We start from the raw sequence: 144,179 nt of genomic DNA, 5'->3' as shown, positions 1-144,179 counted from the left end.
TGAAAGTTGCTGAGGAAGATCGTAATTGTTCTCATTCCCCGTCCAAAAAAAGATAATTATATGACATGATAGAGATGTTAACTAATCTTATTGTGGTAATTATTTCGCAATAGACCCATGTATCAAATCATCATGTTGTACACCTTAGACTTATACAATGTTACATGTCAATTATATCTCATTAAAACAGGATGGGGAAGCAAAGAAGCAGTAAAGGCTTTCTGAAGGACAGGAATTACTTTTAATATGACCCAGCAGAAGTTAATCACTGAAATCGTTAAAGAGTAACACTGCCAGAGACTTATATAAACATCTAGAGAAGCATAAATGAAAGAGAAATTCTCCAAATTCTTGATTTCCAATCCCAAACTCTAGTTCATTCTTGAATCCCAGCTTTCGATTTTTGCACAATACAAGATACTATGTATCCTTTTAATAGATTCTCCTTTTTGCTTAAGCTATTTCCAATGGTTTCTTATTTCTTACAAACTGTATTGTTTTGCATACTTTTTTCTCCTGAGAGCTGTGATTTTTGCCTATCTATATTATAATCATCTTCTTGACCTGCTACTATCTCAAGTATGTACAAGAAAACTCTGAGACATTTCCATCATCCCAGTCATGAATTGGTCACATACTCAAACCTAGTATTGAAAAGGTTCCTTTAAATATGAAATAACAACAATAATAAGTAACAGAACAGTTATCACGACAATGTTAATGTCAACTTTTAAACTTTACTTTCAAGTAAATCTTATCTCAGCTACAGTTTGAATTAGAAAGGCTTACTCTTCAGAAAACTATAACAAACTTAAATCTTTCAATTCCCAGTCCAACAACTGTTAATTATCAGTGTGATGGTCAAACAGCAAGCTGACTTAAAGTATTATTTTCTTCTACAATATTATATACATAGTAGGGTTAGCTATGTTGGGAGCACTGTGACTATACATTTCCAAAATAATTCAACTCAACAAAAAATACTTGGACACTTATTATGTGCCTAGTCATGTACTAGATTTGGAATAGTAACAAAATTTCAAAGATAGATACTTGCCTTTGAAGAACTTAGGTAACATTTAGTAAAATACAGAAAAACATAAATATACACATTAGCTAATTCATTATTCCTTACTTAAAGGCAAATGAGCTTTGAAATGGTATATTAATTTCTCCCACTTCGTTCTCAGTTGGTGGCACTAAGGTCCTCTATATAGCTGTCGATCCATAACATTTTATAAGACTATATTGAAATAATCCATGTGAAACTTTTCCTCACAAACTATAAACTCTTCTATACCAATATATCTTCATCTTGCTTACATCATGAGAATGCAGTAGACCCTGAATAATGCTCACTGAAGTAGAGTAAAATTGATGCTGCTTATACTAACCTGACTTACAAAAACAGGACTTTAAGAAGAGTGGTAAACAGTTGACATGTTTCTCTATTGCCCCTGCATGCTTTGAATACCCTTCCTATGTCTGAGGAATTTCCCACCATTTAAGTCCTGCCTTGTCAAGGCAGAAAATCTGCCACATGGCTTGGGGCATTGTTCCTGGACATTTAGCCTTGGATCTGGTTCTTCAGATCTCCCGAGGTCCTGTGAGCTCCCATTATCCTATCAAACACCTTTTAAATTTAATTCATTCAGACCCCCTTTCAGTTGCTTGCAGGTAAGAACATTAACTGATGTGATTTGTTTAAGCAAAAGAAGGCAATTCTAAGTGTCACTGATAGACTAAAAATTGATACTTTTCTGCATATGTGGGAAACAGGGGCAATCCTACTTATTAGAAGGATAACACTGAGAAGAAACTCACTTCACAGGGAATGGACCAGGATAAGTTAGAACCAGCACTCAAAGCTCCACTCTTTGAAATTCTGTGAGTCCTGAAAAGATCAGACAAGTCAATGTGAAGAAATCAGCCTTCAATCATTCCAGGCTCATGCAAGGAAAAACTTTACAGCTTATTTTTCTTATTTCAACCACTATTCCCAAAATGTGCTTATACACAGGAACTCAATAGCAAAATTATGCAAGGACAGAAACAATAACATTTCTGAGGATCTATGAAGCCAAACATATCCTATGTGTGCTGGGTTTTTATTTAAATAATGTGGTGCACATTTTGTTTTCTCAGCTGCAGTCTATTGTAATGGAGTAATTTGACTTTGTTTATAAGTGATTCTAAAGACCACTGGAGTGAATCCACTAGCCCTTGCCAATGATGAGGGACAATAATCTTCTGACCAGTGGTTTCTCAACTCTAGTTGCACAGTGGTATATGCTGGGAGAGATTTGAAACACTGAAGCCTAGGTCTCAGTACCAAAGATTCCAACTTCATTGTTCAGGGCTGTGACCTGCATATCAGGATTTTTCTATTTTCCCAGGTGTTTGTAATGTGAGTCAATGTTCAGAACCACAGTTCTAGACCCTGGGTACTCCACAGACCGACAGCTTGTGAGCCTATTTTTAATTTGCTGCTTACAGTGAAATGTGAGAAGAGAGAGACAAATTGATAGAACAGTTAAACTGAAAGGAACCAGGAACTGATGATTTGGGGAAGTCTCAGCCTGTCCTGATGATGAAAGCTACTAAAATAAAGACCTTGTTTCTGAAAGTGTAGCACAGAGAAAAAGCTAAGTGTATGGCTGAGTATGTGGCCTTTGCTCAAATCTTGGAAAGATCAAAAGGTCAAGAACTTAAGTGACATTACTACATACATCTTCTCAATCAAATCAGAGAGTTTCTAGGAAGCTTAGAGGGTGCTATGTCCCTTAGCCATTCCAAAAGAAGCTAAACACAGAGAAGGAATTACCTCAAAATAATTTGTGGCCTTGAGATCTGTCTAATGGGATGAATTACTATACCACAGGAGACCCACAAGATTCTTGAGAAATACTGCCAGTATAGACTGAAAGAGATTACAAAATGAAAGAAGATTGTTTGACCCCTGAAATTCTACTGGCAAAAAGTGGGTCAAGAGCCCAGAGAATGGAACTGAGAGCTCAGAGAAAGAGCTGAAAGCCACAGAGAATTATTCCCACATTTTGAAACCTAAAGGAGTCTGCCTAAATGAATTTCAAAACTTCTTTGAACCAGTGACTCTCTTTTGTTTTCTTTTTCTCTCCATTTCTCCCCATAATGTTTGTAACTCTTACCTTCTTGATACCTCACCATTTTATTTAGATTAAACTTTTATTTAATATTGCAGATCCATAGATGATAAGAATTATTCCTAGGAGCCACATCTGTACTGATTTAGATGCTTTAAATGATATGACTTTGAATTTTAAGATGATGTAGTACTGGAATAAGACTTATGAGGAGCTTAAATTCAATTAATGTATTCTACAGATGGAACAGTTATAAATTTTCATGGGGCCAGAGGGTGAACCAGGAGATACAACTATATGGTCTTCCAGAATATGTGAGTAATGTGAATAATGACATCTCATTGCCATGATTACACAATTCTGTACAGTACAGTTGACCTTAAGATAGCAGATCACACAAGCCTGAATGTAATCTAATCTAATCACAAAAGAAAAGAACTTTTCTACCCAGTGGCAGAAGGGCAAGAAGATTCTACATGTCACTGTTGACTTTAAAGATGAAATATACATGAGCCAAGAAATGCAGATAATCTCTAGAAGCTGAGAACTACCTCTAGCCAGTAGCCAGCAAGATAACAGGGACCTCAGTCCTACAACCAGAAGGAGCAGAACGTCATCACATTCTGTTAAAGATTGATCCTGGGAGCAGACCACCTCCCCTTCAGAGGCACCAGATGAAAGCCTCAGCTAGTTGCCCCTTTAACTTCAGTCTTGTGAGAGCAGAGTACCCAGCTGAGCTCACATTTTTGCCTTCAATAACTATAAAACAATAAGTGTTTTAAAGCACTGAATTTGTGGTAAATTGCTACACAGCAATTGAAAATGAGTATGCCGGAAAAACAAAAACTTTGCAAAGACTTTGTCCTCTTTTAAAGTACCATCAGAAAATAAATAAAATCTTAAAAAAAAAAAAAGAAAAAGTACCATCAGAAATCATCTTGCTATAGGAATGCTACTATTTTAATGAAGTAACAGATGTATTTTCAGTGATTACAGAAATAATTTGTATTGGAATTAGAAATAATTTGTATGTGGATTTAGAAATGAAGTAAGAAATGAATCTTAATGATTTCCTTTTCACACTGAAACTTTGAAAATATAAAAACACAAGTTGAGAAGGAATGAACAGGGTTAATGAAGAAGAGATTTTGATTCTTAAAACTTTCTTAATTTAACAAATGTTTTTTGAGTACCTACCATGTACCGAACTCTTCATGAGTCTTAGCAATGTAAAATAGACCAGGCATAATTGCTATCCTCAAGAAGTGCTTGAACAATAACCCTAATAATAATGACCAGCACTTAATACAGTTTAGGTGCCAGGTATACTTAAGATTTTATCTGCATTCTCCTGTCAACAAATAAGTAAGTCCATGATAATGGCCATGTTAGAATAATATACTAGGCAATACTTATGATACAAAGGAAATTAATAAGCTCATGAAGGAGACTGAGAAAGTTTAGAGAGTTAAAGACTAAGGACTCACAAGGCAAATAAGGCAAAGATGAGCATTCAAAGCAGAGAAAATAGTGTATATAAAGTCTTGAGGGATTGAAACAGGTATATTTGGTAAAGTTATAGGTACACTAGTTCAACATGAGAAAAGAAGGCAACATTGGAAAGACAGGCAGAAGTCAGTCAATGGAAGAACCTGTATGTTTAGCTAAGGAATATATATATATAGCACAATATATATATATAGCATAAAAATATTGTCACTTTGGTTGTAAGAATAGACTCTTTTCTCTTTGCCACCTACTCCCTCATTTTTATATTCAAGGAGGCTGACCTCGAAGAAAATGCATACAAAAAAATGGTTTTTTTTTAACCCTACTGAAAAAGTACTCTGTGAATTTCACCTGGTCTTGCCCACTTATTTTAACCACTGTTAATAGGGAAAACCAAAGATGTTACACTATCTGCCTAAGTCCTATGGCTAGAAAGATGCTTATTAAGAGTCTGTGCTCAACTATTCTAACTCACACTCCAGGAATCTTTCCACTATGCCTTAAGTTATTTTTATAATTTTTACTTAACAATGTTTGAAAATTGAAGAAGTTTTTGTCTTTCAAAGATCTGGAATGTTATTTAAAAAATAGGTAAATCATGAGAGATTCTGGACTCCAGGAAACAAACTAAGGGTTATAGAGGAGAAGGAGGTTGGGAAAAGGGGTAACCAGGTGATGGGTATTGAGAAGGGCATGTGTCGTGATGAGCACTGGGTGTTGTACACAAATAAGAATCGTTGAACACTAAATCAAAAACTAATGATGTACTATATGTTGGCCAACTGAACATAATTTTAAAAAGTAAATCTTTTGAGGCAAATGCTCAGAATGAGTCATACAGTTTTGTAAATCTAATATGATACATATAACTAAAGTAATTGGTTCTCAATTTTTTACTCAAAAGATGGAAGAAATAAAACAGATGAGAAAGAAGAGCATGAAAAATACTAATCTCGGTCTTTGAAATGCAAACCTTTTGGCTGGCAGTAACCCAGCCATACCAGAGGCCTCTACACAACCACAGTACCTTAGAGACCTGGGCTGTGAAAAGATAACTGACATTAATCTTCCTCACAAAATCTTAGAAAATTTTATTCTCTTCATAATAAGAACATCATGCTCAGGAACACCATGGAAGGAGTTTGGACTCCTCTTAAGCCTGACATAGCAAAAAAAAAACTGGCATCCAGATGTTCATAGATGAATGACCACAATTATAATTGCTTCTGTAACTCTTTTTTATCCACGCACACACACACCCATTTCCCCTCATTATATTAATTCACATTCCATAGTTATAACCTATATTCTTTGACAAATGGGTCTTCTAGTGCTTCCATTTTGGTTTTTCTATCTTTTTTTAAAAATGTATCATTTCCTACAATAAATCAGACATAGTCTTAAACTAATTCCAGATTCTCTAGTACCCTCCCCAATTATAATGTCAATTTTAGAAGATAATAATCCAATACCCAGTATCCTCACATAAAAATTTTCAAGGGCGTGGCTTTTATATTTAAAAGAAAAGTATGTGTTTTTTTAAAGATCTTATGTATTTATTTGACAGAGAGAGAGACTGCAAGAGAGGGAACATAGCAGGGGGAGTGGGAAAGGGAGAAGCAGGTCTCCTGCCCAGCAGGGAGTCTGATGCGGGGCTCAATCCCAGGATCCTGGGATCATGACTTGAGCCAAAGGCTAATGTTTAACAACTGAGCCACCCAGGCTAAGGTGTGCATTTTTTCACTTTCCTGTATCCATCACAATAGTTATAACCAGACGGAAGACAGAGAAGACCAACAAGTTATCTTCATAAAAGAAGTTTTTCTCACCCTAAAAGCTATCTTTGAAGTGAAGAAAGAGATTAATTATTTAAATAAGACTTTTTAAGACTAGGGAAGTTTACTTTTTTATTCAGGTAGTTCTTGAAGTTTACTTCTTTATTCAGGTAAGTCTAGAAAAGAGAAAGAGAGTGAATAAAATAACTCCAACTTCAAAATTGTGAACAAAATGCTTTTTAAAATTTAAATAGATGTAGCTATCAAAGAAGTTGAAAATATCCATTGTAGGCAATTATATTAGTGTTGAAGATATTTGCAGCCTCTCTTTATGATACCCTATCCCTAAAAGAGATTTGTATATTCCCAGTCTGTATGGCCATTAGACTTCTCGTGGTCAAAGAAATGGAAGCAGGAGAGATGTGTCCCCTCCTCCAGGAAGAAACTTTAGGAGCCATGACACTGTTCACTATGAACTCTTCCCTTCAGCCACATAAATGGTTGTGTTACAGAGGCAGAGGTGAGGTGAACAGAGCCATGACTGACCCATAAGGGAAAAGAAGTACGGAAATACGAGCCACACATAAACCTTTCTGTGAAAGCCATTCAAGTGTTAAGGTCATTTATTATTACAGTTTAACCCGGACTATCTGAAAATAAGAGTGAATTTCCTGTTTGCCTAATGCAAAGATATCTCTAAATAATCAACATCAGAAGTATGTTCCCTGGGATAAAGCTAAGGATGCCCACTATACAATATAATATTGTACCAGAGGTCCTAGCTAGCTCTGTAAGACAAGAGCAAAAAGATGAGAGAGAGAGGGAGGGAGAGAGAAATACAGACAGAAAGATATGAAATAAAATAAAACTGCCATTTTCCCATTGGCTGTTATAACTTACAGCCAAATAACAAGTAATCAGAGGATTCAGCAAAGTTGCTAGATGAATGGCTAATGTAACAACCAATGCAGAAGATTAATTGCAGGGGCGCCTGGGTGGCTCAGTGGGTTAAAACCTCTGCCTTCGGCTCAGGTCATGATCCCTGGGTCCTGGGATCGAGCCTGGTGTCAGGCTCTCTGCTCAGCAGCGAGCCTGCTTCCTTCTCTCCCTCTGCCTGCCTCTCTGCCTACTTGTGATCTCTATCTGTCAAATAAATAAATAAAAACTAAAAAAAAAAAAAAAGAAAAAGAAGAAAACTAATTGAATTCCTACCTGAAAATTAATTGCATATACTAAAAACAGCCAAAAAGTGAAATTTTTTTAAGTTTCCATTTATAACAGCAATAAGGTACAAGAGTTAAATCTAACAAAGATGTCACAAAGAAATGATAAAATATTATTGGAAAACATTGAAGAAGATCTAAGTAAATGAAAATCTGCACCCCAAATTAATCTATTATGTCATTCAGTTATATTCAAACTGCTGGAACATAGCTTCATTGAAGTTAAGAAAACTTGTTATCAAAGGTATAAGAGTGAGAAAAGACCCAAGAAAACTAAATATAATATTGGAGAAATATAGTAAGAGTCAAGATAAATAAATACAATACTGAAGGAAAAATAATAAGGTATGGAGAATCACCCTACTGATATCTTGGCTAACTATCAAGTAAAAGCAATGGAGACGGTGTGGTATTGGCAGAGGAATTTAAGAAAAACAAGTCAGAAAGACATCCCAGAAATAAGAGTCATGCATATATGTGGAATGGACATGATGAAAATAAGATTATTGTGTATAAGAAAATATATTTGCGTGTTCACGATTAGAAGAATAAACTGCTGGGGAAAAACTGATAAATTGACTATATTAAAGTTTTAAACTGATGTGCAGCAAAAGACGCTATGAAAGAAAGAAAGTAAGAGGGAGGGAGAGAAGAAGAGAAGAAGGAAGCCGTGGAAAGGATATTTGCACTGCAAATCAGCAGCAGAATATTAGCAGCCAAAGTACGTAATCGTGTATAATCAATAAAAAAGTACAACCCAGTAAAAATGAGCAAAGAATTTTTGAAAAGTAAATTTCTAGAAAAGAAGAACAGAATGGCCAATAAACTTACGAAATTATGATAAAGTCTTAGTAATCAGAATTAAATAAGATAAAATTTCATACCCCACAACTGGCAAAAGTTTAAAAATCTGACAATGTGAAGTAATGGGAGATCTCAGGTATGGCTCAGAGGTAAAATGCTACAATCACTCAGGAGAACAATTCGATCTCACCTAGTGAGGTGAAGATGTGCATTCCCTGTGACCCAGCAATTCCACTCCTAAGTATGTACCTCAGAAAAACTTTTCCACAGACAACGGTGAGACAGGCAAAAGAGGGGTCACTGTACTATTGTTAAAGTTGATGAATCTCTCATCTGTAACATGGGGATAAAATTTAATACTTACCTCATGGGGTGCTTGTAAGAAATAAATGAGTTAAGACTTGTAAATTCTTAGACCAGTACCTGCAATAGTCAAGCACTTAGTAAGTGGTATCTGTTGTTAATAAATCCATTTCTAGGGCTCCCCTTACAGTATTTTAATTCTCAGCACCTACTAAACCATGCTCAAAACTTGAGATATTTTCCTTTGCAAGCTTTCTTCTCTCACAAATGCTGACCTCATTTAATGGGTTGTTCCCTGGGTCCCCAGACAAGTTGGCTTGCCATTTAATAAGTCTGCAGCCAGGCCTGCTGTGATCTGGGTGGGAATTGCTCATCCTCTCAGGTCATGTTTATGCTAAACCTCTTCTCCAGAGGTGAGCTGGGCAACCATCCCGTCTTCCATTTTCTCTGGTGAGGTCTGCCAAAGTTCTTAAAACTACTTTGATCTTTCAGATCAACGAATGATAAACTATCCCAATGGACATTCAATTTTACCACTTAACAGGACTGTTAATTGTAAGGTTCCACTCTACGTAAATGTAAAAGGAAAAAAGTGAGGGAAGGAAGGAAGGGAGGGAATAGAGAGGAAAGGCAGGAGGGAAGGGAAGTTGAAAGAGATTCCAAATATTTTTCAAAGAAGGAAAAGCTGCATATAATTAACAACATTGAGAAATGCTTTTGTCAGCCATATTCAACATTTCAACCTGACTAAATGTTGCATTCCATCCTTACCTACAGCACTTTAACAATCTTTTCCCTCTTTGAGCAATTACTCCCACTCCATCAGAATCATGCCTTTTTAAACTCTTAATCCTATAAACAAATCAATATTAAAGATTAATGGGTACTAACATGAAATGTGTCATTCTTCCCAAAGAGCATATTCACATCTTTTTTTTTTATACTTTTTTTTTTAATATTTTATTTATTTATTTGACAGAGAGAGATCACAAGCAGGCAGAGAGGCAGGCAGAGAGAGAGGAGGAAGCAGGCTCCCTGCTAAACAGAGAGCCCGATGCGGGCCTCGATCCCAGGACCCTGAGATCATGACCTGAGCCAAAGGCAGAGGCTTTAACCCACTGAGCCACCCAGGCGCCCGCATATTCACATTTCTAAATGGGCTCCTAAATGCATACAATCAATTCACCAGAATTCTCTAAATGTCAATTCCTTCAGTGTTACAAGTTTTAGTCATGATGGCCATTGAGTATGGAGAAATGACTCAATCATAAGTAAGATTCGTTTGGCAAGTACCCTCTATCCCACCCCCAACCCATTCCAAGTTATAATCACCAGGGAGAAGGCATTAGCTTAATTTGAGCATAAACGACATAATTCTTCTTACTGACCAATTTATTTATTTTAAAATATTTACAAAGCATTATAGTGTTTCGCACAAGTATTAACCCGCTTAGTTACAAACCATTACTTGACTTTTTTTTTTTTACCCTTTATTTAACTATACCTTTTTTCAATTCTCACAGCTAAGACCTATTCTTGTCCCTTAGTCTTTCCCCTTTCCTCAAAACCGATGAAAATAAAGGTGTGCATTCAGAGTCCATGTCTTGTGGGGGAAGAAGGTGGCAAGAGGTAGGTAGGCTAATAGTAAATTGGGAAGCAATCTGAGATTCAGGAGGTTATGACACAGCTGTCCAAAATGAACTAAACTTCCCAATACAAAGATGCTTTCTCTGGAGTTCATTTGCTAAAGCACTGAAGGATTATATATCTCCCTTCTCTTGGGAGAAGCTGCTTGCTGAAAGAATCTGTGTGCATATTTCGTGATGGGTTTATACACGGAGGGGGGCAATCATATACCAGTTCTGTGATCTCGAGTGATATATATCACAGGATGGCCATGAATGAGGAACACTAAAAATCAACGCTTATTTAAATTGTCAAAAGGATGAAAACCACATAGAGAATAAATAAAATGCTATTTATTCAGACTTGATCTCATTTTAAAAAAAAGAAAAGTCAGCTACTGTCAGTTTAGTTTTGGTAGACTGAAAGGGCTTTGAAAGGAGAGTGGATTTTGGAGAGTGAAAGGAGAAAAAGCTTAAAGTCTTTGATTAGTCATTGTTCTTTTATACGAGAATCTTTCTACTACAGTGTGATTTGGGGAGTGGAATGGGAAGATTTTCTGATTGGCTTTTGGCAGCCTTAGATTGGTATGCTATCCACTGATACACAAAACTTTCCAGGCTGGTTAGGGTCAAAATGAGTTTTCTTGTTTCAGCAAAAAATCATCTGGTCCTCCACTTTAGAGTTCAAGTTTTAAACAAGTTATTCATAAATGTAAGCTATTTTTCCAGTAAATTCACTTGTAATGATTTTTCATTTACCTTTATTGTCTCATACACCCCAATTACATAAGCTTCTACAAATCAGTGGTTCTTTCCATTGTTCAGAAACCCCTCATTCAGCACTTAATAGAAAATTTGTGCATAAAATATCATTAAAAATAAATGCACGATAAAACAGGTCAATAAAATAACTTGATTTAATTATATTATGAATTAATAAGACAACCAAAATGTTATGAAAAGCAGATATAGGTTTTTTTTATTCAGTCCAAATGCATGACATTTGAAAAATAATAGTAATCCCAGAATCTGAATTTCTAATCTGATGAACTCTATTCTTTACCAAGTCCTGAATTTTTTGTTTTTTGCTCTTGGAAACAAAGTTCCCTAAAAGGTTGCTTTGTTTTGTTTTTCCTTTTTTATTTATCAACAAAGGACAAGTAAACAGCTTCTTTTTCTCTTGGTGAAATGGTGTATTAGTAATATTTTAAATTAGTGTTTCTTCCAACATGCCAGGAACACCAGTAATCCTCCCTGCTAGGTATTATGAAGACTGTTGCAATTCCCCTTTCAAATACTCTAATCACTTCATTCTGCATTTGGGTCTTTATGCTCTTCAGCTGTGTCTCTTCCCAGGCCCACTTTAAGTCTTTTAAATTTATAGTTGTAAATGCTGACTCATTCCTGCCTTTCATCATAAGTCAACTCCTCCTAGACTCCTCAATTATCCACAGAATCTTAGTTTCAACATTTCCCAACTGGATTGCATAAAAGTAGTTAAGTTGATCCAGATTTGCTTGTTAATACTAACAAAGACATTCACTTAGTGAGTTTGCACCCCAGATGAGACACTTTGCTAAGGTCTTTCCAGACACCTTTCCATCCAATCTTCCCAGTAATTCTATAAAGGAGAAATTACCAAGGAAACTAAGACTTGGTGCTTTCAGGAACTAAGAGCTTTCATTTATCACACAGATAGCAACTGAGGAACCAGTATGTAGGCAATTTGACCCCAAAGTCTGTGTCCTGCCTTAAACATTCATCAAGTGATGCCTGAAAACTGTCTGCACCATAATTACCTGGAATGCATAATAAAAATATAGGCTCTGGGCCCAGCCTAGCCCTTCTGAATTAGTATCAAGAAAAAAACTAGAAATATACATTTTTAACAAGGCCCCACATGAGTCTTACGCACACCAAAGTTTGAGAATCACTGAACTGCAAAGCTTACATCTTATGTATCTCTTGTCTCCCTCACCAAGCACAGTATTTACCTAATAGATGATACGTGCTTGACGAACTAAAAGCAGCTAAGCCTACCATAATGAAATGGTATTGATATAGCCTTTGGCTCTTCAGGAAAAGGTTCTATAAAAACACTAGGTGAGATTAGTATTTTCACATCAAAATCGAGTACTCCCAACATTGGCATTAGCGAGAGCCACTCTCATTTAGTGTGCACCATAGTGAGGCCTCATACCATACCATGGGTTCTGTTATGGGGAAAGTTGGTGGAACAATGATAGATTATCTCAAGATCATCCATGATTTAAAATCACGTAAGCCTCAAATTTTAAAAATTCTCTTGCTCGAGTTATCTTGTTCTAGTTAATAATAATGGTTGCTTCCTATGGAAGTCCTGACCACCCCTTCTGTAGCCCAATAATGTGATTGTTGAGCAGGTTTACAATGAATCATTCTCTCAAGCAACCATCTGCTAGTGACATAATTAGTTCTGTGCATAAATAAAACCATAGCTGGTCAGCGAGAGCCTTTGACTTAGTGTAGTGGTAAAAGTGGCGGCTATAAAAGGTAAAATGTAAACATACCTCTTATTGTGGGAAGGAGGACGTGAGAGTGTTGACTGTGGTAAGAGGAGTCCATGCCACTGATTCTCTTTAACCTTCAGCTTTTTGGGAAACAGTACTAAGTCAACTGTTAAGATAATGAAAAAATCTTTTCCAGGTAATTAAGAATGCCAAAAAAAAAATTAAATGAACTCTCAAAATTCCAACTCTGTTTATTCACTCAGTGTCCTGCCGGCTAGGTTTTGTAAGGGATGGAAAATTGGGAGATGTACATATAGATAGAGGTAGAGATATAGATACACACACACACACACACACACACTTCTCCACTGACCCTCTTTAGGATAGATAGGAAATGATAAAGAGAGCTACAGAAACCTTTGTGTTCAGGATAGTGACCTCTGAGTAAAAAGCAGCCTGGGTAGAAAGACATGTACAGTACATGTACAAAGACATGTATCAGTGACAACATGGGTTCCCTTAGCCCTTCCTCTGGAGAAATCACAGTCTTCGTCCTCAAATTAAGGCTCCTCCATTAGGCAGCCAAAAATAATCAGTATTACACCCTCCAAAGGAGTATTTGCCTTTAGATGTTTTTCTGTGCCAATTAAGCTTCCAATTCTGCTTGCTTGCACATGCAGGGATATGACCTTAAACCCTTTTTCTCCTTACTTCCTTTTCACAAGCATAATGTGTGACAGTGCCCCATGATGATCATTTACTTCTCATTCCAAACTATTATCCAAAATGCAATTCTTTCTGGAACTGATGCTATCGGACTTTTCATCACACATCTAACTGAGTATAATAATCATATAACTTAGTAAACTGCTCTTGGGTAGTTCATGCTGAATTAAGGGTTTAGAGCACCCCAGCTCACCTGAAGCCCTCTTAATAAATGAAGACAATTATATATTTTTTTTTCACAACAGTTTCATACTCACAGAACTCTCTTAAGATTTCTGTGGATGTTTCCTTATTGTCCCTTTCCTTCCAAACTGAGTCATAGGCCAGATGTGGTTCTGAGTTCTTTTCCCCCATTACTTCCTCACAGAGGGCTCAGAGGCCGCAGGTAATTCTTGCCTACTCCTCAGGCCTGTCCATGATTTCCTCTTCTCCTGCTATAATCACTCACAGCTGCCTTGTAGATTCCTTTCCTTGGTTAACAGCCAAGAGTCCTCTAGCTCCTAAGGTGTAATCAGAGTATTATTAGTCTATTGTTCTTGGATGAAACACAATGAAAGTACATCCATGTACTGAGAAAGAAGCAGTGAAGAAGTGTCTTGGGACCAAACATTCCCAAAAATTGAGGGCAGACCACTGGGCAAAGTTTCCTAAAATCCAAGATTTCAGGGCAAGTCCCATCAGATACATGCAACATGGTAGATATATAACAAAACACATAATTAACAAGTATACTAAGAATAGAGAGATCAAAGGAGTAGAAAAATGTATCTCAGATACAAAAGAAGAGACACCATAAATCATAAATAAGGAGATAAGGCTGAGAAACTTGAGTTTTGGAAAATATACAATTTGGATATTCAGTAAATATAAATTATACATGGATTAGAGTTACATTTAGTCAAATATACATACATAATCTGAAAGAGAATTTTCTAAAATAAAAGCAATAAAAGTAGTAAAAAGAAAAGTCTAAAAATTTTGAATAACCCAAAAGATGGAAAAACTAAACAAAATCTGAACAAAATGTTTACAATACTTTGCAAATACAACAAAGGGCTCATACTTATAAATAATAACTCTAAAACTTGATAAGTGAACAAAGATAATGGGTGGACAATGTATAAATCTGCAAATGGATAATAAATGTTTGAAAAAAGTGTTCAATTGTATTAATAAAGAAAAATGCAAAGTAAGTAAAAATGGGATGCTACTTCAATCCACCAAATAAGAAAAAAGATTATTTTTAATACTTATAAGGGCTTAATATATGAGCATTCTCACTGCTGGCAAGACAACTGAGAGAACCTATATGAAGATAACATGGCAATGTATTTACACGTCTAATAATTTATCATAAAAAAGTAAATAAAATATAAGACCAATATTTATGTACAACAATGTTCAATACAGTTTATGTATAATAAAAATTTAAGACACATAAAGTCTGATATTTGAAAATAATTAAATTATGATGCATCTATAAATGAAATATTATATAACTAATAAAATTATGCCCAAAAGACTTAAGTGCTTATGTTTTAATGAACATGAAGGGGAAAAAAAATCACAAAATTCCTTGTAAAAAAAATTCTTAACTCTAATTTTAAAAAACTATTTGAACATATTTAAAGGTTAGAAAGAAGTAAGCCAAAATGTTAACCAGCCACTCCAAGGTAGTGGAATTATGTGTAATTTATTTTTCTATTCTTTTTCCTGATTAGTACTTTCCACATTTTTCTTTAAAAAAAAAATAAAGCATAAAAAGAAAAAAAAACAGAATAGCTACACAATAAGGAAAGGAAAGTTTGCTATGATTTTTTTCAGAAGATCAAGAATAATATAACAGAGAAAGTAAGGTACAAATATTAGAATAGTTTGGTTCTAGAAATCCACTTTAATAGTGATTTGTATAAAATATTCCAAACCTACATACTTTTATATACAAAATGTAAAGATACACATCAAAAACCCTAGAGTTATTGACTATATGGGAATGGAAAAGATAGTAGAGATAAAAAGGAATAAATACAAAAATAAACTGTTCTCATAAAAGCATAAAACTGTTTCCTTCAATCATTAGCAAATATGTCCCAGTCTTGATTAAGGCAAACTAAATTGTAATTTTAAGATTCTCTGTATGTTTAGGTTTCATTGTTTATTTTTGAAAGGTAAATATCTACTTTTCCGAGTTAAGTTTATAAACATTACATAATGAAACAACAGACAATGCCATACTCCATCTACAGCATGAAAGTTTCCAGACTAGTTTTCTGCCACAAAATGTCCTTCTCCCCTTATCCTTATTGTTAATTATAGACCAGGGTGGATCTACTTATGAAATTCAGGATGATGGGGTGCCTGGGTGGTCAGTCATTAAGCATCTGCCTTTGGCCCAGGTCATGATCCCAGGGTCCTGGGATGGAGGGGCTCCCTGCTCAGGGGAAAGCCTGCTTCTCCCTCTCCCATTCCCTCTGCTTGTGTTCCCGCTCTCACCATTTCTCTCTCTCTGTCAAATAAATAAAATCTTTAAAAAAAAGAAAAGAAAAGAAAAAAGAAACTCAGGATGATGGAAAGGCACCTCAAAAAAAATGATTTAAAATACTATTATTAAAAAAATAAAATAAAATACTATTATTATATTTATGTATATTTATAAGAGAATTTTAAAGTTCTATCAACTCTAAATGTGCATCTAATTGCCATTCCAGTTAAACCTGAGGGAGCAAGTAAAAATGGGATGTATATACCCAAAGGATATGATAGTAACTTCAGAATATTACAGGTTAATTTGGTGTTTATAGAAAGAGTAGAAACAAAAATGAAGAAAAGTAAGCATCATTTCATTTTAAGAGAAGCAGTTGTTTTTATTCCTTTCTTCTTAGGTATAAGTACTTCACAAATGGCCTCTATTCACAGAAGAATTAATAACGTCCATCTTGCAAGTCAGAAAGTTTTTTTCAAACAGTTTTGTTTGGCAATCAAATTTACTGTTACTCATTTGATGACAGGATAAATACATGATTACTAAAACATCCTTAAAATAGTTTAAAATTCATCAGACCTAAAAATATTATATGTGCCCAGAATTTATAATTCACTATCTTTATTAATAATGCTTTTCACTCCCTAAGCCGTCAAAACTCACTAACAAAGATTTTCATGAGAAAACAGTCTCATAAAAACTATGCTATAAAGAAGTACTAAGAGATGTTGGACATTCTGAATGTCATTCAGCCCACTGCCTGATTCTCATTCATTCCACACTTCATTTGGACTCTGGATCTTCGTGCTAAACTTGATAGTCTTTCCAAGAACATGTTTGACTATGTAAACTAAGAGTCTAAATCAGTGAATACTGAGTTACAGAGTTTGGTAGGAATTTGTGTTATATACAAATTAGAAGAGTAGCTAATCATGTCTGACATTAGAACAACAGAAAACAAAAGTTTAAAAATAAATCAACCAACTATGTAGAAAGAGAATACCACTTCATGGTAAGCATTAAATTTATCCAGAATAACTGATGTCAGGTAATAAGTAAAGAATGTTGAATTTTTCCCCCCCAGGATACTGTGGTCTGGTTAACTTGCTGTCCTTATGCAAGATACTAGCTTAGAGATTGTCTTAGATTCTGGTTTTTTGGTACCACATGATACTTTATTCTTATTTCCTCCATGAAAAAGACATATTCTTGAAATTTACATATATGTCCTTTTTTCCTCTGTACATTTAGCTTCAGCAAATCCCCTCTAAAAGTAATTCCCTTCTAAGTGTAAATCAGGAACTTAGAAAATATAATTTTTTAATCCTTTAGCTGCTCCTTGTCTATAGGATAAAATCCAAATTGTTTTTTCCACCATCTAAGATCCTACACTCCACTTTCTTCTACTTCCTTACATATCTTTCCACTCATGTAAAAAGCTTCATTCATTAAACTGTCCATTCTGCTTAAGAGATTGTAGCAGCGGTCCCAAGTGTCAGCTGATGGAATGAATGGCAGGAATAAAACAGAACAGACACTTGAAGGTTACTTTCGAGGTAGGAAACACTGAAATTTCTTTCTTGAGAAGTCCTAAGTTATAGAGACAAAGAATATGAAGGAAGAGGGGAAAGAAAACTGAAAAATGATAATACTATCTTGTACTAACTAGTATTTGAGTGCTTCAGTTTTATATATATTGCAATCTCCTTAAAGTGAGAACATTTTTTATAGCTTTTCTTTATATGCTCACTTTTTTCATAGTGATAGCCACCCTGAAGGCATTCAATAAGTACTTGCTGAATGAATAAACAACATCATTTGTCCTGATTGCTATTTTATTACTATCTCCTTGTTTAAAAAATTATCTGTGAATGTTCATGTTTATAATAAAATACCTCTGAAAACTTGAATGGAAAAAAATTGAGAAGTCTGACATTACCAAGTGATAGAGAGGAGAAGGGTCAACTATAACAGATAAAATATGAAGAGAGGGTAAACTGTAACAATCACCTGGGGAAACAGTTCGGCATTACCTTGTAAAGCAGAATGTGTGCATACCCCATACCCTAGAATTTCCAATCTTAGAGAAATTCTTATGTATATACTAGAAAAATTCTTGTACATGTACTCCAAAGGGTTAGCAACGTTTGTAATAACAAAATAGCAATGTAGTACCAAGGTTTGTAACAATAAAATAGAATCAGAAAAAAACAAATGGTCATCTAAAAGAAAAGAGATAGTGATATGTTCACACCTGAAATAATAAAACAGTACAGATAAGCAAACTATGACTTGCAACAACATAGGTGCCTCTTACACATATAATTAAGTGAACAAAGCAAGCATCAGAAGACTACATACAGGGGTGCCTGGGTGGCTCAGTGGGTTAAGGCCTCTGCCTTCGGCTCAGGTCATGATCCCAGAGTCCTGAAATCGAGTCCTGCATCGGGCTCTCTGCTCAGCAGGGAGGCTGCTTCCTCCTCTCTCTCTCTCTGCCTGCCTCTCTGACTACTTGTGATCTCTGTCAAATAAATAAACAAAATCTTAAAAAAAAAAAAAGGCTATATACAGTATGACACAAATTTTGTAGCCCAAAACAAGCAAAAATAATACTGTATTGTTTAGGCATACATAATAATTTTTTTTTAATTTAAGGCAAGAGAACGATATATTATGTGTTGACTCTCAGGAGAGAGGGATAGTGGGGGAACCAAGTGGACAGGAGCAACTGGGCAAGCGCCCAGTTTAAATGTAAAACATGGGTAACATTTTTTAATTCAATGACAGATTCCTTGGTGTGCGTTCTATCATTACACCTTAGAACTTATATACATATGTTTACATATATTCTTTTTTTTAATTTTTTTTAATTTTTTTATTTTCAGCATAACAGTATCATTATTTTTTCACCACACCCAGTGCTCCATGCAATCCGTGCCCTCTATAATACCCACCACATGGTACCCCGACCTCCCACCCCACCCCCACCACTTCAAACCCCTCAGATTGTTTTTCAGAGTCCATAGTTTCTCATGATTCACCTCCCCTTCCAATTTACCCCAACTCCCTTCTCCTCTCTAACTCCCCATGTCCTCCATGCTTTTTGTTATGCTCCACAAATAAGTGAAACCATATGATAATTGACTCTCTCTGCTTGACTTATTTCACTCAGCATAATCTCTTTCTTGTAACATAGGAGGTGACAATTTTTTATCTGAAAATAAAGGGAAAATGTTCAAAAAATGACAACCTGGAAAAAAAACTTTGTTTTTTGAAAAAAAAAATGGATATAGCTATACGTGAACATAACATGTAAGTCCTACCATAGAGAAAGGGCAACGGAAGAACTAATAGCAACAGATGACAGTGGGAGAGTCAGAATTACAATGAATTTACTGGATTCATTACTTGTTTTTACTTCATTAACTTTTTTGCCCCATCAAAGTATTCTGAACAATAATCTTAGTTTGTCCAACATATGGGAAGAATTAGACAGAAAATCTTTTATTTCACATTGTCATGCCCAGAACAATCTCTTTGTTTAACCAGAACACTGGCTTTGTCCTCAAATTTACCAGGGACAAGTAGGAGGAGAGAAGTTATGACAAACATAAATTCAAGTGTTTTTGTTTAGTTTTTCTATGCATTTTTGTAGCAATTTTTTCACCGAGAATTCTTTCAGAACTTTGTTACCTGATTGTGGTACAAAACCTTTACTCTTTGACTTAATATGAAAGTGATTAGAGATGCAATGTACCTAGAAAAACTGGACCTCGTTATTTCTCATCTCCTTTCAAGAGATTTTTGTTGCTATTGCTCCACTCCTTGAGGGTCTCAGCACGACCAGACCCTCACGATGTCATTATGGTAGACATACTTGCCAGTTTCTCTGAATCCACATGTCTCCTTCAGGAAATCATTCTGCTGCAGAGGTAATGTTTTCATCACCAAGTCACATCAAAAGTAAAGCATGTCCTTGAATAACAACAGAACACGGCTAACAACAGGGACTCTTATATGAATGAATTTAAAATATTTACGTTTTTATGGCCAGGGTAAGTTTTGGGTCATCATGTTTTAGGGGATATGTCTTAAATGTCTCTTATTCCTCAAAGTAAGAGATACCAGTGAATGAAATATGAGTGAATATGAGTAAGAATTATGACTGAACAACATGTTTTCCAATCATACAAATCTATTGATTACTAACAATTAAAAGAAACCCAGAGAGGTTCTGCTTCATTAGCATCTCTAAGTTTTTCATTTATTCACTGTAGGAGAAAAATTAATAAGAGGACAGCATAGAAATTTAGCAGCTAGGAGTTAACTAGAAATTCCTGGACCTCTTAAATGACTTGAAGAGTCCTGTTCCTTCCAATTCTTTATACCCTGGCCCCCTTATCTTCTTTTACTTTGGCTCATTCAAATTTACAGAAGCAAACTGAAGAGACAGTAACTCCTTAAAAGCTAATAAATGCCACATCAATAAATATTTCCTGAATAGAACAGTAGATTAAAAACAAAAATCTGCAGCCCATGCCCTAAAGAGCTTGAGAATCAGAATCTTTTAAAGGAATCCTTCCATGCTGTGAAGACTTCTTTATCCAGTCTACCTGACTTATGGTCATTTAGCCTCCAGTGATAGAAAATGCCTCACTGTCAAAGGAGGCCCATTCCATCAGCTGACCGCCTAGCTGGTTAGAAAAGTCTTATAGTAAAAGACAATTTACAGCTTTGTAGCTTGCCTACATTCACTCTTTTCCAGCCTATTATAATAATAAGCCTGTCCTCATGTCTCATAAGGATTTTAAAGTAATGCCTATTTGAAATCTTCCCTTTTTCTTCTTCGTTCCACTATAATGTTCCCCAAAGGACATGGTTTTCGTTTTTTCTTCAGGTTTCCTATTTTTCTCCTGCGTAGTATTTTGTCATTCGGAAGCAAATGTTATATTTTAGGAATGAATCACCTTATACTATAGACTCTATAGCCTTCTATTACTCAACCAAACATGATGATAGTTTTTCTATAATCCAATAGTTACACATTCAGCAAACATTTACCAAGTACCTACTAAGTGCTTGGTTTGGGCTAGGCCTTGGGGATTCAAAAATCAAGCAACTCCTGCCCTCATTTGGCTGCATTAAACTATTCGCTCATGGGAAGCATACCATCAGTTAAAATCCCAGCTCTTCTGCATTTGTGTCTCTGCAAGCAGATCACTACCTCTGTCTACTGATGCATAGAGATCAGACCTTTAACACTGACGTTCAGTGACTTCAATCACAGCATTTCCTTTAGGAATGATAGTTTTAATTCTGGTTATCAAAACTGTATACTCTATTTGTTATCCCTTTAAAGCAATGAATAGGGGAGCAAAAAACTTAACCCTCTCATCTTCTCAGGTGGCTTTTATAAAAATGAGTAACACAGTGAAGGACAGATACCTATAGTGAGCCTTCTACCTCTCTGCTCTCTGTAAATCATCATGCAGCACACCTTAGATGCAATATTTTTAGCCAGATAAGAGCTTATCACTTTTTTTTAATTTATTTATGAGAGAGAAAGCACAGGAGGAGGAGTAGGAGGAGAGGGACAAGAAGACTCTGCACTGAGCACAGAGCCCAAATCAGGGCTTTGAAGATGGAGGATGCAGGGCTTAGTCACATGACCTTGAGATCATGACCTGAGCTGAAACCAAGAGTCAGATGCTTAACTGACTGAGCCACGCAGGTACTTGGAATTTGTCACTTCTACCATTCATCTTACATTGATCAATTGATTCACAAATGAAAATTAAGATATGTTGTGCACATATTCTCCTGGTTTGCCATATTAGCCACTCGGCTACAAAAGGACATAAAATTTTTTATGCCATGTTCTCAGGGAACTCATTTTGAAGCTTTGTGATGTAACAGTTCTCCAAAGTACTCACAATTTTTTTTACCACTCCCATTCGACACTTTTGTTAGGGACTGAGATTATCGTTTGAGGTCTCTTCTTCTCAATACCCTTCTTTTCATCTTCTGAAAATTAAACAATCTACATTTTCTGTTACTTTTCATCCCCCACCCTTCTCCCTCCAAAATTCTGATTCTTCTGGAAGCAGGAGGTCAATAATGGACTTAGAGTGATAGCAGCAATGACTGAGAGGAGGGTCCTCAGGCTCCCAAACAGCAATGACTTTGAAACCCCTTTCAGTTCCCTTGCAAATTCTTCAAGTGAAAACTTAGCTCTAGTCTAATAACTAAAGCAGATACAGCTGCTGCTCTAGTTGAAGGAAGGAAACAGAGCCCCTCTCCTAGAACCTTGCTTCTCCCACATGAACATGCGTGTGAATCTCACAGGAGGATCTTGGTAAACTGCAAGTGCAGGATCAACAGGTCTGTGGTAGGGCCCACAAGTCTGGTCTCTACCACGCTTTTTGGTATTATTGCCCCCGGGAGCAGCCTTCATGTAGCAGGACCGTGGGCCATCTTCACTGTATTTCTAGGGTTCCCCCCAAAGAATTACACTTATGTGGCTCTAGCATTTCGACCTGTTTGCTCATAATTACATATCATCATCTCACACTATGGTACGTACAATTATGTATGCCTCCTCCCCGAAGATGTCTGTGTCCTATCTCGGGAGCTTGAGAAATATTACATTATATGGCAAAGGGGAATTAAGTTTGCGGATGGAGTAAGTTTGTTCATCAGCTGACCTTAAAATAGGGAGATTGTCCAGGTGGATCTAACGTAATCACAAGATTTCTTTTTTTTTTTTTTTAACTTTTTTTTTTTCCAATTTATTTATTTTCAGAAAAACAGTATTCATTATTTTTTCACCACACCCAGTGCTCCATGCAAGCTGTGCCCTCTATAATACCCACCACCTGGTACCCCAACCTCCCACCCCCCCGCCACTTCAAACCCCTCAGATTGTTTTTCAGAGTCCATAGTCTCTCATGGTTCATCTCCCCTTCCAATTTACCCAAAAGCACATACCCTCCCCAATGTCCATAACCCTACCCCCCTTCTCCCAACCCCCCTCCCCCCAGCAACCCACAGAATCACAAGATTTCTTAAAAATAGAAACGTAACTCAGAGTCAAAGATGTGACTCTTGCTGAGTCACTTATTATGGAGATACTGTCTTGCTGGCTTTGAAGACAGAGGATGGAGCCTGGATCTAAGGAATGTGAACAGTCTCTAGAAACAAAAAAAAGGCAAGGAAACAGATTTTGCCCTTGAGCCTCCAGAAAGTAACATAGCCCAGATAACAACTTGATTTTAGCCCCATGACTTGTGCCAGACTTCTACCCCATAGACCTGCAAGATAATAATTTGTGTCGTTTTAAGCCCCCAAATTTGTGGTAATTTGTTACAACAGCAATAGAAAATGAATATGCCCTTCTCACCATGGTTTTTTACCAGTTAACTGAAGAGCCGACTCTAATGGCCTATGTAATGACTTTCTCTTAAAAAAAAAAGGATAATATTTGAGTGAATTTCTCCCTGAGTTGCTACTTCATTTTCACACTATGAGTTGTATAACTGCTCCAGTGGGTCTCTTTATGTAGAAGTCCATGATTTCTGCATATGACAATAGAGTATACATTACTAACTCTGCATCTGGATGTAAAAAGAAAACAAATTGTTAAAAAAAATATGTAACTAAATAAATAAAAAGAAAGCAATATTTTGCTGGGTTTATAACAAGATTTACTACTCAAACTAATTGCCTAGGGTCTGACTTTGAAGGTTATGCTCTGTTTTTCAGTGTTCAAAAAATGTGTCACCATTACCGCTTTAGAAAAAAAATAACTGAAAACCCATAAAATGATTTTCATTGCTACTTTTCTTCCTCATGGTATTTAAAGAGAGCCTTACCACAGTTACCACCAAATGAGTTTAAATGTCAGCATAGTAACTTTTCCATAATTCTAAATTAGTTAGAATTTTGGTTGAAACAAACCAGTACATGTACTAAAATTGAAAGCATCAGGAGTCAGGCCTCTTACACTAACAATCTTTAATTTCCCAGAAATTTTTGGGCAAAGGAGGGGGGAAATGTCAATAAAATTAAAGCATTCTAGGACTGCATGTCTCTAAACAATTGAAGCTGCACCATGAAACAGCTTAACAAAGGAAATTACCTAAAAATAGATGCACGCCATTTGCATGGCAAAATCTCCCCATAGCAAGTAATGAAACTGTCACAGAATGTAAATGAAACATCACAAAACCTATGGATAAGCTTTGTCTACTCAGATATAGTGGCTTCTGCTTCACACATCATCCAATGACCTAAATGCAAGAAATGGTCACATCCAAGTGCCAGCAGGGCTAGTGCTCAAGGTAAAATGTGTGACAGCAAAGTTTATCACACTGTCTGTTCCCATCTCCCACTAGGAGGGGAGATCAGAGAAAAGGACAAAGGGAGGTCAGGGTAAGAGAGGCATCAAAGGAGGCCTTAAAGGGAAAAAAAAAAAATCAGGGAAGGGCTCCAGCATAAGAACAACGTAGAATAAATAGAGGGGCATGGGACACTCTTCAATCAGGGTTTATAATTTCAAACAAAAACTCACCATGATTCTAGAAAAAAGACAATTTGTTGAAAAATGGAAAGGTTACTCACACTTCTGTCGATTAAAAAACAGGTACAAATGAGGGCAAGGAACCATGGTCAAGACATTCGCAAAACCAACCCAGAGAAATCACCGTTGCTTCCTAAAACTTACGGCTGAATACCATGGGCTCCTCTGCCACTGCTTCTCACACTGGATATTAAAAGCCTTTGTTGGCCCTAAAAATTTGGTATTATTGCCACTACTGCTGCCCCCATCCATCACCAAAATGGATTTTCTCCAGCGACTGCTCTTTTGAATCAGTAACTTCTGGAGAACCTGGGTGGCTCAGTAGGTTAAACGTCTGCCTTTGGCTCAGGTCATGATCTCAGAGTCCTAGAATTAAGCCCTACTCAGGCTCCCTGCTTAGCGGGGAATCTGCTTCTCCCACTCCCTCAGCCCCTTCACCTGCTTGTGTTCTCCCTTTCTCTCTCTCTCTCTCTCTCAAATAAATAAATAAATAAATCTTTTTAAAAAAATAACTTCTTATTCAAAGCTGGAGGAGGACACACTTGTCTGCTTGGTCAAATGTAGGTTATGTGCTAGGATCCTAGATGAAAGAAAGCCTGGGAAGAGCAAACATCAAATATTCTCAGCCTCTACCTTATGTAAGATGGGCTCTGCTTTTCTCCAAGACTAATTATAGGGAAATTCCAAAAATATAAGAAGGAACATCTTTCCAGATGTTGGTCAGTCCTCCAGTCCCTCAAAAAAATGAGGCAGAGATCCATTACAGGAAACCCAAACTGAATGAGAAAGAGTGGAATTCATTTAGTGTTGATATCATTCAAATAAGCCTGAAACATTTTAGAAGAGCAGAAGACAGAAAACCTCTTTCTACTTTCCCACTACATCTGAGTCACTACCTGCCGTTCAAGAATATCAGTTGAGGGGCGCCTGGGTGGATCACTTGGTTAAGTGTCTGACTTCGACTCAGGTCATGATTTCAGGGCCCTAGGGTGGAGCCCTACACTTTGGGGTCCCCTCAGCAGGGCGTCTACTTGTCCCTCTCCCTCTACCCTCCCCCCAGCTGGTACATGCCACGCTCTCTCTCAAATAAATAAATTTTTTAAATCTTTAAAAAATCAGCTGATTCTGGGGTGCCTGGGTGGCTCAGTGGGTTAAAGCCTCTGCCTTTGGCTCAGGTCATGATCCCAGGGTCCTGGATCGAGCCCCGCCATTGGGCTCTCTGCTCAGCAGGGATCCTGCTTCCTCCTCTCTCTCTGCCTGCCTCTCTGCCTACTTGTGATCTCTCTCTCTGTTAAATAAATAAATAAAATCTTTTTTAAAAAATCAGTTGATTCTTTGGGAAATTATAGTAATGAGTCAACCCCAAGGATGAGTCTGCATAAAATATTAAACAAACAGAATACCAGATATGGACTTATTGAAGATTAAGTCCAAGCTTAATTTTTTTTCAGGCAAAATATAAAATCAAATTTCTAGCTTTCTGGTAAGAAATAATAAAAATAGACTATTGATAAATCATACACTATCTTAAGCATTCAATCTTGCTGCATTAGCCTCTCTGTTTAATAAAAATATGCAGGGACGCCTGGGTGGCGCAGTTGGTTGGACGACTGCCTTCAGCTCAGGGCGTGATCCTGGAGTCGCGGGATCGAGTCCCACATCAGGCTCCCAGCTCCATGGGGAGTCTGCTTCGCTCTCTGACCTTCTCCTCGCTCGTGCTCTGTCTCACTGTCTCTCTCTCTCAAATAAATAAAATAAAATCTTTAAAAAAAATAAAATAAAATAATAATAATAAAAATATGCAAAAATAACCTAAGCAGAATTGAATTCTTACTCTGTGCCAAACATGATGCTAATTTTTTACAAAATTATTCTATTCTATCTTTATATACAATCTTATGAAAAGAGATCCTGTGACCATTCCATTTTAGAGATAAATTAACAAACCTGCTGCAGTGAGAGACTTGCCAAGGGTCACACAAAAAGAGCAAAATGAAGGTTCTACTCCACTTACATCTTCAAGTTCCAACCCTAACTCCAAAGCCTGACTCTGGCTAAAAAGTCCTGTAAAGGAAGCTCAGCAAAGTTGACCTTTCTCATTTTTGTTTTATTCGTCAGTCTCTCTTCAGTGTTAAAATGAACTTATGAAAACTTCAGCAACAAAGTCTGAAATTGCAGTTGAAAGTACTTATGCAAGTGGGGGCCACTCTATCAGTGTAAGGCCCTGGGAAAAATATTTTTGCAGAGTCATTACCGATATAATATGTTTGATCTTAAAATACATTACAAAATTTATGGTCCTTATGAAGATTAGTAACTTATTGATAATGATTTAGAATAACAGGTAGAAAAGATGTACTTAATTATTTATTGTCTAATCAGTTCTTGTGAAGATTCTTCATAATGTCCAGATGCCATCTCTTCCTGTTCAGGTCTAGGAACTTTCTCTTTCTGTTCTTCACTGTCAGATATCTTTCACTGTGAGACTATGTTATCATCACAATGCCATAGTTCTTTGGAGCCCTTGTGAACTGAAACAACTCATATCTTTTCTCGCCAAGGTTCTCTAATGCTGTTTGCATCGTTACTTATGATGCTTCTACATACTGGCTTCCAGTGATTAACCCAACTGTTGCTAATCTTCTCAAACTATAAGTGCACAACACAAGTACAGTCTTACCTGGAGTATGTGGAAAATGTAAACAACATTTAATGTAGAACCACAAAACTGACTATGATGCAACAATGTTGACCATACTCCTACCTTCTGTGCACTACCCTATCAAGGAGGCATAGGATCCATAGGCAAAGTGAGAATGGTCCCTCTTATTCAAGAAATGTGCATCCCTTAATTTGCATGGCTCCTTGAGAACAGCCTGACACATGACAAGGAAACTGGAAAGGAGTTAAGATGGGCACTCTGGGTACAAGCAGTAGGAATGGGGAAGTGCCAGAGGAAAGGATGCATACAATCCCACTCTACACAAGCTTTGGGCTGCACTATGTGCAAACATGTTTGGTTTTGTAAACGTTTCGCTTTTTTTGCCTCTTTATTTCATTATCTCTTATCTTCACTTTCATCAGTTCTCTTGATTCCCACTTTAAATATCCTGCTCCTCCTGTTCCATTATATATAAAATTGAGGAATTGGTTAATATATTGCAATGGTTCCCATTTTGATGAATCCCTATATGATGCTGCCTCAAGAGCAAATTATTAAACAAACACATGGACCAAATACAAAAAAATCAAGACACACAATCTACTAAATATTTGTTTTTTGCTGAACAAATATATATGTTAGCGGACATCTGTTTGAATCTATTCTCCCTGGATATAAATCCATAGTTTTGATCTTGTATTTTTGTGCTGGCATTAACTGTGATCCAAACACTCTTTGACAAAGCACCCTGTGTACAAGGATCACTGGAAAAAATAACATTTGCTGGAGACAAGTTAGATCAAATCATGGGGGGATAAATAAAAAGTATACTTAGTATAAAATTAGCAAAAAAGTATAAAATTAGTAATGTTGAAAGGTTTTTGTGTTTCTGAGCATATTATATCTATGGTAAAAATAAGAGTGTTTAGAATACAGAATTTTGCTATTTTGTTATTTTTTGTTGCCTTTTTTCTTACAGAACAATACAGTTAATGTTTTATCAGAGGTTTATCATTGTCTTTTTCAGTATGTGATTTTATTTTTTTCTTAAACAGAATTCTAACTAGCCAAGTGTCATTTCTAATCCAATAATGAAAATAATAAGAAAAATATATAACAAAATTCTCTTAACAAAATTTTATATAGCAAAGGTTTCTATTACATTAAAAGAAGGGTGGGCAAGTGGCTATGTCTAACTCATACTGTGAGATACCTTCTCTGGTTAAATAAATGCTTAGTTTCGACAACATCTACAGAAAATTGAAACATAGGAAGAAAGAATCAGACGTACTCCCCGCAGAAATTCCTTTAATTTTTGATACAAGCCAAACTCTTCATCCTTGAGAAATAGTTTGTATAGAGAAGGTGTCCTAAATTCTTCCAACAGTGCACTGCTCAGCTGCTCCAAGTAATACATTTTGTCCTTGTACGTGAGAAAGTGTTTAGTAAAACCAGATGGCCAACTGTTTTCCTGTCCTGAAGCACTTAAAACTGGCAAGAAGATATTTGAGGTCAAAAACCTTACAGATCCTAATGACATGAACAGACACTTGAAAACTCTGGTTCTTCTATAATTAGATTATTTCGATTATTCTCCTCCACCCAATTCTTATTAAGTCACAGTTTGTTATCTGAAAAATATTATTCTAATACACACTGAGCTCAAATCTCCTTCATCCCCACCTTTGTGAAAGTCTGTACAAACTACACTGTCATTTAATGCATTAAGAAACCAATAGGAAAATAAATTAGATTTCAAACCAGCACTTACTCTACCCATCTTTATTACTGGATATCCTGAGTGTCGCCCTTCAATATTCAACTCAGAGAGATCCACGCATGCACCAGGACATAGCCACATGATAAAATCTAGGTGCAAAGACAAGTGCACCTTGTAGGCCAGCGGTTCTTAAAGGAATCTCCCAGGGATCGCGTTAATATGAAGTTTCTGACTCAGCAGGTCTAGAGTCGGGCCTATGGATCTACATTCCTAATAAGCTTCCAGCTGATACCAGTGCTCCTGGACTGTGGACCATTTTGAACACCAAATTTCCAAGGCTAGACAATTTCAGAATTCTCCTGCTGCCATGCCTCCCAACTTCTCCCATGATGTTCCCAACCTCTCTCTCTTTTCCATGACCCACCTTTCACGACACCCCACTCCAACCCCTTCTGTTAGCTCTGGTGCATGCATGAAGTTTGTAGTTTTGTCTGCCTCTCTACCATCCACCTTTCTTATCTCACAAGAAGATTCTTTCTTCAGTCTCTGGCCTCTAGAATCCCTTCCTTCATTTTGACATCATCTCCAGAGCTCCCTGGAGGTAACCAGTGTTTAGACAATAACAGTGGGAAAAAGGGGTAAAAGAAAACCCTAAAGTACAAAAAGGAAGTATAAGATAGGAAAAGTACCTTTGGGCAATCTGAAATCCATTTGAAAGATATCAGATAATTAAACCTAAAAATCTTTTCAGTGCAAGCCTGCGTGTATGGACCAAGTGATCAACCAGTACTTACGAGTTCAGAGAGAAGAGTAGTTCATCACAATAACTAAAGTAGGGGAGCTTCGTGGGAAACTGGAGAGATAAACTCTACTTTCAAAGTTGTGTAGGGATTAAATGGGTGAAGTGGTGTAGGGATGACATTTCAGGAAGAGAGTAACACAAGCAAAAGTGCAAGGGTAGAAAAGTTTAAGCAAAGAGTGTGACAGGATCAGTGAATTCACCCACCAGAAAGACATAAAGAGTTAATATGAAGTTCCTGAATGCCAAGTTAGAAAAGATTTATTTCTTTTCATAGGTGGTGGAAGACACTGAGCTTATAGAAGGAGCAACATGACTAGAATGATCTTACTTCCCACTTTTCCTGGGACACTCCCAGTTTACACCACTGCCCAAGCTTAATTATCTTTACTGATACCACTCCCTTTAACTTTCCAAAATGCTCCAGTTTGAACAATGTATTATGTGGTCTTCCTAGACCATATATATATATATATATATGTTTTTTTTTTCACATATATTCTAACCACATAATGGAGTTAGTATTTTACTCTAATACTCAAATAGATTAGAACAGAGGTATGTAGCCTATAGCCCCAAGATGTCTAGTTCATGAATGGTGGAATGTACAGGATGTTTGAAGAACATATTTGCTTGATGTGATTATGCTGATTATTACATGTGGATCAAATTCTTACTGTAGTTATATAGTATATATCTTAGATTTATAAAATACAGATAAATTAACTAAGTACCAGGCCCACTTACAAATGCAGTTTATTTTATAATTAGAACTTTTCAAAACATTAAAACTCAGAATGAGAAAATAAAGAGATGTATGGAAGTTATAAGTAATTAGACTATAGTGAGAATAAGTTAAGAAGGCAGTGGCAGGGACACCTGAGTGACTCAGTCAGATTAATTGTCTGAGGTTAAGTGTCTGACTTCGGCTCAGATCTTAATCTCAGGATCCTAGGATCAAGCCTCAGTCTCCCTGCTCAATGCAAGGTGGGAGGCCGGGGGCGGGGGGTAGTCTGCTTTTCCCTCTGCCCCTCCCCCCACTTGTCTCCTTGACTCTCTCTTACTCTCTCTCTCTCTCATATATAAATAAATAAATAAGTTTAAAAAAAAAAAAGAAGGTAATGGCAGCTTGGGGGGCATGGGTAGGTTGCGGATCAGGATGGCAACAGGGGTGGGAAAAAAGTTAAATGTTTTATATATATATATATATATATATATATATATGACCTATTATATCTTGCATAACTATAGATGCTGAGAAAAGAAAACTCAGTGAGAATGAATCCTTCCATTCTTGTGGAGATGTCAAATTTCTAGTTTATATTCCTTGCAATGAGCAATGTGGAGGCTCAAAACATTTACATCATTCAAAAAACAGTACTTTTTAAAAATTAACTGATCACCACAGGAAAAGTCACACTATGTGACCTTAGATACCAAATCATGCCTAAATTCAATGACATATAAGAGAGTGTTTTTTATTAAAAATCATACATGAAAAAGAAAACTGATTTGATCTACATACATAAGGATTATTCTTTTTCTTTACCTAGATTCAGTTCACATCAGCAATATATTCCTAGTGTACTTTACCTTTCTTCAGTTCCTAAACCAGACATAATTGGACTTGAATACTGCCTGAACAGGGAATATAAAAGGTATTGGGAGGCAAAGTGTGGCCTCAACCATTGAAGTTTTCTTGTAGCTACTGCCTTGAACCTATCCTTCTATTCACTTGCCCTACAATTAATTGTTCTTGTGAGTCCCATAGGTTCAGACTTCTCAGACTTTGAAACCTCTGGCTTACCTTATCCTTGGTCCTATGTTCCCTCCTGAGTCCCATCAGGGTATCTGATTTCCACATGCAGGTACATCTTGACTCTTGCTTTCCATCCTCGTTTCTAGCAGCATTTCAAACTAAATCTTTTGTAGCCAGGGATGTTTCTGGGCTTATTTCCACTAGGTAATTTGATGATACTTGTATCAAACCCAGATCATAATGTTAAAGAGTGCGGGGGGCGGGGGGAATCTTGCAGAACACACAGTAATTTTACAGATAAGGAAACTGAACTCAGAGAGGTTAAGTATGCAGAATCATATAGAATATTGATGGCAGATTTAAGACAAGAAGCCAAATGTCACATCTTGTAGCTCAAGGTTTCATTTATCACAAGTTTCTTTATTCCTTAGCTGTGGTCCCCGTGCTGAGATCAAATTTAACAATAGTTGTAGCCTGATCTTTAGCATACATATGTATCATCCTATCATCCATGCCTTCTTCTTATCCTCTTACTGAGCTTCATTTACAAGATACAGATAATTCATTTTCACCTGAAAAACGGAGATACTCCTAGGGTGAAATATAATAGCTACTGAAACAATTCACTAAAAAAAAAAAAAAAAAATTAAATTCAAACAACAGAGAAACAACATATCACCAGTTTGAAGGATATAAGAAATCTAAATTGTGCTAAGTAACTATAAAATTGAAAAAAATAGATATAGCTCAAAAACATTGTCACCTTAGTAATGTTCTTGGGGAAATCCTACTATCAAGGAGAAGTTTCCTGCTGTTCTTATAAGAAGTTGGAACTTTAAGATTTCCCAGGAGCACAAAACTAATTAGATTGTAAAGCACTGATTTATTACTACTTCAAAAGAAAAATTCTATATTTTAAGTCACCAACATTGATGCTCTAACAAGCTGAAAACTCATTTTGTGTACAAATTTCAATTCCTTTTAAAGATAAATTAAACAGACAGCACAAATACAATATCCCAACTCTGATAGTTGTTACAAAAAAAAAAAAAAGATAAAAATCACCGTGGAATTCCCAAGTCTCAAATGCACATCTTGTTCCAGCAATAACCCACATGAATTTTGTCCTTTCCCACTAAAAACCAAAACACTAATTTAAGCACTTCAAAGCTAGCATGGTTTTTATGCAAAGAACTTATTGGATGCTTGACATGGAAATAAATCAAAAGATGGTGAAAAAAATGTTTTGTAGGAGAGAATGAGGATTCAGAATCCAGGTCAATGTATTCTTGTCCTCTCCCTTTGCTATTTTCTATAGTAATCCCAAAGAAGACTAGACATAAATAATGAGACAAGAAGAATAAAAAAATTAAATATCTAACCTCTCAAGCCCTCAACAGAAATATATCAAAAAAGATAAAGCTTGCTTGGTTTCTCAGTTACACTGAGTAGGTACTCTTTTTGTTTAAAATCCTTTTGTGTACGCATCTTTAAATAAAATAAATAGAGATAAAAATAACAAGGTTTTTAATAAAATTAACAAAATGAAGAGTTGTTCACTTTGTTTTGAGGAAAAGAGATACAGACCTCTGAGCTAATGAAAGTAAGATTCTTCACATTTACAACCAACACTAGAAATTACTATGTCTCTGTTAGATGTTTTCACCATCAGTAAATTAGAGAAGCATAGAAGATTTTATTTCTTACAATTGTAATCTCACAAACATTCATGGTAATAGCAAAAAGCCCAGGTATAGGTCAATCGCCCTTGCTATACTTCTGAAAATCTCAGGAGGCAAAGTAACCCAATTTATTGAATAACTACTATGTTCCCATTTTGTTGCTGAGGGCATTAAATACAATATTTACAGCATTCTTAAGAAGTATGTATTATTGACTTTCTATTAGTAAAAGACTATCATGGCTCAGACAGTGGGCAAATGGGAAATAAGAATTCAAACCCAAATTTTTCTTACTCCAAAACCCACTCTCTCCCCATAGCACTTATGTTATTAGTGCTACTGCTAATAACTCACATGATCAACCAAATACGTGAATTCTCCAGTGATGTACTGCATTTACTAAAAAGATTTTATAAGCTCATTTAATTGCACTTACTGATAGCTAGAGAGAAAATACTTCCATAATTATTTTAACAGGCTATCTTGTGAAAACATTTATTAAATACACTGATGTACATACAACAAACAAACTTTTCTAAGTAATGTAGAAAACTCCCCAAACTATTCAGTGCTTCACTGAATATGTATTTACTTACTCTCTTATTTTCTACATTTCCCTACTACAAGCAATAGTTCAGTGATAAGATGATTTCACAGATGAAATTCCAAAGAACTATCACAAGAATCAACTTCAAGTTGATTCCCATTAATAAATGTATTTACACCAATCTTCAATTTTTGATGAGTATATAAGGAACAGCTGTTCCAGAGACCTGAATAAAGCCTGTGGCCAAGGAACAGTATGTGTTTCTATGTAACATTAACTAGCACATAGAGAGAAGTAATATTGACCTTATTGAAATCAATTTGTCATCAAGTGAACTATCTAGCTTGAATAATCTTTGTGGTCCCTCTGAAAACCCAGAAGTTATCTATATGTATTAGGTCCAAATATAGTCATATATTTGGTCACTAAAAACCAGTCACGCATGACAATTTTAGAAAAAGTCTTTGAACATACTTTCAATTGAAAATTACTTCTGGTGGTACCTGGGTGGCTCAGCGGGTTAAAGCCTCTGCCTTCGGCTCAGGTCATGAACCCAGGGTTCTGGGATCAAGCCCCACATACGGCTCTCTGCTCAGCAGGGAGGCTGCTTCCCTTCCTCTCTCTCTGCCTCCTTCTCTGCCTACTTGTGAGCTCTGTCAAATAAATAAATAAAATCTTTTATTAAAAAATAAATAAATAAATGAAATTACTTCTGATTATCATAAGAGAATACAAATGTTGGTTGCTCCTTTATCATACAGGGACAGCGATAATCCACATAACATTCAATAATCAGAAGCCTCTTAAAGGGAAATGTCTACTCCTTTAAGACTCTGAACTTTGCTTTACTTTAGAAAAGCGTGTTTGGCACTGGATTAATCTCCCTCAAAGCCACATTACTGCTGAGTGAAATAACAAAACTAGATTATTTAAGCATGGCAGCCTGCTAGGCAGCACATTTCTGAGTGGTTATCATAGATCATACCTCAGGTAGCTGTTGTAAGGCTCCGAAAGCAAAATGATTCACAAGAACTGCATAAATCAACAGAAATTATTTTGTTTGGCATTAATACTGCTATTATGAAGTGAAATTAATATAGATGGATAAAGAAAAATCTGCAACATGCTAACCTCTTCCTGTGCCTTCTCCTCAAGTTCACAACACCCTTTGGTTTGAACGTACCACGGGATAGAAACCACATGTAACATTCTCTGGCTTAAAACAAATTTTAACAGCTTGTACCTGGTTTCTGGCTACTCTACCAAGTACATTACATACAGACACCAGAAACATTGTCAAAGTCACCTAGGTGACAAATGAGGCAAAAAAACCATGGGTGCAGTGAGGTAAAGAGAGGGAAATGTGTTTTTCATACACTCAGTAAAACAATGTCATCCTCAAAGAACTTCTAGAAAAGCTAATCAATTTTCAACAAGTGATTTTAGTCTCCTGCTTGGGAAGTTCAAGAAAGCAACTAATGAGGGTCAACTGGGTGGTTCAAATGGTTAAGCATCTTCAGCTCAGGTCATGATCTCCAGGTCCTAGGGTTGGGCTCCCTGCTCAGTGGGGAATCTGCTTCTCCCTCTCTCTCTGTCCCTCCCCTCCACTGTGTCCTCTCTCTCTATCAAATGAATAATGAGTAAATAAAATCTTAAAAAAAATAAAATAAGCAACTAATGATCAACAAACAACTGTATGTGTGTATGTTAACAAGGAACTTCAGACTGCTGGCCACTCTACCCGGAATTCAGCAAATTTAAAAAAAAAATGCAAAAGCTTAGTTACAGAATATAATGATAATAATAATAGGTAACATTTCTTGACTATATGTTATGCACCAGGAACTTAACATTCATTACTTCATTAAGTAACAACACCCTGATTTTAGGAAAGTTCCATTTTAGAAATGATGAAACTGGAGTTCAGAGTTCAATAATATCTTCATTCACTTGAATATTATCTCAATCAGGGCAGACCATATAATTCACTAATGTACCCTCAGCTCCAAAACAGTGCGAAGCACTCAGTAGGTGTTCAATAAATAATGAAGGGAAGTCGAAACAATTCCAAAGTTGAAGGCACTTCTCCCAATGCCATGGTACTCCTCCAGAGATATAGGAAGACAAGAAAGAAGGAAAGAGATAGAGGAAAAAAAGGAAATAAGAAAGAGAAAAGAAAAAGAGTATTATTAGTGGGAAGAAGAATCTTTTATATTTTCACTGGTTTAAAACCAATGGACAATTATTTTTATATATGTCTGGCTAATGAACAACTTTATGCTTATAAATTGAAAAAGTTAGATGAAATGGAGAAATTCCTTAGAAACTACCAAATCTCACTTGAAAAGAAACTGATAATCTGAACAAAGAAATAAAAATTAACTTTTCCCCAAAGAAAACTGTTTTCCACTGTCACAATCTTTCTCCCCTTGTATATAGTCAATAACCCATGCTTATCAATTTTTCTTTAAAATTTCAATCCCTGTCTTCTACCACCACCTAGCCAAAGCCTTTTTCAACTTTTGCCTGAATTAGTATAATAGCTTCTAAGTTGTTACTCTGCTTTAATTCTTTCCTGGTAAAAATCTCTATATTTCTTAAAGCACTGCCTTTATTTACCTACTTAAAACAACTTTAGGATTCCCCTTTGTTTACAGAAACAGTCTCAACTCTTTTGGGAGTCAGTTTCCCACAGGCCTATCACATTTTGTTCATTGTGTGAAACAAAGCACTGACTGCCCTTTGTTTAAGATTGTTATTTTCGAGAATGTTTATAAGGAAGATAGATACAATATCTCTCTCTCTGGAGCAAAAAAGAGTCATGCTACTTTCCAGTCTAGAATATTCTGGTCCCCTAAACTCAGGGATCCTCTCTTGTAATGAAACCTACTGTGTGTAACAGATGTCTTTTTTATCACTCTATGGGAATTAGGACTCAAGGAACTAGAAAAAAAAAAAAATCTGATATTCTGGCTTCTGATTTTCTACCAGTCATAAACTGTCCTTCATCTCTGACAAAAGACTCTCGTGTTTTATACCAGCATCCTTGAAACTAACTTTTTAGCTATCAGAGTAAAATTTCAAGCCCTTCACAGTTCTTGAGAATTAGAATTTTAAAACACTCATGTCCAGTCTCCCTTATATCAATTAATTCAGAATCCCTGACAGTGAGCCCTGAACATTGTTTGTTGTTGTTGTGTTGTTTAGTTTTGTTTTGTTTAGTTTTACTGGCTGCTTGGAGTTTATTTTCCACTCCATACAAAACATGCAGTTACAGGGTGATAGGAAGCTTTGTGTGTGGCTTGGATAGCAAAACCTGGACTTCTCTCAAGTTCCGGTTTGGTGTTTTGCTGTTTCCATATGAAAGAGCCCAACTGTTTCTGCTTGCCACAGCCTGCCAGGTCTATGGGGAGGGCAGGGGGTGGAGGGGAGGAGCTCAGGCAAGCCTAGCACCTCCTGAAGCCAGGTAGTGTGGCCACTTGGGATTAGGGCCTGGTGTTGGCTTTGCCAGGCAGGGCACAAGGCTGCTTCCTCATGGTTTCCAGAGCCAACTCACAGGTGACTGACAGTGCCACTGGCGGCCTGGGAAGATTCCAAGCATTCTGGGGACTCCAACACTATAGCCACAAACAGGAGAGTGGACTTCCCCCAAAAAGAAGTTTGCCCCCCAGTGACCCCAGTCAGCCTTGTGGAGACGGGGTGGTGAGGGATGGCTTCCCCAGGGTACTCCGCACTTCCACAGCAGCTGTCAAAGGAAGTGGAACCCAGGCGGTGCTAGTAACAGTCCTGTGGGAGGAGGGAAGAATGAGTGAACCCCTCAGGGGATGGCTGCCGCATTGTCACTTGTGGACGGGTGGAAACCTCGCTGGCAAACCCCTGCAGGCCTCGGACTGTGATCACAGGTGGCGGGGATAGGGACTCTAGGCCACTGAGCCCACTGGCAGAGGAGACCGCCGAAAGCCCACAGGGTCTGAATATTGGATTTTTTAAAGTTCCCCAGGTAATTCTAATCTACAGTCACATGAATCTATAGAATAGGATTGATATTCAAGGCACTCTAAAATCTGACTCAAATTTGCCTCTTCAAACTCACTTTTCTGGTGGAAAATTGGACACAAGTAAAAGAAGAGACTATCTAAACTAGAGGAAGAGAGACATCTTGACCAGCGAGCATCGAAATACAGAAAATAAGGATAGACAAATGTAATGGAGAAAACAAGATTCTGAAGGCCACAGTAGAAATAGAAATAGGAAAAAAAAAAAAAAATGCACTGAGTATCCAGGATTGTTTGCTGTTAAAGAATGCATTAGGAAAAAATTAAAAAGGAGAAGTAGAGACCGAGATCTAATGGCTACTAGGGCCCAACAACATCTGAGAGAGGAAGACAGAGGTAAAATCTCAAAAAAAAAAAAAAAAAAGAAATTATCCCCCGAGGGGGACCAGGATCCTGGAAACTATCAACAGGTGGCTTCTCAAGCTGCAAATATAGAGTCCATTGTCAAAGTTGTTGGGAAACAACCCCTCGGGCTTAGGAAAGCCAAGACTAAGTTGTTAAAATAAAAATCTGCATAGATTTGAGGGGAGAAAGTCAGGATAAATGCATAAAAATACATTAAGAAATATTAAGTGAGTTTCAGGGTGACAGTGTTCCCTGAAAGTACACGCCTGAAATGGGGGTGAAATTAGGACTCTAAGGGATAGCAAACCAAAGATGGGGCACAGCACAGTGGAGCCAGACAGGACAAAAGCAGATGGAGTCTGAGTTACATGTTGGCCAGATGGGAGAACATCTCCCAGGTGGGATTATCCAACTCAAAATGTATAAAATGAACAAGATACATTTGACAGGCAGAGGTTTTGATAGTCCCAGAATCCCATTATCCCCCTATCAGCATCGACACATAATCTGGAGGAACAGGGTAGTATTACAAAGAATAAGTTAAAGGGGGAAAAAGCATTTAGAGCAAGCAAAAGTTGCTAAGAGAAGGAAATGAAACAATTTAGAAGCTGATTAAAAATTCAGTTGAGCTTCCCTGAAGATTTAACAGAAGCGTAGAGAAAAGTGAAACTAGAGACAAATATCCTACAGCTACAGAAGATGATGTGGGAGAAAATCATTTTACTTAAGACCTGGAACATTGAAAAACCAAGAACAATGCCTTAACCAGCAGACCCCTAAGGACACAATTTTCAGAATTACCAAAAGAAACTTCAGTTCAGAAATCTATCAGAGCAACCCTCAGGTTAGCGCGTAGGAATAACTTCCTACAGCAACTCCTGGTATTAGGAACTTCGTAGGAAAAGGAAAGAACAGGTACAGGGCTAAAAAGGCCTGTCACAGGATACTGGATGACTATGTCTCTAGACAGCGTCCACACTCATTAAGCTCTGGACTGTCTGAAGCACAAGATTCAAATAGAAAAATTGAATTGGAAATTGAAAGGTATAAATAAGCAAAAGGAAAAGAAAAACATCTCAGAAGAGACCCATGGACCAAAGTTGCCACCACCATAATTTCTAAGCTTAGAGGAAATAAATACAGAGTACATGGATAGCTTCCCTTCCCCAATTCTGTTCATGGGATAGTGCCAAAATTAACTCTGGCTAGAAGAAATATCAGCTTTCAAGTTCCCTGATCGTAGATCTGAAAGAACTATACTCATGGATGGGAATCACAGCAAGTCTGAACTGAGAAAAATACCTCCACCGAACTTCTTTCTCTAAATACTACTGGGACTTTAGCAACACTTAATACGGGGTCCTCAGAACACACTTTCATTGGGATTTCTGCTCTTTGAGATTAGACTTGGCCTGTTTTCTAAATTAGGTGGATGTTCAGATCATCTTTTGTTCTATTAAATCCTTGGACACTTTTTTAAAAAGCAATGGTATGAAAGAGGTAAGTAATACAACTGAAGGAACTAACTGCATTTTAGTGAAAAACTGACCACACAAGCTAAAAGAACCTGACTCTCCCCAGGCACCAGACAGAGAGAATTTAAAATTTGGGAAGACTTAAAGTCCTTTGATTTTAATTAAATTTTAGCAATATAATTTGAGACTTCAAGTCTTTGGAATTTCCCTGAAATATTATAATTAGAAGACATTTATACTCAAGTTTGGGACATCTTTGTGCCGATGGCAGTTTATTACCAAAGTGTCTTATGTTTGTACTCAGTCTTACTGCAAACCTGACTAGGGATTTTGAACATTATGGTGAGCCTTCGTTACAAAATACTACTTTAATTAGTGAACTGGTCCAATTTATTTCAGAGCCTTCTAGGTGCTACATCTACACTGATAACTAGAAGAGGCACAGCAATTGGTAGGGAGTGGCCTCATGAAAAGGGAAGCCGTCTCAAAAGTTTCTCTGGTCTCCTAGAAAGGAGAGCCACACTCCTGACTAACCACAGAAGGCTTAATAGTTAAACCCAAGGGTTAAAAGCAAAAAAAAAAAAAACAATAACTCCATGGAATTCGGCAAATGGAGGTAACAAAAAACTCCATGTATTCTTTGATGAATTTGGAAAAAGGAACCAGAAAAGCAGAGCTGAACTTAAGCAGAACTGAGATCCTTCCCACCCCTCCTCCTTTATGGGAACAATTTGCCTGCACAAAGTACACATTATCCTCTATCCTTAACACAACTGAAATGTTACAACTCTGCCCCAGGGGAGGACGCCTGCCAGAATCCAGACAGGCCTGTGAGTGGGAAAAGTCTATTTATGGGATTCACTATAGATGGAGTTCAGTATCTTTGCCACATACCCCAGTGTCCTAACAATTCTTGCCATAGTAAAATGAGCATTTAGATCCTCCTCAGCTAGATTTCTTTGTCTATCTCAACGGAATTAGAATACAAAGGAAAGAAGCAGATTGATGTTATGTACTGCTATTCTCCAAACCCTTATCTGGCTCTCAAAGCCCAACCAACACCCTATTGCCTCACACCAGACAGCTCTGTTACCCTCCTAACCCTAGTAGATATTTGAGTGTGACCCCTGGAACAGCATTATCACAGCTGGAGTAAAGAAAATTTTACTGAATAAGCATAGATGGAATTGGATGATAGATTGGTACCAGGTTAGTAAAAGGAAGAAAATTTCACAGATGACACCAAAAATTTTATCTTGGGGAGTAGGGGAAGAATCTGAACAATCTTGGCATTGCTGTTAAAAAAAAAAAAAAAAGAGAGAGAGAGAGAGAGAGAGAGAAAGAGAGAAAGCAGAGCTTAGCCTGATGTCACTACTCTTTCAGCTTTATAAGCACTTACTACATACTATGTGCCAGGAAGTATGTTCTTAGTTAATAGTACACAAATGAAAGGGCATGGAAGAAGAAGTTTTCTGCCAATCACCTTACTGTCTCCTGCCTGGCAGCACAACCAGTAACATCAGTGGGACACAGAGTACAACAGAAGGTAAGTTTCTGGCGTGAACATTTTACTTTAATCCATCAAAGAACATGAAAGGAAGATCCAAATGCATGTCCACAACAATACAGTAGAATCCTTTTCTTCTCAATTCCCCTGCTCCCACCAGATTTCCAGAAACTCTCAGTCCCCAAACACCTGGTTTCTGAACCCAAGATTTTTTTTACAGCCTCTTCTCACTCTTGGTTCTTCTCTTTCCATTTTCCTTTGCACCTGATGTTCCCAAACCTTCGCCACAGACTGACTTCCTGAGAGACATCGGCTGGAATGTCCATGACTTTTCTCCCCATGGATCAGCCCACTGACTTTTTCTTTTCCATATCCGCACCTACTGCCCTCACTTGACATTACGAAAATGTAATATCCTTTCTGGAAATCTCTGAATTCCTTTGAAAGGTGGTAAGGCAAGGAAGCTAAGTGAGCACAACCAAAATTTTCTTCAGGGGAAATTAGAGGGGGTAGGGCTAAGAACATTTATATAATCTTGTGCAATCATAATTATAATAATAAGCATACTAATTAAAATATTGAGTGTTTACTACATGCAAGGGCTGAGGCAGAGCACTCTTTTAACGCTTTTTTTTTTTTAATTTCTTTTCAGCATAACAGAATTCATTGTTTTTGCACTACACCCAGTGCTCCATGCAATACGTGCTCTCCTTAATACCCACCACCTGGCTCCCCCAACCTCCCACCCCCCGCCCCTTCAAAACCCTCAGATTGTTTTTCAGAGTAAATAGTCTCTCATGGTTCACCTCCCCTTCCAATTTCCCTCAACTACCTTCTCCTCTCCATCTCCCTATGTCCTCCATGTTATTTGTTATGCTCCACAAATAAGTGAAACCATATGATAATTGACTCTTTCTGCTTGACTTATTTCACTCAGCATAATCTCTTCCAGTCCCGTCCATGTTGCTACAAAAGTTGGGTATTCATCCTTTCTGATGGAGGCATAATGCTCCATAGTGTATATGGACCACATCTTCCTTATCCATTCGTCCGTTGAAGGGCATCTTGGTTCTTTCCACAGTTTGGCGACCGTGGCCATTGCTGCTATAAACATTGGGGTACAGATGGCCCTTCTCGTCACTACATCTGTATCTTTGGGGTAAAGAGCCAGGAGTGCAATTGCAGGGTCATAGGAAAGCTCTATTTTTAATTTCTTAAGGAATCTCCACACTGTTCTCCAAAGCAGCTGCACCAACTTGCATTCCCACCAACAGTGTTAAGAGCGTTCCCCTTTCTCCACATTTTCTCCAACACACGTTGTTTCCTGTCTTGCTAATTTTGGCCATTCTAACTGGTGTAAGGTGGTATCTCAATGTAGTTTTAATTTGAATATCCCTGATCACTAGTGATGATGAACATTTTTTCATGTGTCTGATAGCCATTTGTATGTCTTCATTGGAGAAGTGTCTGTTCATATCTTCTGCCCATATTTTAATATGATGATCTGTTTTGTGTGTGTTGAGTTTGAGAAGTTCTTTATAGATCCTGGATATCAACCTTTTGTCTGTACTGTCATTTGCAAATATCTTCTCCCATTCCGTAGGTTACCTCTTTGTTTTGTTGACTGTTTCCTTTGCTGTGCAGAAGCTTTTGATCTTAGTGAAGTCCCAAAAGTTCATTTTTGCTTTTTTTTTCCTTTGCCTTTGGAGACATATCTTAAAAAAAGTTACTGTGGCTGATATCGAAGAGGTTAGAGGCAGAGCACTCTTACACAGACTATTTCACTTGATGCATCAATTCTTCAAGATAATTACTATCACTACTATTATAGTTGACCTTTGAACAATACAGCAGTTAAGGGCTGCCACCACATGCAGACAAAAATCCATGCATAACTTTTGACTCCCTAAGTATTTGCTAATAGGCTCCTGTTGATGAGAAGCCTTACTGATATCATAAAGCATCGATTAACACGTTTTATATGTTATATGTATTATATACTGTTCTTCTTAAATTAAGCTAGAGAAAAGAAAATGTTCCTAAGAAAATCGTAAAGAAAATTCATTTACAGTATCATAAAAAATCCACATATAGGCAGCGCAGACTGTGGGCCCAGAGATCTCTTGCTTTAACAGTGTTTGGATGAACCAACCCGAGGCCACCCCTTCCGGCAGCCTTGGACCACCCTCCAACCTCTTTTCCAGTGGCAGTCTTCAGAGCCATAGTCGCAGCATCCCCTGCCTCCAGGACCAGCCAACACTGGTGTTTTGTTTTCTTTGCTTTGTTTTGTTTTTGTGCACTTAGCTCCTCACTGCCATTGATCATGAGCCCCAGATTCACGGGAATTATTCCAGTGACAACACGCATCTGCGGGGCTCTTACATCTGCCTCTCTCTGGGCCTGTTTGGTGACGAAGTGGCTCTGGAGGTCTCAGGCCATGTTCTCTGGCATCGACTGAGGAGAAGTGGGAGGCCTCCTAGCTCTCCAAAAGCAAAACCAGCTCGGAAATCGCGCCCTCTTCCCTGGCCTGTGCACACCGCCTGAAGACAAGGACAGGGGTCCCTGGGTGGCGCCTGGGTGGCGCAGTGGGTTAGGCCTCTGCCTTTGGCTTGGTCATGATCCCGGGATCCTGGGATCGAGCCCCGCCTTGGGCTCTCTGCTCATCAGGGAGCCTGCTTCCCTTCCTCTCTCTCTGCCTGCCCCTCTGCCTACTTGTGATCTCTCTCTGCCAAATAAATAAATAAAAATCTTTATTTAAAAAAAAAAAAAAAAACCAGGACAACCCGCGGTAGTCACGGTCCTGGATGAGAACCTGCCCAGGCGCAGGGGATCTGCAGGCCCTGGGTTCTGCCCAGGCAGCCAGACCCCGCCTCTGGCTCCCTGTCTTGCCGCTTCTGGGAGGAAAGGCGAAAAGCGTCAGGAAGGAGGCGAGGCGGCCACCCCGCTCTCCTCTGCAGGCTGGCCTGGGCCAGTCTCTGGAAAGGCTCAAGGTCAAGCAGGAATTAGGAGCCCCCAGAGCCCAGCGGCCCTTGAGGGGTGCCTCTGGCGTTCCCCTGGTGTAAGGGCTTCTGCCTGAGCCTCTCCCTTCCACCCCTGGGCAGATTTTTAATGACCCTGGAGCCCTCTTTCGGGCCCTGGGCCAAGTGGAAATAAAGCTTTTCACAGCAAAATGACAACAACAACAAAACGTTTTTTAAAAAACACGGGTAAGTGGACCTGTGCAGTTCAAACCCCTGTTGTTCAAGGGTCAACTGTGTTTCTGTTTTAGAGTGAAGACAACTAAAGCTTAGGAGTTAAACACTGCCTGAGATCACAAAACTCAAAAGATGTGAAGTCAGAACTGAAACCTAGGCCTGCCTGACTTGGAAACTCTTAACTTTCTCATATCTTTTTTAATCCATGACAACCATATCTTACCCTTTTCTTCCCATCACCCTCTCCAAAATTGCAATTATTTTAGATATAATACAAAATACCAGTAACTTAAAGTCCTTATAGCATCACCGTATGTAAAAGCATGTCTGTGGTCCCGCTGCATTGTCATCACTACAAGTAATATTTGGTTTTTTTCACTTACAATGTCTAAAATGAAATACCTCCACCCAGTCCTTAGCATCCAAATTTTCTTTATTCTATAAAGTATATCATTTTACACACACTCACTGTTATGTACTGCTCTTCTCCAAACCCTCCAACATCCATCTGGAGTTCACTCTCTTGCAAAATCTGTGCCGTGAGTATCTCCTGTTGATTCTCCTTGCAAATGTACCTGTGGTCAATCTTCCAGGACTACGCTCATGCCCAGCACAGACCCTCATCATTTAGACTCTGAAGTACACAGTAATACCTTAAGTGAATTACCACTTCTAGTTTCCCAATTTTGACACACTACATCCTGACTTTTCACAGACTCTTTAGTGATTCATCAGTCTTTAGATTAAATTCCACATTCTTTTGCCTACGTCTCTAATCCCCAAGGACTCAGCTCCAAATAGTTTGCTCATTGTTTCCTGAATATATGTTCACATTTCTTTTTTCTAAGTGAAGTACAAGCAACTAATAGTATATTTAAAATGGGTTTATCTTTATTCACAATTAAAGGTATGTTAATTTAAACAGTGAAATACAATGTTTAATCCAGCAGGTAAGCAAAGACAAAATTTTAAAAAGTGTTAATAAACACCTTTGGGAAAATAGGCACCCTAATTCCTTAACAACAAAAAGTACTTCAGTGATTGGAGGGCTATTTCTATCAAAAAAATGTAAAAGGCAGGGTACCTGGGTAGGACAGTTGGCTGAATAACTCACTCCTGATTTCGGCTCAGCTCATGATCTCTGGGTCGTGAAATTGATCCCACTGAGCCCCGGGTCAGGGTCCACACTCAGCACAGAGTCTGCTTAAGACTTTTTTCCTCAAATTGGATAGTATTGTTTCTTTTTTTATAATATTTTATAATTATAATTATGAACACTGGATTGCTACATGTAATAAATGACTTAACTGAAAAAAAATATGTCTGTGCTGAAATTTTTTTAAAAAGTCTCTTTTCCCCCCTCTGTGCCTCCTGCCCCTAAAATAAATAAATAAAGCTTTAAGAAAAATGAAAAAGACTTCCCTTGTAACTCTAAGAACTTGTGCTACAGATACTTTAACACCAGAAAGCAAATATATATATATAGATATGCATGCACAAATTTATTTATTAAACATTGTTGTGCTATTAAAAATAATACCTAGGAAACAACCCAAATGTCAAATAGGAAATAAGTAACCAACTAAACAAATTATGATGCATCTATACAATGACATACTGTGCTTTTGTAAATACATGTATTGTATACATACATGTGTGTAAATATATGTAATTGATCTCTATGTATTAACATAGATGCTTCTGATACAACGCTAAGCACAAAAATCAATTGTTGCACTAATTTCAATGAATCTCTAGGGAATTATGAGGAGTTTTAAAAAGACAATCTTAAAAGGTTACATCTATTTAATTCCATTTATATAACATTATGAAATCACAAAGGTATATGGAGTTGAGCAAATTAGTGATTGCCAGGAGTTAGGGATTAGGGTTGTGGCTGTAAAGAGGATAGCACAGGGGAGACTTGCAGTAATGGAACAGTTCTAATCTATTGTGGTAGGAACTACACACGGTCAAATTGCATGAAGTACGCACACATACTCACATGCACAAGTGCATATGCTACTGTTAAAATCAGAATTAGTTCTATGGATTGTACCATTGTCAGTTTCCTGATTGATACTGTACTATGGATGTTAACTTAGGAGAAGGGTGGGTGAAGCAGGCAGGGAACATCCCTGAACATAATACCTTTATCACTTCCCATGAATATATAATTATTTCAAAACAAAAAGATTTTTTAAAACAGAGGTATCCTCCCTGCATTCACTGAAAAAGGAGTATTGAATATAAAGATTATGCAACTCTTAGTAGAATAGAAGGCTGAGTGATGGTAGTAGTTTAAGAAGGGTATAGATGTTGTATAAAGAGGATTAGAATTGTTATAACGTGCTGATGTCATCCTATAGTCTTATTTTTTTCCTTACTTCGGAGATGGGTTATTGCAGATAAAATTAAGGATCTCAAGAGATCCTCCTGGATTGTCCAGGTGGGCTCTAAATCCAGTTATCCTTATAGGAAACAGAAGCACAGAAGACATAGGGGGACGAGGAGAAGGACACAGGAAAACACAGCCAGAGATTGGCGTGAAGCAGCACCAAGGAACTCCAGGAGACACCAGAATCTGGAAGAGGCAAGGAAGGGTTCTCTCAGAGAGCCCCTTGCTCACTTACTAAATCTTTCAGTAAACTGCAGAAAATAAAAAAGGGCAATTTGTAGAATGGACATGTGGTTATATCTTAATGGTGTAAAATATATAAATACTTATGGATTAAAATATCCATATGTCCACCCCTAACTGTTAATAATATTGCCTCTAGAGAATGTGTGAGAGCTGGAGAAAGAGGGGGAATTCTGTTTTTTACACTATACATTTTTTAATTTTTAACTTTCTTTTATATTGGTATGCATTTCTTTTTATAATTTAAAATTGATTCAGAAGATAATGAAGAGGAAGTAACAGAAGGGGGAAAGAAAGGGAAATTAATTTCTTCCCCTGAGTCTTTGTTCATCCCATTTTTCAAGGCCCGTGTTAAAACCTTTCTTCTTACATGAGGTCTCAACAGAACTCTGAACTCTAGAGGTATTTTACATATTGTCTACCCTACATATTTGGGATTTAGAAAAGTGTTTCTTGAAATAATAGATCCTGAAATCACAGTGTTCTCAAGAAATGTTTATCATTCTATTAAGAACATCTTATATTTGCTAAAAATGCACTGCATTATCTACCATGACGAAGAGAAGAAAAAAGATAATATTTTGAGAAACATGGACTTGAATTAAACACCATAGTCTTAAACTTCTGATTTGATTAGTGATTCAGAAGAAAAAAATACAACCTTAAATAATTACTCAGTTTTAATAAAGGAAGACTTCAGGGTTTTTTTAACATGTATATTTATTTTTAAAAGGCAATCTAAGTTTTAAAGACCATTAAAACTCATATGAATGTCTAATACCAACTGTCCCAGTCCAGTGTTCCTCAATCCATTGCTGTTAACCATTTCCCACAAAAAGCCTGCCCTGCCCTCTTGTGGTGAAGTCTGTCCTATGCAACAAGCATAGGGGAAAGCTAATCCAAAATGTATATGCCGCTGCAATCAGACCTCCTATTCCTTTCATCGATGTTACGGAAGAAACGGTAATTGTTTAATGTATATGAAGGCATGGCAGCAATACCTCCAAGGTTACATCTATTTAATTCCATTTATATAACATTATGAAATCACAAAGGTATATAGAGTTGAGCAAATTAGTGATTGCCAGGAGTTAGGGATTAGGGTTGTGGCTGTAAAGAGGATAGATAGCACAGGGGAGCCTTGCAGTAATGGAACAGTTCTAATCTTATTGTGGTAGGAACTACACATGGTCAAATTGCATGAAGTACGCACACATACTCACATGCACAAGTGCATATGCAACTGTTAAAATCGGAATTAGTTCTATGGATTGTACCATTGTCAGTTTCCTGATTGATACTGTACTATGGATGTTAATTTAGGAGAAGGGTGGGTGAAGCAGGCAGGGAACATCCCTGAACATAATACTGTGACAGTTATTGTGTAAATACTGATCTCTGAATACTTGGGATCTTAAATACTTGGATGTAGACCTTTGTTTCTTTCTGCATTGCTAGTTGTATAGTTGATGATGGTTTTGATAGTTGGATATTTATCCTTCACTCGAAATAACTGAAAGAAAATAGATACGATATGTCAAAGTTTTCATAATTAAGAACTAAAAAATAATTTTATTCCAATACTAAGAAAAAAATCACACCTGAGTTTATTATACTTCAAACAATATTATATACATACCAATATCTCAAAAATATGAAACAATATCATCTCAATTATTAGATTATAATGCACAGATAAAAGAGATTTGGTTTTATTCCAATGCAGAATTAAATATAGAAAGGCTTTATGTATTGTCTACTGATTTTTTCAACATAACTGTGCCTTGTACACCACCTAGAGGAAATTTGTAAAATTTATCCTGAACCACTTGTACTGATTGAACAGTCTCACCATGAATTATAAAATGGAAACTATTTTCACCTGCCTGACATGATTTTCAGTAGTCAATGATTTTCAATGATGAAGTCAGATGTCAGTTGGAATCTAATATGGATATTTATAGTTGAAATTACTTAAAATTTTTTTCATGAATGTAATATAAACTCCAATTTCTCTTAGTAAATTAGCCTAAAGATAGATCTTCTTTAACATTAAACCAACTCTATTTTTTTAAGTTAAATGTAACACTGCGTGACCAACAGATAGTTTAAACAAGTAAAAACCTCTCTCATTAGTTCTCCATAAAAAAGCAAAATCTGTATTACTAACAGGAAAACTGAAAGGTAGGTTAGGAAAACTTTCAAACCTAAATTTTTTATTACCAAAAGAGAAGGGAAAAGAACTGAACTTCATTACCAAAAATGTTTGGCAAATATCTTTCTGGGTCTCATAGCATCATTGTGGTTAAGTGAGCTAAATTAATAGTTACCCTACCTCCTCTGAGTAAATATTTTTAATATGTAACTCTGTCTTTATAGAAGACAATTCCACTTATTTTCTAATAATAATTATTACTATGACTTACAAACACATCCTTTTAAATAGGAAGAAGCTTCTTACTCTTACTATCCTATATTGAAAGCAGTTAATCAGAACTAAAATTCTGTGCCTTCATTTCTTCTCACATTACAATCTTTCTTCCCAATTAGTCTCATTCTATAATAAAGTCTTAGATAAATGCCACCAACTCCAAGTTAATACCTGTAATAAAGCTCTCATATCAATATATTCAAAAGCCAACTCAGGGAAGGACGCTTGGGTGGCTCAGTTGGTTAAGTGTCTGCGTTCAGCCCAGGTCATAATCCAGGCTTCCTGGTATTGAGTCCCACATCAGGCTCTTTGCACAGCAGTGAGCCTGCTTCTCCCTCTGCCTATCACTTCCCCTGCTTGTGTTCTCTCTCTCTCTCCGACAAATAAATAAATAAAATCTTTTAATTTTTTTTTTTTTTAAGCCAATTCAGAATCTCTACTTGCACCTCTCAGGGGCATTTCAACTCAGCATTGTTCAGAACCATCATTAATCTTTGCCCCCAAACTTGCTTCTTCTGCAGTTCTCCTTGGTTTGGGCTCTGGCGCCATGAAACTTGGAAGTTATCCTTGAAAACAGCCTCTCTCTCTCATTGCAAATCTAATCCATTGTCCAGATCACTGATTTAGCTTCTAAAGGACTCTTAAGTCTGTTTACTCCTGTCCACCTCCACTCCTGAAGTTCTACTTCAAACAGTTAACACTTCTGGTTCGGACAATTATCATAGCTTCCAAACTTTTCTCCCTTCATGACTACACTCCCTTCCTCACATCTCCCTATACTCAGTTCAACACCCAACAGCCAGACTGTTGTTTTTGTTTTGTTTTCACATTGTTCCCACCCCCTTCAGTGGCTTCCCAGTGCTCCTAGGGATGGAGGTTTCAGCTCTGAAGCTACCTAAGAAGGCCCCGTTTCCCCAGCCTCATCTGGCCAGTACCGGCTTACCCCTCTAGTGTCACCCAACTCTTCCCTTGGTCTTCCATGCTGTAACCACCCCAATTCTCTCAGTTCTTCTAGGCACCATTCTCTTGGAACTTTGTAAGTACAGATGCTTTTTGCCAAGAACATTCTTCCTCCCACTCTGTTGTAATCTTCCTCATTCTCAGTTATCCCTGGTTTCTCAATTCAAACTCACTTTCTCAAGGAAACTGCCTCCTGAAATTAGGCCAGATGCCCTCTCTTACCTGCCCCCTTTGGTATCCCCATGAGCATAGAAACACTCTGTGGTCTTGCTTTTCATTCTATTTTCAGTACATGACATAGAATTAATAAGTGCTTAATAAATATTTATTGGATGAGCAAATGAAGTCATGAATGTCAATGGACCTTTCTATCATTACAAGAAAAAAAAAATCAGATGAAAGACAATGCAACTGTTTATCTCCTCTCTTTCTCAAGACTCAGTGGAAATAATAGTAGAGGTATACAAAAGTGGTATAAACAACTATGAAAAAGAAAATGAAAGCAGGACAACCTGCAAATGATTTCAACAAATTTGGGGAAGGCTGAAAGGAGATAATGAACCAATGACTGATAAAGTAAAGGAAATTGCTATAAGGTATATACACAGAAAGGGCTACATAGGAAGTTAATCTTCCCAGTGGAATCCAGAGGACTGAGAACATTGAAGTGCCACCTACAGTGGAGAGCAGAAGTGAGGCACAGGCTAAAAATGTCGAGATTCATTGAAAGAGTTCAGACAAAACGTGTTTTCTCCATCCACACCCACCTCTGTCACAGAATATCTTTCTCAAAAGGTCTGTCACCTAGCATTTTCCCTCATCATGGAAAGAAAGGAAAAGAGAAAGAAATAATGGGGGGTGGTGGATGGAAGAAGGGAGGAAGGGAGGGGTAAAAGCAGTCATTATCTTCTCTATAATAATTGAAAACACTGCTTGGAAGAAGTAGGGCAGCTTGTGTGGGAGTTGGAACTCTGACATTTAAGAGTCCCAATGATAATGTTCAGTTTCCCACCCACACACCTTAAAACAAAGCTTGCCAGCACATTCACTGCCTTGGGCAGTCACTCACTCAGCTTTTCTGTTACCTCTGAAAAATAAATGGACAGGCAAGGACCATCAAAAATCTGAGGGGGAAGAAACCTACAATATGAATGAGAAAGATCAAAATAAACAAAAATGACCCCAGGAAAAACATAGGTAACTCATCAATAGAGGGATCTTTAAAAAAATACTTCTTATTATATCTTCAGAGATATTCAAGAGAGATATTCAAGAAGACACCATATAATAAAAGGGGTCACCTGGGTGGCTCAGTGGGTTGAGCGTCCCAGATCCTGATTTTGGCACAGGGTCATGACCTCAGGGTCGTAGGATGGAACCCTGCATCATCTAACTCCTCACTCAGCAGGGAGTCTGCTTGAGCTTCTTTCCCTCTGCCGCTTGGTTCCCTCTGAACCAACCCCCCCACCCGCTCTCTCCTAAAATAAATAAATAAATTTTTAAAAACAAACCAACATTATAAAAAAAAATTTTTTTTTAAATGAATGCTGTGAAGTGTGTAAACCTGGTGATTCACAGACCTGTACTCCTGGGGCTAATAATATATAATATGTTTATAAAAAAATTTTTTTTAATTTAAAAAAAAGATTTAGATGTGGATCATGATGCGGTTCAGTTGTCAACCTGTAAAGGATTGGTAGTTTTAGCACATTTTCCTCTTTCGAGAATATTGCACATTTTCCCTGGTCACAAGGGTAGAATTTAAACTGGGCTGGACCTGTTATATGAAATCTGCCTTAGATATAAATTTGTGTCAGGAATTTAGGAAATCCAGGTCAAATAGAGATTTCCCAAATTTTCTAATAGACTTAGCAAAAAATAGTTTTTCTTACCTCATCTATAAAATATGAAAAGTAATACACCTCTTCATAACATTCTTTTGAATAGGAATGGATGTTAAACAACTAAAAAATGTCTTGGCATAAAGTAAATTTTCAGTAAATATAGCTGAATTCCAGCTATTATTACTGTTACTATTATTGGTATCACTTTTATCCAGGATTGCAAAATGGTAGGTTATGCATATGTAGCTTCAGAGACCATCTTGCTCATCACATAAGGAATGTCTGAACAAAAACATAAAGCCAAAGAAAATAAGTTCTTATGGATGAAGAAAGAGATAGTGGCCAAAGCTTACTGACTGAGTCCATAGATCCAACCATGCCTGAATGCCAGGATATTCTACTGGAATTGTGAAATAAATGAGCCAATAAATTTCCTTAAAAAAAAAAAAAACCACACACACACAAAAAAAAACAAGAACAAGAGCAAGAAGAACAAGAACAGGATGGCATTAAAAATTAAAAACCAGAAATCAAATGTGTTAAATTAAAATGTTTCAAATTAAAATACGAAAGTTAAAAATTTTATAGAATAACAGAATAAGATAAAAAGTAGAAAGTATCAGAGAAAATGAGACGTAGATGATTACTCTAAGATGTCTGACATTAGAGGGAACAGAGATTACAGAAAAGAGGGGATAATAGTAATAAATAATAATCGCCATTGTAGAAGAAATCTCCTACAGCTGAAGTACGTCAGTGAAAGTCAGGTTGAAAGAACCCACGAAGTGTCTGGCTCAATAAACAAAACAAAGACATACACAGCACCATATCATTGTAAAACCTCAAAACAACACATAAAAACAATACAGTTAAAATTTCCACTGTGGAAATTTTTAAAAAGTTCCTTAAAAGGGAATAAAACACAGACTATCATCAGAATTATCACAGTGCTAGATGATAGAAAACAATGGAAGAATGCTTTCAAAATTCTAAGGGAAACTGATTTTCCCATATATATTATATAATTGATTTTCCCTTATATATTATAAAAAATCTGTACAGTAAAACCATTCATCAAATGTGAGGGCAGAAAAAAAATTTTTTCGGACATGTAAGCCATCAGAAAGTTTAGCTACCATGGAGGTATCTGAGGAAATGCCTTTAGGATATACTCCAACAAAAAGGAAGAAAATGCCAAGAAAGAAAAAAATGCTAGAACACAGTGAATCCTACTCAGAGGAGCAGTGAAGGCGAGTTCCGGGATGACCAGAAGAGCAAGTAATACAAGAAGAAGGAGGAGAGCTCCAACCAAAAGAATTCAGTGGGAAAGAGGTCCACAGTATCATAGACCATATAACAAGAAGTTTGAACAAAATCTAATTGTAATAATGACAAATAATGCAAGGAAAAAAAGGCACCAATTAGAAATTCCACAAGAAACAACTTAAAGGAAATATAAATATAGTGCTCAATTTGACTTTCAGAGATCAGTATTTACACAATAACAATAACATTTTCAGTGTCTACTGAACTTTGTATTGTAGAATCAACTTATGGACAATATATGAAAGTATTATGGTTACAAAGTAGAATGTAAGGGGTGTGCACTTCAATAAAAGCGAAAGTACAGTGACAGAAGGGGACAGGTGGAAAGGAAAATAGGAGAATTGAAAGAAGGAAGGGGACCTGTGTTTTATAGAATGGAGACAAAAGCTACTCTCTGTAGTTTGAGAAACAAGCAATAAAGGTAGTAAAAAAAATTATCCTACCGCAACTAAACTAAAGCTATAGCATAGAAGATCAAATTTTTGATAGGAGTATATTTGGAGATGGGGAAGTTTTCAAATTTGGTAAAAAAATAAGCTAACTCCTCAGCTATCATTGCAAGAAGTCAATAAATAATACTGTATACTGATTGTATACTGTAAATGTATACTGAAACATTTAGGAATAAAGCACACTTTGGAGATATCTTAGAGATTTACTAGCTGTGTGAGAGCTGAGTTACTTAACCCCGCAGTGCCCATTTCCTCATCTGTAAAATGAGAATAATAATAGTATTTTATGGTGTTTATCGTGAGGATTATGTGAGCTAATATATGTAAATCCCTTATAATACCTTGTGAGTGCCACATACAAATGAACAAATATGTATTTGATGCTTTTGATGACTAGTACTGGTGGAGATGAGGAAGGGAACTACAGGGCTCTTAATTTTCACTCTTAATCCTTTATTTTACTTTTTTTGACAAGGATACTGCTTTGATAACAAAAGTCACTTGTTCAAATAACTTTAAAAATCATGTTTTACCATTAAATAAGTTTACTTCCAAAGCTTAGAGATGCCAAATTTAAACTTACACAATGAATTTTTAAAGCTTTGCTATAAACTAGTAAAAACCTAGGTAAGGTCAAATTGAATTAAAGGATTAATTTGAGTGCTACTACCAAATTCTCATTCTTCTGTGATTTTGGGGGCAAGAGTGTTTGGGTGCTCTACTCCTCTTTGCTAGGGTACATGATTGTTCTTTCCTTTTTCTTCTTCCCTTTCTTTCATTCCCACCCCTCCCCCACCTCTTTTTCTCTTTTATTGTCTTCTCTTCTTTTGTTCTAGTTGCCCTGCCTCAGCTTTAGAATGCTAGTGGCCTTACAATGCTTGCTTATCCCCATTGGAGGTATTTAATTTTCAGTGGCTTGGTGACCATGAAAATAGATATTTCAGAAATTAAAATTTGTTGATTTCTGTAACATATTCATTATTGTAATACATGTCATAAATGCAATTTACTCAATATTATAATGTTGAAATGATTTCCCAAGATCTCAGAAATGACCATACATTTTAAATTTAAGAAAATAATTTTTAAAAACTTTTAAATAAATGTGAACCATACTATAAGAGTATTCCAAAATTCTATTGTCCTAAATGAATCATTGAAATAACTCAGAGAAATCATGTCTTTAACATCATCTAGACATTTTTTGAAAAAAATCATACCTGCCAATAAAATCATTTCTTATCATTAATTTAAAGAAAACTGATATAATGTTAACTATACTTCGTTTTTATTTTAAAAAAAAAAGGAAAGGAAAGAAAAAAGAAAAGAAAGAATAAAAAAAGAAAAAGAAAAGAAAAGAAAAAGAAAGGAAAACTTATGTTAACCGAGGGGGAAAAAAATCTGATCCTCAGAAATACAACTCTGAAGTATACTCTGTGATGTAGTTTTGCTAAGAATAAGCAATTCTAGCGCTGGGAGAGTGGAAATTAGGAAATTAATCATATTAAACACCATTTTGGGGCTTCTTAAGATGAGATTCAAATTTCTTTAGTAGGTTTTTGGGGTTTTCTGTTTGTTTTTTTTGTTTGTTTGTTTGTTTGTTTTTTAAAGATTTTATCTATTTACTTGACAGACAGAGATCACAAGTAGGCAGAGAGCCAGGCAGAGAGAGAGAAGGAAAGCAGGCTCCCTGCTGAGCAGAGGGGCCCGATCCCAGGACCCTGAGATCATGACCTGAGACGAAGGCAGAGGCTTAACCCACTGAGCCACCCAGGTGCCCTCTGTTTGTTTTTGGTTTTTTGTTTTTTTTTTTTTCCAATTTATTTATTTTCAGAAAAACAGTATTCATTATTTTTTCACCACACCCAGTGCTCCATGCAAGCCGTGCCCTCTATAATACCCACCACCTGGTACCCCAACCTCCCACCCCCCCCCCCGCCACTTCAAACCCCTCAGACTGTTTTTCAGAGTCCATAGTCTCTCGTGGTTGTTTTTTAAGTGAGGTCTTTTTGTGGTTTTGTTTTTAGCTCAGCATAGTGCACACATCTGCAGGTAGCAGCAGTAACGCAGCGTGAACAGCAGAGGGAGCCGAAGGGGCAGGCCAGAAGGTTAAGGTCAGAAAGCATTTCGCCACAGCCTAACCCTACTTGAACTTCTCAGGAGCGTGCATATGCAAAACTCGGCTCCGTGAGAATGTGCAAAGCACATACACGGAAATAACTGGGAGGTTTCTTTATTCTTAAAAGTGGTATTTTAAAAAAAAGGCCAACTGTCCTTAATGATCCCCACTATTGCCAAATATTATTTCTGAGACAAATACAATGTGGGAAATGTCTTATTGTCAATTTATTTTTTAAATACTCTGGAAGCATCATTTTCAAATATTTCAGCACCTCTATAAGGATCCAAGGCTCCTTACCTGAAGATTTTCCACATGGAGTTGGGAGGTAAACCAAAACAAATCCCTTGACTTCTCCAAAGAAGAGCTTTTAGGGTGGCCCGGTTACAGACTTACTCCCACAAATGAAGCATGTTTAAATTCCTTTTCACTATCTCTTTTCTATTGTCTCATGTTTTTCTCACTTATTTTCTTCGTATATTTCCTTTCCTTTGAATTTTACTTACTCATTTTTCTTTCATTTCCACAACTCCTTCTCCTCAAATGTCTCCCAATTATTCTTGCCTAGTTTTACTTTATTTCTTGTTCCAATCACATTTTGTTTATTTATCTCTTGTTCTATCACATTTTATACTTCTGTTTTTGTTGCTCTTTCATTTCTAATATTTTTTTTCCTTCATCTGGTCTTTTTTCCATCAATAAAATTCCCTTCGTCTATAATCTTAGCCATCGTATCAAGAAAATTTCTCTTTTTTCACATTTATTACAAAGCTATCTCTTTTCCACTTCGGTGTCATGGGGATAACAATATCTGTGACTTTATTCACTCAATTAGTTATTTTATAAATGCTTGATAGATGCTTACACTGTATAAGACACTTACTAGGCACCAGGGTTGGGGGCCGGGGTAGCAAGAATGAATCAATAAGGAAGATAAAAATGAACAAAACAAAATTCCTATCTTCTGTTGTCCATAACATAGTAACAGACACAAATAAACATAAAAGCAGTATAATATCAGTACCATCAGAAAAATATATTTTTCTCTGGGGATATAAGATAACATGAAAACTCTTTATAAGGAGACAATCTCTATGAGGACTCTTGAGGAATGGAAGAGTATCAATGAGTATAGCGAACAATCATATGAGGTGAAAGGGAATGATTGTGGAAGAAGAGCTGGGAATTTTGTTCATTATTTGTCAGACAATAAAGGTGATCCTTCTGCAATATTCATAACAGGTTCCGCCTTTTGGTAAACCTCTACCACCTTTCTGTAATCTCAATGGGAAGGACTGAATATTGCAATTACCAATTCTCATTCTTTTTAATCTTTTTTTTTTCTATTGTAAAATAGGTAAAAAGAGTACTTAATTCATCAGGGTTTGGCGACAGTTGAATGAGTTAATATATGTAAAGTACTTCCAACAGTTCCTGGAACATATTAAGCGCTGTAAAAGTGTTTTCTCTTGTTGGTATTTTAAGGGTTAATTGAGGACAACTCAAATGCCATATACTCCTTCCATGAAGCTTTTTCTAATCTCTCCAAACCTCTCTGATCTTTTATTTCATTGTTGTCCTTGTTCGTGTTACCTAGTTAATATTTAATTACTCTGTAATTACTTTGTGTATTTTCATTTTGTGTGATCATAAGTTCCTTTGGCAGGTACCACAAAGCATTGTATACTTGTTTGATTTGTGGAACTAATATGATTGAGGACACCTAATAAGACTCAAAGAAACATTAGCTAAATGAATCGATGCATTCCATATCTTACAAGTTAATAAGTAACTAGTATGAAATATAAGACTGCTCATTTGTTAGTGAAAATTGAAAATTATAAATATGTTTGGGCAATATCTTAAAACTGCTCAAAAAAAAACCCAGTATTTTACTCTTTGGGGGTTATTTGACAGTATCAGGGGACATTTCTTAGACATTTACTATTACATAGCAATTTATCCACAACTAATTCATTAGTTAACTAAATTCTCACAACAACTTTATGAGATCTTGTAAATGAGGCTCAAAGAAATCCATGGTCACACTGTCAATAATAACGACAGTGCTAGGGTCCAAATCTGTGTCTAAAAACTCCAAGTATTGTTGACCCTTACTTAACGCAGATTTGAACTACACAGCCCCACTTACAAGCAAATTTTTTTCAATGTAGTATAGTGCTGTACATATATTTTCTGTCCCTTTGATTTTCTTAATAACGTTTTCTTTTCTCTAGCTTACTTTATTGCAAGAGTACAGTATATAATACATATAACATACAAAATATGTATTAATCGACTGTTTCCATTATTGGTAAGGCTTTCAGTCAATAGTAGCCTAGTAGTAGTTAAGCTTCTATGGAGTCAAAAGTTATACATAGATGTTTGAGGGCACGGGGGGTGGGGGGCTCAGTGCCCCAACCCCCACATTGTTCAAGAGTGAACTATATGTGCTCTACTAAGATAATTGGAGGGAAAAAAAGGTTATTTTTCAGCAAAACAGGTATATTAATAGATAAAAAGTTATGGAGATATAAATAAGTGAGAATAAAAAATCAAAATGCATATTTCTAGAATTATCCAAGGAAAGCTAACAAGAACTATCACATGTTGAAATTTAACTGATTTCTTTTTTTTTTTTAAGATTTTATTTATTTATTTGACAGAGAGAGAGAGAGAGTACAGCAGGGGAGCAGCAGCCAGAGGGAGAGGAAGAAGCAGGCTCACCAAGCAGGGAGCCGGATGCAGGACTTGATCCCAGGACCCCGGGATGCTGACCTGAGCTGAAGGCAGACACTTAACTGACTGAACCACCCAAGCACCCTGAAATTTAATTGATTTAAAAGGTTTGAATCATACAAGTTTATTGCAAAATCTCAAAACATATTAATATTGAAATTCTTCTACAATGAGACAAATACTTTCATCTTACAGATGGTATGGAAAATGTTGGGCACATACTTATCAAGGGAGCAAAATTCATAATTAACAATAAGGTACTCTAATTTTTATTTCATGTTTTTAAGGATCAGCTTATATTTTTTCTTGACCCCATGAGTAAGCCATTTCTTTAATAACTTGGAGTAGGATTAATGCATTATTAAATAGAGTTTGCCTTTGGGTCAAGTCCTTTAGCCAGCTCTGGTTATTAACTTAGTTGATAGAGTGTTATGGAAAATTTGCTCTTCTCATGCATTCATTTATTCATTTTTCAAAAGATATTTATTGAGTATCTATAATGTGCCAGGCATTCCTCTAGGATCTTGAGATACATCAGTAAGAAAGCAAAGATCCTTGCCCTTGCAAGTAAGGAAGATAGGAAAAAAAGATCCTTGCCCTAATAAAAGGGATTAGGGATGCATGAAAGGGTGGTGGTAAGAAATCGTTGCAATTTTTAAAAGGCTGGTCAGTATGGTCTTCATAGAAAAGATGGAGTTGAGCAAACACTTGAGAGCAGGGAGTTAGCTCTCAGATACTGAGGAAAATGCATTCCAGGCAAAGAAGCTTTGTACAAAGACCCTAAAGCAATGTGTTCGTGATGTGTTTGAAGAGTTAAGGAGTCCAGTACATCTGGGAAGAAATGAGGGTAGGAAGAGATGAACTTGTTGGCTTTTTTTTTTTTTTTTTTTTTTGAGAGAAAGAGAGAGAGAGCAGGGAGAAGGGTAGAGGGAGAGGGAGATAAGCAGGCTCCCTGCTAGATTCCAGGTCCCTAAGGTCATGACCTAAACCAAAATTAAGTGTCAGATGCTTAACCAATCAAGCCACTCAGGTGCCCCGAACTTGTTGGCTTTTGCTTAAAGGGAAATAGAAAGACTTTGCAGAATTTTGAGCAGAGTAGTGACATGTTTTGATGTATATTTGCAGTTAAAAATAAATAGCTAAAGCCATATAAAAACTTAAAGTAGGCTAGCAAAGGGGAAAAATGATTTGACTACTTTTAAAATACTGATGGTTAATTTTTTTCTTCTTAGATATTAAAAATTGTATATTCCTTAAACCTTTTCTAGTTCATGATAAATATCATGGGCTAAACCATAATTCTAATAGAGAGAAATAATTATCTTTTCACCCAGCCTTAGAATAATGCCTTCTTATATCATCATAAAGTTTTGATTTTAAAATAAAATACTAATATCCTTTAAAATATATTTATCATTGTATCCAGTCATGAATCAACTAAGTTAGTAAATATTTGGATTAGCATTGCTTTAATAAGCAGAATGGTTGGATTTTTTGAATGACCTGAGTTTTCGGTGCACCTGAAGGTCACAAAGCTCAGGCAGAGAGCACATTAGCAGTCTCAGTTGCAGGACTTCCAACAATGCCAGTGTGCAAGGGAGGAGGAGGGAATAGGTAAAATCAGAGTAGGAGAGGGAACCTGGCTGCGACCCAGATGGGAGGGGCTGGCCAGCAGATCCTATCACAGTATTCAATGGGTGTGGTGAATTGCTTCCCTACTTTGGCCTGCATGGATGCCCAGAAAAGGGAAGCCAAGGAATAGTTGGGCTGCTGCAATGCTCACCTAGGTATTAGTTTGCTAAGGCTGCCATAAGAAGATGTCACAGACTGAGTATCTTAAACAACAGAAATTTATTTTCTCATTGTTCTGGAGGCTAGAAATATAAGAGCGAGCTCTCCTTGAGTTGCACCTGGCCACCTTCTCACTCACTGTGTTCTCAAATGCTTGCTCCTCTGTTTGTGTGTTGTCTGTGTCCTAATCCCTTGTTATAAGGACACCCGTCATACTGGATTAGGGACCATCCGTGTGACTTCATAAATTACCTCTTCCAGGACCCAATCTCCTAACAGTGCCATTCTGAAGTACTGGGAGTTAAGATTTCAACATATAAATTGCGTGGCCTGAGGTGGGAGAGGGCAGGAGACACAATCCAGACCATGACACCTAGCTTCAAGATCTAGAGGAGCTATCTGGTTGAAGCAAGACTCGGGACCAGAGCACCCAATGATGTAACTAAGCACTAGGCAAAGCAGGAGAACCAAACGTGTTTTTGTTTGTGCTTGTTTTGTTTATTGCAGATATTTATGTTTTTAAAAAAGTATCAAAGCAGTAATCATGAGAAATGCAGAACTTGTTTGCACTTTCTTTACTTAGTATCATAGAGTCTTACTTTGACTGAGGACTAAGAAAGCAACAGCCCAGCCTAGAGGGTGGGCATTCCAGGCAGGGCCCTAGATCTGGCATCGGAACTGGAGTGCAAATCAGGAAAGTATAACTGAATCCCAGATATAGGATCCAGAAGAGTACAGAGAGTCAGAAGGGAAGACCATTATTATTGACAGGGAAAGCCAAGTCCTCACTCCAGGCACACCAGCTAGGAGACTTGGGGTACTGCATTTGGTTGGAATTCCTTTAGGGTCCTCAAAGGGTAAATCCTAAGTAAAATTGAGGAAGGACATAGCTTTAAAGTAAAGAAAGTTCCAGATGAAACAGCTGAATATGTATCATACCTATTGTGAATGTATGAAAATGTGATCAAACCTCTCTAGGTCTCCGTTTCAGTAAATATCTTCATAACACTAGCTCCTTTCCTTTACCCTTTCCGCATAGCTGACAAAGACTACGGTAGATCATTGCTAACAATGATGAGTTTAATCCATTGCAAAGTGAACTAGAATGAAGCTGGCCCAGAAGCAGCATATCTTCAGCCACCAGTGCCTGCAAAGTCATGTGTTAATAAAATGTATAGTTTTCTGGCTTTGCATCAATTTATTGTGAAAACAGCAAAGAATAAAAGTACTCATTTAATTTCCACCTAATAGTCAAAACTCCCAGTCGCACCAAATATTAGATCCTTCTCTATCAAGCTTAAACGTCTTCTACTGCCATAGAAGCATGATGTTGATATTTCTTGTTGCTAGGAAGCGTCAGAGTGCTGGATGCATACACAATAGCATTCTGTTAGCTCAAACACGGGGCTTTTTAATCAGCAGGACGTTCTTTTTATATACCAGTACAATAATAGAAAAGTGTAGATTTACCATGCAAATTCTACAAGAAAATCTGATTTCACGAATCTGGAAAATAAAAGCATGAGTATTTAAAGACATGTCTAAAGATTTTTTCTTTCTTTTTTTTTTTTTTTGGCAGCATCTTTCAGAGTGAAATAAATAAATAAATAAAGGCCTCAAAACAAAGAGGATGCCCATCAGTAAGTAGCAAAATGGCTGAATATATTGTGCTTCACACACACCATGGAATACCATGGAGTCATTAAAAGAAGTAAATTATAGCTATGTCAGTTGACTTGAAAGAATTTCCAGCATGCCTTGTCAAGCAAGAAAAGCAAAATGCATTAAATTATGTATGTGCTGTAATGTTCACTGGAGTGTTACTCACAATAGCCAAAAGGTGGAACCATTTAAAATTTAAAATGTATTAATTTTAATTTATATTTAATTTTAAATGTTATTACATAATTCTAAATAATTTATAACTTAAACATATTGATGTAACTTTAATTTGTCATTTTTTGCAACTTACTTTAAATAATATTTTATGAAATATATTCAAATTTGGATTTTAAATATAATTGTTCACTGAAGATGATTGCATTTTTAATACTTTGATCATTACTGTCAATAGAACACTGATCATGTGAAAGTCTTGATAGCAACCTAACTAATGATTTTGCTGAAATAAAGGCAAGAAAACACAATTTTATAGAATAAATATGTGATAATTTATGAATTATATATGTATTTATTTTATTGGTCATCGAAGACACCACTTCCCAACCAATAGAATGCCAGACAATGATAATTAAATTTGGTCTTTTTGGATATTTACCAACTTAGTGTGTTATAAAACTATAGCTTTATACATATCTTTCAAATTTATTATTATGAAGACATTTATCAAGGTAGAAAGAAAGAACATAAAAACAACAGTTTTGTTAAGTTGATACGTGATCTTTAAGTGTTCTAATATATGTGTGTGGGCCTCCATTTTTACCTTGACCCAGGCTACCCAAGTCTCTGGGACTGGCTGGGAAAGCCTTCTGAATACGGGACAGGACCTATGATAATCAAAGATTAGGGTACCTACAGAAGGGCATAGGCTCTGGCTCAAGATATCCTGAAGCCTAGGTTAGTCAACAGTAGAGAAAGCCTAGCCAATACACATATCCTGAATGCAGTTTACCAAGGAAAAATCATGTCCACATCCATTAGCCGAATTAACAAAATGTGGGGTGTTGATGAGAAAAATAAAATTAAGACAAAGCCTTCAGGGAGTAGGACTTTGATTGGTCTTTCAAGTGCTAACTAACCACACTTGGAGTATGCATTCCTAATTAGTGTATTTCGAATGATAACTACCTCAGGGTTAGATTACAATGAATTATCACACTATAGGTCAGTATTTTAAAGTAATTATAGCAAATGTAGTAATTCTCGTAAGATCTTTATAAATAAGAGCCCTGCCATTAATTAACAGTTCTTTCATGTGTTCTTGCAAGTCCTTGATTCAAACAAGGCCAGATTTTTCTGGAAGGTCAGAAGTCATTCAGTTCTATCTATTCTAACCACACTTTGAGCATAAAACACTGGAAAGGACTTCTCCCTTTCCAGCTGGTCCCTGGATGCTGCTCATATTACTGAGCTAGACTTTAAAGAGGTTAGATGTGTTCCAGTCATTGCCACCTCCCCCTACACACCTCTCGGATCATGACACACATACATGACAGTGGTTACCTCCTAACTGAAGCCAATTTCTCCAATTTAATCTTGTTTTCAAGGTATGAGTAGATTTCTGTACTCAAGCCATGTAACCCAGCTCACTTAATTGTTGAAGGGGCTCAGATCTCCACCATCAAATGATTTGAATGCAATGATCATTGAAACCCTGTTGTCTAGAAAGATGAAGTCCAAACACCTACCTTAGCCACTACTTCTACTTGGACCAAGAGCAGTCCCAGGGGAATGGAAAATGGAGCCCTAGCATGATGCTATTCTTAGAAATAATGGAAGCCTTCTTCGATCACAGACCATGTTGCTAATCTACTACATTTTCTATTGCTTCTAGTCTTTTTAAGTTTTCTGGCCTTAAGTTTTCTTTCATGTCAATGTCCCTCTTCATGGGTCTGGGCCTCCATTGCGATATTGATTTGCAGAATATATGGAGTTCTTCTATTCATCACCTAGCTGTTGGGATACCTGTGAAAGAGTACATCCACCCTGATTCCAGAAAGGCCAAGTAAGAACATTTGAATTTTAGATCTCCCATCTGCACTGGCTTAGCTTGATGAGTCCCTGCTTCCTGTCCAACATCAATAACTGGAAGCAGCTAGAGGTAGTGTGACCAAACATCCTGGTTTCCCTGGGGCTGAGGGAGTACCTGAGGTATAGGACTTTCAGTGCTAAAGTGGAAAGTCCTGTGCAAACCTGGTCTTATCACCTTTGTTAGGTGATGGGTCAGATTTAGCAAATATGGCAATACGGTGGAAGTTTCATGTAGAGAAGTCCTACCCCCAGTCCAGAACAAGTGGCACTAATGCATGTTCTACTTAAAAGGCTTATTCAGCCAGGGTCTCTACACTCAAGTTGTAGCCTTCGAAAAAAGAAGTTTCTTCTTTGATCTAATCTCAATATTATGAGGTGGCCTGAAGGAAGAAGTAATTTATCTGATCCTCAAAACCACTCTGTGTATAACAGGTATTTTCACTCACATTTTATATATAAGCATCTAGGACTTGGAGGTGTCCAGTAATTTGTCTAAGGACCCTGGGTGATTCCAAAATTGAAGAAACTCAACACTTTGTCCAGATAGAATATAGATGAAAACCTCTATGCAGTTCACCTTTGATTTCAATCAGGCTATTCTTGACAATAATCTTTAAAAGCATGTGTTCTGCTTGTACTGCTGATTCCAACTAGTTTTGCATATTTGATTAGAGAGAATTTGTACAGTCTGAATCAGAGGCTTTGAAGCGTCAAAGTGTTCCACAATATTGCTTTTCTGTTTCCTAAGTAAAAGCCTATGTCACTCATATTTTCTTTTTTTTTTAATCTTTTTTTATTGTGTTATGTCTTCTAAATATTAAACCCAGGCTGGAAATGAACCATGGAAATATTTTAACTTTTAAAATTTTGAGTCAATAGGAGGCAATTCACTTTAAGAAAGTGACATTATAACCCTCTAATATTGTAAAAATTTCAAAATTGTGGACAGTGGGTCAAATCTGTTTTTCCTATATTAATGGGATTTGTAAGCAGAAATAATTGTGAATTAGCTTGATTGGTTTTCCTCCCTTGTCAATTTTATAACTGAGCACAATACAAATACAAATGGATCAATAATAATTTTCTCGGGGCGCCTGGGTGGCTCAGTGGGTTAAGCCGCTGCCTTTGGCTCAGGTCATGATCTCAGGGTCCTGGGATCGAGTCCCACATGGGGCTCTCTGCTCAGCGGGGAGCCTGCTTCTCTCTCTCTCTGCCTGCCTCTCCATCTACTTTTGATTTCTCTCTGTCAAATAAATAAATAAAATCTTTAAAAAAATAATAATAATAATTTTCTCTTCCCCTCAAAATGTCTCTAGTTAGTACTTTAAGTTTTAATTACAATAAATATTAAGGATTAAGTTCATGAAAAAGAAAACACAGTAGTTTAAATTATTTATGGAACATCTGGATTTTGTTAAAAGGTGGAGGGTGAATAACAAATCTGTACATGTTTGTAAAGGTAGGTCAGTTTACTAATTTTTCTTTCTAGAATAGTGGTTCTCAGGGTCAGCAATATCTGTATAACCTGGGTACTTGTGAGAAATACGTATTCTTAGCCTGAACCCCAGACCTACTGAGTAGAGTGGGAGGAAAAGCAGCAATCTGTTTTTCCAGACGCCCTCCAGGCAACTCTGACATGGGCTAAAGTTTGAGGCACACTGGTATAAAGGAAAAAAAAAAAAAAAACGATATGTTCCAGAGTATGGAAGAACATAGTTTCAGTTCTGGGCTGCTGGGTGGCTGGGTCAGTTAAGCATCTGCCTTTAGCTTGAGTCATAATCCCAAGGTCCTGGGATCAAGTACTGCATCAGGCTCCCTGCTCAGTGGGGAGTCTGCTTCTTCCTCTCCTCCTCTCTTCTGTTTGTGTTTGCTCTCTCTCAAATAAATGAACAAAATCTTAAAAAAAAAAAAAACATGTTTTCAATTCAAAAGCCATGTGATTTTAGATATACCATCTATTTCCTGGTCACGTCACCAGGTTTCCTGATTAATAACTTATCCCGTTAGCTGGCCTCATGAGTGGATAAATATTATCTATATGATACTTGTTATTTGTTGTAAATGAAGTATCCTCCCTCCAAGTGACTTGGCTGCATATTTAAGTTTGAGAACCACTTGTCTGTAAGATGCAATATATTAAGAGCAGAGCAGCTACAGAAGTTGTAATGCTCAACGCAGAATTAAAATGTAGGCTGCCTTGTTAAAAAATGAAGAATTTCAGGACAGTGACAGAAGAGCATTAAACCAAACATTTGAAGTACAGGGCCCTACAAACCCACAAGCCTACAACTACACAGGTCCAATGTCCAAAAAGCAGGTTGTTTGTATCTATACACATTTTTTTTCAGATGCAAATAGTACAATGCCATGAAAGTAGGCCATATTTTCCCCTCAGATACTTTCAATCTTACCTTCTGAACTGTCACTCTCCATAGACAGATCATGCTCATTAACCTCCCATTTTTGTTCATTGTTGTCTTCCTTTCAGTTATCCCAATGCAACTGTACTTCAAGACCCAACTTAAGGTCAGTATCCTCCATGATGTCTTCCCTTACTACCTTAATTTACTTAACCCTTTCTAAACTTTCCTAGTATTTTTAATGTTGTCAATTTAGCTTTTTCTAAAAAAATGATAATTGCTGGTCATTGTGTTTATCTCGTTTCTCAAGTTAGATTATGAACATCTTAAGCACTGAGGTGGTGCCATCATCATGCAAAGGAAAAAGCACAGAGGTTTTTATTTTATTTTTTTAAAATATTTTATTTATTTGACAGAGATCACAAGTAGGTGGAAAGACAGGCAGAGAGAGAGAGGAGGAAGCAGGCTCCCTGATGAGCAGAGAGCCCGATGCGGGGCTCGATTCCCGGACCCTGAGATCATGACCTGGGCCAAAGGCAGAGGCCTCAACCCACTGAGCCACCCAGGGCCCCAGAGCAAAGGGTTTTGAGCTTAATAAACCCTTGGGGGCAAATTCCCTCTCTGATTTACTAGCTGCAGTACAGGTAAGTTAATTCACTTTTGGGACTCAGAATCTTCACTGTAAAAATGGGATGACAAGATCAGCTTTATTGGGTTGTTGGGAGAATTAGGAGAGATAATAAAGCCCTGGGCATATATAAGTGCTCGCAAATATTAGTTCTTTAATCCAGATATATTGGATATACCCTGCCATACACCTTTTTTTTTTTTTTAAAGATTTTATTTATTTATTTGAGAGAGAGAGAGACAGTGAGAGAGACCACGAGCGAGGAGAAGGTCAGAGAGTGAAGCAGACTCCCCATGGAGCTGGGAGCCCTATATGGGACTCGATCCCAGGACTCCAGGATCACGCCCTGAGCCGAAGGCAGTCGTCCAACCAACTGAGCCACCCAGGCGTCCCATCATACACCTGATTTTTTTTTTTTAAAGATTTTATTTATTTATTTGACAGAGAGAGATCACAAGTAGGCAGAGAGGCAGGCAGAGAGAGAGAGAGAGAGGGGAGGAGGAAGCAGGCTCCCTGCTGAGCAGAGAGCCAGATGCGGGACTCGATCCCAGGACCCTGAGATCATGACCTGAGCCGAAGGCAGCGGCTTAACCCACTGAGCCACCCAGGCGCCCCATACACCTGATTTTGTTTCAGCAAGCAGATGAGGGCTGAACACGAAGTCACTATTTTTTTTTTTAAAGATTTTATTTATTTATTTGAGAGAGAGAGACAGTGAGAGAGAGTATGAGAGGGGAGAAGGTCAGAGAGCGAAGCAGACTCCCCATGGAGCTGGGAGCCTGATGCGGGACTCGATCCCGGGACTCCAGGATCACGCCCTGAGCTGAAGGCAGTCGTCCCAACCAACTGAGCCACCCAGGCGTCCCCGAAGTCACTATTCAATAAACATTTGCTCACTGGAAATTGTCTGTATTTAATTTTTTTTATGTATTATTTTACATGCACCCAGGAAATAAACCAATCCTGTGGTGAATTAGTATAAAATGTTATCTCTAACTTCTTTGTAAATTCTTGTATTCACATGCTGACTTTTGCAAAAAATAAAGTTTAATTTTGTACGATATTTCACATTGCCACACCCATTAATATTCTCTTACATGGGTAAAAAGAGGGATAGCCATATCTCCAATGAGGAGATAGCTAACTCTGGCACTGACAGAATAAGGGATTACTCTAAATTACACAGAACCAGTGTAATTTAATATTCACTTACGTGTCTTTGAAGCTGGGTTTAAATTCAGATACACTGACTCCTTGTCCACCCCACCCCACCCCACTATATCAGACAAGTTAATATTTAAATTCCTCTTTTTGATAAAAGTATTTTAACGTAACCATTTTCTCCTAATGAAAATTTAAGGGCAAGGTTTACTATTTTTAAGAGTTTCAAGTTGAGGCCTAGCACGTCACGTTTGAAAGCTGCTTCCCTCCCCTCCCCCTAACCCCCATGTGAATTATTATACTTCCTCCTGACTGGTGCAATCCACACTTGCCCGCCAAACTGATGTCTGAAATACCACTGAGGACTTTCTGTAGCCTCCCACCCACGGCTCGGAAACCCAAAGCCGTTTACACGTGAAGCAACCAAACACAGTCCACTAAGCCTAAGGTCCGCTACAGTGACGGCTCCTGTATAAAAGGCGAATGAGAAGGCAGCGCCCCCTTTGTTCCCACCCCCTCTTGTCGGCAGCATCCTATCGCTTTTCTTTGTTGTGCGATCCGCATCTGGGATTGGTCGGAAACGGGACCAGCGCGAGACCAGTGCGCACGGGCCAAACGCCGAGACTTGTCCGTCATGTGCGGCCGCCCGTCCACCCCGCCTCGCTGCGCGCCCGGCGAGGCTTGGGGGGCGGGGCCCGAGAGCTGCTGCGCCTGCGTTGTGGGCGTTCTCCCGGAGCAGCAGCTGCCGCCGCCGCCGTCGCCACTACCGCCGCCGCTACTGCTGCCGCCGTGTTCGGGTGTAGAATTTGGAATCCCTGCGTCTCGTTAACAATGAAGCAGAGTTCGAACGTGCCGGCTTTCCTCAGCAAGCTGTGGACGCTTGTGGAGGAAACCCACACCAACGAGTTCATCACCTGGAGCCAGGTACGGCGGCCTCCGAACCCCCTGACTAACCGCCTCCTCTCTCCCTCCTGTGGGGTTGTCTGTCGCGGCCTGCGACTCGATGCCTTCTGCGAGGCGCGGGGTGGCGGGGTAGCGCGGGCCCCGGCACTCAGTCTCGCTAGGGACCCTTGTATTGTTCGCGCGGGGAGCCGCGGGGGTCCGGGCCAGCGCTGCTGGCTCAGGCCGCGGTGGGGGGAGGGGCAGCCCGCGCCGGGCGCAGCGGCCCGGGAGGCCCCGTAACGGTCCGGCCCCGTCCGCGTTCGGAACCGGCCCGGCAGCACGAAGGCGGCCAACGAGCCGAGGGCGCGGGAGCCACGTTATTGCACACTCATTCTCCGTCCTCCCTCCCGGCTCGCGGGCTACGAATCGCTGAGGACACGGAGAGCCCTGGGCGCAGTGGTTTGAGAAATCTTTACCTCAGCGACCTGGTTCTCACTAAAAAATACACTTCGCTTTGCACCTGAATCGGTTTGAGAGCAGTCAGGGATATAGGAAAATGTTCAAACGCAGTAAACGCAGGCTACTCGTTGTCAGTAGGTTTCGAGATTTTATGTAGAAAATGGTACTTCATTCTTTGCGAATTTTGAGCCGTTTGTAGAAACGGATTTTTATGATTATTTTAATAAAAGTGCTCTTACACATAGGTGTAAGTAATTTAGAAGCTAAAATGAATCACTAAATTTCACTGAACAGTTGCTGGGAGAGTGGTATATGATGCCTTGATTGTTGGTTTGATCGCAACTCTGCCACTAAACAGGGATGACCTTAGTCAAGCTCCTTATCTTGTCTGGCCTAAGTTTCATCGTCCTTAAGATGAATGGGTTGCCTGGGTGATCCAAGACTCTACAAGTTCCAAATACCAAGATTCTGAGCAGAATGATTATTACATAAACAATGCATTTGCGTTCAAATGCACTCTCAGGCTTTTGGAATAATTTTGTAAAGTGGGGTGGATTTTTCTTATTTTAGGTGATCACCTGTTGGGGATATTTTCTTGTTTAGATGGCTGGAGAATAGTAAGTGAAAACTACCCTCAGAGTGCCTGGCACCTGTTAAGTGCTGAGTAAATGTTGCCTTCTGTTTTTCTCCCTTTTCGATTCCCTTCCTATTGTAGAAGCTCTCCGTTTTACTTACTTTTATCTTAAGAGGGAGCACTGTATTGAGTACATGAAGTTTTTGACCTCTGTAACACTGTATTCTTTCTCATATTACTGTCATTTGTTCATTTTTTTATACCCCTTCTACGACTTAATTTTCTTGAAGGTCAGTATCATCAGCTGGAGGGTGTGTATTAAGCATTCGATGAATCCTGTACAGTTGTACAAAGAAAGGTGAAAATAATAAAGCCAGCCGCCAGCATACACTTAAAAATAAACAGATGTGTCATGCTTTTCATCAGTCAGAAGGATTAAAAGTTGACAGGGATGGATCAGCACAGTCTGCTGTTACTCAGCCTTGTATTCATATTAGAGACTGGACTGAGAGTCTCTCTTCCACCCAAGCTGATTTTATCATACCTTTTTGGCTTGTATGGCCATTTAAAAATAACTCTTATTTATCCCATTATTAAGTCTAAACTTATGTTTTACTCATTTTCTATATATAATGGGACAGTTGAAGTATAAATTCAGTGAGGGCAGAGACTATGTTTGTGCTGAGGACACAGTAAGTATTTAATACATGTTTGATGTATCTATGAAATCCTTAGACTGTGTAATGGAAATGGTGAGAATGATAAAGATAGAATTATGACTGAAAAGACTCTTAGGGGTAATCTACTTTAGCCTCATCATTGTATAGATGAGGATTTGAGGCTTAGATTAGATTTCTTATCCATAATTACAAAGCTAGCGGTTATTGGAGGTGGGACCTAACATAGATTTCTGACCTCCCAGATTAGTCTTCCATCAACAGCACTTCACTTAATGCAGGTTGGTACAATATTTAGTGTTATATCAAAATGTTATCCTTTTGCAAGTCAGTGAACCGTTCTGGATTAAGGTTGTCTAGGGCTTAGCTTGGTTGCTTAGAAAGTCTGTCTCTCTTACTTACCCACAGATTTTTCCAAAAGCAGTGTTAACAATGAAATAAAAGGTAAAACTAAATAAACAATGATGTTAAATGGAAAAAACAAAATAAGTTATGCTCATCTTTTAGAAGTTGCTATTTATGGTTGTTTCTGGTTTCCTTCAAACATATTTTGCTGAATTTCTGTTGAGGTAATTTAACATTTATACTATCTGAGTGAAAATCATATTAAGACCTTTTAGAAGGAGCAGATGTTTTGGAAACCAGGCAATCTTAAATGCAATTTTTTTTTTCTTCACTTGTGAAAAATAATTTACTCCTCTAGCTGGAGTATAAGGTGAGGGGGGAGAAAAACCAACTGCAGTTTAAAAAGATTGGTTTAGTATTCCTGAAGACTAATTGATACAACTAGTTTTCCTTGAAACTTGTAGTATGACAGAAATGAAAAGTGAAATACCCCCATTCTCATGATGAATTATAAAAATCCAGGCAATCAAAATTATACTAAATATGTTATTGATTCAAACAACGGAAATGCCTTTAGATCCAGAGTGTCTTTAAAACATCTGTACATATTTTAATTTTTTCCATATTTTCCCCTAAAAAGTTTCTTTTTTCTTTCTTTTTTGTTTTTATATTTCCTATAACTTCAAACTTCTATATAGCTATTTTGGCTCTGGTAGGCTGTCTGTTGCCAGAATCAGGGACAGAGATAGTGCTGTTGGACAACCTAAAGCTGTTTTAAGTGTAACCAAGTCCTAAACAGAAGGCACCAGTTTAACTTGGAAGCAACTGCAGAAACTTGATATTCAGGGACAAGAGGTTGTGGAAGTTGGAAGCTCTTGCCATTGATAGTGAGGAACAGCCTTTACTGTTACTGAAATTTGATAGTGTATTTTGAAGTGAAGTAGTTACAAAGGCAGGAAGGAACTGGAAGTCATTGTTTTTTAGTGTTACTACCTTTGTCTCTGTTCTTCAGATTGTTTGAGAAGACCAGGAAATAATTTCCACTAAAGACCTCATACCCTTGGTGCCTGGGTGGCTCAGTTGGTTAAGTATCCAACTCTTGATCTCAGTTCAGGTCTTCATCTTAAGGTTGTGAGTTCAAGTTACACATTGGGCTCCATGATGGGCCTGGAACCTACTTTAAAAAAAAAAAAAAAAAGTCATACCTACCTGGTCCACCTTTTTATGCCCTTTGACATGTGTTATTTCTCCATCCCTCTCAAATCCGCAAGACAAGTCAGGAACTAGGAAGGAAATGGAGCAAAACCAGTATTGGACTAGTGCTTTCTAGCTATTTTGGATGAATTTGAGCATCCAGAACTTGATATTTGGGTATCATTTTGAACTTCCCAGTAGCCATTTAATTATTACGCTATTCTCAAGTAAAAACAAAACCAATATGTGGCAGAATGGGAGTAAAATCCACCTTAAATGAGTCTACCGAAAAGTTAAAAGACTGATTGATGAGTATTTTTTATTTGTATGCATAAGAGAGAATGAGAGACTCAGAAGGAATGGTTGGTGAACATTTATAAGTTATGCATTGTTTTAAAAAATTTTACAAATTAATATTCTGAAGAATTTTAAAGTAATGGGACTGAAAGATGATTAGTAAGAATATTTTGGATGTTTTTAACTGACTACCAGTTCAAGCAGTAACAATTATTATTTGGAAGTTTGCCAGCCTTTATGGGTAAAACCTAAAAAGAAGCTACCCATCTCTCCTGCCTCACTCAGTAATGGCTTTCTTCCCCTTGTGGAATGTGTTGGGAGAGTTTTGTATTGTATTGTTTGAGCCTCACAGGTTTAAATGGCGGTAAGGTGGAATTTTTGCACTCAGAGGTCATCTTCTAATTTTAGAGTAGAGACTGAAGGAATACCATAAGCAGAGACACAGAATATGGGTGAATAAGAATTGTATGAGAAGGAGAGCACATGCAGATACAAGCAAGAGGCAGTCATCATTTCATTTGATATAATCCAAGAATTGAACTACTAAAAAGATATTTTGGTCCACTGTCACCAAAAATTCATTTATTTGATCACTTACAAATATTTATCATGAATATGTTGTGACCAGATAGTGTCCTAGGTACTAGGGATTCATTCAGTAGTGAACAAAGTGGCTTCATAGAGCTTATATTCTAATGGAGGATACTGATACTAAAATGTAAGCAAACAAAAAAACATAAACACAGATAATGTAATTCAGTTAGTGGTAAATACCATAAAGGAAATAAAGCAGGGTAAAGAGAGAGGTCCAGGTGCAATTAGGAGACCAATGTCACATAGTATAAAAGAAGAAAGCTGCTTTTATATATAAAGAGGGAAAGTTTAGTAGAATTACAGTATCAGGGGGATTGGAGTAAAAACTCTAAAGAATATAGGATTGGCAGTTATAAAAAGAGTATGACCACACCTCAGTGAATGGCAAAGAAGGCACTGGTGCTGCACTGATGGAACTTACGGGAAGTTCATCCTTCAAGATAAACGTTTTTTTTTTTTTTTTTAAATTCTTTTAAGATTTTATTTATTTGACAGAGATCACAAGTAGGCAGAGAGGCAGGCAGGGACAGAGAGAGGGGGAAGCAGGCTCCCCACTGACAGAGAGCCTGATGCGGGGCTCAGTCATGATCCCAGGACTCTGAGATCATGACCTGAGCTGAAGGCAGAGGTTTCAACCCACTGAGCCACCCAGGTGCCCCCAAGATATACCTTCTAAGGCAGGGTTGGCAAATCATGGTCCATGGGCCAGTCATCTCTTTTGTAAATAAAGTTTAATTGGAACATAACCATGCACAATCTATTCACATATTGTTTATAACTGCTTTGCTGCTACAATGGCAGTATTATGACGTTATGATCTACAAACCCGAAATATTTACTATCTAATGCCTTAAGAAAAGATATGTACCAGCCCTTGTTCTAAAGCACCCTTAACAGCTGTTCATGGGGACCTGTCTTTCCAGATATACTCTGATTTGAAACCTCCAGGGAGAGAGAGAATGTTGGCATTGTGGTGCTGACCTTCTGTACTGCAAGAGCTAGGGGCTGGAGAACCTGCTTGCACTATAGGAACCTGCCATTGTTAAAGAACCAGGAAATAGGAAGGAGAACCTCCTTCTTTTGTAGTGTCTCTCTAGTGTCTTCGGTTGACAAAGCTTATCACCATGCCATCTAGAAAAAGATATTTAAGGGACCCACCTCTATATTTGCAAAGCAGACAATGAGGAATGAATTTGGAGCAATAAATTGATAAACTAGCACATAACATAAATGGGGTTTGTGGGTATTTTAGGTAGACAGATGAGGAAAGCTTCTCTGAGGAGATGTTTGAGCAGAGATCTGAACAGTTTGAAAAGATAGGCCAGGCAAAGGGGAATGGCAAATGTAAAGTCTTGAACGTGGCATGTTCGTGTAATTGGAGAAGGCCCATGTGGTTAGTGTATCTGGAAAATACAAGATTGAGGTCAGAGTAGGCAGGAGCAGGTGGTATAGGGGCTTAGGGCTATGGTAAGGACACTGGAAATCTAGGGAACTAGTTTGTAGATTATCACAGTTTTCCACTATGTTAGTGAAAGTAGTGTGGCTGAGACTAGAATATTTGCAGTGGAGATGATGAGAAGTTGTTGGATTGATATTTACTTCAAAAGGTAAAGTAGAACTTACTAATAAATTGTATGGAGTTGCAGGAAAGACAGAGAAGAATTAAGAATGACTGAGATTTGGCCTGAACAACAAGATAAATGATGACCCCATTTGCTCAGATGGGGGAGAATTCAGAGAAATGCAGGTGGATATCGTTTGGCCATATTAACTTTGAGATTACAGTGGACACTAGTGTTACTTGAAAATTGTTTCGTTTAGCTTAGATTTCATCAACCACACTTGGTCAAATGACCATGCCTAATTTCAGAGAAGGTGAGGAAGTTCAGTGATAGGAAGGAAAACAGGAATATTTTTGAACAGCCTGAGTGACTTCTACACTCCCAAGACATCCAAGTGGAAATGTTGAACAGGATGTTTGGATATGAGACAGTGGCATTCAGGGTGGAGTTTGGAGCTTATGAGTGGTAAAGCCATAGGACTGGATGAGATCATCTAGGGAGACAAATGAAGATAGAAGAAGCTGAAAGACATGTCATTCTGATTTTTAGAGGGCAAATGAGAATAAGAAAACCTAGGTAGAGTGAGAAGGAACAGTGCAACAGGAGAAAAAACAGGAGTGAGGTCGTAGAAGTTAATGGAAAAAAATGGTTCAAAAACGAGAAGGTGATCAACTGTGTCAACTGCTGTTATGTATATTCTTATATACTCCTGGTGTATATAAGCAGGAATTTAAGATGTATATACTTATATTAAGATTGGAATTGCTGGAAATAGGGTATGAACTGTTGAGCCTGATGATAGTTCAAATTATTTTCCAAAAAGATTGAATAATCTTATACTTCTGTTAGCCAAGCATGAGATTTTCTATTAATCCACATCTTCAAAACTTGGTAATCTCATTCTTCTTAATTCTTTACCAATCTAGTAGATGTAAAATATTACCTCAGTGAGGTGTTAATTTATATTTCCGATTAGTAATGTGTTCAAATACCTTTTCTTATTTATTGGCTATATGTGTTTCCTATTCTGTGAAGTATTTCACCATTTTTTCTATTGGGTGGCTTGTCTTTTAAATTTTGTAGGAATTCCTTGTGTATTCTGTATGTTCATTCTGTGGGTCTGTGTATTGCATATGTCTTCTCTCATTTGAGGCTTATCTTTTCCTTTTGATGAGTATAGGTTTTTAATTTCAGTAGAATATATTCATCTTTTTTGTTCATGCTTTTTGTTTCTTCAGGATGTTTTTTCTTACCTCTTCTCCAGGGAGAGAAAAATACTTTTCTGTTTTTCTTCTTTTTTTTTTCTGGAAGTTTAATAGTTTGCATTTTATGTGTAAGCATTTAATTCATCTGGAATTGATTTTTGTGTGTGGTGCGAGAAATCCATTTTCATTGTTTTCAGTTGTCCTAGCTCCTTCATTGAATGTTTCCTCCTTTCCATGGTGATGTGTATTGCTCCCTCTGACTTACAGCAAAATTACAGGTAGATACTGTGATTTTTGCTTCTAAGTTCTCTATTCCATCTCACTGAACAGGTCGGTTTTTTTTTTTGTTTGTTTGTTTGTGTTTTTTTTTTTTGCTCTTATCATGTGTCTTAATTACTGTAGCTTTATAGTGTGTTCTTTATGGGAGGGCAGCTTATCCTTCAGGAATACCTTGACTGTTGTTGGTCTTTGCTCTTCTGTATGTTTTAAAATCAAGTTCCATTAAAAAAACTTACTGGGATTTTAATTGGGATTGCATTGAAACTATAAATCAGATTAGGGAAAATGGATGTCTTTATGATTTTGAATATGCCCACAAACAAGGCATATTTTTAAGTTAATTTTGTTTAATAAAGTTTTATATTTTTTGGTAATTAGGTCTTGAACATGTTTGTTTGATTTTCTTCCTAGATATCTTAAGATGTTATAAGTGGTGTTCATTAGTTAAAATTACATTTCTAGGTGTTGCTGGTAGTTAAAAATACGAATAATATTTATATGTTGATAATAAATTGGTGAGCCAATCATTTTACTGATTTGGGGTCTTAAAGTGTACATCCATACATTTGTGAATGATAGTTTTGTTCTTTCAGAACTTTATACCGTAAAAAAAAGTTTTGGGTTTTTTGTTTGTTTGTTTGTTTTGTTTTGTTTTGTGTGTGTGTGTGTGTGTGTGTGTTTCCCAGTGGCTAAGACCTCAGAAGTAGTGATCATGAGATCCCTTTTTCTTATTTTTAAAGGGAATGTTTTTCATATTTCCCCCTTAAGTTATTAGCCATTAAAATTAAGAATTTTTTTTTAAAGATTTTATTTATCTATTTGACAGAGATCACAAGTAGGCAGAGAGAGAGGAAGGGAAGCAGACTCTGCTGAGCAGAGAGCCCGATGCAGGGCTTGATCCCAGGACCCTGGGATCATGACCTGAGCCAAAGGCACAGGCTTTAACCCACTGAGCCACCCAGGTGCCCCCAAATTAAGAATTTAATTTATCTTTTTCCTGTTGATATCCTAGAGGGGAGGGGGCATGCCAGGAGGGAGGTTACAGAAAAAAAGTTGACTTTGGTGAGTAGGAAGATGGATTTGAAATAGATAATAGGTTGAGAACATAGTGAATTAAAGAACATTATGTAAAAATGTTAACAGATCAAAAATTTAAGAGTGAAATTTGAGATGGTTGGGGCAGAGATAGTAGATGTGATTATAGTTAATAAGTCATCATACTTAATAAAGTCAGTAGTTAGATACACTGGAGTGGATGAGATTGCCTAAGGAGAGAGTGTATAGGGTATCATGATCAAGGATAGAAATCTGAAAAACACTACCTCTTAATAGGTGAATACCACTGAAAGAGAATATGAGATAGGAGACCCAATAGTATATAGTTTCAGAGCCAAAAGAGTAGAGTATTTAAGGAGAGGATTGTCAGTTGTGCCAAATGAAATGCACAGAGAGGTGTGGGAAAATCAGGACTGAAAGGAAGGCATTGAATCTGAGATTTTAGAGAAAAACGGTCTGAGTAGAGTAAGGGAAAACAAAACCAATTTTTAGCAAGAATATGTAGATGGCACTACATTAGGGAAGGGGGCTTTGAAATATTGTTTATTAAATTTTGCCGTGAAGGAAAAGACAAATGGGGCGGGTAGATTGAGAGGGAAGTAAGGTAAAAGGAAGTTTTTTAAGATAGGAAAAAACATGCATTTTAAAGAGTTATTGCCTAATAACCAACTCTGATTATCATCAAACTTTTTAAATTTTGCCAGTCTAATAAGTGAAAATCATTTTATTTATTTATTTATTTTTCTGTACATTCAGTTATAATGAGATTGGGCCCCTTCTAAATCTTATATTGGGTTTTTCATCTTACTGGTTTGTCAGAAATTTTTAATTATACAGTTACCGGTCATAAATATTTAAAACATGTTTATGCTAATTGACTTAATTGAATTTTCATAATAACTCTATTATGACTTAGTTTTAGTTTCAGACACAAATAATAGAATTCCAAACAATAGGGGAACCCAGGTAGATCAGTTCGTTAATCATCTGCCTTCCTCTCAGGTTATGATCAGGGGACCCTGGGATCAAGCCACATATGGCATCGGGGGCTCCCTGCTCAGCAGGGAGTCTGCTTCTCCCTCTGCCTCCACCTCCCCTGCTTATTCTCTCTTTTCTCTGTTAAATAAATAAATAAAATCTTAAAAAAAAAAAAATCCAAACAGTGGTTTAAACAGAATAGAGATATATTTTGTTTTTAAGTCTGAGGTTACCTTCTGGTCTTTTCAGCCAAACTTAGTTTCTCCACCTCAGTGGTTGTTGAAGCTTTAGTCATTATCTTCAAGTTCCAAGCAGGGATATGGGATATAGGGGTTTGACACTTTGGATCTTTCCCCTTTTAGAAGCTTTTCTGATAGCCCTACTCAGTCCATTCTGTTTATATCTTAATTGCCAGGTATGCATTCAGCTGCCTCTGTTTGTTAGGGGGACTGAGAAATGTAGTTGCAGCATCAAACAGAATTGTGATTCTGTTAGTAAGAAAGTTTTTGCAAATGAATTTCTTTGATTTTAAGGCTAAATGATGTTCCATTGTGTGTGTGTGTGTGTGTATCACAGTTTCTTTAGCCTTTCTTCCATTGAGGAACACTTAGGTTGTTTTCATATCTTGGCTGTTGTGAATAATGCTGCAATGAATATGGGAGCACAGATAACTCTGTGAGATACTTATTTCATTTCCTTCGAGTGTATACCCAAGAAAGGAGTGGCTGGATCATGTGGTAGTTCTATTTTTGTTTTTTTGAGGAAACTTTATGCTGTTTTCCATAATGGCTATACTGATTTACGCTACCACAAACAGTATATGAAAGTTCCCTTTTCCCCACATCCTCACCAACACTTGTTATTTTTAATTTTTTTAATAATTGCCATCCTAACAGATATGAAGTGGTAGCACCTCATTGTGGCTTTGATTTGCATTTCCCTGATGAGTAGTGATATTGAATGCCTTTTCATACACTTCTTGGCCATTTCTTTATCCTTGGAAAAATGTCGCTTTATTTTCTTTTTTAATTGGTGTCCTTTTTTTGGCTTTTGAGTTGTATGTGTTCCTTACATATTTGGATTATTAACCCCTTATCAGATATATTGCTTGCAAATACTCTTATTCTGTTAGGTTTTCTTTTTATTTTGTTGTTTTGTTTACTCTGCAGAAGCTTTTTAGCGTGATGGAGAAGGTACGTTAATTAGCTTGACTGTAGTTGTCCTTTATGTATGTAAATATATTAAATCATGTTGTACAGCTTAAAAATATACAATTTTAGTTTTAAAATAACAAAAATAAAGTAGAAGAATTTGGAATAGGGTAGGCAGGGTTTCCATGAATAAAATATAAATTTTTACATTATGACTTCTAGGTTTGCATCATAACTTCCAAGCGCACGGTTGTAAAGAATAATTGAGCAGTGAGTTGGCATTGAGCTTTTGCTTTTTAAAAGATTTCCAAATGCAGAGTTCATGAATGAATTTTTTTCTCCTGATTTTTCCCCAATTTGAATGTTACTGGTACTTATTACCTGTTAAATTCTCAAGTAGATTTGTTGCTGCTTCTGTTCTCTCTAATCTCTCCATTTATTTATTTTTTTACTATCTATTCTTTAGTGCCAAACTCTTACAAACACTAAAATTCTGTCACTTTTTTAGGATAGGTTAACACCCCTCTTTTCATTGTTTTTTTTTGTGTTTTCTTGCCTATTGTTACATAATTATTTTACAAGTGAATTCTAGTACCTAATATTTGGTTGTATTAGCATCTCCTCGCATACTCTCAAAAAATATTTTTGAGAATTTATTGCAAATGTATTGGTTAATTAGAATTGACAGCTCTACAGTACTGTATAGAGAAAACTATAGTTTAATATTCTCTTAAATGTTCTGTATATTTATCTTTAGCTATGTAAAATTTTTCTATTATTGGAATCTTTTATTCTACTTTAGTTTTAAATTGTTACTGTAAAATACACCTAACATAAAATTAACTATTTTACCCAGTTTTAGCTACATGGTTCAGATATACATTATTAAGCAGCCATTGCTACCATCTCCAGAATGGTTTTCAACTTTACATACTGAAACCTCATACTCACTAGATAATAGTTTCCAAGTCTTCCTTTTTCCTCGTCCCTAATAACCATTCTGTTTCTGTCTCTATGAATTAGACTATTCCAGATATCTCGTATAAGTAGAATAATACAGCATTTGTCCTTTTGTAGCTAGTTTACAGAATTTCCTTTTTTTTAAGGCTGAGTACTCATTGTGTGTATATTCCAAATTTTGTTTATCCGTTCATCTGTCAGTGGACATTTGGGTTGCTTCTGTTTTTTGACTGTTGCAGTAATGCTATTATGAATGCGGGTATACAGATACCTTTCTGAGTACCTGACCAGTTCTCTGTGAATATACACAGATAAAGAATTGCAGGATTATATAGTAATTCTGTGTTCAGTTTTTGGAGGAACTACCGTACTGTTTTCCATAGCAGCTGCACTATTTTATATTTCCACCAACAATGAGAAGAGTTCTAATTTCTCCATCTCCTCCAACACTTACTTTCAGTTTATTTGGTGTTTTTAAAAATAATTGCCATCCTAATGGGTATGAAGTGGTGTTTGTGGTTTTTGTTTTCATGTCCCTGATTAGTAATGTTAGGCATCTTTGCTTACATTTTGTTAGCCATTTGTATATGTTCTTTGGAAAAATATTTGCTCACGTCCTTTGCCTATCTCTTACTGGGTTGTTTCTTTTTTGTTGTTGGAATTGTAGAAGTTCTTTATTATGGATATTAACCCCTTATCAGATAAACAATTTGCATATATTTTATTTGATTCTGTGGGTTTCCTTTTCACTCTGTTGATAGTGTTCTTTGCATAAAAGTTTTTACATTTGAGATAGCTTCATTGGTCTGTTTTTGCTTTTGTTGCATGTGCGTTTGATGTTAACCAAGAAATCATGTTAACCAAACCAAGAAATCATTACCAAATCCAGTGTCATGAAGCTTCCCCGCTTAAGTTTTCTTTTCTTTTGTTTTTTCAAAGATTTTATTTATTTGAGAGGGCAAGAGAACATGAGCTGGGGGGGGGGTGGGGACAGAGGGAGAGGAAAAAGCAGACTCCCTACTGAGCAGGGAGCCTGATCTGGACTGGATCCCAGGACCCTGAGATCATGACCTGATCCGAAGGCAGACTTAACCAACTGAACCACCCAGGTGCCCCCTCTTCTACTATTTTTATAGTTCTAGCATTTACGTTGAGGCCTTTGATCCATTTTGAGTTAATTTTTGTATATGGTGTAAGATAAATTTTGTTCTTTTGCACAGCAGTATCCAGCTTTCCCAGGACTGTTTGTTGAAAATTATTTTTTCTCCTTAGAATGGTATTAGTACTCTGGTCAGAAATCTTTGGACCTTATACGTAAGGGTGTATTTGGTGGTTCTTTTTCTGTTCTACTAATATGTCTCTCTGTGTTTATGCCAGTAACATGCTGTTTTGATACTGTATTGTAGTAAGTTTCAAATTATTTTTTGTATGGAAGAAGACAAGTGACCTTAAATATTAATCTGATAGTTTACTGAATTTTTAAAATGGTTTTTCAGTTGATTGTGCAAAGATAGGTCTGTTGCAGTTAATGATAAAATACGACTTCCTCTTATAATTTTGTCTGTTTTTGTCTAATTGCATTGGCTTTAAAACAGTGTTAAATAGTTATGTTGCATACTTACAGTATTTCTTTTCTTCTGATTTAATGAAAATTCTAGTACTTCACCTTAGTGTATGATGCAGCTTTGGTTTTAGGCATACTCCTAAACTTTTGAGGTTGACATCAAAAAGCTTCATTATAGTTTGGCAGTTAATTACAGGTTGTTTCTTGTTGCTGTTAATAGTATCATGAAAGGACTGCCCAGTTTTGGGGTTCATATTGGATCACCTGGGAGGACTTCAGCAAATTAACTTTTTCTTTCTTTTTCAGAATGGCCAGAGTTTTCTGGTTTTGGATGAACAAAGATTTGCAAAAGAAATTCTTCCCAAATATTTCAAGCACAATAATATGGCAAGCTTTGTGAGGCAACTGAATATGTGTGAGTATGGGCTGTAGTTTATTTGGAGTATGTCATCAGCCACTGATTAAACCATTTTTCCCCATTAGGTTGATAAAGGAAAGGGAAATTTTTTACTTCTAGCGTAGTTGTCTAAATTTTTAATCTTTTTCAGATGGTTTCCGTAAGGTTGTGCATATTGACTCTGGAATTGTAAAGCAGGAACGAGATGGTCCTGTTGAATTTCAGCATCCTTACTTCAAACAAGGCCAGGATGACTTGTTGGAGAACATTAAAAGGAAGGTGAGCTATTTTTAATGTGATTTATTTGAGGCATTACCATATAGCATACTTGGTCAGCACAGTGTTTCACCTGTTAAAATTAAGACTGTACAGAAATACACAGGTATTCCTTGTTGGGATGACTCAGACTAATAAAGCTTTAATTATTTCCTTCTGTTTTATATTTTTTCTCTGTGGTTAGCTGTTCTGAAAGCTCTGTCTTCAAATATGTTCTAGAGGGAAGGAAAATGTTTACATTCTGACTGAGGGTGAGGAATATCTATATTGGGATGGCTCACTCCTTCTAATTTAGCTTAAAAAATATAAGCTGTTAGAATGTCGACTCCCTGGAGGGCTTTTTCAGTAGTTCACTGCTGAATATCCAATGCTGAGAACAAGTCCCTTGCATATAGTAAGCACTTAATAATACATTTTTAGATGAATGGTGTCCTTTGCTGAAATAAAATATTTTTACTAAATCCACAAAAGAGGGGAATAAAAGAGTAATGGACCATGAAAGAAAATGGCCTAGTGTGCAGCTGTTACTGCATAAATTTATTAAATGTGGAATGTGATAATAAAGAGGCTTGGGGAAATTACAGTGAGTTTGGTGAAAGGGAATGAAAAAAAGTGCCTAAATTTTTCCCGCTCGTGGAAACTTCTCCACATTAAAAAAAAAAAAAAAAAAAAAGATTAATTATTTTTCACCCTCTGTCTTTGAGCTATGAAGTTTATTCCTTTTATAGAATCCTGTTTTGGGCTTTTTGAAACTAAATCTAAGTTCTTAAATGGGCTACAAAACACACTTAACAATAGGGAAACTTTGAATTACAAACATGATGTTTAATATTTTATTTCCTTAAATTTGCTTTCAAAAGGTTTCTTCTTCAAAACCAGAAGAAAATAAGATTCGTCAGGAAGATTTAACAAAAATTATAAGTAGTGCTCAGAAGGTTCAAATAAAACAAGAAACTATTGAGTCCAGGCTTTCTGAATTAAAAAGGTAAAATATTATTTCCAAATCTTAATATAGAGGTTGGTATGTGTGTGTTGGGGATTGGAAGTTAGTGCTTTAAGTACTTAATTCAGTGGTCGCTTCGGCAGCACATATACTAAGTACTTAGTTCACATTGTTGAAGCCAGGATAAAAGGTCCTTTTTCTGTAAATATTGTTTCCCTTTAGTTTTGATTTGTAGCCCTTGATACCTCAATATTGAATTTTCTTTAAAATTCAGTATTTGAATATATAATATATATTCTAAAAGAATATATAAATCTGGGCAATTAAAACAATTTGATGCACGAACATCACTGATGAAACAGTAGATCTTTAAATCAATGTAGGAGAGAAATAAATTCTACTTAGGTTATGTTTCATATGATGTTCACACACATGAGGGCACAGAAGCTGTAAAAAACACTGCATATATGACTTACATCTTCTTTATGGTGGTTTCATAAAACTTTTCTATGTTGGCCTATCTCTTAGGAAAAAATAGGACACAAAAACAGGGGAAAAGAAACTTGCCCTACTTGGTATTTATCTTACCTAGACACGATGAAGTATTATTCAAAACTTTTATCTACAGAAACGTGCTTTTGTTTTATTGCAATTCTTGGCACCATTACTTGCCACAGTAACAACTTATATATAGAGTAGATGTGTACTTCATCTTAGTAAGTAGTTGGCATTTTATCTTATCCTAATGGGGCTGAGGTCTTGAGAATAGTTATTCTTTGTATTCTGTCTTCTATTCCAAATGTGGGAGAGCTGTCTTAAAAGCTTAGCTGTCTTTATTTTAGCTGTCTTAAGTGTATTCATTAAAAGAGTAACCTTGAACTTCATTCCCTTTTTGAATAAGGCTTAATTTTAAGCTGTCCAATTTTGAATATTTTATTCAGTATCTTATGCCAGTTTATTGTACATATCTTGTGTCTCCTGAGATGCCCTTTGACCCAATTCCTTGAATCTCAGGTTTGGTCCTTAAGGAATGTGATCCCAGATTCGTCCTCTAAGTTTTAGAGGTAACCATTCAACTTATGTTTAGTAGGCAGATGATAGTATCTTTAAATATCTGAGTCAGAGGAAATACCCTAGTTATTCAGTAAGTGTATTAAAGTTTCATTTTTCATATCTTCTATATGTAAGATACAGAAGTTCCTTTTGTAAGAGTTTAGCTTGAGGAAGATGGATATTATAGAAATTGATAAGAGCAAAAATTAAAGTATTTAATAGGTGGATTTGTCTTTCATGCCTTCTCAGTGTTATTGCTGCTAACATTTAGTAACTGCAATTTCAATAAAAGTTAGTGAAGGAAAAGAAACTGTTATTACCAGGCAGGTTACTTGTTTGTCTTATATTTAGACATGCTTTGAAAAATTTTTTTTTGGTGTTTTCATATGTTTGAAACAGATGATAGACAGTTTTAGGGCCTGATTGACTTTAGATTGACCTCAACACTTAACTACGAATAATTTCTGTGATCTTAGGCAAGTCCTCGTAATTCTTGGGTCTCACTGTCCTCCTCTATAAAATGAAGTTAATAATTCCTTTCTTGGCTGACTTTATAGAAGTTTAAACAAGAAGTACATATAAAATGCTTAGCATAATCCCTAGAGCATAAGTAGTGCTGGGTAAATGTCACTTCCTTTAAGATTCTTTTCCAAGCACAAGTCCTCAATTCACTTGGTAACCAAAATTGAAAGGTTAGTTTATTTTAAACAAGAAGTAATGAACCACATTGTAAGGGAAGTAAATTCCCTGCTACTATGTGGATATAGGCCTGAGTCTTAAATTTTTGTGTTTATATTGCCATGAGTAGAAAGTACGCTAGTTGTGAAGGGATGATTCTGGAGTTGTAGCAAGATAGTTGCCATTTTATGTAATTAAATCTAAGTTTTTCCAGTTTCATGGAGATACATATAGCAAAGTTCACTGTTTGTTTTTTTTAATTAAAGATATTGAGATCTGGCTTTCTGACTAAATTTTGTTTTATTTTTTAATAAATGATAACGTATAGTGAGAATGAGTCCCTTTGGAAGGAGGTGTCAGAATTACGAGCAAAACATGCACAACAGCAACAAGTTATTCGAAAGGTAAGCTGTTCTCCTCCATGGCCATAACCATAAAGTCTCTATTGAATAGTTAGTGATTGGTCTTCGTTCTTTTTTTTTTTTTTAAAGATTTTATTTATTTATTTGACAGAGATCACAAGTAGGCAGAGAGGCAGGCAGTGAGAGGAAGGGAAGCAGTCTCCCCGCTGAGCAGAGCGCTCGATGCGGGACTCCATCCCAGGACCTTGAGATCGTGACCTGAGCCGAAGGCGGAGGCCTAACTCACTGAGCCTCCCAGGCACCCTTGGTCTTAGTTCTTACATATTGGGTTCACATACAGTAGTGAAACTATGAAATCAAACAAATTAGGTCAACTGTTAAATTTTCGTTTTAATAAGAAACATTTCTCATTAGCTAAATATGGTTATTCCATACTCTCAGATTAAGTCTCACTAGTGTTTAGTAAGTGACCTTTGGCCTTATAGAACAACTTTAAAGATACTTCATTTTTAGGAACATAATATACTACCAGTTTCTTTACATTTTTTAGTAAGAATGGCAGCCTTACTGTGTGGGTTTGTTATTGTTTTTACTGTTATTCTACTTGAAAGGGGATAGATATGGTCTTTGAAGACAGATGAATAAAATTTTCAAATCAGTTGATCAAATTATGAGTTCTAAAAAATTAGTCATCATTTTATGCCCTTATTAGTCTCTGGGAAAAGCAGTTAAAGTAATCTGTTGTAAAATAAATTCTGGATTTTAGTATCTGAGCTGAAAAGAACTGGGGGAACTGACAATCTTTCAGTTGCATTGTGTCCTTGTGATTTAGTCTTTTCATATCAGCTTTCATATGTTAATAAGACTTGAAACATAAAAGTAATTAAGGCAGCTATTTTTTGCTCATGAGTAAACTAGACTCTTAAATTTAAGCAACAGGTTTTTGTTGGGGGGAGGAAGGGTGGGAGTACTTCAGCTGGTTTGTGCTGAGATGCCTTTAGCTAAAAATAGGGTTATGACTGACAGGAAAGATCTGGTTCTAGTGGAGCAAGCTTAGAACATAGATGAATGGTTGCAGCCTTTGGCCTGTAGTTAGAATACTGGGGTTTTTTTCGTTTATTTTTGTTTTTTCCCAAATCAGTATGCAGGTGAAGGATAAGTACAGAATTCACTTCCAAGTGTTTAGTCCAAGTGCCTATATTTTCAGAACTTCCAGAGCTGAATCCATCCTACAGCCCTGTTAAGAATACCTCATTTAAAACAATAGGTGTATACAGTATTAAACCTGTACTTTATTTTTAAAAAAATCTTTTAATCTTTTCCAGAAAACAACGTTTTATAGTTAAATACTGGCTTATAATGCTATTTTTTTTTTCCTAAGAGCAGAGAAAGTTGGCGAAATACATAACATTTCAGTTTTTCATGAAATCTAACATTCTATCTGTCAAATTTGAATTTGAATATATGTGGTTTTGTGGAGCTAGGGAGTTCTCATAATGCATAGTGATAGCTGATAATCTGCTCTCTGTTCCTGGAATTGCTTCATACATCTGCTGTATACTCCTTGGCCTTGGATTAGATGGACTAGAGTTACCTGTTACGGGTACTTGTTACAGGGTAGTATAATAGTACCTGTTAAAGAACTTGTCAGGTCCAGAAGTCAGATGCTATAAAGGTTAGATGCCTTTTCTTCTCTTTCAGGGAGCAAGCTTTGTACAGCATGATGCAGAATTGTCATAAGAGAACTAATATGTAAACAAATGTCAGGAGGAATTTAGCCAATGTTTCATATTCTTATAAATTCAACCACTAATGTTAGAATTTTTCTATAATACTTAGACATTAACAAAAGTAATTGAAGCCAAATTATTTCAGAGATACTTTTAGGCTTAAATTTTCTTTTCATCAGCCATCAGTCAACATTTTCTTTTGAATAAACAATTTAGTGGCTAATTTCCTTTTCAAGACTGTAATGCTGTTTAACTTTTATGCAAAGAGTCTAAATAGTCCTTCAGACACTTTTGGCCTTTATTTATAGCCTCTCAGTGATACACTGCTTTTCATAGTTCACCATATGATCCTCACCTTTTTCTTTAGGAAGATGACAATAAATTTAATACCTTAAGCCAGTGATTCTCACATTCACATCAGTATCACCTGGAGTACTTGCTAAACATACATTGCTGGACCCTGTCCTCAGAATTTCAGGTTCAGCAGTTTTCTGGAGTGGGGTTGAGAATATCTAATGTGTGTCTAATAGGTTCTTGGGCTAATACTGCAGGTCCATGGTCTACACTGCCATAACATGAAAGATTGTTTGCATGTCTTGATCTGCTTAGTAGTTTTTTCCTTTTAAATTTAATCTAGCTCTGAAGATTAAACTAGCTTCTCCTGATTGGCAGTATGGGTATCTTGGATGTTTAAGAGCAAAACCATCCAAACCAAAATCTGCTCATTGTTTATTTGAAAAAACTATATGTATTCCAACTTCAATATTGTGAATTTATTTTTGGATAACCTCTAGTTAACTGTATTTTGGTGTTTATCTCTATTTGTATATAGTTAAATACTTCATGACACTACATATTTTTTAAACATTTTATTTATTTGTCGGGGGGTGCGGAGATCACAAGCAGGGGAATTGGCAGGTAGAGGGAAAAGCAGGCTCCCCGCTGAGCAAGGAGCTTGATGTGGGACTCCACCCCAGGACCCTGGGGTCCAGACCTGAGCTGAAGGCAGATGCTTAACCAACTGAGCCACGCAGACGCATCCCGTGACAATATTTTTTATTAAGCCATAATTTTTTAGAATAAGCCAATAAGCTTTTTCTACCTTGAAAATTTTATGCTCTCTTCTGAAAGCCAGCAGTCTCTTTTGCCCCAAATTGTATTACTTAGTTTAAGAAAAATGTTGCTTGTCACTTTTTTCCCCCCAGCATAATCTTCTTGAAAAAATTTTAAGTAAAAACTTAGGATCTGTATCCAGGCATGCATGGTTCTTAGCATCAAAGCAAATAACTGGGCTGAGTATTAGGTAGATAAATGGATGGGTGGGTGGATGGATGGATGGATGGATAGATGAAGGTCTTAGTCATCTTGGTATCCTAGGTATCTGTAACTTTTATTTTATAACAGGTTATTCTTCTGCCTGGAAACTGGTATTTCTTTAGATATCAATTGTAGGATGCACCTGAGATTTCAAATATGTTAAAATATAAGAAATTATGTGACTTAGAATAACAAATATGTAGTATTTGATCTAATTTTCTAAGACCTATAATATGTACTTAGGAATTGAGTCTAATTGAGTCTAAAATTTCTGATGGAAATTTTTTATTTATATTTTTCTTTTAGATTGTCCAGTTTATTGTTACGTTGGTTCAGAATAACCAACTTGTGAGTTTAAAACGTAAAAGGTAAGTTTTTGTTGTAAAACCGTTCATTTGGCCTATTCATGAAAAACTGAACATTTTAGTGTTTAACCATGAATGGCCTACATTTCCTGAGTATATGTCTGTTGTCCCAGATGAACAGTCCTTGTTAAATTATACTCTCAGCATTTCATGAGTAGTGTTACTTTTTTCTGCAGTCAGCCTGCTAATGTTTTTCAAAGACAAGGATAGCCTAAATGGTCACCTTACAGACACATACATAGTTAATAAGAAATCCATTTTTATTCACAATAGCAATTTAATGTATCATTAGTAGGCTTCAGTGAGGGAAACTCTTAAAAGGTCGTCTGTTGAAAAAAATAAAAAATTTTCTACTTGATCTCATTGGTAAGGAATTTGAAAACCTGTATATTGACTGGCTTGTGATAATGAAAAATTTAATAATTGCCATTGTCATAATTAAAGCTTAAGAAGGATAGTGGACAAAAGAATAGTTGGAAGGAGAAAAAATTTATCGTGTAAGACTAAAATTTTAGCAAAGATTCGTTATGGTTACACTTTATGCTGTGGCCTTAACTCTGCTTCCACAAACTAATTCTTTTTTTTTTTTTTCCACAAACTAATTCTTATGATATCATCTATTTACTTTGTACTATGTAACTGTAGTTCATAAAGAGTGATGTGGTTTGGTCAGCAATGAAATATATTCAGAGAGAATAATTTATTTATTGTATTTAACAAAAATAGTACAAAAGAATGACGAAATCAAAGTCCTAGACATAGTCATCCCCTAGTTTCTCTTCCTAAGATGTGACCATTTTTAAGAGCTTATTTTGTGTCACCACCTGAAATCTTTTATTATTAAAGTGTTTATGTTCATGTGAGGGTAAAATATTAGAAGCAGTTTAAATTTCTTGTATGTTTGCTTCACTGAATTTAATGTATATATGCTGATTTTCAGGCCTCTACTTCTAAACACTAATGGAGCCCAAAAGAAGAATCTGTTTCAGCATATAGTCAAAGAACCAGCTGATAATCACCATCATAAAGTAATTTTTTGTTTAAATTCTGTTTTATATTTATTCTCAAACCAGATTTTATTACAGCAGTATTTCATGCACTCATATTTGCAAAGTTCAGTGAATAATAATCTAAGTGCTCATCCTCCAGCTTTATCAAATCATGACATTTTTTATTATTTGGTTTAGATTATTTTAAGAAATAAAGCATTATAAATACCATGTATTATATGATGATATGGGAACAAACCTGTTCCCTGATTTGTTTTTTCCTCCTCTTCAGTTTCTCCTAGATAAATCTTGAATTAGTATTTATCATCCCCATGGTCCTTTTATATGCGTGAATTCATGAACAATATTTGGTATTACTTTGTATGTATTTAAACTTGATATGAATGATATTATTTTGCACATATCATTTTACATTTTGACTTTTTTCACTTTGTTTGGCTTTTGAGATTTATTGAACAGATTTAGTTCATCTCAACTACTACCTGATAGCAGTTGAATATTATGATAATGTAATTATGCATTTATCTATTAGTTATTTTAGGTTGTTTCCAACTTTTATTATAAATTACATAGACTAGATTTTTTAGCAATTGCAAAACATTTTTGTTTACCTTTATTTTTGTCATGGGCTGTCTGGATAATTTGTCAAACTTAAACCCACTGGCAAATCAGTTCAGTCCAGAGTATAGACTTCTTTTAATAGATGATTGTCATGGTTACATTCACATCTTAGAATTCTAAATACTGCTTCAGATTTGCTACTGAAGTACCAAGATTTTTTTTCTTAAGCAAATCAGAGTTAGCATCACATCTTACCACTGTTTCAAAGTAAGCATACCTATTGTTTTTTTAGGATTGAAGACTCAGTGTAAATGGATGAAGATTTCTTAATCTAACTGGATTTATTTATTTTTAAGTCTTTTACATCTTTTACCTCAGATTTATCTACTGTTGAGATTTATAGATTTATTCATTATAATAATGGGTTTAATTTGCTTTAGAGAATTGAATGGTTTTTTTTTTTAGGTACCTATGATCTGAATAGATCTGTAGCTGAATAAAAAAAAATATTGCTAAAAATTCAGGCTGACATTTAACTGTGGAGTAGTTGAAAAAATTTTTTTCCTATTAAAGCATTTTAATAAGAAAGAATAAGGCATATGTCAAATAGAGTAGCTTGAGTTAAAATAATCCTCATCAGCACAGTGGCCATCTAGTTATGCTTGAAATTCCTGGTGAAGTTTTAAGACTTTTTTTTTTTTAAAACCGCTTGGATATAAAAATACCTTAAAATGTGAAGATCTTTCCATAGACTTATTCTGAGGCATGCCACCTTCATGATTCCTTACAGTAAAAGAAATAGTTAAATAGAATGAAGTAACACACCTACCTTTGCAAATTGGTGCAAATACCAATTAGTGTGTAAGTCCCATTAGGGCAGAGAACATAGCTAAATTGTTTCCTTAATATTTAGTAAATAATGGGTGCCCAGTTAGCACTTTTTAAATGGTGTATTGTTCGGTAGTCAATATAATTACAGTTTTGTTATTTTCTCCCTGATTTTTTTAGGTTCCACACAGTAGGACTGAAGGTTTAAAGGCAAGGGAGCGGATTTCAGATGACATCATTATTTATGATGTAACGGATGATAATGCAGATGAAGAAAATATCCCAGTTATTCCAGAAACTAATGAGGATGTTATAGCTGATCCTTCCAAGTAAGGAAATTACAAAGTAAAATTTGTGAAAATATTGGTTACTTTTGTTATCAAAGAGCTTAATTCAAAACAACTTTACTCTGATAAACTACTACCAAACTCCTATTTGGATTATTAAGCTGAAAAAGCCAAATTATTTAACCAGATGTTCTCCCCTCAGCAAAAAGACTTCCAACAAAAAGTAATGAGAATTAGGATTTTTTAAAAATTTTGGAGTTAAACATCTTTAATTGATCCTTTGTTGTCTCGCATCATATGATGAATCAATATTTGTGATTAAGCTTCTCCCCAACTTTGGGGAGAAAGTTTCCATGGAGAATGAATGGACAGAATGAATTTATTGAATGCATTTGAAAATGTAATTGGTTCTTTCTCATATTGCTGATCTAGCTGTAGCCAATACCCTGATATTGTCATTGTTGAGGATGACAATGAAGATGAATATGCACCTGTCATTCAGAGTGGAGATCAGAATGAACCAGCCAGAGAATCACTAAGTTCAGGCAGTGATGGCACCAGTCCTCTCATGTCTAGTGCTGTCCAGCTAAATGGCTCATCTAGTCTGACCACAGAAGATCCTGTCACCATGATGGATTCCATTTTAAATGATAACATCAATCTTCTGGGAAAGTGAGTGTTCATATAGATGTTACCTGAATTTATTTGCTTTCTTTGTTTACTTCACATGTTCTATTCTCTTCGAGTGATCTTCCTTTCAGATTGTGAATCCATGTAATCTTTCTTTGTTTTTTGAGTTTTGCATATGTTTTTTTGAGAAGGATTTAATCATGCGGAGAGAGTCTTGAGATTTTCTTGGCAATTCCTTAATTTCTTTAATGAGATACTTGTTTTGAATGTTCATAAATTGTGTGTGTATGCATATTTATGTTTTTATTAGGACTATGGAATAACACAATTTCTATTAAGGTACTTAATAGCATAAGAAAAGCAGAAATTAGCATTAATAAGTAATAAACACTTTATAATTTATAGTGTAGAGGAAAAAAGATAAATTCAGACTATTGTTGCAGAATCTTTTCTGTAAATACTAAAGTTTTGTGTGTAAAGGCTGTGAGTTCTCAGTTAACTACATTTTCAGGAATCTCAAGTACTGAATAGGATCTCTTAAGATTAAGAATTTTATAATGCGGTTTTAAATGTAAAAACAAGGAAACCTAATATTTGATATTTTTTTTTAATCTTTTTTTCCTTAGGGTTGAGCTGTTGGATTATCTTGACAGCATTGATTGCAGCTTAGAGGACTTCCAAGCCATGCTGTCAGGAAGACAGTTTAGCATAGATCCAGATCTCCTGGTTGATGTAGGTACTTTGAATAATCTTTGCTGTACTGGCAGTCTGTGTATTCACGTATATTATTTATAAATCAGTACACCTTTTTTGTATTCTCACTGTTTTTGCATTTTCTTTTTTTTAAATGAATGATTTTGTTTATCAGAAACAATGAGCAGATGGGTTCAGGACAGTGAAGGAGGGTGATCACTACCCCTTTCTGAATAGCAGCTCAGTTAATCCTCCTGTAACAACATACCAGTTCTGTTCAACAGTACTTCTACTTCTTCTCTGGACTTGTTGCCGTATTTGTTCTGCTCTAGAATAGATTGTCACTGAATAGAAATGGGTGGAAATTTAGTAAGAGAGTTACTTAGGAAACTGCATGGAGACACTTTTTAATACTTTGGGTATTAATGTTTTCCACTCACATGAATTATATTTTAATATATTTGCTATGTTTTTAAAATGTTTATGTCCTGAGTCCTAAGGTTATCTTGTTCCAGTCCCCACCACCACCTACATGAGTATCACTTCAATGTTGTCTGGACTGTGAATCCTTATCTACCATTTCTGGCACTAACTACCTTTCTTGCTATCTCTCTCTTGCTCCTACCGCTCCTCTCTCCCTTATGGCTTGGTCCCATCCAGATGAATGGTCCCATCTAGATGAATATTGTTCTCTCCCTGATTTCCATTTTCTGTTGTAAATCTGTTTCTGTATCCTGAAAAGGTTTGTTGCTCCTTTTTTTTTTTTGCATTTCTGCCTTAAAATACAGTCTGTCACATCAAAATATTCTGTAGTCTTGCCCTTTTAAGAACTTCTCAGTGAGGCTGGAGGGAATTAGTCCTTTCTTACTCTTCAGTCTTACTAATTTGCCACCTTACCAATCTGCTTCTTAGTCTTTGTCAATATCCATGATTTGATTGTTCTTTCCAAATCATCATTATGTCACAGGATGAATTTCACTTTCTTTGAAGATTTCCTTTCTGGCCTATGTTATCATCTTAAGGGAATTCAGCATCCATATTAATGACCTACTTTGTTAATAGTAATTTGTCAGCCCTTCTTGATTTTGTCAGTCTTTGTCCCCATCCTGAATACAGGGACCTTTTAGAATATCTGTCCCTTAGGTTATAAGAAGGAAACAAAATTCCGTAATTCTGACCTTCTACAAAGCCTTGCAGTCTTCTAGGTTATTTTAATTTAACCTTGGAATGTTTATCATACTTGTCTGTCTTCAAGACCTCATCTCGCCAACTCATCCCTGTTCTCACAGAGGATAATCACAATGCTCTTGTTCTCTCATAAGTTGGGAAATCTCATTTTTCTTTTCTTAGAGGAAGTGCTTACTTTCTCTTTAAAGCTTATTTGTACACCTGCCCTGTGCCTCTCTGCTTTTCTATCTCTGTCCTTGATCTTTCCCATCTTGCTTCAGTGGGTACAGATCTCGGTCTTAAACACTTTGATGTGTGGCTCTCCTCATTTACCGTTTTGCCTCTCTAATTCTTTAACTACAGAACATTAGAAATGAGTGGCTTTATTTGTTACTTCTTTTTTACTCTATTTGAAACCCTGCATTATCTTGCTTATTCACTTGAAGCCTGTGCTGCGTTGGTTTATCCATACTGAGTAGGCTCCAGGTTTGTTTGTTTGTTTTTAATTCAGGCCATTGGGCTAGTAGGTGTGTTTTTTTTTTTTTTTTTTTTTAATTTTTTTTTTTTTTAAGATTTTATTTATTTATTTGACAGAGAGAAATCACAAGTAGGCAGAGAGGCAGGCAGAGAGAGAGAGAGGGGGAAGCAGGCTCCCTGCTGAGCAGAGAGCCCGATGCGGGACTCAATCCCAGGACCCTGAGATCATGACCTGAGCCGAAGGCAGCGGCTTAACCCACTGAGCCACCCAGGCGCCCTAGTAGGTGTGTTTTGAATCAGACAGAATTGGGTTTCATTTGGCTTATGTCACTTACTGGCTAGCTATTTAACCTTGGAAAAGTTCACCTCTCTTTCCCAGTTTCCCCATTTGTTAATTGTGGCTGATGCCTAACTTGAAGGAATCTTTTGGGCATTATAAATAATTAGTGCTGTTCGTATTAATATTTTTGGTTATTATTGACACTGAGACTTCTCTTGATTTTAGAGTCACTGGACTTTATCTGTCTTCCTAATTATTCTTTGTTTACTCTACTTTGTTTACTCTTTCTTTTTCTTATTCTCTACCTGTGGGTAATCCCCAAGGTACCCATTATTTTATCTTTTTATTTGTTCTAGGTCTTTTCTTTTTTTATCCTTCCTTTATGAAGGTATTTTGGCTTATAGGATTACTCTCAAATTTATATCTCTAGCTCTTAATATTTTTTTAAAGTAAACTTTGCTTGAATTTTGATGCCATCACCAGTTAAGATCTTGCCTTAAATTTTTTGTGTTTAATGCCAAACTTTTCTTTGTTCTCTAAATGAGCTATGTTTCTCAGCTTTCTTATTTTCTGTAGTGATATCAGACTTCTCTTTACTCACCCAGAATAGTAATCACTGAGTCATTTTGGTTTCCTTATCTTTATCTCATTGTTCAGGTCCTGTGTATTTTCAAAAATAGCACTCACAGATAATCCCTACTTTCTGATGCCTCTCTCATCTAAGATCTTCATTATTTCATCCTTGAATTATGCTGACTGTAAAAATTACCCATTGGTTGCCTTGTTCTCTGAGATGGCAAAGATGGTAAGGACATAAATAGGTGTGCTGAGTTCATGGGTTCTATGCAGAGTTCAGTTCTTAGTGACTGTGAGTCAGCAGGAGAGGCTTGGCTGTAGGATTCAACCAACTATGTCAGCTCCTCATGTACAATCTACTTTTTTCTGCTTCACACTCAGCATCTGCTGGGAATACACGAAAGTGTCCCTGATTTGGTGGGTAGCATTGAGTGGGGCAAAGAAAGAGTGAGGAGCTTATACTCTATAGATGCCACTTTCAGTAGGGAAAAAATCTGGTCAGGTCTCAGAGGCAGTGACAAGCTGAACTTGGCAGAGATTGGTGGTCATGTAAGGTATCTAGTCTTAAGGTTCTGATTCTCTTCCTTTACATGGATCAGTAGGTAGTATGAAAGGAAGGAAAGTTAACCAAAGAAAAGGAAGAACTAGGGATATTTTTAAGGCTATCATGAAAGTGGAACTTTTTTTTTTTTTGAAAATGGAACTTTAAGGAAGAGGAATCAATCTCTAGAGACTGTGGAGGGGGGATCTATCTGCATTTCATTCTGTCCTGTGAACCATTTGGTGTGTTCATTCTCTTAAAATGCTTTAATCACTATATTTCCTTGCTCAGGCCTTTTCCAAGGCTCTTACTGCTGATGAATGTGGCCTTAGGCTCTGACGGACCTTGCTTTACTTCTTGAACTTTACACATACAACCTACTATTCAACTCAGAAGTTTTATGTTATTTAGACTGGTCATCTTATCTACTGCTAGAATTTACCCACCCTCACTCCCAACCATTCTTTCTTTATTATTGTTAATGTTATGATTTATTCTTCTCTCCACTTTCTACAAGTCCTAAGCATTCTTCAGGGCCTAATATGTGTTGGATAGCTTCATCAAGACTTTGTTTCATCTTGCACGTGCCTGTGTGCGTGTGTGTGTACACACACACGCACACAGACATGCATGATTTTCTCCTTTCTCTCAGTACTTTTAATCTCCACCATCCATTAGTATTATAATATTGGATTGTATCTGATTGTATGTTGCTATTTGATTTTGTTCTTGTCTTTCAGATTGTAAGCTCCTAGAGAGCAGGAATAGTGTCTTCATCTTGTATTCTTCATGATGTCAGTTGATGTCAGTTATTTTTTAGATGCTCAGTAAATCCTTGTGGAATGAACAACTGAAGTTTATGACTTAAAAGTTATGTCTGTAAACTGGCTGGGCTGAGAGGCATGCAGTAAGCAGTGGTCTTAGCATTTACGTCTTCTGTTGTTAGTTGAGGTGAAAAATGCAGCAAGGAGGTATACCATTTGGTTAGAGGGCTTCGTGTGAGGTGTAATTTAGGAGCCACCATCACAGAGCAGGTTCTATAAATTTCTCACGTAATTAGCAGGTAGTCAGTGAAGGCTTACTGTCAGGGCAAGGAACTCATCTCTGGATGCCACTTAAAACCAAAGGCATTTAGAGAGAAAATAATAAGGAAATGAGAAGTTGGGCAAACAACTATTTGTCTTAAGTGATTTGCCCCACTGTTTTATGGAGAAATTCTTAAAACATCTGATGCATGGGCTAGCTTGCTCTGCTTTTGTATGTTTTTCTTTCTGCTTTCCTGCTTTTCTCTTTCAAACTGTTTTACTGTATGAAAACTTCCTAGTGCAGGAGCTACATCTCTTTACCCAACATGGCTGTATAAAAATTTTGAACACGCAGTTAATTCTTTTTTAATATTTTTTAAACTTATCATCTTTCTTGTTTGGTCTTTCAGCTTTTCACTAGTTCTGTGCAGATGAATCCCACAGATTACATCAATAATACAAAAGTAAGTTTTAATTCATGTTGCTCAGGACCCATAGCTGTAAGAATCTGAAAAAAAAGCCCTAGTAAGTAGAGAGCAGTATCACTCCCAGTTACAAAAAACATTTTGTATTTTACCTTATATGTGTGATCAAGACAGTAAAATTCTAGCTGAAAAAAAAGCTTTTGGTTATGGGGTGAGTCATTGCCCAATTCTGTAGGTACCTGTGTGATTAACAGTATGAAATGAGCCCTCAAATGCTGGGAAATCAACTGACTTAAACTTGGCATGTTCAGGTGTATCACTGAAACAAATTATTAAAATATTTTTTCATGTTTTATGTGCTTCAGTTTACATTCATATTCTTTCTATGAACAGTGTCTCAGCATTTTTTATTGAAAATCCACTGGTATCCATATTAAATAGTTCTTCATTTTATTAGCATGCAGTAAAAGCTCAGGGATTTGAACTAAGTTTTTACTAACTCTAGGTACAGCAGGTTGAAACAATGAAGTACGGATTTTGGACAGGTTTTTTTTTCTTTTTTTTAAAGTAATGGTTTTGTTATTTTGTTAGACAGTCCATTTGGGATTAGCAAATGTTTACATTCTTTAGAACTGGTTTTTAATGAGTAATAAGGACAATTTTCAGTTGTTAAGAGCAAATGATTGGAGTCATTCTGTTAGTTTGTATATTGCTTATACAATAGGCAGATTTTTAAATGTTTTTAAAATAGATTAGGTGTATACTCCATTTGTCTTGCATTTATACCATACTGTTCAGTCACATTTTTTTATCGAATGCAAAGGTGTAAATCAAGTCCTCTGATATTTGTACAGGTTCTAGATTAGTGAACTTAAAGTTTTACTTGTTTTTTTGTTCTTTGTTGTCTAAAAATGAACACTTAGATATAAGTAATTAGAGTAAGAATGTAGAATTTTTCCAATGTCATGACCAGTTCTTGTACATACTCAAAGTTACAGGCTTTGTAACTTAGGGTTGAAAGAATTTGTGAATTTTTGAACTAAAAAGTTGATTATGCATTGAATATTTGGATAATTTTTATCAGGGGTTAGCATACTTTTTATAAAAAGGCCAGTTGGTAGATACTTTGTTTTGTAGGCCATATGTTCTCTGTCACAACTACTTAACACTAATTGTAGTGTGACAGCAGCTATAGACAATACATAAAAGAATGAGTGTGGCTGTGCTTCCATAAAATGTTATTTACCAAACAGGCAGCATGCTGAATTTTGCCTGGATTTATATTTTAAGTTTCTGCAGATTACCTCAACACCCTGGGTTTCAGTAAATATGGTATTATTAAATGTTAGGTCTTAAGGTGAATGAACCCATATCATGCATTCATTTAGTCAGTGTGCTGAACTGTTTGTTTATTGCTATACATCGAGTCATTCTTTATTCTTGGATTATCCTATTTATCGCAAAACCAATATCTTAATTACAGTTCTCAGGAATAGCAGTTAAACAGCAAATTGCATATTGTTCCAAAGTGCTATAGAGAAATTAGAGAATGACTTTTCATTATAGTTCTAAAATCTAGATTAATGTTTTCAAATAACTGGCACATCAGCTGTCATTCCCTTGCTCATGACGAGTATTGTATTAACATAGATCACAACACTCTTTTTCTAATATATCAGGATACTTATACGCTTCAGTAGAGCCATCTAAGTGGCCATTACTAACAAACAAGAATTTGCATGGGAGGTGAATTCCCTTTGTCATCCTGGTTCTCACATGTTTTAGAGTAACTGGCACCCTTGGAAACTACCTATTTTAAAAAGTAAAAGATAATGATGGTATTCTTTCCTTAAGGTTTGTTTATTGCGATTGCTAAATCCGAAACATGTTTATGTACATTTTGGGGAAGTTTTAATTTATTATATCTTGAGGTCATTATTTCTGAATCTGGAAACTTGTACTGCATCATTTTATGATGATTATCGGCAATTTTAGGAATTAGTATGTTTTCTACACCATATATACTTAGTGAGCATGCAGGTGTCTGGGACTTAACAGCTATTTAGGGAAAATTGTGAACCTCAGCCCCTCAGTTTGAACATCGTTGAAAAGAGCACCGAAGAACTAAACAACATTAAAGGTTTAATCCCCTTACAATCAGATGTGAGGAGAGAAGACAGTGGTTGAAAGAAGCAATTTAAGTGACAGAAAAGAACTGAAAGAATCTCAGAAGGAGAATGAAGAAACTTCACCTCAACTTTGAGGCTTCCAAATACAGAAATAATAGTTTTAAGGATATCACCATGTCATCCTGAGCTACTCTAAATATGTTCACTTATGCTAAATATTCTGTTTGTGAGTGAAATGAGTGATACACACTTTTAATCAAAACTGTTTGAGTTTAATTGTCCTAAAGAATTATCTCTTAGTTTGAAACCAGCCATCTTTGATTTGTTCCCGTCTTTTACCTCTGACAAATTCTGTCTGTTCTTTTGAAATGTCCCCTCTTTTCATACTTAACTGTCATCCTAGTTCAGGTTCTTTGTTTCATCCACTTGATGACAGCAATAATTTTCTTAACCGGTCTTAACCAGTCTTACCTATTCAGATCTCTTTCTCTCTCTAGTTCTTCTTTCCTGGTGTTCCCTTTTCCCCTGTATTTCAGATAATGCACCAATATTCACATACCGTACCAGCTTTTTAAAAATTTTTTTGCTATTTTTAGGAATATATAAAATGTGAAACAAGTATTTTTTATATTATTTTTTCTCTTTTAGTCTGAGAATAAAGGATTAGAAACTACCAAGAACAATGTAGTTCAGCCAGTTTCAGAAGAGGGAAGAAAATCTAAACCCAAAACAGGTAGGTATAAATGTAGTATTAATTTTTACAGTCTTTTAAAATTAAGAGTCATACATAGAAACTAATGTGAGCCAAGGAAAGTCTTTGCCATACTTAGCAGTTGAACACAGAATGTACTGTTCTCAGTTCTATGCATAATGTATCAAGGTTTCAGCTTATAGAAAAAGTTAAATTGGTGAGGTACTAGTTCTTTAAGTCATTTTTTTTTATTTAATTTAACTTGTAGGAGAACTGAAAGAACTCTCAATTGTTGAATGAAAGACTTTTCTGACTAGTATATTTTAAAATTTACTGACACGAAGTATCATATTTCTTGTTTGGGTGTATAAGGGTAGTGATTGCATATATGCACAGCTGTTTCCATTTTTTCCACCTTCAGCTTGAACTCTGTATAAGCTGGTGATAAAAGAGCATTTTTCTAATCTTTATTATAGATAAGCAGCTTATCCAGTACACTGCCTTTCCACTTCTTGCATTCCTCGATGGGAACCCTGCTTCTACTGTTGAACAGGGGAGTACAGCATCATCAGAAGTTATGTCCTCAGTAGATAAACCCATAGAAGTTGATGAGCTTCTGGATAGCAGCCTAGATCCAGAGCCAACCCAGAGTAAGCTTGTTCGCCTGGAGCCATTGACTGAAGCCGAAGCTAGTGAAGCCACACTGTTTTATTTATGTGAACTTGCTCCTGCACCTCTGGATAGTGATATGCCACTTTTAGATAGCTAAATCCCCAGGAAGTGGACTCTACATGTATATATTCATCAAAATGATGAACTATTTATTTTAAAGTATCATTTGGTACTTTTTTTTGTAAATTGCTTTGTTTTGTTTAATCAGATACTGTGGAATCAAAAGCACCTTTTGCTTTTCTCACTTACACACTCTGGCAAAGCTTTCAGATGTTACTCAGCTACATAGGTACACAAGATTTAATGCACATTGTTGGCATATCTTTAAGTTGGATTCAAATGGCCATTTTTCTCCAGTTGTAGTAACTTGGATTTCTTTTTTTACGTATATGCCCATTAACCCCAGTTAAACTTTTGTTTGTTTTACTTGTTTGATGCTGTCTGTTTGCATTGAGTGTAAGTCACTAGAACTAATGGTAGAACTCTTAAACCTTTGTCTGTTCCAGTTACTTTTATTAAATATTTTTCACTTGGCTTATTTTTAAAACTGGGAACATAAAGTGCCTGTATCTTGTAAAACTTCATTTGTCTCTCTTGTTCAGAGAAGTTCATTCATGTTCAAAGGAAAGGCAAAGTAAACATGAGTGCTTGCTGTCAGAAATGGCTCTAGCTCCATATATATAAAAAGAAGGGGGATGGGATGGCATCAACCCCATCCATCTCGTTGGACTAGTTTTAAGTAAAAGTTTTCTGACTTGTTTGTGTTTTTTCGAACCATACTATTTAGTAAAATAAATATAATGAATGTTGCGTACTAATGTCTGTTACGTGTCTTCTTTAGAGGTGACACCCACATGTAAAATTTTTTCCTTTTTATAGGAAGTAGATTTAAATTGTAAACTGTCTGTTGTCCATTTTTGATTCACACCAAGATCTTTGTGCCTCATCTCAAGAGTTAGACTGTGTATTACAACAACGAAGGAATATAAGGTCTCTAAACTTAATGTGTTTTAAAGTTCTTCTGTGTTAAAAATTATACTGGCTTGCTGCCGATATTTCTAATAAAGAACTAAGAGAAGTATGCCTCTCATTGTCCCAGATGAGGTAAGAACATTATCACTGGATGCCACCCAAAGGCCTGTAATTTTTTTTTTTTTAAAGATTCTATTTATTTATTTGACAGAGATCACAAGTAGGCAGAGAGAGAGGGAAGCAGGCTCCCTGCTGAGCAGAGAGCCCGATGCGGGGCTGGATCCCAGGACCCTGGGATCATGACCTGAGCTGAAGGCAGAGGCTTTAACCCACTGAGCCACCCAGGCACCCCAAGGCCTGTAATTTTTGTCCCTTGAGATGGAACAGTAACACTTTATCCCTTTGGAACAGGCTTATAGAGCTTAATACAAGGCGGGCACCACTTTTATCAAGTTGAATTCTACCTTCAGGCAGAGCCTGGAAGCAGAGCAGTTTATATCTGAATATTTTATAGGGCTATTTAATGAAGAATCACAAATATGGCCCTCCTTGTGGCCATATTCTGTCAATATCCTGGAATGTCTATTACTATAATGTAAAAATTCAAAATAAAGCCTAGCACAGAGAGATAGGAAACCCTTCCTTAGCAGATCTTTAAACATTTGGCTCTGACAATGGCATCCTGGTGAACTAATTCAAGTCCCCAGAAGTTAGTTTCTGCATAAGCTGTAGAGGTCACTGGCTTAGAGGTTGTTAAAGTGAGAACAAGAATTTAGAGCCTGAGAGACAGAACTTAAGAGAATTTTCTTTTTCCCTTCTCTTCTTCATTGTGGAATATGATTAAGTTTCTTCTCTTGGGGACATTTTGGAGCTTTAGAAATGTTCTAAAAATCTTGAAAAATATGTTCCAGTACTTTTTTGAGTTGAAATTAAAATTTTTCACCTTTAGTTGGAAGGAATTTAGGGTATTGATAATACTACCACTTAAAAATATAACTTAGAGTTTAAAAAGTTACATGCTTTTTAAAATGTATCTAAAGGAATCTATATACCGTACTGATTTGATAACCATCATCATCCATTCCACTTCTCCCAAAGAATTTTATCCTACTTTTATTATGTGTGAAAGTCCTACATTGACGATAGTGTCATACTTCTCTGCAACTAAATTTGAAATTGTTTCCTATAACCTTAAGATTCTAAGCATTATAAAGAAATTTGTGTCCAGTTATACACAGCTCATCAAAACAGTATGATTATCCAAACCATTTTCTCTATCATGGAGTTAGATTATTTCTACTTCAAACAGGGTGGCTGTGTAACTGAATTCTGATAAATAAATCAGAAGTGATGTACAGAACTTCCAGGTCTGGTTTGTGAAAACCTCCCCTCTGCAATCCTCCTTGCTCTTTTACTCCTCCACTAGCCTGATGCAGAGGAGTATATGGCTTCAGAGTATACATTCAAGAAGGAAGAAATTTGGCTTCCTGAATCACTGCTTAGAAGAGAGGCACCCATCAATCTTGGACACCTATTGTAGACTTCAGGTGAGTGGAGAACAAACTATTCTGTTCTGCCTTCGGGTTTTTTTTTCGGGTGGGGGGATTGATCTTAGTGTTCACTAATACTCAAATTTTGGCAAACATTAAACAATAAAATTGTATGAGAAATAACATTTTTAGTGGCCCGAACAGGTGTTGATTGGGGGGAAGGAGTACTTCCCCAATTTTTTTGTATCTGAAGCTGAAGATTATCAGTGTAAGAAGCATCAGTTTCATTCCTTTTTGTTTTTGTAAGTGTACAACTCTTAAAAACTTTGTAATACAAAAAAGTATATGATGGAAGAATTTGGTATAGCACTATCAGTCCTTTTAACTCCTTCATAACTATATACTAGAACTATTGTATTTTTTAATGAGTTACCCACTGGTGACTTAATTAGATCATCGTTCAATTTCATCAACAGCAAAAAAAACCCAGAAACTACCTGAATTGCAAAAGGATTCTGCCCCCAGTGTCATTCTTTCTCACCAGTATTTAAAAATTTTGTCTTTATCGGGTGTTTCAGAGTTTATCCAGTGCCTTAGTAATGCCTTAGATTCAGAATGCCTAAGAGATACATCTTCGTTAAATGTGGAAAGTGATTATTAAAAGAGGGATGATGCCCTGATGTTCTTAAGGCATCTTTTCAGGCAGATCCAAGTTCAGGAAGGAGTAATAAGGAAATTGAAGATCTGGACACTGATCTCTAATACCTCTTGTTTACCAGAGGAAGTCTCCGTACTGTCTGGAAGACAAGTACCATAGTATGAAGACCATTAATTTCAAGAGTGCCCCCCATCTTCATTCTCATTTTAAGTTTCTTTCATTTAAGGGGGGTGGTTGTAAGTATCGGCATCAGAAATCACGTAGAACAGAGCTGAATGTTCTTTCAGAGTGTGTCACCTTGTTTTTCATAGGGATGGTATACTCAAGTGATGAGGCTTAAATTGACAATAGTCTGCAGACTGGGAAGATGATGAAATGATATTTGTTGTGATGAACATGTTACATTTAAGAATTAGAGCCTAAATGTTCATTTCAAGCACACATAAAATATTTTTTGAGAATTGGCTGCATATTAGGCCATAAAGCAAATTAGAAAATTTCATGGAATTGGTATCAAACAGACTAACTATAATACAAATAAATCAGACCTTTACAGTTACAAGGAGTATTGGCATGGTATTTTGTGGAGTGACCTTCATTTGGGTTTACGGTTTTCCCATGATTATAGGAGTTAATGGGTTTGGGGTAGAAAGGCCACAGGGGTGAAGTGCCGTTTTTACCATTTATCAAAGTATCTTACTATTTTTTTCTCTGGAGAACCCTAATACACTTAAAAAAAAAAAAAGGAACAAAAAGCTCTCTTTATCTTCTATCTTAGAACATAGAAAATCAAGGGTGTAAGAATGGAGAATCTGCCAGTAAATGGGGATGCTTATAGATCTGTTACACGGCAGTACTAAAAGTGTGTTGGGCTGGCCAAGTAGTGACAAGTTGAAAAACATGTTAGGTTTTTTAAAAATTGATAAATTGAAGCTAATCAAAACTAAGCACTTTTGCTTTGCAAAAGACCCTGTTCAGATGGAAGAACAAAGATACAGACTAGGAGAAAAAATTTGTAAACTACTTACTATCTGATACAGGATGTATATCTAGAATATATTAACTCAAAACTTAACAAATTGTAACAATAAACCATCCAATTACAAAATTGCCAAAAGGCATGAATAGACATTTTACTGAGGACCTATAGATGGCAAATAAGCATATGAAGAGAGAATCAACACCATTAGCAATTTGGGAAAGGCAAATTAAAACTACAATGAGATAACACAATATTTCTATCAGAATGGCTAAAATTAGTGATACCAAATGTGGGCAAGGATGCAAAGAAACTGAATGGTTCATGTATCAATGGTGTGAACACGTCAGAAGACGGCAGTTTCTTGTAGAACTAATCATTTAACCTGCCCTCAAGGATTCTTCTAATTACTGGTTCCAAAGAACCACTGATCTTTATTTTCATCATTAAAAGAGTATTATAGGGGTGCCTGGGTGGCTCAGTGGGTTAAAACCTCTGCTTTCGGCTCAGGTCATGATCCCAGAGTCCTGGATCGAGCCCCGCCATCGGGCTCTCTGCTCAGCGGGGAGTCTGCTTCCCCCCCACCCCCCGGGTCTGCCTCTCTGCCTACTTGTGATCTGTCTGTCAAATAAATAAAATCTTTAAAAAATATATTACAAATGAAATGATACTCTATGTAATCTTTTGGGATTGGCTTTTTAATATAGTAGCATACTTCCTTGGAGATCCAGTCAAGTTGTTTTGTGTACCAAGAGTTTATTCCTCTATTTATTGTTTAGTAGGTTCATGGTACAGATGTAGGACTGTGTGTTTAAACATTTCATTAAAACACAGTTGAAGGACTTTTGGTTTGTTTCCAGTTTGGGCTACTGCAAATAAAGCAATAAACATTCCTGTATAGGTTTTGTGTGAACATTAAGATTTTTCTGAGTAAAATGCCCAAGACTTCATAGACACTATCTTGCTTATAATATTGGAGAAATCATTCCATTTTAAATGAATTACTGAATAAAATATACCAAGCCTTAGTAACATACGGAATAGAGTACTTCATTTCTGTTTGTTGTCGTTAAGGAACTTTTTTATATCCTCTTGTGTCAGAAAGCATCCATTTGCAACTTAGGAAAAAATGCCTTTGGACACAGGTTAAAATTATTCTCCAAACTAAACTGGCCCATTATTAAAGGTTCTTTAGGAGAACATGACTTGAATTACCTGAGATCCAATTTCATGGGTTATTTACAGTAGACGAAAAGGGTGTAACTATCACCTTTAAAATAATACAGGTTTTCAGCAAATGAAATGGACAGTAAACCCGGTTTCGGGTTCCTTTATACAGAAGAGAAAAAGTAGGTCTGAGTATTATAGTGACCTAAATTTGAGTTGCTAAAGAATTAGTACACCACACACTTTCTCTGAATTCATTTATTTAGAGATAGAACACAGCCATTCAAAATGATGGAACACAATATCAACACAGAATAAAGTTGGGGAATTAAGTTGAATTGTTATCTTTCATTTACATTAATAAATACCTTAAAAGAAGCAAATGTAGATTTTAAGATTATGACACTAGTTAAACATACACAAGTAACTAAGTTTCTAAGTTAACTGTCATACTGCTTGATTTTCAGGTTGAAAGACTATAATAAACTATATATTTCAATTAAATGGCAGCAAATACAAAAGCATTTTAAACATCTTCTGAACCTATTGTATAGATTACTATAAGCAGTTTATATTCTATAGCATTCCATCATTCTCCTGGCCTCGGTTTATGGGTAGAAGGCAAGCTGGACACCAGCAAATCACATAACGAATTCACCACCACTAATGAGGTGTGGAATCTATTATGCATGTATTTTGAATAGACGTTGTTTTCAATACCAAAGAAATGCCAGCTGTTTTTGGGAACTTGGGATTTCCTAGCCTGGTCACTGATCAGTTATCTGAGCTTCAGTTTTCTTCATTTCTAAAATGAAGGATTGGACTAGATTTTATCTAATTATCTCCTGAGGCTTAGTCTATACTACAGTAATGTCCTGTCAAAAGTTTACTACCTTCGATTTTAATGAACTTTCAAAGTACACCTTCTAACCCACGATTATCTTTTTCAAAAGCTTTGTCTCAATCCTTCAGAGTTCCTAACATCTCCATTGAACCTATACTTTTGCTTATGTTATAATGACTAAAACAAAGTTGGTATGTTGATATGAAAGGCCATCCCTACCCAGGGAAGATTACAACCTAACTGGGTATTCAAATTAGTAACCCACTATCCCCAATCTTTCTATGAAGCCTCTGTCTCTTAATCTCCATCATAATTTACACTATTGTCCATCAAACACTCCCTACCTGTGTTAAGTTCCTTATCTTCACATCAGGGGAAAAACCTGAAAAGATTTTTCAGACAACCGGCATTTAAGTCACTTATTTATACAATTTTACAATAGCCACGTTCTTTGCAGTCTCTTGTAGAGCAAGGCATCAAATATTTCAAAAGGCAGCCATACATTTCCTTTTATACTTTCTAAAACAGCTTAGGGACTAGCACAATTTAAAAATCAAACTGTCAAGAAGCAGTTTTGTTTTCACTCTTAATTTCACAGGCACAGAACTAAGGATAAACCTAACAATGTCCACTTTTCACCACCAGACTCCTATCTCTCTCCCTTTGTAATTCATTCTAACACACATATCAATGTGCATGGCAAAAATACAATGATAAAATGACAAGCAATAAAATCTAGTTCATGCCAGAACACTGGAGAAGTTACATGGGAAGCACACACATACACAACTTTACAAAAGTTTGGAATACTGTTAATCTCAAACAAGCAATGATCAAAGTGGGACTTTCATGCCAGAAGTCCTGTTCAATCAAAATCACGATTTGTAAGAACAAGTGGTGCCACTAGTGTCCAAACATACAACACAATGCCAATCCAACTAGAAGAGATTTTCACCCATACCGCTGTCCACTGACTCTTCATCTCACGAGAAGGCTCATACCTAAAATTTAAGAAAAAAATGAAAGGGAAAGAGTGAGATTCAGCCATCACACTACTTAACTTTACTTCGAGGTATTCTTTGTATAGTTTGTGGTAACAGATACACAATTGTTGAGCTAATCTGTTGCTCTGCTTGTCATACTACTTTAGCAACTAATGTGAAGGTAAAAATTAAGAATTTCTTTTAAAGGAGTAAAGGACATTGGCCTTCTGAAGTAGCTCTTTTACTAATACTCGGGTTCTTTATGTACAGGTCCCCACTTTCTGTACGTTTGTTAGGCCACTTTGCTTTTACAAAAAACCTGTATGAGTAAAGTAAATGGCTTTTTTCTTAAAAGCAAAATTTCTCTTTGTGTTTCTTTTAGTCAGCAAAAGCACGACTAGCATAAGCCTTTAATAAAAATGAAGTAGCATAATGCAAACTGTAAAAAGTAGGGGGGATCCTATACTTCTGGCTTAGCAGTCATAAGACAACAGGGAAATGGACTGTGATGCCTGGTTAAGTAAGATATTGTTATAAAAGATTTATCAATTCTAGGGCCACCGGGGTGGCTCAGTCAGTTAAGCATCTGCCTTCTGCTCCGGTCATGATCCTGGAGTTCTGGGATCGAGTCCCACATCAGGCTCCTTGCTCAGAGGGAAGCCAAGCCTGCCCCCTGGCTTGTGCTCTCTCTTTCCCTGATAACTAACTAACTTATCAATCCCATCCTGTATAAAAAGTGTCATCTATTCCAAGTGTATATTGGAACCACTCTCTCACCTTCAGCTTTTTCAGATTTAAGAGATTCAGAAGGAAATACGTTCCAAATTTAGCTGGTTTTTGTACAAATGAAACATACCAAAAATATTTTTTATCTAACAGTTTTTTTTTTTTTAAGATTTTATTTCTAAGTAATCTTTACACCCATCATGGGGCTCAAACTCATAACCCAGAGATCAAGAGTCGCATGTTCCTCTAATGGAGCCAGCAGGGTGCCCCAATCTAAGGTCTTAATGTTTAATGTTATCTTTAATGTTATCTGACAGCCAAAGCTGTGAATTACTGAACACTACATGGATTCTTATCACTTAATATGCCGCAGTATAGGACTTTTTAAAAAAATACTTATTTTTCAATAGTAAATGTCAGTAAAGTCTGCTCTTAAAATGAAGAATAATCTATTATTAACATGGTAATTTCTGTAAAAGTGTAATTTCATGAAGCTTCTGATTTTAATCTCTTCAAGATTTGGAAGTATTTCAATATTAATGCCAAAGCAAGGAAGTAAAGTCTGCACTTCTTATACTGATCTCATTCATTTATATGTAAATTTTGAAATACATTGGAGGATAAAAAGTACTTCATACCACATGTTTTACATACAATGCAATGATGAAAAACATTGAAATTTCCACATGCAAAGTTTTCATGAAATATAATTACCTGTACCAGTTGGTAAGGGTCATCATGATATAAAGTGAAGCCAAGAAAAGCATGAAGTGAAAGAAGGAATAACTGTAAGTAACACCATCCCTTTCATTATCTACGGCTCGGTGAACATCATCTCCATCCTCCAGTGATCCATCACTTCTGGCTCCACCATCTTCTATTAATGTTGACTCATCACTTGTTAGAGTCAATTTATTAACCTGACTGTTGTTTGAAGTACGGATGCTGCATAAAAGTTAAGAAAGAAGGAAAAAGGGTATTTAAAAAACTGATTTTTTAATGAATGGCTAGATTTCTTGTTAAAAAATAATCCACAGATTTTTCTTACCTTGAATAAAACACACATAATAAAAAGAGGATCAGTCCTATAATTCCTTGAGCATGCCACCACTGGACAGACTGCCCCTCCTTTGGGACAGTGTTTGTTGTATTGTACCCAATTATGCTTAGTAGACTTGGGTTGCAGTTTGTTTCTGTAATGTAAATTAAGGTCAAATTAAAATGCCAGACAGTATAAGAAGTAATTTATTTTGGGGGGCCTAGTTACAAGTGTTTTTCTTTTTTTTTTTTAACTTTATGCCCTTGCATTTTCAAAAAATTTTCCTGGAAGAAGGCACAAATACAAGAAAAAAGTAATCTGAAAAAACCTGTATTTATTGATAATGATACCTTTTAAATATTATAGCGCTAACTTTATAGAAGTGCCCAGAAAAATGTCCAGAACAGAGATGATATTAAGCTCTAAACTGATCAAGAAAAAGGTGAAATTTAGATGAGCTCTCATAAGTATAATAAAACCCTAATACAGTTAGGAATAAAATTCAGGTATTCTAAATGAAGATAAGATACAGTGGCTTTTCCTAATATATATTGTAGGAGAACAATAGTGACTTTATGAAATTTATAAACTTTGGTCAAAGTACATTGCTATGTAGGCAAGGGAGCTTACACATAAAATTACCAGTTAATTAGAATTTTAACAAGTGCTTTGTGGAAATGTCCAAATAAGTCATAATGACCTAATCCATACTGTTAAAAGTCTGTATTCACTAAAGTATCCAAAATGTTTCTCTCTTCCACAAAGTCAGGTATATCAACTATCATCTTATGATGAAAACAATCATTAATTAGGGGGAAAAATAAGACAAAATTGATTCTTATCTTAGAGCCATTCAGATAAGAGTAAGCTCTAAAGCAAATTAATAAAAAAAATTTCTAACTACTTAACACCTGAACAAAAATAATTCTTTTCTGTAATACTAAAAACAGCCTTCATGGGGACACCTGGGTGGCTCAGTGGTTTAAAGCCTCTGCCTTCCGTTCAGGTCGTGATCCCAGGGTCCTGGGATGGAGGACCTGCTCCCTACCCAGCAGGGAGCCTGCTTCCTCCTCTCTCTCTGCTTGCCTCTCTGCCTACTTGTGATCTCTGTCAAATAAATAAATAAAATCTTTAATTTAAAAAAAAAAAACAGCCTTCATCCCACTATTGATAAATAAATAAAATCTTTAATTAAAAAAAAAAAAGCCTTCATCCCACTATTGATAAAGCATCTACTGAGTTTATAAACTTGAAATCAGATTCAGATAACATTTTATAATTTTAAGTAAAAGGCACCATTTCTTCCTTTTCAAAATCAGTAACTAATTTCTTGCTCATCTGCTTCACCCCAAATGATTTATATTGGCTTCTTAATCTCACGGAATGCAATATAACTGGCCTATAGAGATTCATTAGAAAGCCTAATTATATTCACTTGCAAGGTACTCACAGACAAAAACAGTATCTTAATTAGTTAAAAACAAAACTATACTGCTTAGCAATGAATCAAGGAGCATTTTAATAGCTTTTCTAATACACACACACACCCCTCTCTCTCTATATATACACACACACACACTACCATAAATATGACTGTACAAATTAGGTGTATTTGTTATAATTTTCATATGATTATAATTTGTTAGTAAAAGAAGCAAAGTGAAAAAAATACATAGCAGTACATCAAATATGAAAATGCTATTATTTCCATACTGTTTTCTTTTAGAGGCTTTTCTTTTTTAAAGATTTATTTACTTATTTTAGAATGAGAGTAAGAGCAAGAGAGCGTTGGGTGGCGGGGGGTCTGAGGGAGAGAAAAGACTCTCAAGAAGACACTCTCCTGAGTGACCCAGAGATCCATCTCAGGATGCGTGAGATCAAGGACCTGGGCCAAAAATCGAGTTAGATGCTTAACCCACTAAGCCACCTAGGCACCCCAGAGGCTTATTTTTTAAATAGCTTACTTTCACAAAATAATCATCTATGGAAAAAAAAAAAAAAAGTTGTAGAATTCATTAAAAAGAAATAAGGGGCGCCTGGGTGGCACAGTCGGTTAAGTGGCTGTTTGGGTCAGGTCATGATCCCACGTTCATGGGATCGAGCCCCACATCGGGCTCCCTGCTCGGTGGAGAGCCTGTTTCTCCCTCTCCCTCTGCCTGACGCTCTGCCTACTCACACTCACTCTCCCTCTCTGTCAAATAAATACAATCTTTAAAAAAAAAAAAAAAAAGACACTTCTCTTGGGGCGCCTGCGTGGCTCAATGGGTTAAAGCCTCTGCCTTCAGCTCAGGTCATGATCCCAGTGTCCTGGAATCAAGTCCCGCATTGGGCTCTCTGCTCAGCAGGGAGCCTACTACCTCGCCATACCCCTGTGTCTGCCTCTGCCTACCTGTAATCTCTGGCAAATAAATATATAAAATCTTAAAAAAAAAAAAAAAAAAAAAAGAAAGAAAGAAACCCAAGCAAACAAAACATACCCGGTTCATTGGTCATGGCAGACCATGTCAAATACATTGTGTAGACTGTGATTACTGAAGACTGTAACAAACCAGATCTTGGTTGTGATTCCTACAAAGAAAAATTAAGACAAATATTCTGACATCATTCAAGATTTAGGGGAAACTTAGAAAAATGGAAGCTTCATAAAAGCTAATGATATAAAGATCATACTTGGATTTTTGGCAGTATAGACATTACAGAAGCACCAAGGCAGAGGAGCATGTTGACACTGATGAATGCTTTATTTTCTGAACAACTGGCTGGATGAGTATAATAAACAAAGAACAGGACGATAGCAACTAAAGACAGCAGATAATTCAGAGCTGTAGCTGATAACAATGCTGTGAAAGAAATATAATTGGACAATTAGAATGTATCACGAATATTAGGAATTAGGCATAGGGCTCATTTTAAAAACAATCATTCAAAACGTATTTTAAGCAACTAACACTGTCTGCATTATGCAGGCTATAAAAGCAGAGAAGCATATTTCTGAACTTTATCACAGTGATTTTACACTCCTTACACATAGCTCACTATAGTATTTTCAAGGACAGTAAGGTAACATAAAAAATTTCATTAACAGTAATAGCTCCATTACAAACTCTTTCATACACAGTGGCCTTAATTTTCAAAATACAGAAAAATAGAAAATTACTTAATGCTAAGTCCATAAGACAATGCTTTCCTGTATTAACTAATTATTTTTTATTTAAAAAAAATTTTTTTAAGTAGTCTTCATGCCTAATGTGGATCCCAATTCAGGACTTGAACTCACAGCCCTGAGATCAAGACCTGAGATGAGATCAAGTCTAATGCATAACTGAATGAGCCACTCAGGCACCCCTTAACTAATTATCTCTTAAAAAAAATTTTATTACAGAACAGTAAGTCATTATTATTTAATAAGACAATCCAAGTTTCTTGTATGTAAATTAAAACACACAGTGTGTTTTTGTGCTAATGCATCCTTAATATACAGGTGTTTATGCAGATGTGCCTGCCGGGATCCACCCAACAAATATTTACTAAATGCCTGCAAAGTTCTAAGCACTGGGGATACAGCAGGAAACAAAACGAACTCTTGCATTAGATTTGCATTAAAGAATGACGTGTTCTATAAAAGTGAATTTTCCAAATGACTGAAGCTTATTTCTTTGGATACTAAACTCTATTTTAACCACTGAGATCAAATAAGACAAGCTAGCTGTGAGAGAAGTATCAGGCTAGCAGATAAGAATGAATATAGCTTTCAATCTGATTTGAAATATTTAGTGGAAACTCTTAATCATTTCACATAAAAATTTATATTTATGGCTGCTTTTGAAAGGAATCAAAAAATTCAAGCAATACTGAGCCCACATTTCCACAAGGCAACTACTGTATGAAACTGAGCGGCAGCTATGCACCTTAAATAAAATACAGTCATCACAGTTCTGTTTGCACAAGGATTGCCTATGCACTTTAACCTGAGTCTCTTCCCTCCTTTTCATCATCTGGGGCAAGCAAATGAATTCTGATCCCTGTTCTGCAGTATAACCACTGGATTCAAGCTCATCATTACAAATAAAACAGTCATAGTACTTTAAGAACCCCATTACGTGTTACTGACACAAAAAGGCATCTTTCCACTTATATAAAAAGAAATGTTCTACAGTTGCTTTTTATATTTTTTCTGCATGCTGATGTTTATGAATTATGCCACTGTTTATTTCTAGCAGTCCTCATCCCTTTAGTATTTTTAACCTGCTGTAAAATGGGAAATTATGCTGTAAAAACTACATACTGTCAGCCATAGAATACAGCCTTTGCAACATCTATTTTAGCCATTCAAGGTACTCTGTCTAGATTGTTTTCTGGCTCTTAGGTATGTTCTAATCGATTACCTAAAAACTATTTCAACAAGTAAAGTTGTTCACACAATGTGGTAAGATGACACTCACAAACTTTTGAAGTAAACACCACTTCACAAAAACATAAAAATCTTTATTTCCCTAGTCTACATATATGCTCTCACCTTCCAAGTTCACCTATCTTGAAGATGCTCCAAGAAAAAAGCTTACCTGCATACCAACATCTTGAGTTCCCTTCTTCCATTTTTTCAACCCATGATTCATTCCATGAATGGGCAAAATCAATAAGTAAGACTAGCTGTATGAGGATGAAGCAAAAGGCACCTGCCATGCCTACATAAAACCACACTGAAAGAAAAAAAATACAGATCAGTGGCTGGTTCACTTTTTATTATTTCACCTTTGTAATCACAATACACAAAAGGAAATATTTTACACAAATGTCTTGATTTTGCCAACAAGAGGAAAAAAGAAAAAAAAAAACAAAACAAGTAGAGTTACAGTTCCAAGAAGCAGTTATCTCAGTTTCTTTATAAAATATAAACATCACACAATTATGAAAAGATGTATTACCAGTTGTAAAAGTTCCTTCTGGAATGAAGAAAGCCCCAATAATAATCGCAATTGCTGCAGCAAATTTAAAGAACCAAAATCTGAAAGAAATAGAAATATAGTTTACTAATACAGATTCACTCAATAAATAGTTTCATATATGAAATCTTTTAAGAGCATGTGAAAAAAGTTTATGTGACTGTTTAGGACCGTTTTAAGAAAGATTTATAATTCACTATGAGAAAATGAGAATATTCTATATTCACAGGTTTATTTTAAATAATGAATGGGTATAATGCTAAGTGAAATTTCAGGAAGAAAACAAATGAACAAAATAAAAAAGACCCAAAAAACCCAGACTTTACATACATAGAACAAACGAGTGGATGCCAGAGGGGAGGTGGGTGAAATAGATAAAGGGATTAAGAGTACACTTATCCTGATGAATGCTGAGAAATATATAGAACTGTTGAATTATTCTATTGTATACCTGAAACTAATGTTAACACTGTATATTAACTTTACATGAATAAGAAATTAAAAATAATAATATGTGAAAGTATAAGGTGCACTATACAAATGAACAGGTTTTATAAACACATGATAAATGCTCCATCCAAAACTCTGGTAATAAAAAAAAAAAACTAGCTTTTAGGACATCAGCATCTTGATGGCAAAGAGCCTATTTTTTGGTTCCCCTGTTCTTAACAACTAATTAGGCTTCCAACCATTAACAGAAGGGTCTCTGTGCAGCAGGATGTGAGATCAAGAAACATTTAAGAGGAAAATCATCTCCAGCACCTGTGTATTTGGTAATAGGCAGACAGACTCTGGTATGGGCTGCAGAACTAATAAACATCCCTAACCCCTCCTACCTTTTCCCAGTTGGGGAAAACCTAGACTGCTGATGTACGCAAATACCCATGAATGAGAGACAATTTATAAAAGTCTAGCTCTCCTGAGGGAAGATTCCTGCATGGCCTGTATGTGTGTCAGGGAGATGAGTTTCAGTGCAACAAAGAGGGGAAGAGAAACTTTGTCAGTACCACCCCTACACGATGGCAAGAGAGTATGGACTCTACCTGGCAGCACCTCTCCCCTGGGGCAAAACGAGAACTGTGAGTGACAGCTACTCCAACCCTGTGGGACAATTCTAAAGAAACCCATTTCTCTCCAGAAGCACCCAGATTATGGAGGCAGGACCTCCATGACTAAGGGGGAACAGGAAATGGGGAAAGCAGCAGCAAAGAACATCAAAAAGCATTAAAGGAACACAGTTTCTGCCAATTACATTCAGGATTTAAGCAGGAAATATGTTCACAAGTCTCTGGGAGATCCTCAGCCAAGGATATTTCTGCTGGCTGTGTGGGACTCCAAACACCTGGAGTACTAAATCCACTCTGCAGCCAGCTCTCTGTGTGTGCTCCCAAGTGTGGCAGAAAGAGCCAATCCAGAAATGAGAGTGCTCTGAGAAAAACACCACCATCTGTAGGGAAGGGAGAAACCACAAACTTCAGCCGTAGTGCCACCTTCTGGAAAACAAACAAAAAAAGACTTCCAGTAGCCAGTGAGGTGAGTTTTAAGAACCCGAGAAGTCATAAAAGCTTAAGACTTCTTCCACTAAAGGGAGCAAGAAGTATGCAGCCTGTGTATAAATACAAGGTCACAGAGAACTCTTGGGATCAAGAGTACACCCCATCTGAAGGCAACCAGTAGAGACTTGAGTTATCTGCTACCTCAAGCAACAACACAAAACTATAGAGGGAACAAGAAAACACTCCCATCAACAGAAGATAATAATCCAACAACTGAGCTCAAAGGCACAGTATCTTGTAATCTACTGAATCAAGAATAATAGCTGCTTTAAGGAAACTCAATGGGCTACCAGAAAACACAAAAAGACAAAATCTGGAAAAAAAATTACATGAACAAAACGAGAACTTTAGCAAAGCCAGAAACTGTAAAAAAAGAACCAACATCTGGAGCTGAAGAATATGATGAAAGAAATGAAAAATGCAAGAGAGCACTCGCAGCAGGGTACTTCAAATGTCCAACAGAATCAGTGACCCAAAGAACACAAATTTTGAAATACCCCCATAAGAGTGAACAGAGGAAAAAAGAATGAAAAAGAGTGAAGCAAGCCATTTGATCTATGGTATTTAAATATTAGAATAATTAGTGTTCCAGAGGAGAGGAAAGAAAGAAGGGGGGAAAGTTTATTTAAAGAAGTAATGGAAAATTTCCCAAGCTTGGGAAGTATTATACACCTGAGTTCACAAATCTAATTTATTACTGCTATTATCTCAATGCAAAAGACCCTCTCTAAAACACAAACTGTCAAAAGATGGAAGAAAAAGAATCCTAAAAGCAGCCAGAGAAAAAAGGATCTTAATCTACAAATGACCTCTCACTAAGCTGGCAGCAGATTTCTCTGCAGAAATTCTACAGGCCAGGAAGGAGGGAAACGACACATTCTAAGTTTTGAAAGAAAAACTGCCAGCCAAGAATATTCCTTCTACCAGTCATCCTTCAGATATGAAAGAGAAATACTTTTCCAGATAAATAAAAGCTGAGTGCTGAGTTCACCACTACTAGACCCATCTTGAAAAAAAAAAAAAAAAAAAATTGGAGACAGTCCAAGCTTAAATGAAAAAATGCTAATTAGTGATATGAAAGTGTATGAACATATATAACAGACTGGTGAAGATAAACAGTAAGATTTAGGAAACTAATTCTATAATATGACATGTTAATATTTAACTATAAAGGCTAGTAAGAACTATTAAAAAACTACACTATGTTAATACATAATATAAAAATTATTAAATTGTGACATCAAAACTCTAAAAGGGGAGGATTAACTGGATAGAGCTTTTGTATACAATTGGAGTTAAGCTGCTATGCTAACAGCTTAAAATGGCCTGTTTTATCTAAAAGATATTTTAGGTAAGCCCCACAGTAACCAGAAAGCAAAAACCTACAGTAGGCTCACAAAAGATAAAGGCAAACAAGAAGCAAAGAACACCAATTTACAAAAGCAAACAGAAATGGAGGAAAAAAGAAACAACGGAAATACAAAACAATCAAAAAGCAATAAATAAGGTAACATTACTAAGGCCTTACATACCAATAATTATTACCCTAAATGTGTATATGACTAAATTTACCAATCAAAAGGCATGGTGTGGTTAGATGGATAAAAAACCAAGACCCAACTATATGCTGCATAGAAGACTCACTTCAGATTTAAGTCGTCTCCCAGGCTCAAAGTGAAGGGATAGTAAAGGATATTCCATGCAATTGGAAAGCAAAAGGAAATACAGCTAGCATACCTATATCAAACAAGAAAACTTTAAGACAAAAAAGGTAACAGGAGGGATGCCTGGGTGGCTCAAGTCAGTTAAGCGTCTGTCTACCTTTGGCTCAGGTATTCCTGGGATCAAGCCCCGCATCGGGTGGGCTCCCTGCTCAGCCAGGAGCCTGCTTCTCTTTCCACCTGCTCTGCCTGCCACTCTCCCTGCTTGTGCTCTGACAAATAAAATCTTTAAAAAAATAAATAAATAAAAGGTAGTAAGACAAAGAAGGCTGTTATATAATAGTAAAGGGGCCAACTCAATTCTCCATGAAGATACAATCATAAATATATATATATATACCCAACATTAGAACACTTGAGTATATTAAGCTAACACTAACAAAATTTAAGGGAGAAATGGGTAACAATAACAGTAAGAGACCTCAATACCCCAAACTTTCAGCAATGGATATATCCTCCAGACAGAAAATCAACAAGGAAATGCTGGATTTGAACAATATGTTTAGGCCAAATGGACTGAACACATTTAAAGAACAATCCAACCAACAGCAACAGAATACACATGCTTCTCAAGTGCATACGGAGCATTCTCCAGCATGAACAGATCACATGATAGGACCCCAAAAAGTCTTTTTAAATTTAAAAAGACTGAAATCATACCAAGTTTTTTTTTTCCCCCCAATGACAGCAGAATGAAACTAGAAAGGAAACCTGGAAAATTTCCAAGCACATGGAAACTAAACAACACACTCCTGCAAAATCAAGAGATCAAAGAAGAAATCAAAAGAGAAATTATCTCTAAACAAATGAAAATAGAAACAATAAATAAAACACACAGGACACTGCAAAAGCAGTTCTGAATGGGTGAAGATATTCGCAAATGACTTATCAGATAAGGGCTAGTATCCAAAACCTATAAAGAGCTTTTCAAACTCAACACCCAAAGAACAAGTAATCCAATCAAGAAAGGGGTAGACATGAACAGACATTTCTGCAAAGAAGGCATCCAGATGGCCAACAGACACATGAAAAAGTGCTCAATATCACCCGACACCAGGGAAATACTAATCAAAACCACAATGAGATGCCACCTCACACCAGTCAAAATGGCTAAAATTACCAAGTGAGGAAATGATAGATACTGGAGAGGATGCGGAAAAAGGGGAACGATCCTACACTGTTGGTGGGAATGCAAGCTGGTGCAGCCACTCCGGAAGACAGCATGAAGGTTCCTCAACAAGTTGGAAATAGAGCTACCCTATGACCCAGCAATTGCACCACTGGGTATTTACCCTAAAGATGCAAATGTTGTGATCCGAAGGGGCACTGCACCTGAATATTTAGAGCAGCAGTGTTCACAATAGCCAAACTATGGAAAGAACCTAGATGTCCATCAACAGATGAATGGATAAAAAAGATGTGTATATATACATCATCTTAATATATATTTTATATATATATATATGTATATATATATAATAATAATAATTTGAGACAAAGGGTGGGCCTGGGGGGGAAATGAAACAAGATGGGATCGGGAGGGAGACAAACCATAACAGACTCTTAATCTCATAAAACAAACTGAGGGTTGCTGGGGGGAGGGGGGTTATGGAGAGGGTGGCTGGGTTATGGACATTAGGGAGGGTATGGAATATGGTGAGTGCTGTGAAATGTGTAAACCGGACAATTCACATACCTGTACCCCTGGGGCAAAGAATACACATTATAGGTCAATAAAAATAATTAGTAAAAAGATAAAAAAATAAAATAAAATCTGCGTTAAAAAAAAGTTCTGAGAGGAAGTATATAGTGAAAAATGCATATATAAAGAAAACAGATCTCTAATAACCTTAACTATATACCTCAAGGACTAGAAAAAGTGAGGCCAAAGTTAGCAGAAGCAGGGAAATAACAAAGATCAGAGTGGAAATAAACGTGATACAGAACAGAAAAAAATAAAAAAGATCAATGAAACCAGAGCTGGTATTTCAAAAAGATAAAAGTGACAAACCTTTAGCTAGACTAAGAAAAAGAGTACTCAAAATCAAAAACAGGAGACATTACAACCGATACTATGGAAACTGCTTGAAGAATTTTATGTCAACAAATTGCATAACCAGAAGATATGGATAAACTCTTAAAAACATACAACCTATCAAGACTAAATCAAGAAAAAGAAAATCCATTAAAAGATGGGCAGAGGAACTCAGCTATTTTTCCAAAGACATACAAATGGCCAAAAGGTATTTAAAAAGGTGCTGAGTATCACTAATCATCTGGGAAATGTAAATCAAAGCCATTATGAAATATCATCTCACACTTGTTAAAATGAAATGGCTATCATTAAGAAGACAAGACATAACAAGTGTTGACAAGGATGTGGTGAAAAGGAAACCCTTGCGCACTGCTGGTGGGAATGTAAACTAGGTCAGCCACGATGAAAAACATTATAAAGTTTCCTCAAAAAAAATTAAACTACCATATGATCTAGCAATTCCACTTCTAGTCACATACCCAAAGGAAGTACAAACAAGATACCAGAAAGATATCTGCTCTCCCATGTTTATGGCAGCATTATTCACAACAGGCAAGATATGAAAACAACCCAAGTTTCTGTCAATGAATGAAGAAAGAAACTGTGGTATAGACAGATACACAATGGAATGTTATACAGCCACAAAGAAGCAGCAAACCCTCCCATTTGCAAGGACATATATTAACTGTAGGCATTGTGCTGAGATAAGCTGAAGAAAAACAAATACCACATGATATCACTCATAGGTGGAACCTAGAAAAGCCAAGCCTGTTCACTGAGAATAGAATTCTCTACTGAGAATAGAATGGTTACCAGAGTATGGGGTAGGTGGGGGGCGAAACTGGGACAGGTCATTAAGGGGAACAAACTTGCAATGAGTACATAAATCCTGGAGATCTAATGCACAGCATAGTAACTGTAAGCAGCAAAACTGTATTACAGACCTCAAAGCTGCTAACTGTTCTTACCCCAAGAAATAAGTAATCACTAAGTGATATGACTGAGGTGTTAGCTAACCCTACAATGGTAATAACACTGCAATATACAAATGTATGAAATCAACATTTTGTAGGTGCTAAATCTACAATGTTATATGTTAATTATATCTCAATTAAAAAGAAAACACATGTAAGGAAAATGGTTAAGTGTGCTACAAGCATGCTACTTTGAGTAGAGTGTTATCTCAGCAAATAGCGGTCATAGCCGTTCTGTGATGCATGCTGAAAAGTGTTTAAAAACACATTTAATAATTATAGTTGTAAAAGTGCAAATAAACAAATACCAGTGACTACAAGAACAAAATAAACAAAATAAATTCAACCTGTCACAAAATATTTTTCACTAACATTTTTATTTCTCACTTGCTCATTCTTCCTGTCTTAGTAATAAATAAGCAACAGCAAATATTCAAAAAAAATATTTTTTTAATTTATGGGGAGAAAAGAACAGATAAAATTCAAAACATTCAAATTAAGTACTGGAAATGATGCTCTTCATTAAGGAAGATTAGTAAAAAGGACCCTAAAGTTTTTTTCTAGATTGTCTACTACAACCAACCATTTAGAAAATCACCCTGCTGAGGATTAAAATTTTTTATTTTGGTCGCACTGTAGTTCTAAGTAACCAAGTTCAGTTTCATGTAGTAATAACACTGATCTACCAAGAACTACAAGGAAAAGGAAGAATGAGTTCCCTGTTATTAGTAACAGATATGGCAGATCCCTGCCACCTTTTAAAATTTATTTAGAGGGAAAGAATGCACAAGCAGGATGGACAGTGAGAAAGGGAGAATAGCCAGTAGACTCCAACTTGAGTGTGGAGCCCGAGGCGGGCTAAATCTCATGACCCTCAGATCATGACCTGAGCCAAAACCCAGAGTCGGGTGCTCACTGACTGCCACACCCAGGTGCTCCAGTAGATCCTCTTTTTATGATGAACTATAAAACATCATGCATCAGAGATTATACCAATAAATGACCCAAGGCTACTATTTAATATTTATATTTCTAAAATCTGATATTCTCAGTAGAGACAAAAAGATATTTTTACCTGGTTATTCATGAATAACAAATTTGAAAATTGCATAACTTATTTTATAGTTTCTTTAGACAAACTAAAATAACTGAGAAAACACTTCCTAGACTTTTGTATTATTCAAAGACATACCCATTATGCACTGCAGCTCTTGGATCACTGCTACTCTTCACTTTGATCATTAGGAGAGAGAGGAGAAGATAGAACATAGCCAAGCCAAAGCACAAACGGTACACAGCTTTATAGCCAACCAAAATATTACAAGGAACAATGCCTTTTTCATTTTCACAAAATCCAGGAATCTAGAAAAAACAAAGAGTTTATGATGTCGAATTTTTTCAAATAAAGACAAGTTCTAGGTAATCAGATAGTTTCCAGGTTTAGAAAACAGAAATATGCTTTACAGTTTCTGCTGAGTATGTAAGCAAGGTAAGTCTAGAACATTTTCATCAGCTAGATAATTAACTTTCTTTTCACTTTATTTGAACCCATGATAAACTATAAACTGATCCAAAACTGGATGTTTATTTTGACTTGCAGACTTAGTCCAAATGTCCTAAAACTTGCATTCTCCTGTGATATCTCAATTATCTGTATAAGAGAGAAATACAATCAATAAAAGCTCAAGGAATTATAAAGTAAGTCAGCTTCTAAATACCAAAGAAAACAACAATAGCTTCTTGAAGCCAATGTGCCTAAATACATTTTGAGTTTTGGTCTCTTATTCTACAGGTGTTATTTTTGATAATAAATTGATCTGGATTAAAAAATAGCTGCCACTGATTTATTTTAACTTAGAAATCTGAAAAAAACTGGATGGCCATTACTGAAAGTCACACTGGAATCTGAACACACACACACACACAAAAAACCAAAAGGACCTTAAATGAAATAAATGAGAGCAATCCTCAGAACCACATACACTACTACTACATATGAGAACAAAATTCCTCTAGAAAATGTTAAAGCAAATGGATATGCCAAATAGGACTGTTAATTTGTGCCTTTAAAACCAAGAACTTATAATTGTGTTTAAGCTAATGGATAGGCACTACTTCCTTTTGCTAGCTCCTGCACAGTCTATAAACCCTTTCCTGGTCTCACTTAAATCTCACCTTTCCAACCCAGTGTAAGCCCTAGGGCAGTATATACTTACCCATACTCACTTGCAACACATACACAACTAGACATCCTTAATTATCCCACTCCCTTGTGTGGTAGCAGGACACTACCTGGCAAATTCCCATCACTAATTAGTCAGGTTAAGGTTAGTCAGGTTAAGCTAGTTCAGTAACAATCCCCAAGTATCAGTGGCTTAAAACAGCAAATATATAGTTCTTGCTCTTGTGCATATATGTAACTGGTTCTGATAGTCACTTCAGGAGTCCAGGCTGTTGGAGAAGCCACCATTTCAAATGATGTACATGTTGTGACAAATTGAAAAAAGGAAATCTTCTATCAGTAAGTAGAAGCTGATATGTATTTCTTCAACTCACAACTCACTGATGAATAAGTATTAAAGACATGGCACTCTAGGAAATGCAAATCATTGATGACCTTCAGAAAGCAGAGAAGCAGAAACATTTGGTGATGAGAATTAACATCTACCATCTAAACTATTTAAAACCACAGTCAACTGGATCCATGACAAAACCGTATGTCTTTTGCTTATAGCCAAGGACTTGAGTAACATTAGCTGGTCATCCACATTTACTATGTACAATGCTAGTTCTTTTAAAATCATAATAATCTCATTTTCCAAACTTTCACCATCTTTCCTTACCCTAAAGCCAACATCAAGCAGATACTGTGCTTTAAAATGGAGGTCAACTGCCATACTATCCTTCTCAACCTCAAATTTTCTGTTATCATTTGTCTTGTCTTGGTGGAAAGCCAACTTCTGTAACTTCTCTTGATCACCTCCTCCCTCTCTCCCCCATACAGATTAAAGCTCATATCAAAATATAAATGATTAAATCTCATCCTTAACTCAGCTGCCCTCTGAGACCATCATCTTTGTTACAAAACTCCTCGAATCAGCAGTTTATAACTACGAGATACATTTCCTCACAGCTATTTGGGTCTCCTTCCACTTCTAATCCCAGCACTCTAAAGAAATCACTTTCTCAAAACACTAATGATATACTGGCTGTCAAATACTTTCTTCCTAAGGTCTGCATAACAGGGCATTCACTTGTTTCACCCCTTTTCATTGTTCCTTCTAAGGCTTCCTTTTCTCTACCAACCCCTTTCAATAACAGCTTTTGTAAAAGTTACAGTCTGCTCACTTTGAATGGTCTTCTTCAGCATATGCTGCCATGGTTTCAACTTTCATTTCCATTCCCCAAACACCTCCAGCTAAGATTTCTTTTTTGTTACATACTGTGTTTTCTACTTCCTGTTAGATACACACACACACACTTTCTTGAACACCTATGTGGTGCAATATTCCTAAGTCAACGTTTTATAAACTAAATGAGTATTTTCCTCATTTCCTTTTATAACCTGACTCCCTGAAAAAAATTTTTTTTTAAATGAAACACATCACATCACCCCCATTCCCCACCACGGTTAACAGTATGTTTCCTGCTAGCTGTCCAGAATCAGAATCTGGGTATTATGTATGACTCTATCACTGCCAGTTTTCAAATTCAGATTCAGTTAATTCTACATTCAGAAAAGCTACTGCTGGCCCCCTATACAATTCTTGATTACACGACTAAAAGAGCCTCCACATTTAACTACTTGACTTCTAATTATTAGACCAGTCTTCCTAAAGCATACATATTCTGCTCAACAAGCTCTTTATCCTCATTTTGCTTCCTATTTTTCAATATCTGCATATAAAAGTTCTCATTCTTAGAATGTTGCTTTTTCCATGAGACCCACTGTGTTCTGACTTTTAACTGGTTAGAATTACTTATTTCTCCTTATTACCACAGCACATTTTCTGTACAACCATCACAGAAGTTAAGCTTATATTAGTCTTACATTGCCTTTCTTTCCTAAAAGATTATTAGGATTACAAAAACTGGAATTATAAGTTATCTTACTTTGTACATTACAATTTCCAAAACCCAACAACTGGTTTTAAGCATACTCATTACAGGTTCAGTTAATCAATTAAAACAAAACAAACAAAAAAAACTAACCTTATTCAGTTGTTCTTCCATTCCTGGTATCAGCATTACACAAGCTACACACACTCCAACAAGAAGGAAAAGTGCATAGATCAATCTAGTTACAGTAGAGTTGTTTCCACTAGGACAGCATCGACACAGCAAACATGGGGCACTGCCACATAAACATGGTATCTGGGGAAAAGAGTATTAAAAATTAGTATGTTTTAAAATGATACACTGAAAATTTGTTTCACCTATTCAAAAAAAAAAAAAAGACTGATGTTAAAGTAATTACCAAGGAACAAAATGTATTCAGTTCACATGTAATTATCCACAAACTTTCTGTGTAAAGATGGACCAAAGTTAAAAATAAAAGTGTCTGACCACTAAATCAATTAAAATAAATCAAATCAGCTAAAACAATGAAAAAAAAAAAAACCAACAGCAGCAAAGAGTTCAGCAAAAACAAACAAAAAAACCCTGGGATAATAACAAGCCCATCTCTGGCTCCTGTCCTCTAGCCCCCAGGTATCATACTGGTGAATTCACAAAATTCTGAGAATTCTCAAATACCCCAGAAGAGAAAAAAAAAGGGAATTGGTATCCTAATCCTTTCCTTCTCTGAGATGGTAGTAGTGAAAACAGTGAAAACTCAGGCTAGCTAACTTTCTCCCCTGGAACTCCACAGTAAACTACTAGAATATACCAGAGAAACCGGGTAATTCCCTCACCAGGAGAGATGAACACTGATTAGTGAATCTGCCAATATTTCAGAAAGGTTAAGCATTAAGTGTTCTCACAAGGACTCACCATAACCCTGGTTGAGCTCCCCATACTATCAGACTTCAGAAAGTTGGACAAACTAGGATATTCCAAACTCAGAGCTGCAGCTCTGGGGGAAATGTCTCAGAAACCAAGGGGAGTATGGCAGCAGTCCTACACACTACAGCAACCCATACAATGCAGAGACAAAGCTGTTTATAGCAAGCTTAAGAAAGAAAGAAATAAAAGTCATAGCAACTATGCACACATACTCTAGCAAAAGAAATAAATAAATAAGCACAACCCTCGGGGAAGTGGAAAAAAGGGTGAGGGAGAGACATTCGAAGAATCCTGCCTGAAACAAAACAAAACTTAGTAAAAGGAAATTCTGTACAAGCGTTTCACCTGAACTACAGAAAAATAACAAAAAGCAAATGTAAGAGTTCAAAAATGGAATGGGAAAAGAATAAAATAAGATAATGAAAAAAGAAAGTCTAACTTAAAGAATACTATCAAGGAACAAAACAGACACAGCTGAAAATAAAGTTACAAACAGAAAAAAGCTTGAGATAATTACTATAAACTTAGGTCAAGATGGGAGTTAATTGTGACCAGACATACTCTACTGCCTTAATCAATGGAAAAAGTTAAACAAAAAAATGGTTTCTCAGACAATTAATAATAGGCAATACATGACAGTAATTTCTGAGAAAGGAAACAATGTGAACTCCATGATTGAACTGATCCATCTTTCTGCTTGGGGAAAGCTTCCAGAACAGGGAGGAGAAGAATCTAAGCAGAGGCCAGCAGTCCACCTGAATTAAGGAGACAACTGGGAGCTGGAACAGAGTTGGTCATTGAGAAAAGTAAAGGCAGCTAGAGTTTACAGGGCAGAATCCTGGAGAAAAGAAAGCTACAAAGTGAGCTCTGGAAATCTGCAGAGGTTTCAACTTGAATCTTCAGCAAAGCACTTATCACTGCAACCATCTGAATAAAATACCCAAGGAGGAGAAGAGATGGTATTCCCACCAGCCAGTGGTAAAACCTTGTAATCCAAGAGGCAATGAGTTATGGGCTATTACTCAGAATAAAAGTAAGGCATAAGATTAAAGGTTACTCCAGTCTCACTTAACAAAGCATAAAGGAAACATCAAAAACATCAAATTTTCTTTAAGTAACTCACCTATGCCCAAGAACAAAGCCCCCAATATTTTCTTTTTAAAATACAAGTACATCCAACATCCATGAAAATAAAATTCACAATACCTGACATCTAATAAAAATTTGACAGTTATGCAAGAAAGTAGGAAAATACAACCTTTTTTTTTTTTAAGATTTTATTTATTTGACAGAGAGAGATCACAAGTAGGCAGAGAGGCAGGCAGACAGAGAGGGGGAAAGCAGGCTCCCTGCTGAGCAGAGAGCCTAATGTGGGGCTTGATCCCAGGACCCTGGGATCATGACCTGAGCCGAAGGCAGAGGCTTTAACCCCCTGAGCCACCCAAGCGCCCCAGGAAAATACAACTTTTAATAAGAAAAATCAATCAGTCAAAATTAACCTGATTAAACACAGATGACTGAATTATAGACAATGGCATAACATTACTATTTTAACTGTACTTCATACTCTCAAGGAATATGAAGGAGATTTAAAAAACCCCATCAATATGTTAAGGAGAGCCATAGAAGATACTATAAAATATTATATATAGAACCTGTAGAAATGAAAAATAACTAAACCAAAAAATACCAACATACTGCAAAAAACGATCAGTGAACCCCAAAACAGAGCAAAACAAATGAGACAAAAATGCTACAATAAAAATGAAAAGAGCAACGTTGACAACTTCAAGCTGCCTAATATAAGTGAAACTGGAGTTCTCAAAAGGGGAGATGACCAGAAGAGTGCTACTGAGGAAGTAATTGTCAAAATATTCCCAAATTTAATCAAGATTATAAATTCCCAGATCCAAGCTCAATGAAATTCTAGAAAAATAAACATGAGGAAAACCATACCAACTTATATTACAAACGGCTTAAAAACAACCTTAAACAGAGATATATTTAAAAAGCAGGCAAAAAATTAAGGCTTATTATATATATGAAAACAAAGGAATATGTCACATTTAATTAAAAAATGGCTAACACATTAAAAAAACCACAAACAGGGCACCTGAGTGGCTCAGTGGGTTAAGCCTCTGCCTTCAGCTCAGGTCATGATCTCAGGATCCTGGGATGGAGTCCCACATCGGGCTCTCTGCTTGGCAGGGAGCCTTCCTCCTCCTCTCTCTCTCTCTCTGCCTGCCTCTCTGCCTACTTGTGATCTCTGTCAAAGAAATAAATAAAATCTTTTTTTTTAATAAATAAATAAAACCCCACAAACAATAAAATTTTAGGCTCAGGGAAAGTCTTTCAACAATGAATGTAATACAAAACCACTTTCAGACAAAGGACAAAAGAATCCAAAACTAGCAGACCTGAACTACCAGAAATGTTGAAGGAAATCCTTCAAGCAGAAGGAAGATCAGACCAGACAGCAGATCTATATAAAAGGAATTAAGAACAATGTAAATGGCAAAATACAAGGAAATCCTTTAAAGGATAATTATCCTTTTCTTATGTTCAGTTAGCCACTTACAGTACATATCCTTAGTTTCTGATGTAGTGTTCAATGATCCATTAGTTGTGTTTAAAACTATTAAAACGATTAAAACTTAAAGCAAAAATACTGTGGGCAGTTATAACAAAGGTGGAAGAAAAATATATAATGACTGCAAATAGCATGCAAGAGGAGACATTCAAGACATTCAACTTTATACTACTGCACGATTATTAAATTGTAAGTGGCATGACTGAATGAATGAATGAATGAAAACAGATTGTAGAAAGTTAAAAATGAATAATATACACCCTAGAGTGACTTCTGAGAAACTCAAGACAAAGAAGTACGCTGCAAAGCGATGGAAATAAAACAATACTAAAAATGGCTAATTAATGTAAAGTAAGGCAAAAAAAAAAAAAAAACAAAACAAAAAAAAACCCTACAGAAAACAAATACACAAACAGAAAATAGAAAGATGGTTGATTTAAGCCCAAACATAATCACACTAAATGTAAATGGCATAAAGGCTCCCAACAAAAAGGCAGAGACTATGTTAGATAAAATCTTGAGATCCAATTCTCTCTTCTACAGGAATCTTACTTAAATATAAAAATGCATATAGGTTAAGAGTGAAAGAAAAAATAAATACCATGCTATAGTAGTACCGGACTAAATTGATTTCAGAGCAAAGAACCTACCAACGTTAAGGAGGGACACTTCATAATGAAAAGGAGACATACATGGGTATATTCATGGAGGAGACCACTAATCCTACATATTTCTACATTTAATAAGAGAACTTCAAAATACATTAGGGAAAAACAATAAAACGGAAAAGAATAACAAATTCACATTTATACTCACTCATTAAGAAGCCAAACAAAAATCAGTAAGGATAAAGAAAATTTGTACATTATCAATTAATTATGCCTGACATTTAGGGAATACTCAATACAACCAAAGTAGGGCACAAATTGTTTTTCAGAATGCACCAAAACAGACCACATTTTTGACCATAAAACAAATCTCAAATTTCAATAAAGATGCAAAATGTCTCAAATCAAACAACCACCATGTATTCTTGACCAACAATGGAATTAAGTTAGAAATCAGTAACAGAAAAAATATATGGAAACTAAGTAACACACTTCTATTTAACCCACAGGGGGAAAAAAAATACCAAAAAGGAGTTACAACAAATGAAAATAACACATTACATTTGTGAAACTTACAGTACTAAATAACTACATTAGACAAAATGAAGATTTCAATGGAACAATCTGAGCTTCTACCTTAAAAAAAAATCAAACAGAGGAGGGAGCAAGATGGAGGAAAAGTAAGAGACAGAAATATCATCAGGTCCAAGGAGTTCAGCTAGATAGTTATCAAACCATTCTGAACACCTACAAGCTCAACAGGAGCTAGACGAGAACAGCAATTCTAGGAACAGAAAACCAACCACTTTCTGGAAGGTAGGACTTGTGGAGAAGTGAATCTGAAGCGACAGGAAGATATAACACAGCGGGAAGGGCCGGCTCCCGGGAAGTAGTGAAGCACCGGAGCACAAAATCAGAACTTTTAGAGGACTGCTCCACTTAGTGATGTTGCTCCACAGGCTACCTGGGGGGTGGGGTGGGTAGAACCCTCATGGGGACAGTGTGGTCTCCGAACCATGGGGTCACAGAAAGACCAGGGGTGCCTGAATGTGGCAGAGCTCCCAGGTATTGAAGCAGGGAAGCTGGCTGCAGAGATGGAGCTAAGAAGGGTGTTCTCAGCTCAGGGTTATTTTAAACTGTGATCTGAGGCACAGTCGGACCACTACTCTTTGAGCAGAGACCACACAAGAGGCGGATCTGGGGAGACTCTCTCCTTCCTCCTCCGGGAGAGGCAGTGCAGTAGTGCTGCAGGAATCTGCTGGGTTTGGAGACTCCAAATGGTGCTGTGCACCAGAGATAAAAATGCTCGGTCACAGGCCAGGAGTGCACAGAGCACAGCCGGAGACCAGGGAGATGGGAGTGACTGACTGTTTTTCACTGGAAGTGCACTGAGGAGCGGGGCCCCAAGCTCTTGCCTCCTCCAGGGCCACAGACTGGAGGTTGCCATTTTCATTCTCCTCCTCCAAAGCTGTACAGAAAGTGTTCAGGGAACAAAAGCTATCAAAAGCTTGCCTAAGCACATTACTTAGCTGGTCCCTGGCAAGGGCGGTGCAATTTTGCCTCAGGCAAAGATCTATGAGAATCCCTGCAACAGGCCCTTCCCCCAGAAGATCCCCCAAAACATCCAGCCAAAACCAAGTTCACTGATCAATGAGAACTGCAGAACTCCAGAGCTAGGAAAAGCAACAAATAGAGTTCATAGCTTCTCTCCCATGATCCATTAGTCTTTCAAAGTTAAATTTTTAAAATTCTTTTTCATATTCTATTTTTAAAAATTTTCCTCTTTACTTTTTTAAGGCTTTTTAACTATTTTATCTTACCAATATCTTTTTAAAAATCTTTTTTTACTTTTCTTTGTTATAAGCATATTCTACCCCTTCACTGTATTTAACCTTATTTTTTGTTTACATATAGATTTTTCTTTAAAATTTTGGGATACAATTTCTTCTAATCCAAATATACCCTAAATCTGGTACATGGCTATGTTCTAATCTCCAGCCTGATCACATTTTTTCCCTTTTTTTCCCCCCCAACCAACTTATCAATTCCTTGTTTAGAATCTTTTAAAAATTTCATCTTTACAGTCATTTTCATCCCTTCACCTTGTTTACCCTTATTTTTGTATATATATGTCTTCTTTCTTTAAAATTTTGGGAGGTAGTCTCTTCTAACAGACCAAAATACACCCAAAATCAAGTGTGTGGCTCTGTTCTCTTCACCAGTTTAATTAGTGTATGTATATGTATATGTACATGTATTTGTATATGTGTGTGTGTGTGTGTGTGTGTGTGTGTATGTATATCCCCCTCCTTTTTTCCCCCCCTGGTTTCAAGTCTCTTCTGATTTGTTAGTGTATATTTTTCTGAGGTTGTTGCTACTCTTTTGGTATTTTGTTCTCATTCATCTATTCTTATCTGATAAAATGACAAGGCAGAAAAACTCACCACAAAGAAAAGAACAAAAGGCAGTACCAATGGCTAAGGACCTAATCAATACAAACATTTGTAATGTGTCAGAACTAGAGTTCAGAATGACAATTATTAAGGAGCCAGCTGAGCTTGAAAATGCAAGCCACAAATACTATATATAGTTAGGCTGTCATTGAAAATAGAAGGAGATAAAATGCTTCCAGGACAAACAAAAATTAAGAGAATTTGCAAACACCAAACCAGCCCTACAGGAAATACTGAAAGGAGTCTTCTAAGAGAGGGCCTTAAAAAGAGATGAGAAAGGAACAGACACAATATACAGTAATAGTCACCTTACAAGCAAAAGAATGGCACTCGATTCAGATCTTCTTTCTTTCATTTTTCATTCATCTCTTTCAATAGTTACCCTAAATGTGAATAGAATAAATGCCCCCAATCAAAAGACACAGGTTCTAAGAATGGATTAAAAAAACAAGACCCATCACTACGCTGTCTATAAGAAACTCATTTTAGACCCAAAGACAGCTCCAGATTTAAAGTGAGGAGGTGGAAAACAATTTATCATGCTAATGGACATCAAAAGAAAGCTGGGGCGACAATCCTTATAACATATAATTAGATTTTAAGCCAAAGGCTATTAGTAAGGGATGAGGAAGGACACTTCATCATACTTAAAGGGTCTATCCAACAAGAAGAAATAACAATTTCAAATATCTATGCCCCTAACATGGGAGCAGGCAACTACATAAGCCAATTAATAACAAAATCAAAGAAACACATTGACAATAATACAATAATAGTATGGGACTTTAACACCCCCCTTACTGAAATGGACAGAGCATATAAAGCAAAAGATCAACAAGGAAATAAAGGTTTTAAATGACACACTGGACCAGATGGACCTCACAGATATATTTAGAACCTTTTACCCCAAACAACAGAATATGCATTCTTCTCTAGTGCACATAGGACATTCTCCAGAACAAACCACACCATGGGTCACAAATCAGGTCTCAACTGGTACCAAAAGATTGGGATCATCCCTGCATATTTTCAGACCACAATGCTCTGAAGCTAGAACTCAATCAAAAGAGAAAAGTTGGAAAGAACTCAAATACATGGAGGCTAAAGAGCATCCTACTAAAGAATGAATGGGTTAACCAGGAAATTAAAGAAAAATTTAAAAACTTCAGGGAAACAAATGAAAATGAAAACATAACTGTTTAGAATCTTTGGGAAACAGTAAAGGTAGTCTTAAGAGGAAAGTATATAGGGGAGCCTGGGTGGCTCAGTGGGTTAAGCCTCTGCCTTCAGCTAAGGTCATGATTCCAGGGTCTTGGGACCGTATCAGGCTCTCTGCTCAGCGGGGAGCCTGCTTCTTCCTCTCTCTCTACCTGCCTCTCTGCCTACTTATGATCTCTGTCAAATAAATAAAATCTTAAAAAAAAAAAAAAAAAGAGGAAAGTATATAGCAATACAAGCCTTTCTCAAGAAACAAGAACAGTCTCAAGTACACTACCTAACCCTATACCTAAAGGAGCTGAAAAGAACGGGGCGGGGGGGGGGGAGCCTAAACCCAGCAGAAGAGAAATATTAAGAGCAGAAATCAATGAACCAGAAACCAAAAGAACAGTAGAACAAAACTCGGACCTGGCTCCTTGAAGAATTAATAAGACTGATAAACCCTTTGCCAGATTTATTAAAAAAAAAAAAAAATAGAGAAAGGACCCAAATTAATAAAATCATGAATGAGAGAGAAGAGATCACAACCACACCAAAAAAAAAAAAAAAAAAAAAAAAAAAAACAATTATAAGAACATATTATGAGCAACTATACGCCAGCAAATCTGACAATCTGGAAGAAATGGTTGCATTCCTAGAGACATAAAAACTACTAAAACTGAACCAGGAAGAAACCGAAAACCTGAATAGACCCATAACCAGTGAGGAGACTGAAGGTGCCATAAAAAATCTCCCAACAAGAGCCCAGGGCCAGACGGCTTGCCAGGGGAATTCTACCAAACATTTAAAGAATTAATATGTATTCTCTTGAAACTGTTCCAAAAAACAGAAATGGAAGGAAACTTCCAAACTCATTTTGAGGCCAGCATTACCTTGGTCCCAAAACCAAAGACCCAATCAAAAGGGAGAATTACAGACCAATATCTTTGAATAACACAGATGCTAAAATTCTCACCAAAATTCTAGCCAACAGGCTCCAATAGTACATTAACAGGATTATTCACCATAACCAAGTGGGCTTTATTCCTGGGCTGCAAGTTTGGTTCAACATCCATAAATCAATCAATGTGATACAATATATTAATAAAAGAAAGAACAAGAACCATATGATACTCTCAATAGACGCCGAGAAAGCATGTGACAATATATAGCATCCTTTCTTGATCAAAACTTCACAATGTAAGCATAGATGGTACATACCTCAATATTATCAAAGCTATCTCTGAAAAACCCGCAGCAAATATCATTCACTATGGGGAAAAACAGCTCTTCCCCTAAGGTCAGGAACACATCAGGGAGGTCCACTATCACCACTGCTATTCAACACAGTACTAGAAGCCCTAGCCTCAACAATCAGACAACAGAAAGAAATTAAAGGCATCCAAATAGGCAAAAAAGGAGTCAAATGCTCACTCTTTGCAGATGATATACTTTATGTGGAAAACCCAAAAGAAATCACTCCAAAACTGCTAGAACTCATCCAAGAATTCAGTAATGTGTCAAGATATAAAATCAATGCACAGAAATCAGTTTTATTTCTATACCCCAACAACAAGAACAGAAAAAAGAGAAATTAAGGAGTCACTCCCATTTACAACTGTACCCAAAACCTTAAGATATCTAGGAATAAACTTACCAAAGAGGCAAAGAATCTGTACTCAGAAAACTATGAAGTACTCGTGAAATAAACTGAGAAAGACACAAAGAAATGGAAAAATGTTCCATGCTCATGGATTAGAAGAACAAATATTGTGAAAATGTCTATGCTACCTAAAGCAATCTACACATTTAATGCAATCCCTATCAAAGTATCAGCAACTTTTTTCAAAGACATGGAACAAATCAAATAATCCTAAAATATATATGGACCCTAAATAGACAGAGGAATGTTCAAAAGGAAAGTCAAAGTTGGTGGCATCACAAGTCCAAACTTCAAGCTCTTTTACAAAGTTGTAATCATCAAGACAGTATAGTACTGCACAAAAATAGACACATAGACCAACGGAACAGAATAGAGAGCCCAGAAATAGACCCTCAACTCAATGTTCAACTAATCAACAAAGCAAGAAAGAATGTCCAATGGAAAAAAGACAGTCTCTTCAACAAATGGTGTTGGGAAAATTGGACAGCTACATGCAGAGGAATGAAACTAGACCATTTCTTTACACCACACACAAAAATAGACTCAAAATAGATGAAAGACCTCAATGTGAGACAGGAATCCATCAAAACCCTTGAGGAGAACACAGGCAGCTACCCCTTCAATCTCAGCCACACCAACTTCTTCCTAGAAACATCGCTAAAGGCAAGGGAAGCAAGGGCAAAAATGAACTACTGGGACTTCATCAAGATCAAAAGCTTTTTCACAGATATTTGCAAATGACTTATCAGATAAAGGGCTGGTTTTGAATACCCCCTGTAAAGAAATAATCAAACCCAATACCCAAAGAACAAATAATCCAATTAAGAAATGGGCAAGAGACATGAAGACATTTCTGCAAAGACATTCAAATGGCCATCAGACACAGGAAAAACTGCTCAACATCACTTGGCACCAGGGAAATACAAATCGATACCACCTCACACCAGTCAGAATGGCTAAAATTAACCAGTCAGGAAACAACAGATGTTGGAGAGGATGCAGAGAAAGGGGAACCCTCCTACACTGTTGATGGGAATGCAAGCTGGGGCAGCCACTTTGGAAAACAGTATGGAGGTTCCTCAGAAAGTTGAAAATAGAAGTACCCTATGACCCAGCAATCACATTACTGAGTATTTATCCTAAAGATACAAACAAGGAGTATGTGCACCTGAATATTTATAGCAGCAATGTCCACAAAAGCCAAACTATGGAAAGAACCTAGTGTCCATCAACAGATGAATGGATGAAGAAAAAGTGGTGTGTGTGTGTGGTATACAATGGAATATTATGCAGCTCATCAAAAAAACACAAAATCTTGCCACTTGCAATAATGTGGATGGAACTAGAGGATATTAGGCTAAGCGAAATAAGTCAATCAGAGAAAAAGAATTGTCATATGATCTCTCTGATGAGGAATTTTAGAGGCAGGGCAGGAGTTGCGGGGGAAAGGAGGGAAAAATAAAACAAGATGGAACTGGGGAGGGAGCTAAACCATAAGAGACTCTTGATCTCAGGAAACAAACTGAGGGCTGCTGGGGTTGGTGGGCAGGGGGGCGGACAGATAGGTTGGCTGGGTTATGGACATTGGAGAGGGTATGTGCTATGGTGAGTGCTATGAATGGTGTAAGACAGATGATTCACAGACCTGTACCCCTGAAACAAATAATACATTATTACATGTTAATAAAAAAAAAGAAAAAGAGAAAAAGGGTCATTGGACACCTCACCAAATTATACAGATGGCAAATAAGCATATAAAAGGATGTTCTACATATTTCATATGCATATGGGAAATGCATATTAAAACTCATGTACATACAAAAGCCTGTAAATGGATATTTATAGTAGCTTTATTCCTAACTGCCCAAACTTGGAAGCAATCAAAATGTCCTTTCATAAGTGAATGAACTAATAAACTATGGTATATCTAAAAAATTGTACATTATTCAGTGCTGAAAACAAAGGAGCTCTCAAGCCATGAAAAGACATGAAGAAACCTTAGATGGCTATTACTAACTAAAAGAAGGCAATGTGAAAAGACTACAACTTGTATGACTTCGACTGTATGAAATTCTGGAAAAGGCAAACTGTGGAGACAGTAAGATCAGTGACTGGAGTAGGTACAGGAATGAACAGGCAAGGCATAGAGGATTTTAAGGGGAGTAGAAATATTCTGTATACTACTATAATGGTGGCTACATGTCATTATACATTTGCCCAAACTCCCAGAGTGTCCAACACCAAGAGGGAACCATACTGTAACTACAGACTTTGGGTGATTATGTGTCACTGTAGATTCATAGGTTCATTAATTTTAAAAAATGTATCACTCTGATGGGGGATGTAGGTTCAGGGGATATATGGGAAATCTTTGTTATCTTTCTCTCAAGTATTCTATGAACCTAAGACTACTCTAAAGAACCCCCCCCCCTTTTTTTAAAGTGAGAAGGACAGCATGAGTGTACAAGTGGGTGGGGGGAGGGACGGGGGAAAGAGAGAGAGAGAATCTTAAGCAGACTCCATGCTCACTGCAGAGACCTACACAGGGTTCAATCTTATGACACTGAGATCAGGACCTGAACAGGAATTAAAGAGTCAAACACAAAACTGAGTCACCCAGGTGCCCCTAAGAAAAACCTTTAAAAATAAAAGGCTATATGGGATGCCTGGGTGATTCAGTTGGTTAAGCATCTGCTTCTGGCTCAGGTCATTGTTCTAGGGTCCTGGGGATGGAGCCCCCCCACGGGGGGGGGCCTTGCTCAGCAGGGAGCCTGCTTCTCCCTCTGCCTGCAGCTCCCCCTGTTTGTATGCTTGCTCTCTCTCTCTCTCTCTCTCTGCTAAATAAAATTCAATAAAGAAAGAAAGAAAGGATAATACATTGTAACCAGGTAGGGTTTAATGAGAAAAATTAAGGCTGTCTGAATTTTTGAAAATCAACCAATGCAATTCATCATATTCCCATAATAAGGAAAAACCATTTATGGTCATCTCAACTGATGGAGGAAAATCACTTGACAAAATTCAATAGCCACGCATGACAGATCGAACAAAACTTTCTACAAAGAAAACACCATATCCTCAACTTGATAAAGTGTATTTACAAGAAATCTATAGCTGCCATCATGGTGAAAGTCTATTTCCCCTAAGAGTCAAAATGAGGCAAGGGTATCTGCTCTCATCACAGATATTTAACTTCACACTAGAGGGTCAAGTCCATACAAGAAGACAATTTTAAAAAAAAAGGAATATACACAGGAAAGGGAAAACTAAAACTCTTCCATTCACAAATAACTGTTTACATGGAAATCCCAAAAAACTTAAAACATGCTACTAGAAGTACAAGGAAGTTTAACAAGGTCCCAAGACACAAGGTCATTATACACACATTAATCATAATCCAACATACCAACAGAAAACAACTGAAAACTGAAATTAAACAAAAAGAAATACTAAAGTATAAATCTAATGAAATATATACTAGATCCCAAATGATGAATATTAGAAAACAATGATGAAACAATCAAAGACTTAAATAAACGGCAAGATACTCTGGGCTCATGAATTGAAAACTCAATATTTTAAGATGTCAATTCTTTCCAAACTTGCCTATAGTCAACCAAATTCCAATCACAATCCTGGCAGGAGGCTGGTAGAAACAAATCAGTTGCTTTAAAAATTTATGTGGGAAGTTAAGGGAACCAGACAGCCCAAATTAAATTCCAGAAGAATTAGATTTAATGCTTTGTTTAAAAATACATGCTTAGCATGCCACGATCCATCTATGTACATATACACAGAGAGAAGGAATATTATTGGTAGTGGCATTTTTTTTTTTGTGACACTTTAACTTTGTACTCTGCTATGCTTGACTGTTCAGTGACTATGAATCATTTCTGCAAAAACAAGTCATCGTACTAAAAAATAAAAATCTAGCAAAAGCTGACACAAAATATGTAGGCAGTAATCACTAGCTCTTTCTTCTTAAGTATACTAAGTATCTTGGACAAAAAAAAAAAATGAAGTCCCATCATTCAAAAAATCAATTCTAGTCCTTAGTATCATTGTTGATATTGGGGTAGAGAAAAGCACTGAAGTAGGCATAAATTGCTGGTAATGTAGTTCCAGGATTAGGTGAAAGATCCAGATATTTAAGTGGTTAATGTAATCACCAATCCAAAAGACAGCCACATGAGCCAAGATTTATGATCAATCTAATTCTAGGACACTTAGCAAAGAAGCTCAAAATAAAAATTAAAGCTCCAATCAATACACAATAGTAGTACACGTATTTTTTCTTTTATGTGCTTTTTTTTTTTATAACTCAGAAATTTTCTACAGCTGTTTTATAAATAAATCAGAAAAAAAAACCATACAAAAAATAGATTAAGCCTCAAGAAATCTGAGTAAAAAGTAAGCCTTGTTTAGATCCAGTTTAACTGTTCTAATTTAATGACTTGAGTACTTTTGAAAATTTGATTAAGTTTTGGATTTGTCAAAACCTTTAAGTAAGTAAGCATACTGACTATTAAGACTGTTGAAAAATCGGACTTAATGCAAGACAAAATCCCCTCCAGTTGCTAACAAACTACACTAAAATTGAACAGTTCATGAATAGAGACAAAAGCACCAAGAATGAAAGGAGGAAGTATCATATACTACATAGAATTACATACTACAGAGTCAATTCCTAGGCTGGCCACCATATTATCTAGCACACTTAAGATCAACCTTGGCCACCCAGCCTACCTGCCAGAGATAGTGACTTATTAACAGTGACTAAAATGCAGTGTCAATTTTATCAGTTTTCTAGTCAATAAAGGTGAAGAACTAGTTGTAAAAATTTTAAAAGGAATATAATTTTCCATATTGTTCACTAAAGTGGTTTTCTGATTTAAAACACATAAACGTAAAAAATATATATAAAAAAATCCTTTACACCCCTCCCCCAACCATAATTGTTTTTTAAGGGAAAAAAAAGGTGTTCATCATGGTTCTGAAGAGGAGAACAAAACTGGAAACATGAATCCCTCCTTTTAAGTCTTTACTATACACAAAGAACATGCCTACTTGATAAATGGCCAAAATCTGACTTTTCAAATCACACATTCTTCCTACCCCCCAAAAATAAAAGTAATGTTTTAAAATTTATTATTCTGCAATACATTACCCTACGCCTCTTTTGTATTTAACAGACTCAAGTAGATATTCCAGTTTATTACTGAGATTAAAAATACCTGTTTTCCATGCCCAACTACAAGAAATATAATCAAGAGAATGATCTCAGTTGAATTAACAACCTCCAGGTATTATTTTATTAAAATTTAACACTTACAGTTCAAGCAATATCAGAACTTTATGAAAAAAAAAGTGATTTATGTAAAATAATAAAAATTCTGACTCGTGTATATAATGGGAATCATTTGGGAAATCCGACAAGCGTTAGAAGTGGAATTTAGAAATCATGGATTAATGAAATATGATTTTAACGCAAATACCTCGCCCAAAATTAAAAATAACTTTAGTAACTCTAATGTTAATATGCAGTCTGTTGGGGGGGGGGGTCGAAGGACACAGCCACAGAGCTAAGACTAAACAGTATTAGTAAATATTACCACCAAGCTGTCCCAAATAGCGGGCGTTTAACTGCAGAGTGAGCCGGACAGAACAAAGAGGCTGACATGCCTCTAGGGATGACAGTGCTGCAGTCTGAGGTCGCTGGGAACAGGGCGAGAAAAGACAGGGTACTCCATGGAATGGGCCTAAAACCTACGTACAGACGGCCTACGCAGACACAGGGAAAAGAGCAAGAAAAAGGGACCTAGAAGAATGGGGAGTAGCTTTCATGAAAGCTACTCACGAAAGACAGGGGTGGGAAAACTACAGCTGTCTTGTCTTTGCTTCTCCCATCGGGGTTTAACTTTCCATCTCACTGCTCCTCACGGCCACTGCTGACAGCTCTACGCAAGACTCAGGGCCCTAAAGCTGAATTGGCGTGACCACGGGATACAGGGAGAAAATGGGGACGGAAGGCACTCCCTGTTGGGTGGGGTACCACGTTACCTCTGCAACCCATCCAGCCCGGCTCGGGTTCCTGTCGCCTTCGCCTCTTACGCTTAGCACCATGAAGGTCACTAAAAACCTCCTTACCCAGCTCGCCATGGAGCACAGTCCCAAGACGTTCCCCATCTCCGCAACGTCGCAGGAGCACCGACAGGCAACAAGATGGAGACAGTACCTCTCCGCCCTTTCGGGCCTTATTTACTATTTGCAAGCCACTTCCGGCGCATAGCTCACCCCGCCCCTCAGCTTTGCGTCACTTCCTTTGAGGCCTGAGTTGGGTGGGGTGGAGGAGGGTGTCGTGATGAGATTGCGCGTGCGCATTCTTGGAATTTGGGGCTGCTTTTGGAGCAGGGTTCTTTTAACACCGCCGGCGGAGGTTTTTGGATCGTGAAGTGGTCGTAGTTTGCGACATTAAGGAAACAATGTGAGAAAAACTCACCTTTGTTTAATGTTTATTTGAGTTTGGGTTAAGTAGAGGCTGAGGTGATGCTTGATGATTTTGTCCTCTAACCGCTTTTGAAGGATTGCCTTATTGGTGCTCATACGTTCGTCCACTTATTTCTCGTTTTCACACTTAAGCGTCTTTTTGCCCCACTTACATTCTCAGATATTCCTGCAGGCCACTGCCTAGGACAAGTTCTACTGGGGTATTTCCATTCGTTTGGGTACTAACAGTTCTTTGTATCACTTTTTTGTTGTTGACACGCATTTTAATTTCTCGTCCAATTAAGATGTTACAGGAAGTTTGCCCGTTCAAAAATTTTAATTAGGTGAAAAGGCATACTGATTATAAAGTCTTAAATATGGCATTGATTTTATTGAACGTCATGAGCTGTCCAGGGGACATTTGGAATCCTTGCAAATTAAGTGGTAGTGATCATCTCTAGTGAGTATACACAAAGTTCTAATTCTTTTTATAGTGATATAAAAAGATATTCTGGGAGAACAGTTTGGTGCACAGAAATAAAATAGAAATAGTCTTTGTCATTAATAATGACAGTTTTATAAAGATTACAAAAATTAGATGGGTGAAGGTGAAGTAACACCTAGGACTCTAACTGTGACCATTAAATAAGTAGTAAAAAAGAAGTAATGGAATTCGGTAAAAGACAATGGGTTTAGTTTGGGCATGTTGAACTTGAAGTCTCAGAAATGCTACCCCTCAGCACGTGAAAATGCAAGCTTAAAAACCAAGAGTAATGAGATGCAAAATTTAAAGTAACTTAAGTTGCCCTTAGAGTTGAAGATGTCAGCCTGAAAACAAGAAGCCAGTTCGAGAAGCAGAGCATGTAATTGGAATCAAAGAATTGCAATTCAGGTACAAAGATTTATGTAGAATCCCAAATGGTGTCCAGATTTCAGGAGGTTGACAGGATTTTCATGAAGAAAAAAAGGAGGAAGATTGTGTAAATAGTTTTAAAGAAGAGTTCATTGCTGCTGACAAGTAGGGCTGGATTTGCACTCATTGATTGGTCAGGTGAAGTGATCCCTAGGCAAAAGTTCACTTTTATTAGTCTTTTCAAAAGGGATATTCTCCTGCTTGTTGACTTCTTGAATGTTGACCGTTTGGCCGAGTTCAAGGTTCAAGAAACAGGATGTGAAAACCAGTTGTCCTGAAATGGCTGTTCTGGCTCCCTTTTAAAATGGCTCTACTTAAGTCATTTTTAAAAAGATAGAGGATTGAGGTAGATATCCAAAGAGAAATGTTGTAGAGTTACAGGAGTCCTTAATATGAATCCAAAAATCTTACCACTGGAAAAATTACCAAGTGGGGAGAAGCTATTGACTTAGTTTTTAACTTCTCACTGTGGTTAATGTCATTTAGACACCCCTCCTTTCAATATTCTTTCTCCTTTCAAGTTCTTTTCTTTCTCCTTTCTCCTTTCAAGTTCTTCTGAATTTTAAATTCTGCTTTCAATATACATTGTGAAAATAGTGTTAGTAAGGTACTTGACTTCTCAGAATCTCAGAATTTTTGTTAGTAATATATCAACCTTAAAGAGTTGAGGGGATTAAATAATAATCACGTGGTCTTATAAATTATAGCACAGTGCAAGCCTATTGTAGACCATAAATACAAGCTAGTTTCCCCCAAAATAAATTGTCTTAAAGGATGAATAAAATTTATGCATAGTTTATATTGTACAATACAAGGAGAGAAAGGATCTATGAAAAATACGTTATGACTTTAATCCTAAAATAATTAAATTCTAAATGTAAACATGTTTAAATATTTTAACATATGTTCAATAAGAATAAACTAGGACTAGATTAGGACAAAATAACCTATAGGGGTCAGTATAAACTTAGAATTGCAAGAGGCCTATCCTGATTAAAGACCTGCTTTTGTCAGTGAAGACATATTTTGATTTTTTAATTCAAAATCAAGACATAATAAAGGTAAAACACCCTCCTAATTTATTACCTTAATATTAAGATAGCCTATGAACAATTTTCTTTCCACACAGGTTTTTTTCCCTCCCCCAGCCCAATGTAAGCCAGTAATTCCCATGACAACCAGATATGTCTATACGTAGATGAGGACAAAAGTTTAATAGTTATTTCAGGTAGAACATATATAAATTTAGGGAAAAAGGCAAATATTCACAATGTAAATAATGAAGTGATAGAGAATTCAAATGTTTCTAGGATTTAAATACTATTTTATAATCATTTAGAATGACTACTTGAAGAAATGCTAATGGCATTTATAAAACATTTTGCTTCTCAAGGGCAATTAGCTAAAATATGTTAAGGATTTATTGTCCTCACATAGGAGCTGATAAAATTTAATGTTATCATATTTTGAAGAACTATTAAAATCAAGCATTCATTCACCAAAAAATGTTATTAGGCTGTAGAAAGGAGCCAACTATTTCTATTTATGCATTTATCAGATTTTTGAATTCTTACTAAATACATTATTAGGGCAATGTTTAAATCATCACTTTCCAGTAGAAATATAATGTGAGCCACTTTTATAATTCAAAATTTTCTAGTAGCCACATTAAAAAGAAAAAGGAACAGATTAAATTAATTTTAATAAAATTTTAATGATACATCTAATTTAACCCAATATAATT

The 144,179-nt window shown here is 36.5% G+C and overlaps 2 protein-coding genes across 5 annotated transcripts; one reads left to right on the top strand and one right to left on the bottom strand.

The window, feature by feature from the left end:
* Window positions 1-69,281: 69,281 nt before the first annotated feature.
* On the top strand, window positions 69,282-105,113 carry HSF2 (heat shock transcription factor 2). Of its 4 annotated transcripts, XR_006384679.1 has the most exons (14): window positions 69,282-69,468; window positions 82,628-82,736; window positions 82,870-82,997; window positions 83,855-83,979; window positions 85,997-86,072; window positions 89,384-89,445; window positions 90,383-90,470; window positions 92,022-92,170; window positions 92,561-92,800; window positions 93,385-93,490; window positions 97,928-97,981; window positions 100,720-100,804; window positions 103,833-103,953; window positions 104,676-105,113. XR_006384679.1 is itself a non-coding variant. In XM_044249700.1 (13 exons), exons 1-13 carry the CDS (start codon window positions 69,376-69,378, stop codon window positions 103,835-103,837), a joined length of 1,320 nt encoding a protein of 439 aa, XP_044105635.1. In that variant the 5' UTR covers window positions 69,282-69,375; the 3' UTR covers window positions 103,838-105,113. The 4 variants fall into 4 exon arrangements, 3 of the variants coding, with proteins under 3 accessions (XP_044105635.1, XP_044105617.1, XP_044105625.1); XM_044249700.1 differs by having other exon boundaries at window positions 103,833-105,113; XM_044249682.1 differs by lacking the exons at window positions 103,833-103,953; window positions 104,676-105,113 and adding an exon at window positions 101,239-102,248.
* Window positions 105,114-106,943: 1,830 nt separating this feature from the next.
* On the bottom strand, window positions 106,944-141,317 carry SERINC1 (serine incorporator 1). The gene is made up of 10 exons (XM_044249676.1): window positions 141,184-141,317; window positions 125,734-125,895; window positions 122,714-122,883; window positions 115,218-115,297; window positions 114,855-114,992; window positions 112,963-113,132; window positions 112,770-112,860; window positions 110,302-110,446; window positions 109,968-110,198; window positions 106,944-108,545 (listed from the first exon to the last, which is right to left on the bottom strand). The coding sequence occupies exons 1-10, from the start codon at window positions 141,220-141,222 to the stop codon at window positions 108,410-108,412; spliced, it is 1,362 nt and encodes a 453-aa protein (XP_044105611.1). The 5' UTR covers window positions 141,223-141,317; the 3' UTR covers window positions 106,944-108,409.
* Between the last annotated feature and the right edge of the window lie 2,862 nt (window positions 141,318-144,179).

Source organism: Neovison vison, chromosome 1 (assembly GCF_020171115.1).
Source record: "Neovison vison isolate M4711 chromosome 1, ASM_NN_V1, whole genome shotgun sequence".
NCBI classification, from domain to species: Eukaryota; Metazoa; Chordata; class Mammalia; order Carnivora; family Mustelidae; genus Neogale; species Neogale vison.
The sequence above is the reverse complement of the archived record's forward strand: the minus strand, read 5'-3'. Positions and strand labels throughout refer to the sequence as shown.

Excerpts from the sequence above, each read along its gene's own strand:
- SERINC1 (XM_044249676.1), bottom strand. The coding sequence starts at position 141,222 with ATGGGGAACGTCTTGGGACTGTGCTCCATGGCGAGCTGG. Across the intron at positions 122,884-125,733 it reads TGGAAGAACAACTGAATAAG|ATTCCTGGATTTTGTGAAAA; the intron begins GTTAGTTTTTTT and ends TGTTTTTTCTAG. Across the intron at positions 112,861-112,962 it reads CTATACTGCCAAAAATCCAA|GAATCACAACCAAGATCTGG; the intron begins GTATGATCTTTA and ends TTTTCTTTGTAG.
- HSF2 (XM_044249682.1), top strand. The coding sequence starts at position 69,376 with ATGAAGCAGAGTTCGAACGTGCCGGCTTTCCTCAGCAAGCTGTGGACG. Across the intron at positions 83,980-85,996 it reads AGGCTTTCTGAATTAAAAAG|TGAGAATGAGTCCCTTTGGA; the intron begins GTAAAATATTAT and ends GATAACGTATAG. Across the intron at positions 97,982-100,719 it reads ATTACATCAATAATACAAAA|TCTGAGAATAAAGGATTAGA; the intron begins GTAAGTTTTAAT and ends TTTCTCTTTTAG.